The 144,179-nt window shown below is 38.7% G+C and overlaps 9 protein-coding genes across 14 annotated transcripts in view; 5 read left to right on the top strand and 4 right to left on the bottom strand.

The window, feature by feature from the left end:
- Positions 1-8,063, top strand: part of LOC144663208 (uncharacterized) — a 9,576-nt gene extending 1,513 nt beyond the window's left edge. Inside the window, exons 1-3 of one of the 2 annotated variants that reach the window (XM_078524126.1) lie at positions 3,041-3,198; positions 6,124-6,412; positions 7,446-8,063. In XM_078524126.1, coding sequence (XP_078380252.1) covers positions 6,126-6,412; positions 7,446-7,731 — 573 coding nt within the window. In that variant the 5' untranslated portion in view covers positions 3,041-3,198; positions 6,124-6,125 and the 3' untranslated portion in view covers positions 7,732-8,063. Of the gene's footprint in view, positions 1-3,040; positions 3,199-6,123; positions 6,413-7,445 lie in introns of those variants that run through there. The other variant, XM_078524133.1, reaches the window with a different exon arrangement.
- A 5,239-nt stretch (positions 8,064-13,302) lies between these two features.
- Positions 13,303-21,613, top strand: LOC144663197 (uncharacterized). The gene is made up of 3 exons (XM_078524119.1): positions 13,303-13,321; positions 18,635-18,908; positions 21,320-21,613. Exons 2-3 carry the CDS (start codon positions 18,637-18,639, stop codon positions 21,366-21,368), a joined length of 321 nt encoding a protein of 106 aa, XP_078380245.1. The 5' UTR covers positions 13,303-13,321; positions 18,635-18,636; the 3' UTR covers positions 21,369-21,613.
- A 10,495-nt stretch (positions 21,614-32,108) lies between these two features.
- On the top strand, positions 32,109-42,698 carry LOC144663181 (uncharacterized). Of its 2 annotated transcripts, none has more exons than XM_078524112.1 (3): positions 32,109-32,250; positions 41,184-41,457; positions 42,378-42,698. In XM_078524112.1, exons 2-3 carry the CDS (start codon positions 41,186-41,188, stop codon positions 42,424-42,426), a joined length of 321 nt encoding a protein of 106 aa, XP_078380238.1. In that variant the 5' UTR covers positions 32,109-32,250; positions 41,184-41,185; the 3' UTR covers positions 42,427-42,698. The 2 variants fall into 2 exon arrangements, with proteins under 2 accessions (XP_078380238.1, XP_078380235.1); XM_078524109.1 differs by lacking the exon at positions 32,109-32,250 and adding an exon at positions 36,613-36,686.
- A 562-nt stretch (positions 42,699-43,260) lies between these two features.
- LOC144662599 (uncharacterized) lies at positions 43,261-99,842 on the bottom strand. Of its 4 annotated transcripts, XM_078523455.1 has the most exons (20): positions 99,731-99,842; positions 98,293-98,367; positions 96,888-97,236; positions 94,463-94,750; positions 93,789-94,082; positions 92,447-92,678; positions 91,484-91,764; positions 88,855-88,906; positions 87,412-87,953; positions 84,987-85,283; positions 83,103-83,393; positions 82,407-82,472; positions 81,747-81,897; positions 80,884-81,089; positions 79,422-79,606; positions 78,525-78,893; positions 77,560-77,771; positions 76,272-76,312; positions 75,001-75,097; positions 72,062-72,804 (listed from the first exon to the last, which is right to left on the bottom strand). In XM_078523455.1, the coding sequence occupies exons 3-20, from the start codon at positions 97,213-97,215 to the stop codon at positions 72,621-72,623; spliced, it is 4,116 nt and encodes a 1,371-aa protein (XP_078379581.1). In that variant the 5' UTR covers positions 97,216-97,236; positions 98,293-98,367; positions 99,731-99,842; the 3' UTR covers positions 72,062-72,620. The 4 variants fall into 4 exon arrangements, with proteins under 4 accessions (XP_078379589.1, XP_078379581.1, XP_078379572.1 ...); XM_078523463.1 differs by lacking the exons at positions 72,062-72,804; positions 75,001-75,097; positions 76,272-76,312; ... (12 more) ...; positions 93,789-94,082; positions 99,731-99,842 and adding exons at positions 43,261-44,175; positions 44,351-44,447; positions 44,546-44,586; ... (11 more) ...; positions 59,842-60,073; positions 61,106-61,399 and having other exon boundaries at positions 98,293-98,400; XM_078523446.1 differs by lacking the exon at positions 99,731-99,842 and having other exon boundaries at positions 98,293-98,400.
- Positions 99,843-102,411: 2,569 nt separating this feature from the next.
- Positions 102,412-118,797, bottom strand: LOC144662575 (uncharacterized). The gene is made up of 18 exons (XM_078523417.1): positions 118,278-118,797; positions 116,939-117,226; positions 116,213-116,512; positions 114,654-115,307; positions 114,095-114,326; positions 113,417-113,697; positions 112,790-112,841; positions 111,244-111,785; positions 110,464-110,760; positions 109,819-110,109; positions 109,147-109,348; positions 108,740-108,945; positions 107,636-107,820; positions 106,741-107,115; positions 105,526-105,737; positions 104,752-104,792; positions 104,185-104,281; positions 102,412-103,053 (listed from the first exon to the last, which is right to left on the bottom strand). The coding sequence occupies exons 1-18, from the start codon at positions 118,762-118,764 to the stop codon at positions 102,870-102,872; spliced, it is 4,926 nt and encodes a 1,641-aa protein (XP_078379543.1). The 5' UTR covers positions 118,765-118,797; the 3' UTR covers positions 102,412-102,869.
- Positions 118,798-124,479: 5,682 nt separating this feature from the next.
- On the top strand, positions 124,480-125,399 carry LOC144649738 (uncharacterized). Its single transcript, XM_078509312.1, has one exon. It carries the CDS (start codon positions 124,724-124,726, stop codon positions 125,318-125,320), a length of 597 nt encoding a protein of 198 aa, XP_078365438.1. The 5' UTR covers positions 124,480-124,723; the 3' UTR covers positions 125,321-125,399.
- Positions 125,400-129,076: 3,677 nt separating this feature from the next.
- LOC144662555 (uncharacterized) lies at positions 129,077-136,291 on the bottom strand. Its single transcript, XM_078523397.1, has 4 exons — positions 135,443-136,291; positions 133,995-134,310; positions 133,056-133,299; positions 129,077-131,861 (listed from the first exon to the last, which is right to left on the bottom strand). Exons 1-4 carry the CDS (start codon positions 136,200-136,202, stop codon positions 131,487-131,489), a joined length of 1,695 nt encoding a protein of 564 aa, XP_078379523.1. The 5' UTR covers positions 136,203-136,291; the 3' UTR covers positions 129,077-131,486.
- Positions 136,292-141,414: 5,123 nt separating this feature from the next.
- The window catches only part of LOC144662778 (acid-sensing ion channel 2-like), a 51,546-nt gene continuing 48,781 nt past the window's right edge, over positions 141,415-144,179 (top strand). Inside the window, exon 1 of the mRNA XM_078523702.1 lies at positions 141,415-141,529. The gene's annotated coding sequence lies outside the window, so the exon portion shown is untranslated. The remainder of the gene's footprint in view (positions 141,530-144,179) is intronic.
- LOC144649733 (cerberus-like) overlaps positions 143,891-144,179 on the bottom strand; it is a 3,432-nt gene continuing 3,143 nt past the window's right edge. The window contains exon 3 of the mRNA XM_078509300.1: positions 143,891-144,179. This exon is cut by the window's right edge and continues 756 nt beyond it. The gene's annotated coding sequence lies outside the window, so the exon portion shown is untranslated.

The following is a 144,179-nucleotide window of genomic DNA, read 5'->3' as shown; positions in this document are numbered from 1 at the left end:
CGAAATAATTGTGACTTTGTTCCATGTTCAAGGATGGAAGTCAAAGGCCTAGTTTCCAAAATTCCAGAGTATGAAGGTTAAAATCTTCAAATACTGAACAAAGTAAATGCTAAAGATTGAAAACCAGTGCACTTTATGTTTTAAGAGGACTAACTCTCAAGAAAACTGACATTCATACTCAGGCTAGGAAAATGAGTCAGTCACACTTGCCGTGTGGTTTGAATCATCGATATCCCAGATCCTTTGCTAATAAAAACTTGAATGTAATCGCATTAATTTCTGTTAATCAACAAAAAAACAGTGTTTATCCTGAGTCATTGTAAAATTACAAAAACATGGAAGTTCATTAACTGGTCACGAGGTTCGTTTCAGACTAGAGAGTCATTAAACATGTTTAATGAACGGTAACGATGTACTTCGTTAAACGATATTTCGGGTGACCCTGCATTTGAGAAGATATTTTGACTTGTTTTTCTTGCTCTTCACTGACTGACAACATTTGCACAGGTAAAACGTCAGCGCTTAACACACAAAATACTTTTCTTGCTAAACAGGCGGGTATCCCCATGTCATCTATCTCTTTGCGTCACCACAATTGACAATCGGCACGGAACAAGCAGTGCTCGCGCTGAAAATTGCAAATAAATAATTAACAAACACGTTGTACGACTTTTCTGAGTTTCATTTTCTAGTAGAGTAGATAGTTACAAGTTAGAATCGTTTACCGCCGATTTTCGTTTTTCAAATATACCCGTATCATGCGTAAAACTCCGATTTTCAGCCTTACGAGTTAAAATGGCAAGAACAACAATTCCATTTTCTGTTATTTAACAGACACATGCATATATTAACCATTTTTTACTTTTTTACATCGGATGTATTAAATGTATTGACCGAGCGACAGATTTTCTTTCATCAAACTTGGCTTGATGAAAATTGACACGTTTTCAACCTCTTTACCGGCAATCAAACGTTGTCGCTTTTCTGCAAATAATCTTCGATAATTACCAAGAAATGAAACAACAAACTGCCCAGTTTTTTCTCATTTTAAAAACTTTTACTTCGAGATGATTGAATGCCTGATTTCACGAAAAAAATTATTCTTTCTATCGTAACCCATCGTCCTTGAAAGGTTTTTTCATTGTGAGTTTATTTCTACATTCTCTCGTAAATACCTGACGTAGATAAAATAGCAAACCGATAAACCCTTTTTTTTCGTTTTTTAACTTTTTCAGCGAGAATCCTGATAGTGCCTTTAATTTTTCGTTGTTATTTTAGAAACCGCGATTCATTAAATTCGCACCTTAAGCTTGCTCGCGTCGCATTAAAACAGGCTTGCCGTTTTTTAGTTCGTTTTTTCAAATGGTTTCTTTTGACACTATTCAAAAGGTTTAGATGGATAACATTTCACCACGTTAATTTTAATGGGTTTAAGAAAATTGCCCTTTGTTTCGAGTGTTTCAAAACAAAAAAAAAATATCAAGGAGAAATAATCCGCTTTATAACAAAAGCTTGCTAAATTGCTCCGCAAACGACTTAATTCTCAGATTATGAGATTTTTAAACCTTTTAAGGAAGACTTCGGAGGGTTCTCAAATGGCTTTCCCTGTTATTTCCCGGTTTCTATATCACTCCTTCGAAATTGACATAAAACAATCAAATTTAATTCTTCGAGTTCGTATAATTTCCAAGCTTAATACCATTCCTTAATTGGGGTTTTGTTAAAAAAATCTAGAAAGCGCGTTTGTTTCGTCATACACCTATTATCTTGTATTTCAGTGAAATTTGAGTAATCAGATCTTTCCATACTACTTCAGGGCAGGCAGTGAGCCCTGTTGTTGTGCTCAAAATGCTACTTTTCCAAAATTGTAAGTTATGGCAAAATAATTAAATTAACAGCAAAGGTGCCAGAAATTATAGCAGGATACGATTAACCCCTTTTCAAATGCAACGAAAAACTGGCCTGTGATTGAAACTGATTTTGTGAAATACAAAATACTCTAAATCAAAACTCGAGTAACTTGGAAGCAAAGAATTTTTGGCAAAAGCAACAGGCCCTCGAGATTTGGCATCTCGATAAAACGGCGCGTTTTACGAGCAAAGCTCATTCATAGCAGGCGCTTGCGTAGGCTGACAAAAGTTTTTTTTTATATATTGTTGTTGAAAGCGATCTGATTCCCTGATATATGACACAGATTATATACTTAGCGAATTTTTGTGGTTAAACGTTTTCAGCGAAATAACAATCGCTCAAACCTTAGCAGAGTATACAGAAAACGAAATCTTCATCGTAAATAATCAGCATGCATTTTTTTCGAATGAGTTTTCACCTTCTATTCGCGTTGCTAGAATCTTAAATGTTGCGCAATAAAATGTGAATTTTTAAAAGTTCTTTTTTTAAAGAAATGGTGAGCATAGGTCGAGAGATAATTTTAATGTGTAGCTATCTTTTTGAAAAAAAGAATGTGATATCGATCTAATCACATAAAGGCAATTGAGAATCAAAAAGCCAATTATTCTTGTTAAAACGAGATAATGGTATTTTCAATATCCTCCTAACTATTACTTTCCTTTAGAAATTGAACAGATCAATTATCGTTCTCGGGATGTCTATCGCTTTTGAATGGGTTGAATGGGTTTTAATGTGAGCTCTCTTTATCATACGCAAGGTGTAGCGATGGAGGAATTTTGCGTTCGCGATTCCGTTGCGTTCATGCATTTAGCTGATAACAAATCTCATTTTCATGAGTGATTGAGAGCTAGAGTGATGGTTCAAATGAATTAAGGAGCATTTCGACCCATTGTTAGTTCGATTCCCGGAAATATCGCACCACGCACTAATTAAAAGCGATCTTCGCCCGGCTAAATGTTTATTCAGTCTGCTGTATTGTATCACGTTCAAGGGGATGCGGATTCGAGGTTCAATAACAAATTACACAATTTAAACATTCGATCTGCGTGTCTAGATTAGCTTCGGATATCCTTTCATTGACGAAGACAAACACTTCATTAAAACACCCACAATTAGGCCTCTGACTATAAAGCGATGTGCCCTGTTAAGCCACCGACACAGTCGCCACCCTGTAGCAAATACACGACTTCGCGGCGGGACCCGCGATTAATCTTGCTTTTGCTTCAAACACCCTTTATTGGTCTTACACAGGATATATTTTTTTCCATAGTTATCAGCGTAAAAAAGGTACGTTAGTATCCACTTTATTGTAATCTCTTACAATTTTAGGCTGATTTTTCCTTTGGTACGATGCGTTTTGTGCCTGTCTGACCACATGGCATGGTGGGGTTACGATTGTGACTAGAAAATAAGCGCTAATTTCTCTTTTGTTACGAACCAACGGGAGTTACATATTTAACAATTTTAAAGTCATACTACGTATTTATTTGGACCAGAGTTTGACTATACACATTTCTTGAAAATGTACAGATCTCAATATGCTGCTTCCCTTTGTATCAAGCTGGTCTCAACCGTTTCTCGTGTGGCAAATCTTAAATAGACGACTACGGGTTTAAACCATATAAAACAATCTTTAATAATAGGTTTAGCTTATAAATGAAAACAATTTTTGGCTTAACACGCATACTTCCGAATCAAAAGACAATGAAATCCCCATTTTGTATTGTGAAAAATGATTTAAAAGAAATAATTTTCCTACCTGACAAAAGCTTTGTTTGATTTACCGAACATCGTCAAAGATACGGCATCCTATTGCATTTATTCAATTGTATGGAGATGGTCTAAACTATCTAAATATCCGATGTATTTCTAGCTTTTAGCTCACTAAAACTTGCCTACACCCCCACGTAAAAAGAGCGTATTAAAAAACTTGAGTGAGAGCTTTCTATTTTTCATCGTTCGTTGTGGATTCTACTAAATAGACAAAGTTTCGTTTACATTGTCCTAATATTAATTCAATATTCCTTAAGAAAATCTCTCTTAATTTTTACACAATGTTTTTTGATCTCAATAAGGGCAGCAATTTTTGCCTCTTTAGTGTACAAAAAAGGAAAAATTTCAATTAAGTATCTAGTTAATCGCTTACAGTACAATGTTTAGTTTGTATAATTAAAGCTATTCCATCTGTCCTTTCAAGTAATCAGAGGAAATGTTTTTCATAAATTGATTCCGATTTTTTTTATAGTTTAGAGTCCAATTCTAATCCATTTTCACAGTGTTAAGATTTTATCCAAGTTGAATCGAGCAACAATTCATTTCCCAAAATCCTATTTTAATTTCGAGTGATATAATTTGCCCGCATGCCTTTTTCATTATTAAATTCAGTTCACAACTTTCCTTGATTTTGCACACCCTTTAGTGATACATATTTTATTTAATTTCAAAGAGATGAATGGTAAAAAGCGAAAGATGGCATTGAAAAGAATTAACTCAGTTAAAAACAAAACGATACAGCGCTTTATAGCGTCATCAAAGAATAATGCTGCTCTGATCACTAAACAATTTGTTGGAAAAAATACAAAACTCAACAATAGATCGTATTTTTCAATAAACAAATCTGATTTTCATTTATCAGCTGTGTTTTCTTTTCTTTTAGTGAATGAATAGGAATTGTCGAATATTTTATTTAATACATTCAGTTATTTTAGGTCCATTTCTTCAAGATCAGAAAGATTTTCAATCAAAATTACGATATTTCAGATCCACGATGACTTCACACGTTTTCTAAGTCTGATATAAAAATTTGCCTTAAATTTATAACAGTTATTTTTTCTTTACACTATTTAAAAAAATTGAGAAGCTTAGAACAATAGATATATTCAAAGACAAAAAAAGCAATTAGGCTTCTTATGTGGGTAAAATTTCACCGTTAACAACCAAAGACGAATAATTTTTGATACAATTTTGCCGTACATTAAGATTACAATTAGTGTTTTTCACGCGCTCTCCAATTGATGAAAGGAAGAAAGAAAAAAATCACGAAAAGTCGACGTGGAAAATTAAGCAAAAAGGAAATTACTTTTCTTTGCTTATTCATCGAAGACATGAGGACATTTCTTGAATCAGTTGTTTGCTCAGTATATTTTTCATCATGTCAGGCACAGCGCTCTTTGTCAACATTCAATAAACACTGCGGAAATCAGATTTAACACTCAGCTATTTTAGCAACAGAAGGTGACGTGAGATGCAATTAGGGCTGGATAATTTTCAGCATAATGGTAGAAAGCTAAAAGTATCCAGCGTCAATTTCCCGAACGGTTTGGGGTGGGGTAGGGATCGGGGTATCCTTCCAGGATGAGCCATTTTTCCTAGGGCGGTGCAATTCCACTGAGGAAAAACCAAATTTCAAAGGGGGTAAACAAACAAGACAAAAAAAACAAACAACAAAGAAACAAGGAAAAACATTACTTAGGTTGTCTGCCATAGTCTGGGTATAGAGGGGGGGAGTCTTTGTTCTGTTCCATTTGTAAAAATACGTTTAAATAAAATTTGCTATGAACATTATCAGAACTTTTTGGCCATCATTTGCGCGTCAAGTAAACGGTTAGTTCATATACCAAGAAGGCCACTATGCTCACTGGATAAAGTCAGTCCTTTGCTGTTTTGGAAAATTTTCAATGTACTTTATTCAGTCTTATTATTGTAAATGGAGGGAAATTGCTATGAAGCTCAGCAAACTTGAAAGGAACATGTACAAATAAAAATCCCAAGATTTATGTGGGAAGGTTCACGAGCATATGCACAATCCGGGTTTTGATTTGCATTCGCACACTTTGGGTGAATAACGTACGCGCCACGTTTTTATTGGTTGGTTGCTCGGACACTTCTCATAAATTATTGTGTTTTATGCACGGTGAAGGCCAGAAAAAAAAGCAAAAACATAGAACAAAGAATTTTGCCGGGCTTTATAACCATTTCCCTATATTTATTATGGTCCTCAGTTTTGGTTGACGAGCTAGAAGCAATATTTATGATGCACGAAGCAAAGTAATACAGGATGGTAAAACATGTGCACCTCACTTTATCTTGGGTAGAGTCCGGTTTGAACAATTTTCAAAGGGGCTCCCTCGGCAGGCTTTCTTCTCTTAGTTTAACTAACATGTTTCTGTTTGATACAGTAATTTTTAATCACCTTTTACTCTTGATCGACAGGAATGTTGCATCAAATCACACTTATAGCCCTTTTACTGGGTATATACGGAGTATTATCACCTGCCTTCGCGGCTGAAGAGCTCACAGAACAACAAGATGAATCTTCTTCGTCAGCATGTCCTCCCGGGTATTGGTGCAAGAGAAAACGCGAGTTTGATTCAGCTGAATGCCCTCGAGGATTTACATGCCGGTCAAAACGAAGCGCTGAAGCTTGTCCCCCCGGATATTGGTGCCGAAGAAGCGAATTGGTTGTAGATCGTCCAACTGATCCAGACGAGTGTCCGGAGGAGTAAGTATAGTTGTCAATGTTTTTGGTTCAGTTACACCAACACACACTGTTCGGCGATGTGTAACACTCATGTTTTTTACCTTTTCATTGAAAAAAGAAAAAATCCAAGTAAGTTAAGACTTAACTGTAGCTGAAAATATCCACAAGGTATTGGTGGTTAAAACTGGGGAAGATCGAGAAGGGTGCTATTTTTTTTAAGATGGGTCCTGAGCAACAGTTGTGTTCCATCATTTGTGTAGAAAACAAAATGGTGTCTGTTGTTGTTGGCTGGTAACAGAAGTGTTCTTTAAAAATGCCAAAGTCCTTGAATTGGTATCTATCCTTTTGTACTTGAACTCAGAAGTCGGTTCACAGCACTATTCTTATCCAAAAGGTCTTGAGAACAGCAGACACGTAAAGATTTTAAGAAAAACGACAATCTTTTTAAGTTTTAAAGACATGTTTTGACAGAGCATCTGTCATCTTCAGTTGAATGGTTTACAAAGCACAGAGAGTTGAATAATAAGTAGACAAAAAATGCTAATTAAGACAAGTAGTAACAACAGAACGTGAAAATGTGTGAATTAGAAGGATAATTTCAGATTTACATGGTGTAATTGTTGATTGAGGCAAGGTAGTTCCTTTTGAATATGGATAGCTTCCTTTAATCTTAAGTTGAAAGCTGATAGAGGCGTGATCTAAAATATGAAAGCAATCTATTGAACACAAGGAGCGACAACGTTCTGAATTCTGAAGGTGTTTGAAGATGTGTGAGGCCTTATCACTGGCTAAGTGCTCATGCATGCGTGTGGCAAAATGTCGGGTGGTTTCGCCGACATAACAGGCATTACAGCCCGCACATGCAAACTTATAAACCACACGCGAACGGAGACCGCCGGGGATAGGGTCTTTCACCCCAATAAGATTACCGATCTTACTCGTGCCAGGGAGTTCCTAGATTGTGTCGGAAAAGGGACAGTCAAAAACTTGTAAACAGTGACCTACATCGGGAATGTGCATGCTAAAGTCAGTATTGTTTTTCTACATTTTTCAGTTCTTGGTGCAAGGAAAGCAAAGTCCAGATCAGCCAGCCTCGCTCAATGTTTTCGTACCGTGCTTGTCCACCAGGGTACTGGTGCCGAAGAAAGCGAGCAATCGATTTCCTTTCAGAACGAGGCTGCCCACATGAATACGAGTGCGATGAAACGCGGGAAGAAGATTCCTCCGCATGTCCTCCAGGGTATTGGTGTAAAAAGAAGAGAAACATCATTCATTCCGCCACCAAGAAAAACGAATGCCGTCGGGGATTTTGGTGTAAGAAGGAAACAGAATCCTCTTAACATCTACCATGACTGTTGATCTTGAGAAATTGCTGGCGTTTCGGTGAAGGTTAAATAAAATGTGAATTTTAATAAATTAGTTAATGTAGTAGTATTCAGAGATCTTCACACAATTAATTGTATTCACGGATTTGTCTGTAAATAAAAGTATTCCCATGATCAAGACGGAAAAGAGATAAATGTGTTCAAAATTTATGAAATTCCCCTGCATGGCGAGAAAAATGTCATGGTATTTGACTTGACTTGAAGTGTGTTTGTTTCAGAATGTAATAATGAGGTTTTGTTTTTCATTTATTACGTGAATTAAATGATTAAAAGCAACTACAACGGAAGTCTTGTATATGGTTAAAGTTATAAAACGTGGAATCTCTCGGAAATTTATAAAAAACTGCCACGGTTAGTCTTAATTGGGTTGGGCTGTCACAAAGATGCTCGGCAACTTGTGGGCAATTTTACTTCTTTCGAGTAACTTAACTTTTAATATGCAATTTCAAGACCGAAGAATTCCAAAGATTGTCCGAGTGTTGTTCAAAGGCCATAGGAAAGTTTACGAGAATTTTCGAACTTCTCCGACGATTAACGAGATTAGCCGAACATTTTCGAGAAAGTTTAGAAAATGCTTCACTTATGCTTCATCGGTATCTTCACGATTGGTATTAGAATTTAGTGAAAGAAATTCTTGTAATTAACAAATTTTGGCCTTAAAATTTATTAAATAGATATTTCTTTTGCATGGAAATGCTCAGAAATCTTATTATCAGAGAGAAATTAGCAAATATCTGGGGAATTTTCTTATTCAAAAGCAACTATCGAGCAACTGTTTGGATTTTGGAGCAACTTTAGTGAGTGGAGGGAGTGCTGGAATCTCACTTATCAGTTAAAATTTCAGCCAATTTCTCAGTTTTCAATATATGTTGCAGATCACAGACCTCAGCCAACAGTTAAAAAAAGAGTCATTTCTCAGCTGACAGTTCAAATTCTGACCAATTTTCATCTATCAGTTAAACTCCATCTAGACCCTCTAACAAGTATTTTGACCGATACCAGCCATCAATACAATACAGCCGGCAATGTTACAAAGCTAGCATTCTCACTTTTCACCTTAAAGCATTCCTCCATCTTTGCTAATAGACACTTGAGAAAGTTATCTAAAATGATTAATCGCTCAGTATTATAATACATTTTTAGGGACCTTTGTGACTTGTCCTTGATCGATCAGAGGACCAACCTGGTGGGGTTGAGTGGCTTGTGCATATGATCTAAGCTCATAGTCTAACTTGAGTACCGGCAAAGTTTTGCACAACTATTTTCCACAGTTGGGTACTTGTAGGGGACTAAGGCCAAGAGAAAACAAATTTAACTACAAATATATCATGACAAACAGGTCTCTACTTATCGTTTACCAGGAGAGACATCTACTGAATTGAACTTAATTCGGCTGAACAGTTGCAGCCTGAATTAGAGTATGAGGTGGAAAAATGAATGTGAGATATATACGCAAATGGTGGCGAAAAAAGCTTAACTTAAAGCTTGGTAAATTGTTTATGACACATTAAATAAAGGCAGGTTTCTGTGTGTCGAGCTTATTTTAAAGTTTACATTGCCGACTTTTATTCGTTAATCTTTCTAAAAGTTCTTGATAATAAGATAAACTACAACTTTTTTTTGCAATTGCTGGCCACTTTAAATGGTGAAATTGATTTATCATGACAGAAAATGACTTAGATCTGTATCGGACGGAACGGAGTAATAAAAAAAAATGTGCAAGCTTTTAACAGGGATCAAGGAGACCAAAACCAGTCTCTCAGAATGTAGGCAACGGGCCCCGAATTCGAAACCAGTCGTCATAAAAAGGCTCGTCAGTGGGAGAGCATCCTCGAAGAGCCAGGGGCAGCAACTCGGGCGAAAATTTGCACAAAGCTCGGGAGAGCCCCTGGGCCTTTACTCTCACCGTACCAGTTCCATTAGCTTTTAAATTCCTTCTTTCTGATTGGCCAGGAAACAGTTTCTCTGGCCAATCAGCGAGGACAACTCTGACAACTTTATTTAACAGTTAAATTTTCCCGGTCATCGAGTTCGTCCTTGCCAGCTGAAGCCTACAGTGGAATCCCGATTTTACAAACCCCCAGAGAAAAGGAAGATTGGGTCGAGTATTCGGAGAGCTCGAGTAATCGGGGGGGGGGGGGGGGGGTAAAATTGCAATGCTTGACTGAGGGAAGCGCAACGATCCTTTTTTTTGGTTCGAGTAATCGGGATTCAACTGTATTTCCAAACTTTGGCTGTCAAAGATTGTTACAACTGTTAATGTTGTAACGACAAAATAAGACGAGTAAACGTAACGTCTTCTTTCTTTATTGTTGTTGTTTTAATTACATGTCGCGCGCATTTTGACGTAGTTAAATTACATCATTTATGACAAAGATTCTCGAACGCCCCACCCAGTTGAAAATCCTTCAAAATGCGTCACTGACTCGGACCCTTTTTATTCGGAAAGAAAAGGTCAAGAGTGTTTACGAAACGAAGTGTCATCCAAAATCTAAATAACAAAACGTAGTCCGCTCGACTTTTTATTTTCACGGTCAACAGCCATATCATACCTCCCTCGAGTCAATAAGTGAACCCTGATGAGTAAAGAGTAAATCCGTTTACTGCTTAGTTCGCAGTGCTATACCATCTCCAAACAGATTACTTCAAAGGTGAGTTTCCTGATGTTGTGCTCGTTTATTTTTTCTTTGACTCAAAGCATTTTTTTGCGATAAATCTATCGTGTCATCGGTATGCTTTGTGCTAATTTTATTTCTGGATACAAGTTGTTACTTGCTGCGTTGACTCCTATCTTGGACTAGGGCCGGCGTTGTAGCTAGGCTTGGACGCCCAATGCAACTGATCATTTCGGTCAGTGAGCCTCTCTATGGATACCTCAGACGTTTTCGTCGCGTTTTATTTTGCAAGTCATCGATTTTTTTTAAGAGGATCTTTGTTTTATGGATATGAAACTGCATGACAGTGTAGTCAGTGTAATAGACCCTTCCACGGTTTTTTTCAACTTTGAAAATTCCATTGACACTGCTGACAAGTGCGCCCTTTAAAAGCAAACTTGCTAAGTTTTGAGAGTGATATGTCAGAAACGAGTGAAGATATAGCTTCACAAAGTCGCGAAATTTTACAGACGTTTGTTTGTGTGGCTGGGGGCACAAAATTGCCCCCACCATACAAACGTCTGCAAATTTTCACGACTTTTTGGACTCATATCTTCACATGTTTTCAGCATATCACTTTAAACCTTGGCACGTTTACAGAGTCCAAAGCGCTCTTTCTAGCGGTGTCGATGGATTTTCGCCAACTGGCCCATGTTAAAAGTTCAAAAAAACCGTGTTAGAGTACATTCACAGCCAAAAATTGCATATGTAACTGTTCAAATTCATGAAAAGCAAACAGTGGCTGAAACAATAACATGGGAAAATGTAACGATTATTGTTTGGATTTGTTGCCGACGTTGCTCTGTTTGTTCAGTGTTTGATGTTATGTATGACATTTACATCCTTTTCAAGTTTACTTTATGCGACCCCACAAGCTCGAAGTTCTTTGCTTCAATCTTGAGATCTTCGTTTTTTGGCGGTAATCGTCGTGTCTTCGATTTCTTTGGAAATACCCATAGTTCAAAGGGGCTCATCAGTGAAATATCTGTTCAGAATGCCTGTGTTCGTTTAGTTAAATTTCATGTCTGTTGTTGGTTTTAGAGAGGTAAAAATGTTATTTTATGTTTTGAAAAACGCCAGCTATGATTTCAGATAGGCAAAACTAGCGCGCAAAAGTGTAATAGAATTCGGCTCTCTAACAGTTTCTGCCACTTTTAATATTCAGATAGCTTACACAAATATCCATTCGTAGCAAATGTTTAAACAACAATCGGCAGCGTACAGATAACTCTTGCGGAAAATTTGCCTTTGAAAGTTTCGCAGTTACGGTCATTCGCAAAAACGTAGCAATAGAGGTGTTATTTCTTATTGGAATTCCTTTTGTTTGCTGCGACTCTAATGTATAAAGTACGCACCTTGTTAACTAAATTATCAACCACATGTACTGCAATGATCAAACTAAAATAAAGTTTAAATAAATCAGTTAGAATGATGAAAAATGTCGACAGATTTACACAGAAAATGCCAAACTTAGTGTTGAACATCGAATTTATTAGCCCTTAGGATTTATTCTGGAGACATGCACGAGTTATTTACTCGCATCCGATTGGTTAATAAACAATAGAATTGAGTGGGCCACGTAATAGCTTGCACATGCGCACATGCGTTGCTAATTGATATTGAAAAACAGAACAACGACAATCCAAGACCTTTTCGTAATATTTCAATAGCTGGGTGCTCCTGCGAAATTACCGTCACAAATAAATCTCAATTGCCTATATTTCAATACAAGAAGCTCAGAACTTATTTTTAAAGCAGTTGCTTTCCTGATAAAAGTCTTTCGATTTAAAACATACTGTTTAAGAAAAAAGCTTCTACCATTTCTTGATTCGTGTCATTCCAGATCCGCCCCCGTGTTTCATCGCAAAAGTGTGACGCGCTACATCTTGACTGAAGAGCAAGATTGTGGAAAATGAATTTAATGCTTTCTAGAAAAAGGCCTGAGACAATGGTCTCTATAGTTATTCAATGAAATGGAAATTAGTATGTAGGCGTTGGTAAATTAATGTTCTCGTACGAAAATTTATTGTAAAACAGAAAATCAATCTTGTCTTTTTTGAATGATCGTACGAACTTAATTGTTTCTAGAACAAGGCATGAGACAATGGTTTCTATAGTTATTCAATGAAATGGAAATAAGGATGTGGACGTTTGTAAATTAACGTTCTGCAATCTCGCACCTTAAAGGAGGCGTGGCACTAGCTCATGGTTGTTCAGAGACACGATTTGCAGTTGGTTTTTTTCCTTACCCTGGAATTCCAAGGTTAAAACTGCAGCGTTCAACTGAGAAAAGGGAAACGACTTTTGGTTCGAGGCGATCAGTGGGCTCGAGAAATTAGCAGGGTCGTAACCAGGTATATTTTTTCATCGCTGATCCCAAATTTTAGCTCTAAATTTTGATTCCTGATCCCCAAAATGTGGCAACATTTGATCCCTGATTCCATTTTGATCCCATGTGATAGGCCGATCCGGATCCCATGACTCGTGAACCGGGATCCCGGGTCCATGATCCCGATCCCGAGGCTGTGATCCCGATCCCAAGGCTGTGATCCCTGATCCCATATACCTGGTTACGACCCTGAATTAGGATTCAACTGTTTTCCAAACGTTGGCTGTCAAAGTTTCTCGAACAACACACGCAGTGAAAAATTGTTCAAAATGCGTCACTGTTCAAGTCCCAAGAGTGTGCGTTAAAATAAAATATTTCCTGAACGTCATTGAAAATCTAAATAACAAAAAGTAGTTTGCTCCTCTTAAGTTATTTTCACGGTCAATAACCATATAACCATATCATACCTCCCTCCAGTCAATAAGTAAACCCCGAAGAAAAGTAAATCAGTTTGCTTGCTTTAGCTCGCGGTGTTAACATCTCCAAACATATCAGTTCAAAGGTAAGTTCCTTGATGCTTTGCTCGCTTTTTTTTCTTTGTCTCAAAGTATTTATTTGCAGTTGTTATCTATTATGTCATCGGTGTGCTTTGTGCTACTTTATTTGCTGCGATGACTGCTATATCGTGGACTAGAGGCGGGCGTTGACACTAAGCCAGGGCACCCAACGGTTCATTCGATATATGTTCGGAAGACCTTTAATTTTACAATTAGTTAAAGATTTTAACATTTTTATATCATAGAACACAATAACATTTTTATATCACTTATATATATTTTTATTGTATTGATATTAGTATTAGTGTAGTTTTTAGTTTTTCAGTGTCCCCTAATTAGTATGGTGTACTATTCCCAGGCTAAAAGGTTTTGACACTAATAAAGTCCTCACTCACTCACTCACCTGTAATTCCCTCAAATTTTCTTTAGTAAAATTACATCTTGAACTTTCGTGATATGGGAAATATTATGGCTTTTGTTGGTTTTGGAGAGGTAAAAATGTTGTTGTAGGTTCTGAAAAAAACGCCAGCTACGATTTTTGGAATGGCAAAACCAGCGCGCAGAATGGTGTAAAAAGATTTGGTTCCCTTAAGGTTTCTGCCACTTTCAATATTCAGCTAGAAAGATCGGAACAGATTAAGTTGTGTTAGTTTACACAAATATCCCTTTTAAGGGATGGTTTTACGGCTCCGCGCGCGTGCAAGCTATAACGTTAGCTCATTCGAATGATTCGATTCCATCGTTAAAGAAACGATTGGCAGCGTGCAGATAACTCTTGCGGGAAATTTGCCTTTGAAAATTCCGCGGTCAAAAGATGTGTTATTTCTCATTAGAACTCTTTTTGTTTGTTCCGACTCAAATGCTTAAAGTACCTTGTTCACTTTAATATCAACCACTTGTACCGCAGTGATCAAACTTAAATAAAGTTTATGTACTTTATGTTCAGGCTAATATGCAATGTCAGCAGATTATATATTTAGCTAGAAAATGTCGATTTTAAGTGTTGAACATCGAATTTCTTGTTGGCCCGTATGGTTTATTATGGACACATGTACGAGTTATCTACTCTTATCCGATTGGTAATAAACAATCGAATTGAGTGGGCCACTTGATCGCTTGCACATGCGCACCTGCGGTCTTAAACGATAGTGAAAAGCACAACAATGACATTCCAAGATTTTTTCGTAATATTTCGATAGCTGGGTGTTCCTGCGGAATTACCGTCACAAATAAATCTCAACTGTCTATATTTCTCACTACAAGAAGCAGCTTAACTGATACGGTAAGAGCTCAGTTTTGACGTTTTTTTCCCTGATAAAAGTCTTTGGCGTTAAAACATTCTGTTTAAGAAAAAAGCCTTTACCGTTTCTTGATTTGAATCATTCCATATCCGCCCCTGGGTTTCACCGCATAGAATTTGAATTCTTAAGTATTCCGTGTTCGCATGATCGGCAAATTAAAACAATTTAACAATTTTAAAACAAGCGATATGGCGAGAGAAGTGTCAAAAGTGTGACGTGTTACATCTTGACTGAAGTGCAAGATTGCGGAAAAATGAATTTAATGCTTTCTAGAAAAAGGCATGAGATAATGGTCTCTATAGTTATTCAATGAAATGGAAACAAGTATGTAGGCGTTGGTAAATTAATGTTCTGTCTTTTAACCCGAAAAACAGAACATCAATCTTTTCCTTTTCCATAACCTCACGAATTTAATGCTTTCTGGAACAAAGTATGAGACAATGGCTCTATAGTTATTTAATGAAAGGGAAATAAGTATGAAGGCGTTTGTAAATTAACGTTCTGCAATCTCGCACGTTGAAGGAGGTGTGCATTGGTTCATGTTCGTTCTAAAAGTTATGTACCGGATAAATAACTGGTTCAAAAGGCATATATTGTTGTTGTTTTTTGCTTTACCATAAGCGCCTTGAAAACTTGCTTAAATCTCTCTCTTGCATAGGCGTACGGGCACCTTCAGACCTGGGGGGCGGAGACCTTGCTGCCCGAAAAAAAAAATGGCATGGGTTGAAAGCCGAATAAACAGGCATACGAAATGGAGAACAGAACGTGCGTTAAAATAGTTGTGTACAGACCTTGCCTGTTTGCTTAAAGGAAACGATAGTTTTTAAATTAATCTCGTGGCGTTGCCCGAAGATGTCAATGCACTGAATCCTTTTTCTTCGGGAATATTTTATTTAATTCACTTTAGTTCAGCAAGGTAGGCTGGAAAGCAACTTACATTGTCCCCCCCCCCCCTTGAAAGTTATTAAAATGTGTAAAACATTCAGGGATGAATGGATTGAAACATATTGTTGCAAGTTTTGAGCTCATTTGAGTCAAAAGTGTCAGCTTCATCACATTTGTAACCGTATCGCAGTTTTGTTTCAAGGTCTTAAACTGGGTCCACCGCGCACAAAGCACAAACGCCCAAGCTACGGAAAAGCTGATTGCAGCTCAATCATGCAGAATTTGCGAGAAAATCGGAAATGATTATAGCAATTTGCAAGAGGAAACGAAAGCAGATAAATGAGAAATTTGGACTTTTGAACCACAAAGGTCGGTATTTTTCCAATACTTTTCCTGTTGATATAATTCGTTTTGATCGTAATTTTGAGATTTGTCAGCTTATTTTCTTTTTTTCTCTCTAGGCTTGTTGCCCGAATTCTTAGCGTTTTGTCCGAAAATTTTTGGCACTAGGGGGGCTGCAGACCCCCTCGCCGAACCGCCTCGTACGCCTATGACTTGCAGGCAAGATTGTGAATGTGCCAAATGCCAATATTGTAAATGTAAAACATCTCAGCTTTGTCACTTCTTTGTCTAAGTGGTTATCAATAGTTCCCGGTGGTTGCGTTTTTGGTCGACCTTGGCTTGACCTCTGCGAAAAAAATAGGTTTAAGTGCTTCCCTTGTTATATTGTTTGTTGGATAACCGTTGTCTGCTTGTATTGTCCATGCAGGTATTTTTCGGTTTTTGTGGTTTGCTCTTCACGATAACCTTTCGGTACCCACGGTTCAAGAACGTTACCCAATGGCATGACTACAGTTTTAGAACAAGTTAGTAGCATAACTCGAGTGAACAGTAGAACAGGGGTGAAAATTATTCAAACATTTCAAAGAAAACTCCGTCGTCCTAAAAGCCGTTTTACTGAAGTTATTGGCTTAACTGGATAAACCTCTGACTGAGAGATTTACTTACATGATGGTCAAAGAAGCAAAATGATCCTTTTTAAGTCAGTGTTGTTTTCTCTTTGAGTCACGTAAGATGAGCATTTTAACAGCAACGTATTTGATAAGTTTCCGCTATCTTACTGATCAATAAAGCTACAGAGACAGGTGTATTTTTATATAACGATAAAACAGAACACTTTTAGAGCTAAAACCCTTTTCTAAAAAAAAGTTCGGCCTTTACAACCTACACGGAGAGAACTGACGATTTTTCACTAGCTGCACTGAACAATTTAAGCAAAAACAAAAATGTTATATGCAATCTGGTTAAAAGGTCACATGAAATTATTTTCTGAACGTGACGAACAGCTAGCTGGAACATTCGGCGAGTACTAATTTCATAGAAGTACGTCACAGAGCACTCCCGAGCAGACGTTAATTCATTTTTTAAAACTCCCATCAAGTATACTTGAAGTGCACTTGAAAGTACTCTTGTGTGAATGGGTGATATTTAAATTGCTTTGCATTGTGATTCATAGTCTTGCAGACGAGATAATTAAAGGATGAAGCTGGATTGCTTTTCTGTCGACTTTTTTAGGACTTCATTTCATTAAATTGCTTTTTAAACGGGCAGGCACGGCGGAGCCGGGGGGGGGGGGCCCCCAGAATTTCCGAAAAAAAATAAAGACTTACTTTACTAAGAGAAAAGTCTTTTTAGCCCCCCCCCACTTCAAGTCACTAGTCAGCCCCCCCCCCCCCCCACTTGGAAAATTGCTCCGCCGTCCATGACGGGCCATAGGTTTGTCATTCGTTAGACAACCGTTGTTTAACAAAAGTGATTATATATATTTTATCAGTGGATTTTCTTAGTGCGAACGGCATGATTAAAAATCATTCTCCTCCTATCGTAATTAGTTTTGACGAAGTACTTAGTAATAGAGCTATAAATCATTTCAAGATAGATCAATGCCAGCAGCTTTTATCGACGGTGGAATACCATGGCAACCACCGGAAGACAGAATATAACAATGTCTAAAAGTTGCGCGAGCAATTCCAATTCTGTATTAGAATAATAAATCGTGGATACAGAAGGGCTTAAAATTAGTGCAGTCTTCCTTAGGTGTAGATTTCTGGGCGTCATTATATCGTTCTGGCCTTATTTGTTTTCTAACTTCAGCCACTTAAAATGAGAAAACTTAAGTTTCTGAAAGATTGGCTTTACTCTTTCAAAACGTTCAATTTGAATTATTTTCAAATTTGTTCCAAATGTGGAATAATATAGAATATAATAGGGTGCTACGTAATTGAAGTATGCTGAAGTTATATCTTAACTTGACAGAAATTTAACAACCATAGTTAATATAATATAGGGAAATGGTTTAGAAGCCCGGCAAACATCAAAATGAGCAAACAAATAGGCCATGATTTATGTTGGAAGATCCATGACAGTACACATCTTTTGTTTTGCGCTCATACACTATGCATGAGTTACATAATCGCAATGTTTTATTGGTTAGTTGCATGAACACACGTAACCACCTATTGTATTTTGTCAGGTTTTGTCCCGGGGGGGGGGGTACTCCCTATAATGGCCTATACGGGGAGGCTCCGCCCGAAAGGGGTACCTTTTTCAGGCTTCAGGTATATGAAAGAGTAGGGATTTCACAAGTTTAGGTATACGAAAGGGTATGGAAATCAGTCATTAAGGTCTTTGAAAGGGCCTTTTAATAAAAATATTTCGAGCAGATGCAATTTATGGCTGTATAATTTCAGTTTATGAAGCGCTACTTGAAAATGAAAAGAAAACGTTGTGTTTTAAGTCTATGCCATGACTTTCAGGTATATGAAAGGGGTACCTTTTTTCATAAAAAGGTATACGAAAGGGGTACAATTTCTGGCAAAATGGTATATAAAAGGGTAAGGGGTAGAGCTCGGGGCGGAGCCTCCCCGTACAAAACTTTGTTGAGTACCCCCCCGGGGGTTTTGTGCACTGTCAACACCCAAAATAGTGAACAAAAACCTACAACAAGAAACTTTGCCGGCTTCATAACTGTTTCCCTCTATTAACTACGGTACACAAACATCTATAATTTTGACTATGAGACTAAACCGACAAACAAGCTTTAAAATTGTTTGTTGATACTTCTCTTTGAAGGAATGTTGCCTAAAGTCACAATTATAGCCCTTGTATTGGCTCTGTCCGCCATTGCTGAAGAGGCTGCTAAACTAACGGATGAACAATCTTCATCTCATGAGTGTCCCCCCGGATACTGGTGCAGGAAAAAACGACAGTTTGACACAGCGGAATGTCCTCGAGGGTTTGTGTGCCAGACAAAACGAAGTCCTGAAGCTTGCCCGCCCGGATATTGGTGCCGAAGAAGCGAATTAGTTGTAGATAGAGAGACTGATCCACGGAGCTGCCCACCGGGGTAAGAATCACTCTCTACTGTGTGTGTGTCTAGTCGCAGGGACTTGTCCCTGCAACATGACATCCCTGGGACTTGTCCTGCAACATGACATCCCTGGGACTTGTCCTGCAACATGACATCCCTGGGACTTGTCCTGCAACATGACATCCCTGGGACTTGTCCTGCAACATGACATCCCTGGGACTTGTCCCTGCAACATGACATCCCTGGGACTTGTCCCTGCAACATGACATCCCTGGGACTTGTCCTGCAACATGACATCCCTGGGACTAGTCCCTGCAACATGACATCCCTGGGACTTGTCCTGCAACATGATATCCCTGCGACTAGTCCTGCAACATGACATCCCTGGGACTAGTCCCTGCAACATGACATCCCTGGGACTTGTCCCTGCAACATGACATCCCTGGGACTTGTCCTGCAACATGACATCCCTGGGACTAGTCCTGCAACATGACATCCCTGCGACTAGTCCTGCAACATGACATCCCTGGGACTAGTCCCTGCAACATGACATCCCTGCGACTAGTCCTGCAACATGACATCCCTGCGACTAGTCCCTGCAACATGACATCCCTGCGACTAGTCCTGCAACATGACATCCCTGCGACTAGTCCTGCAACATGACATCCCTGGGACTTGTCCCTGCAACATGACATCCCTGCGACTAGTCCTGCAACATGACATCCCTGCGACTAGTCCCTGCAACATGACATCCCTGCGACTAGTCCTGCAACATGACATCCCTGGGACTTGTCCCTGCAACATGACATCCCTGCGACTAGTCCTGCAACATGACATCCCTGCGACTAGTCCCTGCAACATGACATCCCTGCGACTAGTCCTGCAACATGACATCCCTGCGACTAGTCCTGCAACATGACATCCCTGCGACTAGTCCTGCAACATGACATCCCTGCGACTAGTCCTGCAACATGACATCCCTGCGACTAGTCCTGCAACATGACATCCCTGCGACTAGTCCTGCAACATGACATCCCTGGGACTAGTCCCTGCAACATGACATCCCTGCGACTAGTCCCTGCAACGTGACATCCCTGGGACTAGTCCTGCAACATGACATCCCTGCGACTAGTCCTGCAACATGACATCCCTGCGACTAGTCCCTGCAACATGACATCCCTGGGACTAGTCCTGCAACATGACATCCCTGCGACTAGTCCTGCAACATGACATCCCTGGGACTAGTCCCTGCAACATGACATCCCTGCGACTAGTCCTGCAACATGACATCCCTGCGACTAGTCCTGCAACATGACATCCCTGCGACTAGTCCTGCAACATGACATCCCTGCGACTAGTCCTGCAACATGACATCCCTGGGACTAGTCCTGCGACATGACATCCCTGCGACTAGTCCTGCAACATGACATCCCTGCGACTAGTCCTGCAACATGACATCCCTGGGACTAGTCCGATCCCCTCGCGGGTACCGACCTTAATTTTTGAACCATACGCTTGGAACTACCCGTACGTCTTTATATCCTGGTAAACGTTTCTTCTCACTTCCCATTCGAGTTGTTTATATCTCAGTATAGCCTCCCAAGCAGTCGTTTTGAAGGGGCTATCGTGCATGGGGAGGAATGAAACACGATCACTCCTAAAAACGACAGCGTGGGAGTCTAATCACACTGATCACAGTACAGATATACCAAAAATATTACAAGGGTACGAAAGAGCTACTAGGTTTTAATAGGCTACTTTGCGCGCTTTCTTCTTGTTTTGGTGCACCGCATAGCGGACATGTACAGTTGTTGTACATGTGGTTATTCATAAAAGGGCGGAAAATTCAACCTGTAGTACGTATATGTAGGATGTTGTTGCTGTAAGCGAAATTTGCCCGTAGGAAGAAGTAAACTAGGTAGTTTGGTTATCCGTAAACTGAGAATCACAGACAACCATTGAAATTATTTGTATATTGCCTCCTTGATTTAACGTGTTTTGAATGCTAATTCAACCGCGACAAAAGCAATGTCCTCCTGTCATAAAGAGTAAGCGTCCGTAAAACAACAACAAAAATAGTTTTAGAAGTTAAAAGGTAAATTTCCTATCAGAATTTATACCATGCCATGTACAGCCAATCAGAATACAGGAAAGCCATTGTACATTCGACGGTATTCAATCCAACATTCTCATCGTGCGCTGCGATCTTATTCTCGACGAAATTAAGTGAGCGTATTTTCTATGGCATGGTATAAAATAGTTACACAACACTTTCTCGTGGTATACTATTGAATATCTCAAAGGCTCGTGTGTATACCGAGAAAATACAAGTGACTCCTCACGCGTGGGATATTCCATCGTATACCTCTCGAAAGCGCATAACTAGTATTTACAGTTACTTGTTCACAGTCAATGCCTGATGCTACATTTTTTTCTTCTGTTTTCAGATATTGGTGCAAGCGACAATCAATTTATTCAAAACTCTTTTACGATTGATAGCAAGACACACAATGACGCACAAGTCAGCATCTTGTCTCCATCGCTGATATAGCTGCCATAAGAAGCAAGGGATAATACGGATTGATAACATTTAGAAATACTTGAAATAAAGATGAGATTTCGCGATAACATGTGAAATAAAAATGTCTTTAATACTGAAGTGGTAATAGCTGTTAAAATTCGTTAAATTGTGACGCAAAAGACAATTGCAACTTTTAACAAACTGCAATAAAATCATTGTTCTGCACTCTTGAAGTCATCTTCGTTTTCTTGATTACCGGCTACACATAATCCTAAAATTTACCTGCAAATTATTCCATACCATATCCAGCATACATTCTGAACAATAATATGTACACCAAGCACTCAAAATCACTATATATACCTTGTGGTATTAAACGATTATCATATCCAGTGATTTTTTGCTAAATAATAATTTTCCATCTTCAACGAGCAGTATAATTTGGTGGACTAAAACTAGTTGTTACCAGTCTTCAAGCTGTCGTACGAGTCTCATGCACCGATCTTACGAGACCTTTAAAATTACGTACTTTACATCAACTACACACTCCTAAAAATAAATTTACAAGGTGTTCATTTCGTTTAGTTACACAGAAACTCAAAGGGTTCATCTTTCGTTAAATTAGTGGGTGAAAGATCTGACATATTTGAGAGGGTATGATGGAGGAGGTGGTAGGGAGGGTGGTCGGTGGGTGGGGGGGGGGGGGGAGGGGTTATAAGCCCCGCAAGCAAACTACATTGCGGAGTGTGCACAGAGACACGTAGACGGTTGATAATACATGAGATTTAATGATATATGAAGAATACCTTTATTTGAGTGTCAGTCTTAAATAGCAGTACACAGCCACTACTTGAGAACGGAGGGACTGGGTCGAGGCATGCGGAGGCTGTAGACGTGTTTCAAACTGCTCCGCGTAACTTCGTCAATTAATGATGTTTTTAGGCCTTAAACTCTTATGAATCCCAAGCGAACTAGAGAAAGCAGTAATTCGAGCGCGTCTGGTGCATCGCCCGTGGAAAAACGAGCAAGAGAGTTTAACTCGGGTACCTCGCCCGAGCGATCTACTGAGGTCTTCGAAATGTCGGCGGACGCCTTGGAGACGAAATTAGATCTTATCTTAAAAAGATTAGAGATCATGGACAATAAACTTGAGGAGATAAACACTAAGGTGTCCAACCTGGAGACCAAATTCAACTCATTAGAAGGCAGAGTGGAAAAATTAGAAGATGCTCATTCGACCACGAGGACGGCCGTACAAGAGTTACAAAATGGCCTCCAGGAATTCAATACGCAAGTCAACGAAGCGACAGCGGCCCGAGAAAAGGCGAGCGAGTTCTGTGAGAACAGGTACAAAGAATTGGAAAACAAACTGTTGTATGCTGAAGTGTATCAAAGGCGAGAAAATTTGCGATTCTACGGCATTAGCGAGGAAGAAGAAGGCGGAGACTGTCGCATGGTGCTTAATTCTTTCCTGGAACAGCAATGTGGTGTCCAAACAATGGGTATCGAATTTCAAAGGGTCCACAGGATCGGAAAGCCTCATGATGATGGAAGCCCTAGAGCAATAATCGCTCGGTTTCTTAGATATAGCGACAGAGAAGCAGTTTTCTCAAAAGGAAAGTCGTTGAAAGATTCCGGGTATAGGATCGCTGCAGACCTGCCAAAAGAAATAGTTAACCGAAGGAAGCTCCAGTCGAAGAAGCTGGTCGATGCAAGAAAAGCGGGTAAGATCGCGTATTTCAGCCGCGCTGAACCTGATAAATTGTATATCGATGGACACTTAAACCCACTTTAATTATTGACGTTTACTTTTTTGTTTGGATTGTTTGATGCCTATATTTAGGCACAGCTTGAACTTATATTGAACGCGAATTTGTAACTAGATAAGCTTGCCTCAGTCGCAAATGGCCTTGCTTTCTCCTTATTATGATTTAATAGACGAAGTTATGGGGAACAAATAACCGTTGTAATCATCATTTCCCCTCTCCGCTTAGTTTTCGTATTTAGTTTGTGTTTATTTTTATGTTGTTTTTTGTTTCAATCAATATCCTCGAGTCGTTCTACGGTGGCACAACAGTGTTTCTGGTCACCTTTTATGTTCTGTCGTTTTCGTTATTCGTTAGTGTCTTGTAGGGTGTTAATTGCAAATGCAATAAGGGAGAGTGTTAATTTTTTTTTTTTTTTTTTTTTTTTTTCCGCAAACAAACGCCTGCTTTACGCAATATTTTTCTTCACAACTTTTGTATGGAAATGAATTCAGGTAACGCTTTTTGTTATTCCATTGACAGCTGCATTGGTGGCCTTTTACAAATTCTAAAAGTTGTGGTAAAATCATGACAGCAAGCAACTTTGCATTTAAACTATTATCCTTAAATGCTCGTGGGATTCGTTCTTTTGAAAAACGGAAAGCAGTATTTGGATGGGTAATGAGACAACAAGTCGACATTTGCTTTATTCAGGAAACCTATAGTACTAAGGAAGTTGAAAATGTTTGGAAAAAGCAGTGGAAGGGTGAGATGTATTTCTCGCATGGTTCTGTACATAGCAGAGGCGTGCTTGTTTTAATTAAAAATAATTTGGAATTCCAAATCAAGTCCATGCGGCAGGACAAAGAGGGTCGTTTTATTTTTCTCGAGGCGCTGGTGCAAGATCAAAAGTTTTTATTAGTAAACATCTATGCTCCAAACAAAACGAGTGAGCAAACTCACTTTTTCGACAAAATCAAGGAGGAATTGGATAACATTGATATAGATGACGACTGTAGAATAATCATTGGGGGAGATTTTAATGTTATTTTAGACCCCAACCTTGATGGTTGTGGGGGCAAACCAAAATTAAAGGAATCAGCTAAGCAGATTGAGAATATTTGCTTACTGTACGATCTAGTAGACATTTGGCGACTTAGGAACCCAGGAATAAGACGTTTTACTTGGACACAGAAAACTCCTGTGATCCAAAGGAGGCTTGATTTTTGGTTAACCGATAATGCCTTGCAGGAGGAGATCGATCAGGTGAGCATTATTCCTTCCATAAAGTCCGATCACTCAGCCATTCTGTTGTCAGTTAATGGAATAGAAGAAAAATCACACGGTCCTTCCTTCTGGAAGTTCAATGCAAGTTTATTAGATGACAATGACTATGTAGCTCTAATAAACGATAGATACCAGGTTTGGGTTGACGAATTTAGGGATATACAAGATCCCAGATTGCTTTGGGATCTCATTAAATTCAAAATTAGACAGGAGACAATTTCATACAGTAAACGCAAAGCGAGGGAAAGGAAGGCGAAATTGACATCTCTAGAGGAAAAATTGACAATCCTTCAAGAGCTTTGTGACCAGGATCCATCTACGGATAATCTGAATAGGCTAGAGATTTTGAAAACCGAGTATGACCTTCAATATGAATACATTGCACAAGGCGCTATAATCCGTTCAAGGGCAAGATGGTACGAGCAAGGAGAGAAAAGCAACAAGTATTTTTTGAACTTGGAGAGCTCTAGGGGTAAAAAGAGCACAATCCGAAAGATTCTTAAGGAGGATCAATCTCTGACAACGAATCCCAAAGAAATAATGGCCGAACTTAGAAGTTTCTACTCAAATCTTTACCAAGTGAACTCTACTGGAGAAAGTGAAGCCTCATTAGACGCATTTCTTAACAGCGTATCTTTACCCACACTGTCTGAAATACAGAAAGAGAAGTGTGAGGTAGAATTGACTATCGGTGAATGTTTCAACATCTTGAATGGTTTTCAAAAGAACAAAACACCTGGTAACGACGGCCTTACAACGGAATTTTACTTAGCCTTTTGGCCTATTCTTGGAAAACATTTGGTAGCTTGTCTCAATTATGCACATAATCACGGAGAGTTATCTAACTCTCAGAAACAAGCGGTGATCACTTTATTAGAAAAGAAAGGAAAAGATAAAAGGCTGATCAAAAATTGGAGACCGATTTCCTTAATTAATGTGGACACCAAAATAGCCTCCAAAGCGCTAGCTAAACGATTAGAGAATATACTTCCTGACTTGATTCATTACAACCAAAACGCTTATGTGAAAGGAAGATCAATATTTGACGCCGTCAGGACCATTGATGATGTATTAGAATATACAAAATGTAGTGATCAGTCGGGTATCCTTGTAACAATTGATTTTGAGAAAGCGTTCGATTCTTTGGACCATAGATTCTTATTGAAGGTCCTTCGCACATTCAATTTCGGACCATCTTTTATTCAGTGGATTCGCACCTTTTACTCAAACGTGTCTAGTTGCGTAATAAATAATGGATTTGCGACAAGTTACTTTAATGTTGACCGTGGTGTGAGACAAGGGGATCCGTTATCCCCTCTCTTGTTCATTCTTAGTTTAGAAGTTCTAGCTTGCAGTATTCGACAAAATGACAAGATTCAAGGGATCAAAATTGAGGATGAAGTTGTGAAAATCTCTCTTTTCGCGGATGACATGACATGTTTTTTGAGGAATAAGTCTTCGTATGAGAACCTGATTGTTAATTTAGATCTGTTTTCGAGATTCTCAGGTTTAAAATTAAATGAGGAAAAAACAGAATTTTTTTGCTTAGGGGTCCAAAATTTGTCTAAATCACCCTCTTATGAATTTAAACGCTCAATTAAGATTTTAGGCGTACACTTTGATTATGATCAACTTTCTAGGAAAAAGGATAATTTCGAGGCAATTATAAAGTCTATTAAAAAAACATTAGGCATGTGGAAATGGAGGGGACTCACACTTATAGGAAAGATACAAATCGTTAAATCTTTTGCTATTCCGAAATTTATGTCGAAAGCGTCGCTTATTCATGTGTCTAAAGATCTCATACAGGCAGTCAATAAAGAACTTTACAGCTTTATTTGGAAAGGAAAGGATAAGGTTAAACGGTTAGCTTTGATTAATTGCATTGAAAATGGAGGGCTTAAGATGCTGGATATAGAATCTATGGTTCTAGCGCAAAGAATAATGTGCGTGAAGAAGTATATTGAGGACTATGTTAGTCCCTGGAAGATCTTCTTAAACCACTATTTGAAAAAACTAGGCGGAAAGTTCATTTTGCAGTGTCATTTTGATTGCCCAAAATTGCCCATATTTTTACCCGAGTTTTACAAAGATTGTCTTGCTGCGTGGTCAACTCTTTCAAGTAAAGAAGTGGTTTCGTACGGGGATGTTATGAACCAATACTTGTGGAATAATAAAAACATTCTATGTGAAGGTAAATCTTTATATCATGCCTTTTTCCGCATAAACTGTGGGATAAGCAAAATCGGAGATTTAGTCTCTAAAGACAATACGTTTCTGGAAAGTGATAAAGTTCTCAGGTCAAAACTATCACCTAGTCAATTTTTCCTTTTAATGGGAGTAGTCAGTGCCATTCCAAAGGAATGGCGCTCCATTATCAAGGGTGAGAGTATATACCGTGAACCATACTCCTGCCCTGCAAATTCTTTTGAAGTGCCAATAAAGGGGGAAATGTTGGATATTTCTAACATTCCCTCCAAAATAGTTTATGAAGAGTTTCTTTCTCGTAAAGTAATTCCTCCTACTGCCCAAAAGAAATTTAAAAATGACTATCCAAATCTCTCCGTCGATTGGAAGAAAATCTATTCTCTAGCGTTTAGTGTTACTTTGGATACAAAGTTAAGAGCTTTTCAGTACAAATTACTAAACCATATTGTGTATACAAATGACAGACTTTATAAATTTAAGATTGTAGACTCGCCATTATGTGCTTTCTGTTACTCTGAAGATGAATCCCTCGAGCATTTATTGTTTCTTTGTAAAGCAAGCGAGGTATTCTGGAAAGAGGTATTGTCGTGGTTGGCCATCCATAAGAATGAAGTTTTAAATTTTTCTCTCACCGATGTTTTGTTTGGTAAGTTTGATATCGATACAGACTCTATGGTAGTTAACCATATTCTTCTTCTTGGAAAATATTTTATTTATAGGTGTAAGCTTGATAAGATTAAACCCTCTTTACCAGTTTTTAAGGCTAAATTAAGAGCTACTCTTAAATTAGAATTTTACATTGCCAGGAAAAAAGGTACACTTGCTCAACATTACAGAAAATGGAATATCTTTATTCCTGTATTAAGTTAGACTATTTCCTTTTTCCACTCTACCTTTTAAAAAAACTCCACCGAAAATATTTTAGGTCACTCTATTTTTTCGAAACCTGCTTTTTGACCTTTTGTTTAGAAAGCTGGTGTTTGCTTTGCATGTCTCTTTTTTCTTCTGCTCTCCATAGCATAATATACCTTGTTTATTTTTTAACGTGCTTTGTTTGTAGTAAGTAATGTTAAGCTTGTAATAATTTATTGTTGTAGTGTAAGTAAGTATTGTATTAGTGTAAGTAAGTAGCGTTAGGACTGTAAGTAATGTTTAAATTGTAAGTAGTGTTTCTTTTTTCTTTGTAATTTTGTACTGTATGTTTGTATGGCAAGAAATTAAAAATATTAAAAAAAAAAAAAAAAAAAAAAAAAAAAAAACTACTTGAGAACATTAAATACAAACTAGTAAAAAGTACTAAAAATTTTGGGGTATATCTAAAATTTTAAAAAAATATATTAAAAATGCTAAAAATATTTTCGTGTTAAAAAATTTAGTTTAGACCATCAAACACTACCTAAAATACAATAACTACAATGATCGGCGGTCAGCATTAAGTTTAAGTTAAACAAACGGATTTTTATGCCTGAACAAATGTATTGTTAGCAGATGTCTTAAGTGCGCAAAAAAATCTAGGGGCGGCTGACTCGTCTAAAGGGACAACGTGTCTTGAGTGAACCATGCCGACAACAGTAATAATTTCACAACCTAAATATCCAATACAACTCATGAATGCGTTGTTACAAAGTCATATTTACCAAGAACGTCATTTTACTTTGCTCGACTAAGGTCGACTAAAGCCAATGAATCTTATTCATTATTCATTTGTTATTGGTGCAAGAGAAAACGCGAGTTTGATTCAGCTGAATGCCCTCGAGGATTTACATGCCGGTCAAAACGAATCGCTGAAGCTTGTCCCCCCGGATATTGGTGCCGAAGAAGCGAATTGGTTGTAGATCATCCAACTGATCCAGACGAGTGTCCGGAGGAGTAAGTAGTTGTTAATATTTTTGGTTCAGTTACACCAACACACACTGTTCGGCGATGTATAACACTCATGTTTTTTACCTTTTCATTGAAAAAAGAAAAAATCCAAGTAAGTTAAGACTTAACTGCAGCTGAAAATATCCACAAGGTATTGGTGGTTAAGATGGGGAAGATCGAGACGGGTGCTATTTTTTTAAGATGGGTCCTGAGCAACAGTTGTGTTCCATCATTTGTGTAGAAAACAAAATGGTGTCTGTTGTTGTTGGCTGGTAACAGAAGTGTTCTTTAAAAATGCCAAAGTCCTTGAATTGGTATCTAAACCATTCTGTTTAAGAAAAAAGCCTTAACCGTTTCTTTATTTACGGAAATGTACTTTTCACTCGTTTTTCTCTTATTCGAAACACCTCTGTGTCTTGACAAAAGAACGCCATTTTACTGTCCGTCCGCGCAACTTTGGTGGTAATTAACTTCAAACCGGCCCCTCCGAGCTCTAGGACATAATTTTAGCTTTGTAATTAGTCCGGCCTCGTGCTGCTTCGTAGTTATGTTGCATTATTATCTAACATCAGTTGTTGTATAGTTTATTTCTTCTTGCTGAATCATGCCGCCCAAAAAGCGTACTGCCGCCCCTGGAAGACGTTCTAAGCGGCTTCGCACACAACTGCCTGCCTCTGACCTGCCTGAAAGAGAACCAGCGGAGATGGTCCGAGAACTGCCTGCTCAGATGCAAACTCCTCAAGACTAACACCACACGCAGTGGAAAATTGTTCAAAATGCGTCACTGTTCAAGCCCCAAGAGTGCGCGTTAAAATAAAATATTTCCTGAACGTTATCGAAAATCTAAATAACAAACAGTAGTTTGCTTCTTATTTAATTTATTTTCACGCTCAATAACCATATCATAACTCCAATCAGTAAATAAGTAAACCCCGAAGAAAAGTAAATCAGTTTGCTTGCTTTAGCTCTCGGCGTTAACATCTCCAAACATATCAGTCCAAAGGTGAGCTCATTGTTGTTATGCTCTCTTTATTTTTCTTTGACTCAAAGTATTTATTTGCGATTGTCATCTATTATATTATCGGTATGCTTCATGTTAATCCTGGATACAAGCTGTTACTAGCTTGTTTTTTTCTGCGTTGACTGCTATCTTGAACTAGGGACGGGCGTTGACACTAAGCCAGGGCACCAAACGGTTCACTTTGGTCAGTGCATATCTGCTCGGAAGACTTGTAATCCCCTCAGAATTTCTTTAGTAAAATTTGATCTTGAACTTTCATGGTATGAGAAATATAATGGCTGTTGGTCTTGGAGAGGCAAAAATGTTGTTGTAGGTTCTGAAAAAACGCCAGCTACGATTTTTGGAAAGGCAAAACCAGCTCGCAGATTGGATAACAAGATTTGGTTCCCTGAAATTTTAATTTTCAGCCAGAAAAATTCGAACAAACTTTTAAAATCTGTGTTAGTTTACACAAATATCTATTCGAATCCATCGGCGGCGTGCAGCTAGATAACTCTTGCGTGAAATTTAATTTTAGCTATGTAATTGCTCCGGCCTCGTGCTGCTTCGTAGTTATGTTGCATTAACTAAACTAAATGGATGTCGTGGTCAATTGACTCAAGAACAATAACTCACATACAAGCATGTCCTACTTGGAGAGATACTCGCCTCTAATTGCTTAATAAACAATAGAATTGAGTGAGCTAAGTATATTTCGCGTAAATGAAGTATCTTATCTTATCTTTTAGTAGGCAACGTAATCGCTTGCACATGCGCACATGCATTCCATAAACGTTAGGGAAAAACAGAACAACGACATTCCAAGACTTTTCAATTAATCTCAATTGCCTTCATTTTACAACACAAGAAGCGGCGTAACTTACAGGGTGAGAAATCAGTTTTGAAGCAGTTGCTTTTCCTGATAAAAATCTTTGGCGGTAAACCATTCTGTTTAAAATAAAAGCCTTAACCGTTTCTTTATTTACGGAAATGGACTTTTCACTCGTTTTTCTCTTATTCGAAACACCTCTGTGTCTCGACAAAAGAACGCCATTTTACTGTCCGTCCGCGCAACTTTGGCGGTAATTAACTTCAAACCGGCCCCTCCGAGCTCTAGGACATAATTTTAGCTTTGTAATTGCTCCGGCCTCGTGCTGCTTCGTAGTTATGTTGCATTATTATCTAACATCAGTTGTTGTATAGTTTATTGCTTCTTGCTGAATCATGCCGCCAAAAAAGCGTACTGCAGCCCCTGGAAGACGTTCTAAGCGGCTTCGCACACAACCGCCTGCCTCTGACCTGCCTGAAAGAGAACCAGCGGAGATGGTCCGAGAACTGCCTGCTCAGATGCAAACTCCTCAAGACTCGGGGATGATTCAGTTGAATATTCACGCCCTTACCAGCACGATTAACAACACACGCAGTGGAAAATTGTTCAAAATGCGCCACTGTTCAAGCCCCAAGAGTGCGCGTTAAAATAAAATATTTCGTGAACGTCATCGAAAATCAAATAACAAACAGTAGTTTGCTTCTTATTTGCTTTATTTTCACGGTCAATAACCATATCATAACTCCAACCAGTCAATAAGTAAACCCCGAAGAAAAGTAAATCAGTTTTCTTGCTTTAGCTCGCGGCGTTAACATCTCCAAACATATCAGTCCAAAGGTGAGCTCACTGTTGTTATGCTCTCTTTATTTTTCTTTGACTCAAAGTATTTATATGCGATTGTCATCTATTATATTATCGGTATGCTTCATGTTAATCCTGGATACAAGCTGTTACTAGCTTGTTTATTTTTTTTTACTGCGTTGACTGCTATCTTGGACTAGGGACGGGCGTTGACACTAAGCCTGGGCACCAAACGGTTCACTTTGGTCAGTGGATATCTGCTCGGAAGACTTGTAATCCCCTCAGATTTTCTTTAGTCAAATTTCATCTTGAACTTTCGTGATATGGGATATAATGGCTGTTTTTCTTGGAGAGGCAAAAATGTTGTTGTAGGTTCTGAAAAAACGCCAGCTACGATTTTCGGAAAGGCAAAACCAACGCGCAAAATGGCGTACTGGTGATTAGATTTGGTTCCCTAAAAGTTTCTGCCACTTTTAATATTAAGCTGAAAAAAAATCCCAACAGATAAAGTTGTGTTAGTTTTTACAAACATCCCTTTTAAGTGATTGTTTTACTGCTCCGCGTTAGCCATTCGATTCCATCATTAAAGAAACAATCGAAAGCATACAGATGACCCTTGCGGGAAATCTTCGGCTGTTGAAAATTTCGCGGTCAACAGATATTTTATTTCTCATTGAAATTCCTTTTGTTTGTTCCGACTCAAATGCATAAAGTAGCTTGTTCATTAAAATCAACCACATGTACTGCAGTGATCAAACTAAAATAAAGTTTATAATGTACTTTATGTTCAGGCTAATATGCAATGTCAACAGGTTTACCCAGAAAATGTCGAACTTAGTGTTGAACATCGAATTTATTGTCGGCCCGTGGGGTTTATTCTGGATACATGTCCGAGTTATCTACTCTCATCCGATTGGTTAATAAACAATCGAACTGAGTGGTCCATGTAATTGCTCGCACATGCGCACATGCGGTCTAAAAAAATTTTGAAAAGCATAACATTGACATTCCAAGACTTTTTTGTAATATTTCGTCTGATAGCTGGGTGTTACTGGGGAATTACTGTCACAAATTAATCTCAATTGCCTTCATTTCCCAATGCAAGAAGCAGCTTAATTGACACGGTAAGAGCTCAGTTTTGAAGCCTTTTTTCTGATAAACGTGTTTGGCGTGAAAACATACTTTTTTCAAAAAAAGCTTCTACCATTTCTTGATTCGGATCATTCGGTGTCTGCCCCTGTGTTTTACCGCATAGAATTTGAATTCCTTAGTATTCCGTGTTCGACATGATCGGCAAATTAAAACAGAGAAAACTGCCAGAGTGGTTTCAAAAGTGTGACGTGTTACATCTTGACTGAGGTACAGGATTGCGGAAAACGAATTTAATGTTTTCTAGAACAAGGCATGAGACAATGGTCTCTATAGTTATTCAATGAAAGGGAAATAAGTATGTCGGCGTTTGTAAATTAACGTTCTGGAAAGTCGCACCTTGAAGGAGGTGTACATTAGTTCATGTTCGTTCTAAAAGTTATCTACCGGATAAATAACTGGTTCAAAAAGCATAGATTGTTGTTATTTTTTGCTTTAACATCATAAGCGCCTTGAAAACTTGCTTTAATCTCTCTTGTAGCATAGCAGATCTTTATGGAATTTACTCGCAGGCAAGATTTTGAATGTGCCAAATGCCAATATTGAAAATGTGAAACATCTCAGCCATGTCACTACTTTGTCTAAGTGGTTATCAATTGTTCCCGGTGTTCGAGTTTTTTTGGTCGACCTTGGCTTTGCCTCTGCGAAAAAAAAGTTTAAGTGCTTCCCTTGTTATATTGTTTGTTATATTATTGTTGTCTGCTTGTATTGTCCATGTAGGTGTTTTTAGGTTTTTATGGTTTGCTTTTCACGATAACCTTTCGGTACTTATGGTTCAAGAACGTTACCCAATGACATGACTACCGTTTTAGATTAGTTAGTAGCATAACTTGAGTGAACAGTAGAAAAGGAGTGAATAGTATTTAAACAGTTCAAAGAAAAATCCGTCCTTCTAAAAGCCGTCTTACTGAAGTTCAACACGTCACAATGGTAAAGTTCGATTGGCTTTACTGGATAAACCTCTGACTGAGAGCTTTACCTACAAGCTCCTACATAATGGTCATTTTAACAAAATAAAATAGTTGTTGCGTTGTTGTGGTCGAAAGAGCAAAATGATACTTTTTTAAGTCAGTTTTGTATATTAACAGCAGCGTAAAGATCAGAAAATTGCGGCATTTGATAAGTTTCCGCTATCTTATTGATCAATAAAGCTAAAGAGACAGGTGCATTTTTATATAACGATAAAACAGAACACTTTTAGAGCTAAACCTCTTTTATTTTTAAAAGTTCCACCCTAACAACCTAGGAGGAGAGAACTGATGATTTTCCACTAGCTGCACAAAACAATTAAGCAAAAACCAAAAAATAATGTTATATGCACTCTGGTTAAAAGGATGAGATTATTTTCTGGACGTGACGGGCAGCTAACTGGAACATTCGGCGAGTACGTACTAATTTCATAGAAGTACGTCACTAAGCCCTCCCGAGTAGGCGTTATAGTTAATTCAGGCTTTAAGACTCCCATCAAGTAAACTTGAAGTGCACTTAAAGTGCTCTTGAAGGTACCCTTGTGTGAACGGGTGATTAATAATCGCTTTGCATTGTGATTCATAGTCTCGCAGACGAGGTAATTAAAGGATGAAGTTGGATTGCTTTTCTGTCATCTTTTTTTCAGGACTTAATTTCATTAAATTGCTATATATTTAATTTGGAATCCAACTGATCCAAGGGCCGTAGGTCCGTCATTCGTAAGACAACCGTTGTTCTATATATTTTATCAGTGGAGATTCTTACTGCGAACGACATGAATACAAATCATTCTCCTTCTATCGTTATTATAAGTGTTGACGAAGCACTAAGTAATAACCGGATTGATATACTATAAATCTTTTTCAGATAGATCAATGTCAGCAGCTTTTATCAAAGCGGAATACCATGGCAACCACAGACAGAATAAAAGAATGTGTTCAAAAGTCACGCGAGCAATTTTCAAAATAACAAATCGTGCCGGACAGTGCAGAAGGGCTTAAAATTAGCGCAGTCTTCCTTAGGTGTAGACGGTCGTCATTATATTGTTCAGGCCTAATTTTTTTTCTAAGTACAACCAATTAAAATGAGAAAACTGAAGTTGCTGAAAGATTGGGTTTACTCTATCAAAACGTTCAATTTGAATTATTTTCAAATGTGCTCCAAATGAAGCATAATGTGGATAATATCTTAAATTCAGAAACCGTGACAGAAATTTAACACAAGCTTAAGTACATGTACAACCACAGGTAGCCAAAGCTCGATATATGAGTACAATAAAGATGACCTTTGTATTGTTTCGTAATTCGATCGATTTGCATATTTATAAGGATTTCGCTTTTTGCTCTTGGAATCCGGAATCCAGGCCTTTGGAATCCGGAATCCCGCCTGTGGAATCCAGAATCCAGCCTCCTGTGGAATCCGGAATCTATCATCAGAGCACTACAAAAACTACGAAGCTAACCAGAAAGCGAACGTAAATTTTTGATATTTGGTTACTAAATTCAAATCAAGTTCTAAATCAACACGGCGGTGTTGTGGTCTTTGATCATCCTGGTAGGGCGCATGCATTATTTGTTAAAAAATACCATTTTATCATGCTGCGTTTTGACCTTTAAAAATTGAAATTTATACCAAGAGTAACGCAATGTCTCTCAACTGTCAACAATGCTCACAGGAGGTGTTTATCCTTTTCGGTTCCATGCGGAGCTCGCCATTCTTGTGACACAGATGAAAATCCCTGTACATTTTCCACAAATTCGGTAATAGTGAAAGCGGTAAAAGGTAAGTTTGATTGACGGTGAAATCTGGCGAAGTTAAACCACTAAGAAGTTTTGTCCAGGAAGTTCCCCTGTGGAAGTAACACGACTCCCAGGTGCCCTTTCGATTCGGCGATCGAGAAATTCTCAGTTCGAGCTGGTTCTTCTTGTCGTTTGAGGAGATTGAAATACGTACGGAATTCGAGATGGGGAAGCATTAGCCTGTGAACAGGCTCTCCGGTCGAGGATGCATTAGAAAACACTAAAAAATGTATATTTCTGACTTGGTGTGGATTGTGGATTTTTTGCGATACATCAAGCGGATTCGCGGATCTCGAAAGTACAGCAGATCGCAGATAAGTCAGGGGCACCCAACAGACCGTTTCGGTGAATATCTGTTCGGAAGACTTATAATGGCCTACGATTTTCGGATTAAAGTGTGATGAGAAAACTGGAGTTCTCTTTAGCTCAAACATTCGTGACATGGGGAATCACTCTTGTCGGTCTTCGGCGATATGTTGGCGAATTGTCGGGAAAAAAAACAAGCAATTGCATCCCGATCTCGGATGCTTTTTTCTACTTGTCCTCTAGTGTATGTAGGAGTTCCTTTTGTTAATTTCTGGGGCAAAACCGATGCGTAATTTATTAGGTGTCGTTGTTTTCAATTAAATCAGCTTTCATCGTTTGCAGTTTTACTTTAGATCGTTGATAGTGTAACAGAATTTTTCTAACATCACCTTACCTTACCTTTACTTAAACACGGCTGTCTTTTTAAAGCTCAGAGAAGCTTGTGGGGCCGTGTTTTCCCGATCGAATTAGAATTTGGCAGTAGTGTTTTTTTTTTTTCGGCACAGTTGCTATTAATTGATACTGGAAATTGCGGGAGTGTAATTTTGAACGCTTTCCTTCAGACGCCACATTCACAGATGCGAAAGTAAAGCTACGTCAGTCTGTAGCTCGCTTCTTTTAAAGCCAGTTGGGTTGTTATTTTCTTCAGGAGGTCTCTAATCTGGGAATCACAATTACTCTTATACCCGTGTAATTTGTTCGCTCAAGAGTTAAAAGAATGCCCGGTATAATAAGCAAACATGTCTCGCGTTGCCAGAATCTTATAATGATAACACTGACATATAAAAAGAAGAGAAGAGAAAGGAAACATTCATCTATTTCTATTTTATAAACTATATGATATATACATAAAATTTATGATCAAGCGGCCACGTTAATTTTGAATTCTTGTAAGACAGCCGCCGTTGTCATGGTCGAAAACTAAATGTTTTTTTTAACTTGGCAATATGAATGCAAAAAATAATGTCTTTTAGTGTTATTTTTTTTTCTTAAAAGCAACAGAAAACGCATAGAATTGAAATGAGTCTATGGGCCTGTTTACATGATTCCGGAATGCTTTTTTCTATTGGTCCTCTACTGTAGGTAGGAGTTCCTGTTGTTAATTTCTTGGACAAGGGACATTGTTCTCTCGAAAGGAACGAGCCATTCATGTGAGACCTTGGGACAGGGTCTACCCGATCCCCTTAGGCAACCAATAACCTTATTCGAGATGTCATAACAAAGTATTAGAAACATTACATTTTAGCATATTCCCCATCATCACTTGAATTAAATAACCGTCCTCAAGATAGTACCCTGTATGCCTGTACGCTGTATCATTGCCGGAGAAAAATCAGGTAAGATCAGTTGAGGTCCCAAAGTTAGTTTTCAAATTTGTTTCTTTGCACAGACTTAACGTGACATATCAAGGCTGACCCAACCGTTAATAACGCGAATCGTGGAAAATGCGAAAACCGATGCGCAATTTTTATTTTAAAACGTATTTATTAGGTGTCGTTGTTTTCAATTAAATCAGCTTTCATCGTTTGCAGTTTTACTTTAGATCGTTGATAGTGTAACAGAATTTTTCTAACATCACCCTACCTTACCTTTACTTAAACACGGCTGTCTTTTTAAAGCTCAGAGAAGCTTGTGAGGCCGTGTTTTCCCGATCGAATTAGAATTTGGCAGTAGTGTTTTTTTTTTCGGCACAGTTGCTATTAATTGATACTGGAAATTGCGGGAGTGTAATTTTGAACGCTCTCCTTCAGACGCCACATACACAGATGCAGAAGTACAGCTACGTCAGTCTGTAGCTCGCTTCTTTTAAAGCCAGTTGGGTTGTTATTTTCTTCAGGAGGTCTCTAATCTGGGAATCACAATTACTCTTATACCCGTGTAATTTGTTCGCTCAAGAGTTAAAAGAATGCCCGGTATAATAAGCAAACAAAGTCCCAAAGTTAGTTTTCAAATTTGTTTTTTTTTACAAGTACAAATGGAGTTTGAAAGATCAGAACACTAAGCATGACATCAAGTGGTGCAAAGTTAATCAGCCTAGGTCTTATTCGAATATTACCAAGAGATGTAATTTGTGTTTGCGGGAGAAATGTTTCATTTTATGTAAACCGGAAACGAGCCCGTATCGTGTTGCAGACATGCTAGGAAATTTTAGCTGGAAAACGTTATCAGGTAACTACCTTATTGTTACTTATTTTCGCGGGAACTTAATTTTGCGAAAATGGAACGGGCATATTTCGCGGCACTTAATTTTCGCGATTTGTATACGTAATTGGACTACATGCTGTCCAATTTGGAAATAATTTGATGAAAAAAATTCCGAGGGCAGCCAATTTGGCTGTCAGAGGAATTTTTTGAATCTAATTATTTCCAAATTGGACAAGCATGTAGTCCGGTTACATATTAATTATATAGCTTGTAGTCAGTCAATCCCACACTGGAAAGTTCGTATTTGATACGCCGAAGTTCTGGAGTCAATCCAGCGTAAACAATAACCTTTTTTATATGTCCAGAACGGGAAAAACATTCAACAATAGTAGGCATAACACAGCACATGCAACTCACTCAAAGCATTATTGTCTTCACAAATAAAACTTAAACAAAACAGTGCAATTTTATTCACCTGAGTTTGCGAAGCTTGCTACAAAGTGAGTGAAAACACTGCATCAATCAATGAAAGTCGTAAACAAAGTGTCCGAAGAGCTTTACAACTTCTTGAATCTGACATACTCCTTTCCACTATTTCGTTCATACTTCATGGCCGTCTTTTCTTTTCGAATTTCAGCATAAACGACAAAGAATTGCATCTAGCTCATGGCGATGAATATCTGACAGATTTCTTGCTTCGCTTCGCTGCACTTACGTTCACCAACTAGTTTTGTACTATTAGAGGCGTTTTGCTCTTAGTTTTTGCTTCTTAGTGTAGCTAGCTCCTCTTCTGACAACGTAGAAAATTTCTCTTTGTTGTTACTATTGCTGAAAAGCTCAAAAGGAATGGAAAAACGTAGCAAACTTGCCTTAAAAATTCCGCCATTTTCAACTAACAATGCGACAAGTTTACCTGGCTGACGCTATGCTAAATGCTAATTGGCTGATATCCGTCACATGTCGTTTTTCCTGCGATTTGATTGGCTGAGACAAAACTGTCCAATTTTTCTTAAATTGGACAGTTTGTGCATTTTACCTGAAAGTCCTAATCGAAACTATCCAAATTTATAATGGTAATAGGACTGAGTGGAGTCCAATTCGGTCAGTAATCATACGAATGATTAACAAAATCGGACGACCGCGAAGCGGGAGTCCAATTTGTTTAATCACGAGTATGATTACAGACAGAATTGGACGACACGAAGTCCTGTTACCAATTAATCAAAACTATGACAAAATTTGAGAAACAAACTAACCTTTAGTCAAATAGTTTAACGTTCTTATAAAAACTGCAAAACATAACAGTTTACTCAACAAAATGCACAACAACAGCGCGCGCAAAATGACGCGTACTGTCCAATTACACAGACATGACGCGTAAACTGTCCTATTACACTGTCCAATTACAAGCATGACGCGTACACTGTCCTATTAGTGCTCAAATCGGGCTGCTGATAACCAATCACCGATCGAGAATTTTGTTATAGTTTTGATTAAATCCCTAATTGGACAGTTCTCAGAAATTAAGGAAAAATAGCTGCGCCGACAATATAGGATTTACTGACAGCTATATAATTAGGCCAAAAATACGTAATTAGCATAAAAAATACAATAGAAAACGTTTGAAATTAATTTTCGCGGGTCTTTAATTTAGCGATTTTTTGAGAATCGCGAAAATCGCGAAAATTAAGTCCCGCGAAAATAAGTAACAATAAGGTAGTGATAAAGTTCCCGCGTGACGTGACATGTGACACACAATGTATTGTATTGTTCTGTATTTTCAAATTTCTTTCAATGTAACCGTTTTTTCTGGCAGTCCCCTGATGATTGCCTCGCATGAGGCTTGAAACTTAGAGTAGCGATTAAACAGATTTTAATGCCTTGGTTGAAATCGACTAAAAACAGATTTAACCTGAAAACCAATTTGACCTGCAACAGATATTTAACGAAGTCCGGATCACTTTGGTCGGTTTTCGTCGGTATGTTGGCGTAATTGTCGCAACTGACAAGCAGTGAAACGAACCTTCTGAAACAGTTGGCATAAGAAGCAACATCTACTTTCCGTTGCAGCGAATCTATACCACACAAAGGTTTCATGTAATGCGGATTTGGACTTGAACGAGAACAGTGGCGAATTGATGGATTTGGCCCAAAAACGGCACGGATCGTCGGATTAGCGTACCCCGATTCATCTCCTCTTTAAGCAATATATCATTTTTACAGCAATATTTTAAGCGCTGAACGTTTATTTTCTTCTAATTTTAAATGCATTTTCCGGTATCTGAGAGAGTGCCCCCGGACCCCCTAGTTACCTCACGCTTCTTCACTCAAACTCTTGATGCGCGGGACTGCGAGCTAAGTTAGCGTATCGAACTGTGAAACAGTATTTACGGGATTAAGTAGCCTGTGTACAGCCGTCCCGCTCCCCTCAAAAAATCGGGCTGGGAACGGTTCCCTCCCGATTTTTTTTAGGGGAGCGGGACGGCTGTACACAGCTGGCTAGGGATTAAGCTTTTTGCATGGAATTATAAATGTAAGTCCAGCTGTTCTTTGTTCTATAGAAATACGTGCGTAATTTCGAAGTAATCAATATTGTAATTTAATTGACTTTTTTTCTCGCTTTACGCTCTACGTTTTTACGTATATTTAAATTTAATATACTAAAAAAAAGAAAGAAAATAGACGACATCACATCTTAACAGCTGAATATGCTATAAAAATAGCGTAATCTGCTGTTGAGGTACCACTAAAAAACAGATTTAAAAGGTGTGGAATCCTTAATCTCGCACCTTTTGGAATCCGGAATCCTCAGGCATTGAATCCGGAATCCAGTCACTGGAATCCGGAATCCACGATGCGGAATCCGGAATCCAAGACTCTCTTAGATTCCCTTAATTACATGGGGCGAAGGATTTGTATGGGGAAATAAATATAGCCGAAAAGAACGAAAAAATATCCGTTGAATTACAATAAAAACCACTCACCTTAACTCCTTTGTTGTTCCCTTTGTGTGCTGTGAGGTTTTTCAGCCGATTTAGCGCGATTCCAGTGAGTTTTAGTTCCACTGCCTTCCTCTCTATATGTAGAGAGGCCTAGAGAGGAAGGCAATGGAACTATAACTCACTGGAAATCGCGCTAAATCGCTCCAAAAACCACATAGGAGAAAGAACAACAGACAGAGGACTTTAGGTAAGGTTTTTTTTATTAAAAACAATTCCAAATTACAACACTCACACAACGCTGAACAAAGATCACACGATCTAGATCTCACATAGAGCTTGGGGTACCTGTGGTACAACCATAGTTAATATAATAGAGGGAAATGGTTTAGAAGCCGGGCAAACATCAAAATGAGCAAACAAAGAGACCAACATTTAGGTCGGAAGGTCCATGATTGTCCATGGCAGTGCACATCTTTTGTTTATCGCGCATAAACTTTGCATGAGTTACGTAATCGCAATGTTTTTATTGGTTAGTTGCATGAACACACGTAACCACCGTTGTATTTTGTCACCTTTTGTGCACTGTCAACACCCAAAATAGTAAACAAAAACCTACAACAAAGAACTTTGCCGGCTTCATAACTGTTTCCCTCTATTAACTATGGTACACAAACATCTATATCTTTGACTATGAGACTAAACCGACAAACAAGCTTTAAAATTGTTTGTTGATACTTTTCTTTGAAGGAATGTTGCCTAAAGTCACAATTATAGCCCTTGTATTGGCTCTGTCCGCCATTGCTGAAGAGGCTGCAAAATTAACGGATGAACAATCTTCATCTCATGAGTGTCACCCCAGGTACTGGTGCATGAAAAAACGACAGTTTGACACAGACGAATGTCCTCGAGGGTTTGTGTGCCAGACAAAACGAAGTACTGAAGCTTGCCCGCCCAGATATTGGTGCCGAAGAAGTGAATTGGTCATAGATAGAGAGACTGATCCACGGAGCTGCCCATCGGGGTAAGAATTCTAATTCTTAAACCATACACTTGAAACGATACGTACGTATTTATATCCAGGCAAAAGTTTCTTCTCAAATACGATTTCCATTCAAGTAGTTTATATCTCAGTATAGACTCACACGCAGTCGTTTTTAGGGGCGATCGTACTTTTGCGATTACCCCTAAAAACGACTGTTTGAGAGTCAAAAGCTTATCTCAGTACAGATATAGCAAAAATATTGCAAGGGTGTGCAAGACTCACCAGGGTTCTCTAGGCTATTTCGCGCGCTTTCTTGTTTTGGTGCACAGCATAGTGGACGGTTGTTGTACATGTGGTTATTTCTAAAAGGGCGCCAAATTCAACCTGTGGTATGGATCTTGTGTGTAAGCGATATTTGCCTGTAGGATGAAATAAGCTAGGAAGTTTGGTGACACATCCATTGAAGTTATTTGTATGTTATTATTTGTATGTTGCTGCCTTGATTGAATGTGTTTTGAATGCTAACTCGACTGCAATAAAAGCAATGTCCGCCTGTCATAAGGAGTAAACGAGCATAAAACAACAACAACAACAAATTAAAGTAAAAAGATAAATTTACTATCAGGTTGTACAGTTACTTGCTTGTTTACAGTCTTATACCTGATGCTACATCTCTGATGAGGAGCAGCTAGGAATGGCACAGTGGCAAGAGCGCTCGCCTCCCACTTATGTGGCCTGGGTTCGATTCCCGGACCTGGCGTCATATGTGGGTTGAGTTTGTTGTTGGTTCTCGTCCTTGCTCCGAGGGTTTTCCACCGGGTTCCATGGTTTTCCTCCCTCCACAAAAGCCAACACTTTTAAATTCCAATTCGATCGGGAACAGTGGATGAAGAGCCACTCTGTGGAAATACCACTACAAATTTCCATTTATTTATTGTTTTATTTTCTTCTTTTTTTAGATATTGGTGCAAGCGACGATCAATTTATTCGAAACTCTTTCACGGTTGATAGCAACGACACCCCCAGGGAACTGGTATTGAAAGATGAAGTCAACATCTTTTCTACAACGCTAATATAGCTGCCATAGGAATCAAGGGAAAGATAAATACGAATTGATAACACTTAGACATACTTAAAATATAGATGATCTCGTTTGTACGCGATTAAATGTAAAATAATAATGAAAAAATGCATTCCTGAAGTGGTAATAGCTGTTAAAACTCGTTAAATTGTCACGTAAGAAACAAACCGCAATTAAATCATTTTTCTGCACTCCTGAAGTCATCTCCGTTTTATTGTCTTTATTGATTACCGGCTACACTAAGTCCTAAAATTACCTGGAAGTATTCCATTCCATATTCAGCATACTCTCTGAACAATAATATGTACTTCAAGCATTCAAAAATCATTATATATACGTTGTGGTATTAAACGATTATCATATCCAGTGATTTTTGCTAAAGAATAATTTTACACCTTTAACGAGCAGTATAATTTGGTGGACTAAAACTAGTTGTTACCAGTCTTCAAGCTGTCATACGAGTCTCATGCACTAATCTTACGTGACCTTCAAAATTACAGATACTCTACGTCAACTACACACTCCTTAAAAAATTTACAACATCGTCAGTACTTTTAGTTACACAGAAACTCAAAGGGTTCATCTTTTGTGAGATTAGTGGGTGAAAGATCTGACATATTTGATTTGAGAGGGCATCATCATGGAGGATGTGGGAGGGTCGGGGGGCGGGGGGTTATGAGGCCCCGGGCACACGCACTACATTGCAGTGTGTGCACACAGACACGCAAACGGTTGCTAATAATACACGGGATTTAACGATATATGAAGAATACTTTTATTTAAGAGTCAATCTAAAATAGCAGTAAACAGCCACTACTTGGGAACATTAAATATAAACTAGTAAAAGTACTAAAAATTTTGGGGTATATCTACAATTAAAAAAATATTAAAAGTGCTAAAAATATTTTCGTGTTAAAAATTTAGTTTAGACCATCAAACACTACCTAAAATACAATTAATACAATGATCGTCGGTCAGAATTTAGTTTAAGTAAAACAAACGGATTTTTTTTGCCTGAATGAATGTATTGTTGGCAGATCTCTATTGCGCGATAAAAAACAAGGGGCGGCTGACTCGTAAAAGGGCGTCTAAAGGGACAACGTGTCTTACGTTAGCCATGCAGACAACAGTAATAATTTCACAACCTAACTATCCAATACAACTCATAAATACGTTGTTACAAAGTCATATTTACCAAGAACGTCATTTTACTTTGCTCGAGCTAAAGCTTATAAATCTTATTCTTTTAATTTGTCTTTCGTTTTTTGACACTTTAGGACCATTTAGGTAAACAAATGACGGTTTTTTGCAAGCTTTCGTTGTTCGCATTCAGTTTCTAACTTTGAGCACTCGTGACAAAGCGTGACGACGTAACAAAGTAGTCACGCCTTTTGCATGCCATCAGCTGCTTAGCAACTTCGAGACGATCTCAGTGACTAGAATTCGCTATCAGCTATTGTTCTTTCTCCCGATTGCCAGTCCCTTTCCGCCGCTACACCGTGACATCTTCATCAGAAGGATTCGCGTTGACGTAATATGCCTTTGACTCATCAAGCGATTCAAAATCCAAATACGGAGTGTCCTCCTGCATCATTTGTTCCAGTGATCTCGTCGCACTTTCAAATGTGGGTCTTTCACTGGGCTCGTCCTTCCAACAATCTAGCACCAGTTGATATCTGATAAAAGGAAGGTTAGATTAATATCGTTTATTAATTGTGTAAAACAACTACTGCGCGTAGTGCTCTGCGATGGGTGGGCAAATGTAACTATAGCACAGAGGAATTTAACGAAAGCATCTCAGTTTTTTCACGGACATAACGAGTGAGTTCGTAAAACTGGTATTTTACTTACAGTTTGTCAGAACACGTGTCCGGTTTCTCCATGCGATACCCTGTCTTGAGAAGATTGTGCAACTCTTTGTTGTTTATTCCAGGATAAGGATTTCCTCCTGTAATGAAATTATGTTACAGATTAAAGTAGGCATATTGATATTGGCACCAGGACAGGAAAAGTGTCCAAATAGAGAATAGTGAAGCATGTCCTTACCCATTGTGGAAAGTTCCCAAAGAAGAATTCCAAAAGACCACCTAAACAAAACGGATGAAATAATAATAAGATTTACCCGCCTTTGTTAAAAGTGTCCCGTCCTTAAATAATTTTAAAAGTATGATAATTAGGCATTATTATTTGTAAATTTTATTTTTTAGAGTTTGTTTTCTTTAGCTTTAGTGTTAATGCTTTTTAAAGTTTTTATAAACATTTGTTCAAATTTTTAGATTTTTAACACTTTTATCCCGTAAAAAATTTTACCGTTCCAGGGCCCCAATAGATACCAGCCTCGTTGCTGAATGTGCCACCCTGGTTAAATAAAGTTTCCTTACCTTACCTTAAGGTTAACTTTACCATTTGGTTTAGCACAATCATAAACGGCCTGTGATACATAATCACTAGCGTTAAAATCACTGCTAAACTACCTAAACCACCTAACTCATTGCCAAACTACCTCAAGCTTGAGGGTTACATGCTCTACTAGTAGGTCACAATGCGATGCCAGGACCAGAGAAAAACTTGAGAGTATTCTTGAGAGTAAACAAAAAACTTGAGAGTAAAATAAGACAAAAAGTTTGACAGAAGTTCTTAGGCCGGGGCCAAACGTCGAACTTTACAAGAGTCGAACCTAATGCAAATGACCAAAAACAATAGGTTTTGCCCATGTGAAGTTTGACTTTTGGCCCGAGCCTTAATTATCTTAGTTAAAGGTTATGATTGTGAAGGGAAGGGTACAGAAGTTAGAGCTTCTCAGTTTCACAGTCCATCGAATAGCTTTTAGTTTTTACGTTTTAAAAAATGTGAAAGTGAATCGTCTTACAGCAACATTGTAATCAAACTTACACATCACTTTTCGTGGTGTATTCACTGTTGTAAAGTGCTTCAGGCGCCATCCATTTCACCGGTAGCTTTTTCCCTTTCTTTAATTTGTAAACGTTTTCATGGGTTTGTCGCATCAATCCAAAATCAGTGATTTTTACAACTTTGTCTTCACCAAGAAGAACATTGCGGGCTGCTAAATCACGATGGACAAATCCATTGCTTGTTAAGAAGTTCTGCATATAGACAAAGAAGGGAATAAGTAATGAAATTAGTACTTGTCAAGAATACACGCTGGCGGCGCGCGTAAACTTGAAGAAAAAAACCTCGAAATTTACACCCCTGAGCAAAACGACGCGTATCCCCGTCCCTTTCATTTATAAGATCCCCCCTCGACTAGAAAGATTTACTTCTAGATGGAAAAATTTGGCAAGATAAACGCGTCCAAAAGGAAGTCAAACCTGAGGTACATTGTTTTTATTAGCTGTTCATAATTTCTCTTGGCTCTTAACGTTGAAAGGAGGAAGGGGAGGGTGAGGGGATGGTGAGGGAAGGGAGGTAAGCAGAAAGGAGAGCCAGTCCAGTTTCAAGATAAGGTTTCAGAGGGAGTGCTTTATTAAATAAAATTGCCACTAAGAACAGCAAGAGACGTTTCTTATTTACATAACACCGCTTAGACTTATGTCTCGTTTAAATTATTTTTGGAATTTGCTGCTCCAAAACTTGTCAATAATAACTAACCATTCCGCGCGCTATTTGCCACGCGAAACTAAGAAGATCCTTCGCTATAAAATCCTCCTCCTGTTGCACAGCATCATGCCGGGTATTCTGAAGGTATTCAGTGGACTCTTTACTTCCCTCCACGTCTGGTTTGGCTTCCTTTACCTCGTTATCCTGAGAAACAGGATCAAGCGTATAACGACAAGCCGAGTCTACAAGATCATTGTTTATACCATCCACGGTTGGTTTGTCGCTGTGCGCTAACTTCTTGCCTTCTCCCTCTTCTCTCATCAACAGTGCTTTTGATTCATCATCAACGCTTAAGTGTACTTCATTTGCATCCAATATCAAGTGACTTCCTTCATTGTAGTAATGCTTTTCATAGCTTTTCTACATGCAAGATGAAATTGAAGGAAATTAGTCGCTGCGTTTCTACACATGATGTCAAGAAAACGCGCGCAAAGTATGAGCCGTCAATTCATTGTAGAACAGGGCAAAAAACGGACAGAGCAACAAAATGGCCGGATTAAACGATCCAAACTTTGACTTGCTTTCTTTTTTTAGCCTTAAAAACAGGAGCACCCAACGAGACAATGTGAACACCGTTTTTAATGTAATAGGTGTCCTTTTGTGCGATTAAAAGCCTTATTTTTTAACACTAAAAAAAGCGTATCTTTTCGGATACGCTAGCTAAACTTTCACACTTTAGAAAATTTTTGGGCATTGGCGGTTAGATAGATAGATAGTTGCCTTCTCGATAATTGTAGCTGGCCTTTTTTCGTACCCAAAACAACATTTTTCGCTCTCCGTAAACAACAGGCATTACTTTGCCCATGTCCCGAAAGTTTGAGCTAAAGAAATCTCCAGTTTTTTATCGCACTTTAATCCGAAAATCGTAGGCGTCCTAAACAGATAAACACCGAAACGGTCTGTGGGGTTCCCCTGTTAAAAACATAGTTAAATTATAAATCCCTTATTCTATGGCTTAACATAATTATAATACGAGCGGACATTTTGCTCACTACGCAACTGGCTAATATCCGCGTGTATCGTATGTTAACCAATCACGAATAAGGTGTAAAAATGGTGTAAACACTTTCAACCGACCTGTATTCTCTTGTTTCTAAGCCAGCGCTGTAGATCTCCGTACGGAACATATTCTAGCAATAGGAAAATGGGATCAGAGTTGACCCAACAGCCAACCATGCTGACAATATTCCTGTGTGAACCGATCGCTTTCATGATTTCAATTTCTTCCAAAAGCTGGTTCCTTGCTTCCTCGTCTGCTGTGTCTAAGATAAAATTATATGTATATCTGAGCGTTTTCGCAAGTTTGTGCCGCTAGGTTTTAACTTAGACTTTTGACTGCCTTTTGGGCCCTTTTGGTCACCGGTACTCTGGCAAAAAGTGTTAACATAACTCACCCCTGGGTTTTACAAATTTATGGCAGTTACACCAAATATTCCGGTCTGTAGTGTAAAGTTATTTTATGGAAAAGAATTGATCCATTGACCCGGCTTTGTTGATGACTCAGAAGAGACCTGAGAATCACTTACCTCCTAAAACTTTAACAGCTACTGTTCGGCCTTCTTTGAAGTCGACGGTCTGTGTTCTAGTCTTGTAAAACACTTCAATTCCAGGGGATTCTCTGAACGTGCCTTTAAACACTTTACCAAATGCCCCTCGACCAATCTCTTCCTCAAAGACAACCTGTTGGGGTAGAACTTCCCACCGCCAAAGAGGAATTATGGTGGACTTGGATCTGAAGAAAAAAGTGATCAGTGATCTTAATGACTGACTTCCATACACGCTTACCAAGAGCTTCGCTGGAAAATAATCAAAACCTTCTGCGTTTTAAAAAAAGGGGGAAGGGGGCGCTCTCTCGTCCTATTTTTTCAGCAAGAAGTTGCGGCATAAAAGGGGCCTGGCATGGCCATTGTCAGTCAACCATCAAAACATAAACGGCTGACAAATAATCTGCGCAATTTTTATAACAGTTAAAGATAAAATTGTTCATTTTTGCTAAAACATTTTCAAGTTATACCACATTTTTGTCAGTGGTATATTTTGGCGTCATAAGATTTTGAAGCATGTTTAGTTTGCAGGAGGCTTGACTTCGCGACATGTGATGATTGCAAAATTACGAATTTGTATTTTGCGCCCAAAATGTGTGAAATGTGGGAGGTAGCATCCCTTTTTATAGCAGAGTCTACGTTGAAATCCGTGGGTCTTAGGGTCATTCATTTTTCTGAGAAATTGAAAAATGAAAAATGAATTTTTTTAGTTGGATTTCATTTTTCATTTTTTCAAGATTAAGAACGACTTTTGAAAAATACCGTTTCCAAATTTATTTTTCAATTTTTCGAAAAAATGAAAATGGCATATTTTTGAATTCATTTTTCAATTTTTCCCAAAAAATGAAAATTGAAAATTTTCGAATTCATTTTTCAATTTTTCCCAAAAAATGAAAATTGAAAATTTTCGAATTCATTTTTCAATTTTTCAAAAAATGGAAATTTAAGCTTATCGAATTTCAAAAAATTCGCCATAAAGTTCGCGGGCCCACGTTCAGCGTGAACCAAGATGGCGGCGATGGAGAATCTTGTTAGTGAGTTGACTGTTCGTGAACTTATCGAAAATGAGAACAAGACTTTCGAGGAAGTTTCAGAGATTTTGCAGTCTATCTTCCCTAACGAGAGGGGATTTAGTATCAAGAGCGTGAAACGTTTTTGCAAAGCTCATAGTATTTCAAGACGGTAACAGATCGAAGATGGCGATCTAGACGAGATTGTACAATCTGCTATCGAGCAGGTGAGTTCCAAACAGTAATTCTGTTTAGATTGATCTTAGAACTTTGAACAGAATTGCTTCTAAGTTTAAACTACATTTGGTTACTTTCACCATGCCTGTGAAGAACAATTTACAGATATATGAAAACATATACAGGTAACAACAAATAACAAGTATTATACAAATAACATACATTATTATACATACAGAGTTTTCTCAAAGAGATGGCTGAGACCATATACTAATTACTGTCCACTTATTAGTTGTTGTGTTCGATGAAGCTTCCAGGTAGCCTTTTATCATCTTGCGACCAAACACTGGCCCAACCTTCAGTAACCAAATGTAGTTTAAACTTAGAAGCAATTCTGTTCAAAGTTCTAAGATCAATCTAAACAGAATTACTGTTTGGAACTCACCTGCTCGATAATACTATATTATTTCTGCTGTCATTGTTATATGGCTAAGATATGGAGAGCGACACTCCGGTGAAGCCATAAGCGACACAGAGTGTCACCGGCGGAGCGGGGGATTTTTTTCTTCGGGCGTCCTGGAATACAAAGCGGTCAACAGCAAACGCGGAAGAAACAAAAACAAGGTACATACGCCCGAAGACAAAATATACGCTCCGCTGGAAGTTGATGCACCGAACACAGATCGCTAAGGGAGGGAGGGCGGGGCGCGACATTTGAACTGTAGTCGTGGTGTTTTACCGTCGAAAGACCTAGAACTGAGGTGCACGCTGAATGGAACGGTTAATATTGCACCGCTACACCAATGAGAGAGAGCCATGGGGATAATTAGCCATTTCCACGGGACTTATGACCTGCATGCATAATAAAGTACAGTAGAACCCCGGTAACTCGAACTCGGATAACTCGAACAACCCCGCTAACTCGAACAAACTTCCATTTCCCTTGGATTTGACCCCACTTTTCAGTCATTTTTACTCGGTTAACTCGAACTCGGATAACTCGAAAACCCCGTTAACTCGAACTAAATTTCGTTTCCCTTGAACAAAATTTGGGTCAAATTTACCCCGATAACTCGAATTCCGGTTCTTGCAAGACGCCACGGTTGCCCATTGATTAGAGCAACGAACAGATCACGTATTTGACAGCCATTTTCCACTCTTATCATTAGAATGTATGGCCGTGTTAGAGTTTCTGGCAAGATAAGTTCAATTTGCACTGTACTGTATACTGTAGTACTGAAAAATCAGTAAACTATCAATTATTAACTTGGCAAATTAAGTATTCAATCGACTCCGATAACTCGAAACCCCGCTAACTCGAACTGTTTTTCGTTTCCCTTCAGAGTTCGAGTTACCGGGGTTCTACTGTACTATGCAAATGACCTTGAATAGCAGATTGTACAATCTCGTCTAGATCGCCATCTTCGATCTGTTGCCGTCTTGAAATACTATGAGCTTTGCAAAAACGTTTCACGATCTTGATACTAAATCCCCTCTCGTTAGGGAAGATAGACTGCAAAATCTCTGAAACTTCCTCGAAAGTCTTGTTCTCATTTTCGATAAGTTCACGAACAGTCAACTCACTAACAAGATTCTCCATCGCCGCCATCTTGGTTCACGCTGAACGTGGGCCCGCGAACTTTATGGCGAATTTTTTGAAATTCGATAAGCTTAAATTTCCATTTTTTGAAAAATTGAAAAATGAATTCGAAAATTTTCAATTTTCATTTTTTGGGAAAAATTGAAAAATGAATTCAAAAATATGCCATTTTCATTTTTTTGAAAAATTGAAAAATAAATTTGGAAACGGTATTTTTCAAAAGTCGTTCTTAATCTTGAAAAAATGAAAAATGAAATCCAACTAAAAAAATTCATTTTTCATTTTTCAATTTCTCAGAAAAATGAATGACCCTAAGACCCACGGGTTGGGACATGTTCCTCTTGGGAGTAAAAATGAAATTGTGCCTCGCCTTTAAAATTGGTTCTGATAGGTAAGAAAAAAATATCGTACGCGCGCGGAGTCAGTTTTGTTTTTGAGGATGGTATTACGTGTCTTGTAATTGAATTACCTTCTGCGCTGAAGTTCAAGCTGCTTGTTTTTTCGTGCTTTCCGTCGAAGCCTGAATATTACCATAAAAATGATGACGAAAAGGACGCTAAGTCCCGCTACTAAACCAGCTAACTGCGATGAAGAAAGAACATTGCCACTCTGAAAGGCTGAAAGATTTTGAAAAGTTTATTAATATTAAAAAAAGAGATATTTCTCAATACTTTATACCAAAAGAGAAATAATTTGATGGATCATAATTACCGAAGGCAATACTTACCAGGCGGTGGCGGAATTGGTGGTGTTTGTGGAGATGGTGGTGGGTTAGGCCTTTCCCCTCCTTCTTCTGTTGAGAAAACGGGAAGTGTGATCAATATTACTCTGTGTTTCTATTTGAATTTTGCTCTGCATATTTTTGCATAGAGCACATCTCGGATAAGTGAAACAATCTATTCATTCTTTAATCGTTTATATATAAACGAATATATCTAGCTGGGAATAAACCTTTGAACTAACAAAAGTCGCACGCTCGTTAAGTCTGTAGAATTCTACGGGAAAATGTTTACTACTTCCCAGTAACAATATTATAACTGGTACGTTAATTTATAAAACCCATTTACTTTACTGTCTGCTTAAAACGCAACTTCTTAACTTGTGCATCCGCCTTATAACCAATAACTGCCATCCACGTTCTTTTTGGCATTTAAATCCAAGATGGCGTCTTCTCTAATCAAGTCACGGTAGCCACCATCATTGGATTTATCCCGCAGATAATCCTGATGGAACCTCAGTGCAAACCCTTCACGTTCTCTTTTCCTTTTACCAAACTTTAAGAGTGATTTTACTAAACCGGTAAAATAGTTATCACACGTTTAGATTAAGTTAGACGCTAATCCCATTGTTTTCTTTTGTTTACGTTTTGGCTATTACTCACTAACTGTTATTGTTTCACGGGTTAAATAAAATCACTCTAGTAAACGTACCTGATTTTGTCTTTATTATCCATGGTCTCGACCTGTCGCTCTGTCCCAGCTCATTCCAGGCCGAGATTTCGATCGTGTACTGCCTGCCACATGCTAATGAGACAGTATAGTTAGTTGCCGTAACATTAGTGACGTTAACTTGATGCCAGGATACCTCGGTTATCTCTCGGTAATAAATCGAGTACATAGTCAGCGGACATCCATTGTCTACAGGAGGGCTCCATGTCGGATTGACATCACAAGCGGAGGTTTCTGTTTCCTTGTTGTTTATAACCGGACGTGATGGAAGACCTTCAATAAAGAAAGGCTTTGATAGAGCAGTATGTAAACTGTCGGTTGAAGAGAATTGAATTATAGTAAGAAGGTAAATGATGTGCGTAAGTAAATGACGTGAAAAAACTGCAGCACGGTCTGCTCAGCGACACTAATATTTCCGACTTGATTTAACAAGGTAACTTTTAATTTTTTTTGAAAAATCGTTTCCTTTCTTGGGCTTCTTAATACAAACTCCTGTAAAATCATCGGTTAACGGCGACCAAAAAATGTGGTCTAAAGTTGTAAGTGTTTGGAGCCTCGGATAGTGCAAACCAAAAGAAAAAAACTGAAACCAAAACTCAGGCAAAATAATCTACTGGAGCCAAATCACGAATATAATTATGTTATTAGTTTTACCCTTGATTAGAGAAAATGAAAATCTGAATTGGTAATATATCAAATAGAACTTATAAAGAATTTACATTTCGGTGCCTTTTGTTGAAGTACCAAGTTCCTATTTCATGTCGCAATACCAACATTACCTCCGCCTGTTTTGAAGTTCCAAATCTTGCTTTCATTCACATCACTCTCGACATATCCGTTCAGTGAGATAACTTCTATTTCATACTCAGTTTTACAGCTGAGCTGAAGCGTCAAACTGGTTGCATTTCCGTTCACGGTAACTGAGTGCCACTTGCTCTTCCTCGTGTGTGACAACACTTCTCTGTAGTTCACAGTGTAGTTCACAACTGGACACGTTTCTTCAAAGGGTGGTTCCCACGCCACTACAACAGTTCCCCCGGGTACATGTTTGGTTGTGTTTACGACAACAGGAAATCCTAAAAATGGTTTGGAGAAATATGTTTTTAACTGATCCTTGCAGTGTAATAGTAGTTATGGTAGGTAACTAAGCATACATAGTTGCGAGGTCTCTTCATGTACCTCCCTTTCCCTCCCCACGTTAAAAGATTGTGTCTTGTTTGTATAACCCCCTCTCTATCAGAAGTAGAAACTAAGAGCAAGATTCAAACCTCCTTGTGCTATTTATCCAGTAATGCAAGCTTCATGCACACCTATTATGAAAGTCTTAACTCAGACACATTTTGAGGCCAATAACTTTTGTCCATTTGGCTAATCGGACAGGTGGTATCTTGCATAGCCTCCCTACCCCATACACAAGGTGGGTACTCGTCGAGTACACTTCGCACAGATGTATAAAGAATGGTCACGCATCTGGACTGATGATAGACGACAGCTAAACCTAACAGGGAGCTGACACACTGACAGTGGCTTTTTTGAAGCCGAAACAAAAGAAGAAAAAAAAAAAAAAAAAAAAAAAAAAAAAAAAGAGAGATTGTAATGAGGAAAACAACTTCGTTATAGGCGAAAACCTCTTCCAACATAAAAATATTACACAAGATGACGGGTACCTCACCCAATCGAGCCACCAAAAGCGATATCGACCACATTTTGATCAACAGAAAGTGAAAGGGCTCTCTACAAGGTGTCAGGGCCCGCAGAGGGCTGTTTACACCAGTGATCACAACCTGCTCCTAGTGGGATTTGTCTCGCTGAAGCTGCGCAAAGCACAAGGGGATAGGTTAGGGGACAACAGATTGAATCCTGCAAACTGCAGAGAGACGAACAGACCAGTCCATTTTTTCAGAGGGGAGCTAAGGTCAGCTAAGGAACAGTTTATAAATTTTGGGGGAAGAACAGTAGATGAACATCGACTCCTTTAATCGGCAGGAGAAAAAGTCCTTGGTTTCAGAGAAAGAATAAGGGGGGAATGGATGCGAGAACAGGCCAGGAATAAAATAGGAAACAGGAGAGAAATCCAACAGAAGATGAATTCTACTCGTTAACAAAGGATTCATGAGTGACTAAGTAAAAAATAGATACTCAGAATAAGACCGAGAGGTGGGACAATCAGTCAGGAAAGAATTGGTAGAGAGATTAGTAGATGAGGCTGAGGAAGCTACCAGTAGACAAGATCTGAAGGCTTTTGTATTTAATAAAAAAGATGCTAAATAACGGTTTCTGAAGCAGCGACGTTCCTGTAAAAGACGCGTCTGATAATGTCTTTTGGGAAAAAGGCAGAGAAACTTGCGCGATAGAAATGAAAATTTTGAACGCATTTTTATTATGACAGAACCTGCATAAATGGTAGAAATCCCACCAACAGCAGAGGAGTTAGACATCTGCACAAATCCACGTACCTTGGAAGAGGTAAAGACAGCCATCAAGGCAATGAAGAGTGAAAATACAGGTGGAGTAGATGGTGTGACATCTGAAATGCTTAAGGATGAAGAAACGAAAACATCAGGCATTTTGACAAACATATTCAAAGAGATATGGGAAAGTGATCCCTGATGTGTGTAAGACGGGACTCATTATCAAATTGCCTAAGAAGGGTCACCTGGGAAAATGCAACAACTGGAGAGGCGTCACACTGCTCCACATTACCAGAAACAGACGGGTTTGCGCAATAGGCGGTTGAGCTCTAACCACATCCTCACCCTGAGGCAAATCCTTGAGCAGAGCAAGGGATTGAATACCCTCTGTATGCCAACTTCTTTGATCTGGAGAAGGCGTTTGACAGTAACCACCATGACTCCCTGTGGAAGACCTTAAGTGGCTATGGAATCCCAGGAAACCTGGTCAATGTAATTACGATGCTATACAAGTCCTGGCCAGGTGATCTGTAACATAGTGCTGACAGAAATCTCCAACGTGACTATCGGCGTGAAACAAGGCTGCATTTTTTCACCCTTTTTGTTTGTCCGTGGGATCGATTGGATAGTAAAGAAAGTGACTAGTAACGGAAGAAGAGGCAACCGATGGGCGCCGTCTATTATTTTAAAAGACTTTCACAACGCAAATGACACTGTGCTGCTCTCCCATCGAAATCAGGACATGCAAACAAAGGACAAAACCTAGGCAACTACAACATGAAGCTTCGGCCTCGAGACCAGTAACAGGAAGGCAAGACATTTGAGGATGAACAGCAGAACCGGAAAAGCCATCATGCCGAACGAGGAAACGGTCTAAGAGGTTGGACACTTTAACGACGTGGCTTCAAAGGTGTCAGCCAGCAAAGATGGAGAAGAACGGATTTCATTGGCAAGTCAGGATTTCGCCTCTCTTAAGAGCACTTGAAGATTCAGAAACATCAGCCACAAAACAAGAGCCGATTCTTCAGGTGCAGTGTTTTAATTAGGCACTCTTCTGTATGATGCAGAACCCAGAAGATGACCAAAATTAGGCATTAATTAGAAGTCTTCCAGAAATAGGTGTCTGCAAAGGATTCTCTGCATATTATGGCCGAACACCATCTAAAACTTTGAGCTGCACAGAATAAAAATAACAGAACCCTTTACGCAGCAATTGCGGCGGAGAAGATGGAGATGGATCGGTTATGTGCATGACCGAGAGTACCTTTGGTGACCCTCAGATGGACCCCTGATGGCTACAGAAAGAGAGGTCGCCCAAAAGAAACCTGGAGGAGGACGGTGGAAAAGAAATGGAAGACAGTGGGTGGACATGGGCCACCTGGTACGACAAGCGGCCGACAGTAACCAGTTGCGCTTTCTTTTAGAGGCCTTTTGTGCACCTATGCACGAAGAGGACCATGTAAGTGAGTAAGAAGGTCTCTAATCGCGTAGAAATTTTACAAGTAGAAGTATGTAAAAGGCATTTAGGTATTTAAAAGGATCTGTGCCCCGCAAAAAAAAAAAAAAAAAAACCTAGGAACACAATTGGTACATTTATGTATTTTCGGAAGTAACCAAATGTCGTATTAAGAAAAGTAAGGTAGTATTCCTTTTCGAAGGAATACGAAAGGGATACCTCTTCCATCGAAAATGGTGTATGAGAGAGTAAGGGTTCCCTCCGGGTGCCTCCTCTTATAAACATTTTTTGAGTACTTATCTCGGTCAACCCATGGTGCCAGGATTGACATAGGTATCCGCCAGACTATTATATCAGAAAATTCGCGTCTCTTTTCGGCTATTTTTGATGTTTACTTAACTTTCTTTCAATTAAATTGGAAAGCTCACCTCTCAGTTTATTAATTTGTTCCAGCGACAGTGCCGTGCCAAAGACGTAAAGATCCATCACTGATCCATAAAAGTGGTGTGTTTCCCTGTTACCAACCTCACCAATCAGGTATTGCAATCCTGTCGGCGGAGAGAACGTATTTCCAAGGAAATGTGATCCCTTCCCCTTTATTTTACCGTCAGCATAGATCAACACGGACCCAGTCACCTGATCCCACGTGACAGCCACGTGGGTCCAATTGTCCATAGTGATATTAGCACTCTCTAAAGACCATATTGTATTATTTCCCTTTTGCTGGCGTTGTAATTTGATCGTCTGGTTTATTCTGCTTAGCAGAAACTGTCTTGGGTTATACCAGTCGCTGTAAATCGCTCCCAACTTATCGGAGGCAGATTTCGGCTGTTTAATCCAAAAGGCAATAGTGAAACTCCTACCGTTGAAATTGATTATCGGTGCACTGGCGAAGGAATTTGTTTGGTTGAAATATACAGCTTTACTGCCAGGACACCTTCCTCTGATTAAGGATGGCGATCCAATTAAACTGAAATAGAAAACAAAATCTGATTTTCGCTCAAACATGTACACAGTAATGAACAATATCTTGCAAATTTGTTAAATGATGACCCCTCCTCTTTCTATGCACACTGGAATTGAAGGAGAAGCCGGCTATGTCCTATGCACATTGGATTAAAAGGAAAAGCCGGCTATATGGTTCGTGATGTTTTTAGCGTTTTTTGTGCTCGTAAGATGCAAAGTTATTTCCAAACTAGATGATCCTTGTCTGGATGTGATCAGTAACTGTGTACTTTATTCAATGTCGTAACTACTAGCTGGCTGCAAGTCCTCTACTACTGAAGAGTCTTGAGGAACTGCAATATTCGCTATGTTAGGTTTGGATGCTAGTCCAGACAGTCGCTTCTACGCCCCCAGAAGAATTTTATCATGTGTAAATTGCTAAAACAATTCGATGGTACTCATTTATACTTGGATGTAGGGACACACCGAGAGAGCGAAATGTCTCCATCAAGAACACGGCACAACTTCCAGCGCAACTATCGAGCCCAGATTTCTCAATCTGGAGTCAGCGCAATAATCATTAGACTTTGCGGGAGACTACCGTATTTAATAGAATAAGCGCCGCCCCCGAATAAGCGCCGCCCTCGAATAAGCGCCGTATTTGGGACAAAAAAGGTAATAAGCGCCGCTAAGCGCCGGGTCCCGGTGCGGCGGTTATTAAGTCCGTTAAATTAAAATCAGCACTGCAAAGCAACTCTAAAACAAACTTGGACATTTCTTTTCATTAAAAGCGATGTTTTGCGTTCAAAGTGATTGTTTTACCACTCGTCTATTAGTTTTTCTATCCAACATTCTTACAGTACATAGATTTGGAAATGTTGTGAAGGCCGCGAACTTTGCCAGGACAGCTAGCGCTAATTTTATCTTCAGCAAGAGAAGAATGCTGACAATCAAAATATGCTATTTTCAATTACTGTAAAAGATTAGATTCTTTGTGGCGTCAAATTTTAAATAAACGCCGCCCTCAAATAAGCGCCGCCCTCGAATAAGCGCCGCACTTGAAGCGCAAAGAATTTAATAAGCGCCGCGGCGCCTTTTCGAGTAAATACGGGTGTGCCTTTCGATAGACGTTTTGGAACAAAGTGTCAATTAAAAAAAAAAACAACAATCATAACTGCGATATCATAGGAACAGCACTCATAGCTTATATCATTATGGTCTAGATTTCTAAAGTTTCGGCGTTAGACACTAAACGACCAACCTTATGTCCTTGTCTTGTCCATTCAGCATCCAGTGGCCAAGAACTACCATATCTGAAAACAAAATGATAATTATTAATAATAGACAGTACTTATTGTTTACTTGTGTACATTTCTATAAATTATTTTGCATGTAGAGGTCAGTTGTAGTACAGTAAAAACCCGCAAACCTTCTAAAAGTGCCTATTTAAGCTGGAATACTCAAAAGTAACGTCTCGGTACCCTTGCTAAGGTTTTTCTGCCTCTTTTCCGGAGCAATGAAACATATTATCCCATGGTCTTCCAACTCGCAAACCCTGGGGCAAATTTTCCCATATCTTAATGCATCTGGGTCCAGGTGGCTCTGTGTGTTGGCTTACGTGGTAAGAATATATTACACACCTAATGACTGTTCCGAGGGAAACAGTTAATTTTGTTTTCCGAGAATCTCAAAATCTCAACATTGAGATTCGAGGGAAACAAAAGTTTACTGGTTTCTTGAGAGATCAGTCATTAAGTGTTCTGTTATAAAGCCCGACGACGGCTTTAAAAATGGCGCTCGTCGGTCAACATTCGCGGGTACTATTGCCATGTGACCTCAAATGAGCCAATAAGCCTTGCGCGTTGTTGGGGAAAAAGCTCTAGCTATGTAACAATGATATATTAAATACTGAGAGTGTGTACCTTGAGGCCTCATCCTGCAGCATCTAATCATTTCAATACAGTTCTGCTTGTCACAGTCCCCTTTGTACACGCCCATAATGTAATACCACTCCCGACACTTGCTCCAACCTTTCTTTTGTAGTGATTTCCTGACATCTTTATCATAGCAATCCTTTGTCATGTGTTTGAAATTTCTAGATCTGCAACATAACGCTTTTTTGATATTGCGTATCCCAGTTCCCTTTGAACGGAAGATTCCTTGAAGGAAATGTCCTTTAGGGCAGAAAGCCCATGTGTTTTTTCTAAACAACAAAATGATTATGGGAAATTAATTTAATGTATACTACAGTCCGGCTCGTAACCAGAACTGGATATATGATTTCCTGTAATCTGATTTGCTCACTCACTGACCAAAACATCTGACCGCGAAAGGACTAAGCTCTAGTGTGTCGGTAAGCAAATATGGCGTCGGCCCTCGAGTCTCCCATGAAAGAATATAACAAGCTCGAATAGCAATAGAATCCCGATTTAACCCACGTTGTATTAACCTTAATATTACATGCTACTTGAAGCCTACAAATTGCTTTCAAATTGAAAGAACCGTCAAAACTAATAAATATGTAAGGTTAAATACACCAAAGAAATTAAAATAAACCAAATAAACAAGACTGGTTATACAAGTGAGTAAGAATAAGACGGATTACAAACTACGAAAACGTGGGGGAAAATGGCCTCTTTTTCATAATTCACTGTCTGCGATGGCAAGTTGTTTCTGCTTCACGTGGCCTAACTAGGTGGTCCTGGGAGGGGAGGGGTATTATAAAATCTCGTTTCACAGGCCAAATTTTGCTTGAGTCCCACTTTCTCAGCGTGTTGTTTTCCTGATTTTCTGAATCCTAGTCCCAGTTTTATCGGCTACTCGTTTATGATTTCCAGTCTCAGTTACCCAAATCCTATTTTCCCAGTAAACATTTGCCCAAATCTCAGTTCCCAATTACCCCTTGAGACCTCTTTCTTCCATTGGCTCAAAACCCACGCGTCAAGTCATATACGTTTATCTGGCTAATCAGACTGAACAACTGCAGAAAGCCAGTTAAAGTTTCTGCAATCCGTTTTACTTTTCTTACAGTGTATAAGTATTTAATTTAATTTAATTTAATTTTTTTTTTTAAAAAACAACTGAAAAGCCCTTTGATCATAGCATAACATAAGACAAGACTTGTTTATCTGACCTTCTCAGGGGAGTTTTCCAGTCTACTGTTTGACAGACAGGACTGTCATCTTCGTACTCGTGTGGAGGATTACAACACCTCCCTTTTTTAATGTTATCAATCCCGTCAGGTGAAGAAAGAACAGCCTCATTTTCGTTCCACAGTCCGTTCACATATCTCCTCGATGAGCAGTTTGCCCATCCTGGTCGACTGAGGGCTGTTTTCCAATTTACATCATAGCAGTTGTTGTATCCTGTAATCAACAAGGCAAAATTACAAACTTGTCCCCAGGGCCCTGGCTAATCAGTTTGTAATAGACCTCTTTAGCTTCGTTTGTTTGTTGTCCCATTTCAGACCACGTGATGTACCCTTGAGAATTATCTCTTTCAAATTCAAACAAATTCACGTGGAAATGAATGAATAATTTAAATTAGACAAAGGAGCAATTCTCTGGAGAACATCACGTGATCTGAAATGGGCAATTTACATACGTAGCTAAAGAGGTCTATTAAGCGAAAACATTGTATCAGTGCATAGCTTTTCACGGGACTCATTTCTATTGTCTAGAATCAGTACCGTATCTGGTCTACAAAATCGATTTTATAGAATGAAACGGTTGTTTTGGAAGCTAAAAGATTGTCCTAGAAATGACCAGTTGCCTGGAATCGAAGGATCATGTATCTTTGTCTCGGATCGCTATATCGGTTGATAAGTAGTAAGTAAGTAAAAACGTTATTGCCGTGTCTATGTGTTTAGCCCTTGTGGACTTATTGGGGACACTAATTAAAGATACTTAAAAACTAGAAATATTTAAAAATACTAGCTTAAATCGTTTAAAATACTTAACTTATAACTAATATGTACAATATAATCTATGCACTTCAGAGCCTACATCAGTCACTGTTATTTTCTACATAGTCTGATAGATTCAGTAATAGTAAGCAAGCATGCAAGCAAAATTATTCAATACCCCTTAGGAAACGTCATCGCTACTGCATGCATTGCATGCCGTTTGTTGAAAAGGGGTTTGCAACTAAGACAACTCCACACCATAAACAAACAATAGAGTGCTAGGAAAATAGGGTAGAAAAATAGAAAAAAAAGAAAAGGAAAAGAAAAAATAGGGAAGAAAAATACCTAAGAAAACAGTTGACAGCGAATAGTACCCTTTATTACAAGTGAGAAGCAAAACAAATTGCATGATCAAATCAAATACAAAACGGCAAATGTAAAAATGTCATATACTATCTAAAACAAATTTACACTTACTTACTGACTTACTTACTTTTATCTTGAAAGACGTAAACATTGTTTGCCCAATCGCCTCCTTCACCGTCTTCCTTGCAATCGCTGCTTTGGCCATATTTGTAAAATGTCTTTAATGCCGTGTCACTGGATGCACACCATCCACCAGCTTGAAGTGCAAACGCGAGGAAATCCCTTTTGCGAGCTGCAACAGCGCACTTAGCCACTGGGTTTTGACGGTTCCAGTAATCTCCATCCAAGATGGGATCTGTTCCTTCAAGTGTCGGAATCGCACGATCGGCGGTGTCTATATAGCATCCAACACCTTTATAATCTATTTAAACAGCAGAATGTTCAATTAATCGAAATATTTAGAAAATTAAAACGATTTCTGTGTTTCAATATAGTCATTGCAAACGAGTTCGAGAACGAGAAAAGTTGCAGAAATACCAAGTGCTTGCATAACTCGCTAAAAGCATAGATGGAAAGGAAGTTTTTTCATTTTCCTTTTTATACAAAAAAATCTCCGACCGTTTCATAGAGTTGTTGCAAATGACTTTCGACCAATCACAGTAAAAAATAACTTAATTATTGCACAAAAAGGCGTGAAAAAGGAAAATGTTTGAGACGTTTTAACAATTGTGTGCGCATTTGTATGAATGTAGTACCCCCTCCCCCAATTGTTTTAGTTGAACGGTAATACCTTTTATGTAATAGACCTGATTAGCCAACGAGCCACCTCCCTCACCATCACTTTTACAATTCGAGGATATTCCATATTTATTGAATGTGTTTTCGGCAGTATCACTCGATGAGCACCATCCACCATCCTGAAGAGCGAAAACTTTAAAGCCTCGTTTTTTGGCCGCTTCGTAGCATTTCCCGATTGGGTCATTTCTCGACGTTGCGTTGCCATCCAAGATGTCATCTTGCCCTTCTAATGTTGGGATTGCGTGCTCTGAAGTGTCGTTGTAACAACCAATCTTCTCAATTGCTGCGTAATAAAGTATTAATTAGTCCTTTTGCTAACCACTGAATTGACTTTAGTAACGGATGTGCTGAAAAAGAAAAAACCTTGGTTCACAGCGGGGGGCAGCTCTAGTGTCAACTATTTCTAGTAATCACTCTTTATACTGACCATTTTATACCACTGATCCCAGTAAGAATACATCATTGTAAATTATGTTTACCGTCGATTTGCGTGCAGCACTGTCCACTGTATCCAATTTTACAAAGGCACTCTCCATCTCTTCCAGAAATCGGAGTTCCGCCATTAGGACATCCCGTATTACAAGAAAGGGTTTCACCTAGTGGGGGACAGAGTCCACCGCAATTGGGAAAAGTTGTGATAGGTCGTACACGTATCTTTGTCCCTCCGTCGCCACAGGGTTGGCTACAAGGGGTCCACGGGCCCCATGGACCCACTTCGCATTGTTTGCACCACTGCATTTCCACTTGGTCATTTATCAGGACAAGAGTAAGGACCAGACAATACAAACACAATCTTGACAGCATTGTCTCTAGCTTTTTGTCAAACTAAAAAAAAGAGAGAAAACCGATTGGACGGCTACACCGCTTTAGTCACGTGCTTGGTGTGTTTGGGCAATATATGAAAATAATGTTTCAATGGACATAAGCACAAACACAAGCCGACAAGAACCAGCATATATTATATTCAGATTAAATCTAAACATGTCTACTGATAAAATGGTTGGAGCAAATTATGCGAGGAGAAAAAAAAATTTACATTTGTAATTATAACATGAATAAAATTTATTACAATAAAAGAAAATACAAAAGAAAATGCAAAAGAACGGGATATGTTGTAATATTAATAAAGATTCGTATTTGTTAAATAATTAAATTCATTTTCATCGATGGACTCACTGTCTAGCTTAATAATAATAATAATAACGAATTTTTAAACAGGATGACCCTTCAGCACATGAGTACTGTTATCAAAGGGGTCCTGTAAAAAGAAAAATATACAACAATATAAAAATAAATCATATAAAAGAATAAAAAGTTAAAAAGTTAAAAATCTATTAAAGCTTAAATTAGTTAGTAATATAAAACACGGCATGCAGATCACAAACTTGTAGAACTGTAAGCGAAAGATCATTTGTTTTAAATCATTTTTTCAATAGCTCAGAATAGCTTAGTAGTTTGTTTTGACGAAATATATGGTTCTTTTATTCACGTTGGCAGGTGAAATAAAGTTTCTCGGTCATTTCTATTCAACGTAAATTGTTCATAAAATAAAATTAATGTGTTTTTCTAATCTTTGAACCGATATCTTTTTATGAAAAAAAAAATCTATTACCGGAGCCCTTTACATTAGTGTTATATTCATTATAACACATTAAAACACATTAAAATACAGGCAAACCTAATTTCTCAGTTTCATGCAGAGGCTCATTCATTTTATTTTGCCTTTTATGTAATTTTATGTCTGTTGGCTGGTTGCCAAAATAAACCCGCGAAAAAAAACGATATTTTTTTACGATTGAAACATTTTACCATTTTTGAAGAGAATGAGAGAGTTTTGAGATCACAATTCAATCATATTGGTTATTCAACTTAAGTTGTCAGTGGTTTCTTTCCGCATAACACAAGATCTAGAGGTATTAATTTTTATACATGAAAAGGTCGATGACGTCGAAGATTATGATGATCCCCAGATTTTTTTGCCATTCATCCTAGCGAAAGCTAAAACGATCATAAGGCTGCAATTGACTTAGCGACAAAATAATTGAAGTTTTATAATCAATTTAAGAATTGACATTTTTTGTCAACTTTTTACTTTTCTTTAAATATTCATGTGTTCTTTTTGTTTGTATGAGCTCACAGCTTAAGTCACGATGATTATAAATTTAAGCATTGTGAAATTATTTTGTCTTATTCTTTTGGTCGTTCGTGTGGACATTTAGATTTCTCACTTATATTTTGATCTTCCATCACATCTTTCATAACTAACGCCGCAATGTCATTTTTATACCAGGTAGTTCAACATAATGATAGCCAGTGGCCACATGCATTTTGTGTGATTCGAACATCGATAAGCGATCAAAAATTAAAGCATTCGGTTGAAAGAGCACGGATATCTTCAGTCTTACTTGAATTCATTTCATTTACTTTGCCAATGCGTGTTGCCATCTCTCTGATATTTCTGTACAGAGAAAAGCAAACTTCGACATACGAAGCTCGCTGTAATGAATTCGGATGTAAACTGATCAGTTGACTGATTCCCGCTTTAACGAGCAAAAATTACTCGTATGTGATCACGAATTCATCCTTGACTGAAGAACACTTTAGTAAGCCTTACTCAGTGAACACCCTTCATAAAATTAAATGTTCCAACATCCTATTTTAGTCATTTTAAGAGTTTAGAAATTTGAGTTGAAATAAAAGAATCGCACGCTATTTTAAATCATATATCCGGTGTACAAACTTATGTGAAAACTGAAGGGAAAGTTTAAGTAATATCAGTTTTCTAAAACACCAAAAGAAGGGATAGAAACCCAACATAATCAAAAATGGTTAAGACTTAGGATAACAGCGGATTGCGAACGACAAAGTTTAAACTGAGTATAATAGAAGATTTACCTTGTAGTACGGAAAAGTGGCTAAGCCCAAGCTACGTTTTAAACGAATGTTAGATATAATGAAAACTTTTTGTTTCTAAAATGTAAAACAAAGTTGAAGCCTACTTACATACTGTTGGTATGATTTATGTTTGCTTCATCGTTTGATGCATGTAGTGCTCAGGTTCAATACACAGTCTCACACCAAGTGTCACCAAAGAGTTCTCGCCTCGTCTCAAAAAACAACACAAAATTGCAAAACAAGTTACGTGAAGTAAATCAGGAAAAGACCATTTTATACATTCATACTTACCCGTCACATGTTATCAAATCGCTAATTACACCTTCTGTATATAATTAACGCACAAAACGCGTCAATAATGGCTTCGAAATTGTAATATCCAGTCTTATTTACAAGTTAAGCAGCACGTCGCTGTTTTAAAACGTTAACATCTTGCTGTAATAAGTATTTGCATTTATTCTACATCTCTCTAGTCACTTCATTGGAGAATATGGTGTTTTTAGTGCATTCTGGTGACAAAAAATTAATTTACTTTCAGCTTTTGACTAATTTCAACTTGAAACTTAGCGGTAAGAGCCTCGGGGTTACAAAGAACAGCAGCTGGTGTTTGATCTGAGATCACAAAACTGATTACAGCTGCGTAAATACTTATTGATTAAAAATGCATAATCGAAACAGTATGACAGGATCAGAGTGCTATGCTGCTGTTAGAATGAGGTAAAGTTCATGATTTTGGACATCATGAGTTACTGAAATGCGCTCTTTTTATGATTTCAGAAGCGAATGTTTGCCTTTCATTGAGATTCGGAGTTATGTTACAAGTTATGTTTGCATTGTGAAAGAATAAGAAAAAAGGACAAATGATAAGAGAGCACTTCACCCGATGAACAAATTAAAACGACATCATGCTAAGTAGCTGTCCTTGGCACCAAGATTTGTAGACTTTCTCAAAGTCCTTTCGACGCTTGATGCCTGAGGGCGACTTGGTGCAAGTCTAAGCCATTTGCAGCTGGAGCTGCTGGTTCAAACGCACGCTACTATAATAAAATTTTTACCTCTTGCAATTTTAGTGGTATCATAAAGAATTATATGAAAGATTCAAAATGGCGTTTTTTATTTTTAAATATCTGTATTGGTTCCGGAGATATTAAAGGAGAGGGGGATAGAAAGGAGGTCTGGAACCTAATAACGATGTTCTCACAACTTAAAACGCGGTCAATTTATGCTCCAGTCAGCGGTTTTTCGACAGTGCAGGAGCAGGCCATCTTTTCCCGCGAAGTGCAAGCTATAGCCACAACGGCAACGATGCCGTGGATTCAGTAATTGTAAAGCGGTCAGAACTTTCTTCGCTAAAAATGTAAACCCATTGTTTTAATTCTAAACTTTCGTCGTCGTCGCGTAGTTATAAAAACACAGACTTTTGTGATTTCGCATCACTTTTAAGCGCTGAAATGCAAATGAATGTACCAGGATTTTCAATGCACGTGTTCTCACAACTTGAAACGCGGTCAATTTACGCTCCAGTCAGAGGTTTTTCTACGGTTTGGGAGCAGGCCATCTTTTCCGGCGAGGTGCAAGCTAAAGCAACCACGACAATGATGCCGTAGATTCAGTAATTGTAAAGGGGTCAGAACTATCTTCACTAAAAATGTAAACCCATTATTTCAATTCTTAAATTTCGCCGTCCTCGCGTAGTTATAAAAACACAAAATTTTATAATTTCGCGTTACTTTTTAGCGCTGAAATGCAAATGAACGTACCACGATTTTCAACGCACCTGGGTTGTTGTTGTTAAAATTGTTTTGGCAATTTCAGAGGTATATATCCGCTAGCTAATGCCGGAATGACTTTTTTGCAAGTTGTGCGAACATCGTTCAGATTTCATTTACACCCGCTTTCAGTGTTACATGCATAGCTATCTTTCTACATCCATCTATCGATATCGTCTTTCGACGTGCTTTTGAAATAAGCCAATCAAAACCGATGCATACCGGTGTTCGTTTCATGCAAATGAGCCCACAATTTAGAAGGTCATGCAAGTGGGCTGTGATTGGCGGATTTCGATCCGTTTAGTTTGCTTAGCACGTGCAGATGGAGCATCATTGGCAAATACTATAATGGCACGCCAAAAAAGACCTGAAAAATCTGTCGCCCAGAGGCAAAATCCCGAGGAGGCATAATAAGGAAGATAAAGATGAAGTACATCTTCTTGTGTAATGGATTTCTTAGTCTTTCTTGAGATCAGAAACTGAGCATCAAGGATTATACGATATATAAATGAATGCCTTTATTAATCGGGCGTGGCCGATTTAAGGTTTACCCTTTGGTCGTCCTAGAGCGTAGTCTCCTGGCGCGGCCAAAAAGACGGGGATAGCTCGGGGTTGCTACAAAACCGCTACGGGTGACGCATACCGCAATGGTTTTCATTTTAGTTTTGACAGGAAATCGTTGCAGGCACACTTGGTCGACTTTTGGGTTAATGTGTAATCAGGTTGTGTTTTTTTGCTTCGGCGGAAGGACAGAGAAAAAAGCTTACGGGGCAAAGTACAGTATGGGGCCCAGTTCTCGGCCACTTTTGACGTAAACTTGTATTTCTTACCTCAGAAGAATCGCAGGAACTTAAAATTTCTCCCAGAGCTAGCTACATTATTCAGCTTTTTGGTGTAAAGCTATCGACCGGTCAAAAATTAATTTGCCCGAGCAATAATAAAAATAAAAGCTCCATTTGTGGGCCCAGTTCTCGGCCACCTTGGCCCAGTTCTCGGCCACTAAAAAGCTTGTCCGTAATTATCTGTAAAAAATGCTCAATTAATTTTCACAGTCATAAAATCACTCTGTAAACCTATTTATACTATATCGATCCCAAATTATTTTTATGATGCTTTGTTTTACTTTAGAAAAGAAGGATTTTAACGCGCCTAGTTGCCTATGTGCAGGTTCTGGCAAAACCGCATTGTGTGACCCGTGCATTTAGATGGTTTATTTTGCAGTGAAAAGGTCTTGAAAGATTTAGGTGTTGTAGAAATAATAGACAAGACAAGAGTCAGCTCAAAACTTAGAGATAAGATTGAACTTTATTTTTAAAACATTTATTTCTTTCATTCTGGCAGCAGCAGATGAAATTATATTAAAAACCAAGCGCTAAGCTGTGATAGCGAGCAGGGTGGCCGAGAACTGGCAAATACGCAAACGTCGCAAGAAAAAATTTCGAAGTAAATTAAGACCAAAAAATACAACGGTTCAACGAAAAGTTAACTAAAGCAGAAAGCTGAATTATTCTACGTTTCACATGCCAAAAATTAGCTCGTATGGTGGGGGCTTTTGGATAAAATACGAATTTAACTACATCCATGAATTTGGAGCCGTAAACAAACAACTTTTTTGGGAATGCAAATTCACCTACCTCCGCGTAAACTCGACGTGTGAGCTTTCTATATCGAATTGAACGATCAAACTCAAGATACTTAAAGCACATGAATCAGTCTATCGTTTGAAGGAAATACCTTTTTCTTTTGATTCAACTGGAGTGTGAAAAAACGCGTTAAACACAAAGTGGCCGAGAACTGGGCCCCATACTGTACTGATATTCACCATTGTGAAATTGCACTTACTTTGACAAGTTAAAGTTATTTTTGTAAATGAAAAAGGTAACGTCATTGATGTCACGCAGTGTTTTTTTTTTTTAGCAAACTAGATGGTTTGCTGGTTTCTGACTATGAATGGGGGTGTGATCTTGCGGTATATTTTTTGAGCCTGACTCCGCCGTAAAACTTTTTTTTTTATTTAGCAAGAACTGTGTCGATTTTCATTTCTGAACAATTGGTCGTCAAGTCGTTTGTCACAAAGAGTAGAATGTTTGTACAGCATGTTTTGGAATTATTTTAGATTTGGTTAGTAAGACGCTTCTGAAGACCTGAGCAAAACATTGGGAATGTACAGTATTAATAGGAACTTGAATGGAATTTTTCACAAGTTGGATAAAGGTATCAACTGAAAAAAATGGAATTCAAAATGAGAACTTGGATTTTGTTGTAATTAAATTTTATCGCGGATTGGATGCATAATATCACGGCTTTGAAAGTCTTCAAATAATTAGAAAGGTTCCTTTCTTCCTTTTGATCTTATTGTTATTTTCATGTATTGATTATTCGAAAGTGATTTTCGTTGATACGAAAAAAAAAAACGGGTTTTCACTGAATTGCTTGAAGTATTTTTAGACGTGATAATATTGGCTTAATCAAATTACATTGTGCACGAAATATTTGTTATTCTTTTGTCTTGAAACTTTGAGGAAATTGAAATTTTTGTTTGACAGTAGTGTATGAAAGGCATTTTATAGAACTGAATAAAAAATTAGAAACTTTGATAAAGGTTATTTCAAAGATTTATTTTGCCTGATTTTGAAGGGTTTCAGGAGTTTTAAAGAGTGCTGGTAAACGGCTGTATGTTGTTTGTGATTACGGATCTTATTTAGTTTCGAACGCTCTAATTTTTGAAAGGTTAAAACAGGTTAAAACCGGGCGGTTTCATGGGTTTTTTGGGTAGAAAGGTACGGTGGTGGTCAAAAAAAAAATGTTTAGAAAGGAATGACTGTAGTAGCACGTAAGTCGGAGGTTTGCGTGAGTCACGGGGTATAGTATGCGTGAGCTGGATTTCCGGCGTCACAACGGCATGTTTTGTTTACTGAAAGATACACTCGACGTTTAGTCGGCTTGGGAAACTATTTTAAAAATGAATGTTGTAATAGTTAATTAATAGTAATCTAGAATTAACCCACTCTCGATTGGAGTCTGTTCTGGATTCGCGCTACCTTTTCGCCGCGAAGGAATTTTGTAAAATTTCGCTAGTGGAAAGAGGTACTGTAAGAACAGTATCAATAACTCAAAAGGAGGAACTTCTTTGTAGCTCTGAATTAAGACGTATGATAAAATTTTAGAATAAGAAACTTTCGATATATGGTTTTCATATTGTTTTTGTCAATTTCCTTTTGTGGCAGATTTTTTGAGAATCAGCTTTTCTTTCGTGTGATGACAGACACAGGACAGAACGAGAGGTGGATGAGAAAGATGCCGAAGATGAATATATAGGCACCGAAAAACGACAAGAACCGTCAAGGACTTATCTTTAGAGGGCGGGGAGTTTTGGCATACTGTATTTTGAGGACTGGACTGGACTAGTAAAACGCGGACTAGTAAAACGCGGAATTGTAAAACGCGGACTAGTATAACGCGGACTAGTAAAACGCGGACTTGTAAAACGCGGACTAGTAAAACGCGGACTCAGGTAAAACGCGGACTTGTAAAAGGCGGACTAGTAAAACGCGGACTAGTAAAACGCGGACTTGTAAAACGCGGACTTGTAAAACGAGGGCTTGTTAAGCACGGACTTGTAGAGCGCGGACTTGTAAAACAAGCGCTTGTAAATCGAATAAAACTAAACGGTTTAGCGAGCGAAACAATTTGTGTTTGAAGCTCTTGTGTGTTTCTTCGACGGCATATTTCTAGCTTTTTTGAGCACTCTATGGTCTGTTTTAGCGTGGAGATGTTTTTGCAGTATAGCACATGTTCGTTCTGCAAACCCCTACTAAAACAACGGGATTGATGCTATGAGTTGTGTGCATATGTTTCTTTCTTTCCACTACTTGACGTCTGTTGAGTGCAGTCGTTTGTATTGCTCGCACGAGGTAGAACGGGGCCCGTCCAGAAATCAACAGTCAATCGTAAATAAAGGTGACGGGCCTACACGACTCCTACGTTCGTGACATTAGAATATTTGCCGTTAAATGTTTAAATTCGGTCTTTCGACCTTATTTGCTTCTGACTTCTTTCTGAGGGTACTGTTTTAATTTGGGGGCAGTATGTGGTAAATAAAGGTGACGGGCCTACACGACTCCTACGTTCGTGACATTAGAACATTTGCCGTTATATGTTCAAATTCGGTCTTTCGACCTTATTTGCTTCTGACTTCTTTCTGAGGTTACTATTTTTTTGAGACATTATGTATTGAAAAGAGCCGTAAGATGATTGTGGCCAAGGAATTCGAAGTGTCTAGAGGCGTTTTACAAGTCCGCGTTTTACTAGTCCGCGTTTTACTAGTCCAGTCCAGTCTACAAGTTAAAGACACATCAAGACCACCCCACTGTGAATTGCCATAGCACAGACAAAATTATAGTCAATATCTTATGTGTTTTTAAGAGAATTACATAAGAACCAAGGCATGTCTTGTCTTGCCTTACATTGACATGCACTAATTTGGAAATACTAAGCTCGTAACAGTTTAAGACAGAATCCATCAGGAATTTGAGTAACATTAATTTTAGTTACGCAAAAATTGAGCACCAGAATAATTTAAATCCTTGTGTTCTTTCATACCTTGTTAAAGGCTTGACATGTGATAACACCAACATAACACCAACAACAGTTCTTTATCAGTGGGGATTGAAGAAAAAAATGGAAACATCATCACACAGTTGACCCCCATGCAAAAACACTCCAGGATGTCACGGGGCTGTTTGGTGTCCGTCTGCCAATTTCTAACTTCAAATTCCAATGTTAAATTCACATTAAATTTTCAATATTTCTTAGTTGTCTAAATTTTACTAATTCTTTTAAAAAAACTATCACCTGCCAAACATCCCCAAAAATCACTCAAAAAATTACAAAATACCGCAATACATAGATACATGGGATGAGTGAAGTTTCCTTGGATTCCTTGAAACACCAACAAGATATTTCCGTTTAAGGTGGCTGATAATGGGTTTCAGTATTTCCCAGTCCTTATACTTTGGTTCAGGACTAAAAGCCTTCATCAATTGCTATTACAGTAATGGTATGAAACAAATGTTCAATCATTCATCAACAAGTTGTGATCATTTTCTTGACAATAGTAGTTCCCCGGTAAACAGTTGTAGTACTGTCCCATCAAAGTGCAATGCCTGGAAAATACCGAAAAGCACACGACCTTCAGGTGAAACCGCACCTTACAGTATTACCAATACACTGCACTTTGCTAAGTCTTAAAACTTTACATTGTCTATTCGTCTACTTCAATCGTTTATTTGTATTGTGTGAGATACATTTATAAATTGAAACCATCATGTCTTTAAGTAATAATGCAATCTCGACAACGTTCTAGATATTATATTATGCACACTAATACAGCTCATGCAAGCCCTGTGACTTACACAAACACAGTCGGACTGAGTGCTTAACTTAAGTAACTGCTTCGTGGTTTCTGCTGTACTGAACCCTGCCTTTCAAGGCAAAGCGCCCGATTTTAAGCTTCTCAAGCTTCTCAATGTTCTTGTTATTATTAAAATAGCAGTAAACAGCCATTAAATGGGGAAACTATATATATAAGCTAGTACAAATGCTAAAGCTTAAAGTAAGCTAAAATATTCTGTTGTATACCTCTTAAATAATACTAAAATTTAAATTAGTTAAAAAAAGTTAAAAACTATCTACGTGATACAATTTTTACTTAAGAACATAAAACACTTCATAAAATACAATCACTATAATGATCATCGGTCAGTACTGTTGAGTTCATGTCTAACAAACGGATTTTGGCCTGAACGATATACTGTTGGCCGATTTTTAGTGCACGGAAATATCAAGGAGCGGTTAACTCGTCAAAGGGTGTATAAAGGGACAACGCGTCTTGAGTTAACGATGACGTCAACAATACTAACTTTAAGGCCTAACTATTCAATACAACTCCAAAATGCTTGTCATAAGTTCACATTTAGCAAGAACGCTATTTCTTTTTTCTCGAAATCCTGAATAAATCTTTTTAAATAAATAGCGCGACGACTCGCGACAAAGCGTGACAAAGCGCAAATGCGTGACCCAACTTCGAGACTAGTTCAGCATATTTAAGTCCGGTCTCAGAGACCGGAATTCGCAGTCAGTTATAGTACTTTTTTCCCGATTGCCAGTCCTTTTCCGCCGCTAGACCGTGACGTCTTCATCAGAAAGCTTCTCGTTGCAGTAATATGCTTTTGACTCATCAAGTGATTCAAAATCCAGATACGGAGTGTCCTCCTGCATCATTTGTTCCAGTGATCTCGTCGCACTCTCAAATGTGGGTCTTTCACTGGGCTCGTCCTTCCAACAATCTAGCACCAGCTGATATCTGAAAAAGAGTCATACAAGTATGGTTTACTAATTGTGTAAAACGGCTTCCATATTACGTGAAATTTTCGCGACACGTTTAGGCTGCATTCATTATGTATGCTACAGGGGGGGACAGAGGATTTTTTTTTCAGCGGCTCGTTTTTTTATATCCCCCCAACGTCCATACAAATTTTCATAATCCCCCCATGCAATCAGCCGAAAAATGAATACCCCCCCCCCCCTCCTCCCTCACAAGAAATATCAAAATAAATATCTGTATAATAGTACACTACCTTATTATAGGAATATAACGAAGCATTTTAACAACGCGAACAAAATTTACGCGTAATAAAATTAACGCGAATTCAAGAAAGGTTCTGGTTAAAACCTTATAGTAAAAAAGTTAACATCAATAAAATTAACGCGAATTTTTGAAATTCGCGTTAATAACATGTATCGTTAATTTCCTATAATAAGTTAATATGTTTGAGATTTCAAGAGACATGTTTAATATCAACATCGAGAGAGCCGTTTTGACAGTTTATGTCATACCTATGCCAGCCAGTCTAAGTAGCGCAAATTAGGTATAGATAGCCTGCCAGCTCGTGTACGAGTACTACCAGGAGTATTGACAGGAACCTCCGTTTCACTGTCACTCTCGTCGACAAAAGCAACAACCTCATCATCATCATCACTCTCACTATCACACTCATCCACGGATTCATCTCCGCTGTCGCCATCCTCTTCACCCTAATTTTCCGGCCGTTCAGCATCATTCCTCTCAAGTGCGACATGTGCCATTATTCTCCTTATCTTATCATTTTTCTTCCCAAGGAGAGAAAGTTTATGACGGTCTTAATATTTGTTAAGTTCTTCGACGTATAGCTTGTTCATATTTTCAAACGTGGACGCGATAGTTTTCCAGTCATATTGTTCGTATGCTTTCATTGAACATTTAAGTGCACATTTGCTGTTCAATTTCATAAAACTGTGCACTGAATTACATTGTTTTCTTTTGCATTCATTGATTCAATAAAGTTGCACTGCTTAGACTGAGGTTGCATTAAATGTTTCCATTTTAGATGTTTTACTTTCTATGCTGTATCGAAACATTACATCTACAGGCCAGGCACACTACTTGAAAACTTCAAATAGCTACTATAGTCTCTCAGAATAATAGAGGTACCCTTGTTGCTTACAATCCTTGAAAGAAGCTGCTGTACTTATCATTTCTTTTTTCACTTTTTTAAAACTATTACAAAAGCTAGATAGAATCTAACAAAAAATAAGCATCCCCCCTAGTAGATATTTAACAATTTTCATATCCCCCCTTTTTTTGCTCTAAAAATTTGAGAACCCCCCTAAAATCCTCTGCCCCCCCCCCCCCCCCCCCCCCCCTGTAGGATACATAATGAATGCAGCCTTATTTCGCGATTTCGGAGATTGGATTTTTCGCGACACTTTAATTTCGCAATTTTGCAAAAACGTCGTATCCAGTCACTTCAATTTCGCGATTTTACCTACGTTACAAGTTTGATTATTTTCCTGACAATATGAGATCAGACGTTTTACAAGTTCCCGTTTTTCAAGAAACGCTGATTTCTTCGAACTATAAAAGACGCACATTACCGACGGCCGCCATATTTATGAGAGATACCAGTAGAGACAACGGTGAGAATTGTTACATCCACAAAGAACGTGGAATCTAGTGAGATGGCCAGTTCAATGAATGTACCGAAAGAGAGTTGCTTGGGCATGGAGGGCAGCAGTGATCATGAACTTCCTTTTCTAAACGTTTTATAACTAATAAATTCATCATTTTTTAATAATGGACATAATAACGGTCACTTCATTTTCGCGTCTACTTATGTTCGCGACACTTACTTTTCACGACACTTTAATTTCATGATATTTTTAAAATCGCGAAATTAAAGTGTCGCGAATATTTCATATAATAAGGTACTTACATTTTATTCATGAGCGCATAGTGCTCTGTGTAGGGTGAGCGATTGTGAATATAATGCAGAGGAATTTATCATGGAACCGGAGCGAGCAGCAAACAGGCTAGCAAGCAAGCAAGCAAGCAGATGAGATAGCAAGTCAGCAAGTAAATGCTACAGAAATGAAAATCAGTAGTTTTAAGGATACTGGCTCAGTTTTTTCACGTTTATAACGAACATAACAAGTGAGTCGTAAAACTGGTACCTTCACTTACAGTTTATCAGAACACGTGTCTGGTTTTTCCATGCGATATCCTGTCTTGAGAAGATTGTGCAACTCTTTGTTGTTTATTCCGGGGTAAGGATTTCCTCCTGTAATGAAATTTTGCTACAGATTTAAGTACGCATAAAGATGTATGCCAGCCACTTTTGGCCGCTCTTACCATTCAGATCAGAATCATAGTACAAACAAAGATACATGTATCGTTTAGTGGCAAGACTGTTTTGGACTTGAAGTGTAGGCTCAATCGGCCTACTATTGTTAATGTCAGGAATATTATAACCAGGAATGCCGTCTTTCACGGGGTTACGTCAGGGGGATTTCACAGATTTTTGGTCTAAACTGTTCTAAAATTTGTAGTAGCCAACTTAACCATGAAAAAATTATCTTTGAGCATCTAAAGAAAGATATAACCTTAATTTGCAGATTGTAATCAAGTTGCGGCTATAATTATCGATTTTTTGAAGACATGCTGAAACAACTTGAAAAGTTAAGCCTAAATTTTTCAAATTGCAATCCATTTTCATCCGAGCCATCCGCAGCCAAAGACGAAGCTAAAAAGTTTCAGTGCTCGAATATTGCATTTTTTAATAAAACTGGACCATTATTTTTAGTTTTCCTACGACACAAAGATATATTTGGCTGTTCAAAAATCTGGTAAAATCCATGACAAAGCCCCTTTAGCTGATAAAACTTTGGTTTCCCGGTTTTTTTCTTTTTGTTTTGAATTCGTTGAAACGTTACACTTCGGTGACAGCATACATGAAGTTTTTTAGTCCGCCATTACAGTTCGTTTACTTCTTGAATTTCCGATGAGCTGAAACGTCGGTTTGAAATAGCGTCAAGGTTCCTCTACTCGTTATTATTTGTTCTGCAAGGATATCTGGCGTTAATAATGAAGAAAAAGGTAAGTTTGTCGCGGAATTTTTAGTTTTGCTTGTAAACATTCCTTCGTGTTGGGCTCCGATAAACATTGCAGCCGAGATTGCGCAGTACGGACTGGAATTCATCTTTAAGCCCGAGTAAGTGACAGCTGAAATGACAGCCACATCAATACCTTTTGTCATCATGGACAATAAAATACATCTTTATTCGATATTATCAAGTTTCTTTGTTCGAGGGCTGATTTAAGTGCATTGGCCCGGAGCCTACAAACCAAGATCCTCTCTTGTCTATACTCAATAACCTTTTTATTCTGAACTGAATTTGGATCAGGACAGGAAAACTGTTGAAAAATAACTGGAAAATAGTAAATCATGTTCTTACCCATTGTGGAAAGTTCCCAAAGAAGAATTCCAAAGGACCACCTTAACAAAATTGATTAAATAATTAAATAAACTTTACCACTAGAGTCTTTTTGAACAAAAATTGAACATAATGCTAAAAGGCGCAAGATACATACTCACTTGCGTTAGAATCATTGCTAAACTATCTCTAGCTTGAGGGTTAAATACTCAGAAGAATACGAATAGTATCCATCCCCTGGGAAATTTAGCTGCACAATTGTCAACATTTCCAATCCCTGGCTTGACGACCACATGTTTTCATTTGTTTTTGAGCTCAAGAATATCCTGGTTTCGATTTCAGAGATGAGTTCGTAAGCAAATTAAATACGAAGGAATTTATGGCCGAAATTACTCTAAGTAGGTTATAATGAGATGGTTGGCCACAGAGTACTAGTTGGCAACCGGGAAAAGCAGCGCGCAGGAGGCGGGGGTTGTAAGGCTATGTTAGATGTTAGAGGGAAAGCGTAAAGCAAGATTTGAAAAGGCCAGAATGCCGAAGTAAAGGCAAAAAGTTTGAAATAAGTTACTTATTAACCAGTAATTCTGGATGGAACTGAGGGTAGACCACCGATTACTTAAAAATTAAGGGCCGAAGCCTTAGTTAGACGTGGTTTAAGGCTTAATCGAGCCGGGTTCAGACGATGGCTCCATAAACTATGGCTAACCGGAGTCTAACTTGATTAAATTGTTTTTTTTTGAACGCCAATTTTCACTAGCAACGCAAGCACAAGCGCAAGCACAAAGCAAGCATAACAGCTCTTATTTCACCGTAAAAAAGGGCTTCGACGCAAGCATAAGCACAAGCACAAGAATCAAAGTTTTTTCCTTTCCTTGGTGCTTACGCTTGTGCTTGCGTTTGCGTAATGCCGTGTAAAAAAGAAACACCGCATAAGCACAAGGAAATTTACGACGTCTGGCCATGTCTGTCCAATTAAAACACTCGTTCCAGATTCCCCGCGTCTGAGCATTTGAGCAATGTAACTAGTAAACATCTCATGTCGACGTTCTTTTTCACTTGGCGCAAACTACTTATAATTGCGCTTGTGCTTGCGTCGCTAGTGTAAACCAGGTTTAACTTGCCATTGTTTGTAAATCGACGGTTAAACTTCGTCCAGATGCGACTTGAAATAAACGTCGTTTCAAATAGTTGGAATCGTACGCTAAATCCCGATTTAGATCATGACTTTCTTTACCGCAATCTAAACCTCGTTTAAATAGTCGGCCTTAAGAGTGCGTCACCATACAACTAACACTATAATTAAACTTACACATCGCTTTTCGTGGTGTATTCACTGTTGTAGAGTGCTTCAGGCGCCATCCATTTCACCGGTATCTTTTTCCCTTTCTTTATTTGGTAAACGCTTTCATGGGTTTGCCGCATCAATCCAAAATCAGAGATTTTTACAATTTTGTCCTCGCCAAGAAGAACATTGCGGGCCGCTAAATCTCGATGGACAAATCCATTGCTTGATAAGAATTTCTGCATACGATAAAAACGAGGGAATAAGTAAGCTTGAAGCCGAATAAACCTTGAAATAATCACGGTCTAAAATTGTATCAAAATGCAAACTGTACAAACGAAATACTCCTGGGGTGGGGGTAGGGCACTCTCATACGAAAGAGACCGGGTGCTCGTCAGAAAAATTGATGGGCTTGGTTCAAGCTTTTTTGGACCCTTAAAAAATACCATTTTTATGCCTGATCGGTCAATACCGTTAGTACAGTATGACGGCGCTTTATATTTCTTACCGTGCAACCGCTAAGCGAGACTTTGACTGCTAGAAATGATTGTCCTCTAAAAAACACATTAAGTGAGACCAAACTTTGCAATTTACAGCCCCGAAGCGAGACGAGGAGCATCCCCGTCCCTTAAATACGAAAGTCTTCCAGAGCGGAGAAAAGTTTATATCACAATGGAAAAATGCGGGCAAGATAAATGCTTCTACAAGGAAGTCAAACCCAAAATACACTGTTTTAGTTAACTGTTCATAATTCATCTTGGCTCAAGTTCATGTTAAAAGGAGGAAGGGGGTTAGGCGTGTGGGTTAACAGAGACAAGAACCAATACAGTAAAACGATTACGTTCCAGATGGAGGGCTTGATGAAAGCATATTACTACTAGGAAGAGCAAGCAAATTTTCTAATCCATATCACCCCAATATACCTTTATATCATCATGTTAAATTGTTTTGCATAGAGTTTGCCGCTTCGAAGCTTGTCAGTAAGTACTTACCATTCCGCGCGCTATCTGCCACGCAAAGCAAAGAAGATCCTTCGCTATAAAATCTTCCTCGTGTTGCACAGTACCATGTCGAGTATTCTGTGGGACTTGAGTGGACTTCTTTCTTCCTTCCACGTCTGGTTTGGATTCCTTTGCTGCGTCGTCCTGAGAAGCAGGGTCAAGCGTATAACGACGAGCCGAGTCTACAAGATCGTTGTTTGTACCGTCCATAGTTGGTTTGTCGCAGTGAACTAATTCCTTGTCTTCTCCCTCATCTCTCACCAGCAGTGCTTTTGATTCATCGTCAACACCAAAGCATTCTTCGATTGCATCCAGCCTCAAGGGATCTCCTTCGTTATAGTAATTCTTTTGATAGCTTTTCTACAAGCGTAAAATTGAAGGAAATTTATCGCTGCGTTTTTACAAAAAATGTTTGGGAACTCAAAAGTGACAGGGTGTGCTCATTTTTTTTTTACCTTCAATATTTTCGTTCTTTCCAAAGTCACCAAACTATAAACCAAAGTTTATTTTGTTTTCTTTCATGGTAAAACAAACTTAACTTACTCGGATTATTCAAGCTTTTATATATTTAAGATTAAACCCCAGTTCTCTGAGTGTTAGTATTTGACGCGGGATAGGTACTTGGTAGAACAGGCGACGTTTATCAAGAACAGAGCAGCTTATCATAACGGGGGAGGGGGGTTATTAACCGGGCTTATTGCAATGACTGCTCGCCTTACAGCTATATTATTCCATACATTGAAGCACAGGGTAATAATACGAGCGGAAAGCGAAGCAATAAGGCTTGAATGGGCATTTTGCTCATTACGCAACTCGCAAAATATACCCGCGCAATTTTGCGTATTATATAAAAACCATCTAATAAGGTGTATATACATTACAATCTACCTGCATTCTCTTGTTCCTAAGCCAGCGCTGTAGATCTCCGTACGGAACATATTCTAGCAATAGGAAGATGGGATCAGAGTTGACCCAACAGCCTAGCATGCTGACAACGTTCCTGTGTGAACCAATCGCTTTCATGATTTCAATTTCTTCCAAAAGCTGGTTCCTGGCTTCCTCGTCTGCTGTGTCTAAAAATAAAATTATATATATTTATATGTGGATGTAGTTCAAGTGATGATCGCCGTTTGATTCATGATATGTACATGTATGTATGGGACTTTGAAATAACGTTGTGATTAAAATGTGCGGCTTTCATTCGAATTAGAGATGTTTTTGCTAAACATTTTAAAATAAAAACAAGCGATATCAAAAAGGAACAACTTTTCGCTGTCTTCATGACAGCATTTTCAAGTTCAGTGTCAATGTCAAGTGCGATGGCTATTTATGAATATGATTATATAATTTGGCGTGAAAAATGTCTAGTGAAGTATTTTGAATGTAATTAGAGATACAAGAATTAGGAATGTATTGTTCTAGGTGAAAAGTTTTGCTCGGATAGAGTCAGATTGAGTGTTAAGATCTGGTTATAAAAACCATCTCATAAATGAGGCAGTCCAGTTTACTTTTACAAGATCAAAAAGTGTTTAATTTAAGTATACATGCAATAACCAGTATAAATCGCCGGCAAAGAGCATACAAACAATTTAAGGTTAAAATAATAATGTATCTTTTGTTTTCCCCGCGTTGTCCTTGTGATGTTCGCGCGTTTCGCTGCCCTCTGTCTTCCCTGTCGCTGGTCGTGTCCTGCCTTCACTGCCTGTGTGGTGGTTTTCCCTCTGTGGCACTCCTCCTGTGGCGCGCCCGCTGGAACACACACCGGAACAGCAGGATCGAAATGCATCAATCACAGCTGCTAAAAACCAACCAATCACAGCGCAGCAGCGTACTTTATAAGGTTACACCTGACCAGTCGACCTTATTGCCTTATGAAGACTAGCAGTGTGCAGTCGAAACGTCGCGATCTACATCACAAGTGACAACGTCGTGAGACAAACGAAAAGTACTTTATTCATATTGTACTCTACCACGATGATTAACCACAACATTTATTACGAATTTAAGGTTATGTTCCGATACTTGGTTTTTGAGCTCCGTTGCCTGGACACGGCCACAAAATGGTATCATATTCAGGCACTACTTACTCAAGTTATCTAGCATCATTAGGTGCCCGAGTACAAGGTGTGAACCTAAAAGATGAATGGTGTGTTCCCATCAGTGCCCGGCAAGAATCGTATCCGGTCACCGTGCTCGGGCATTAAGTGTTAACATAGCTAACTCCTGAGCTTTTTAAATTCATACCAGTTACTCCAAATATTCTGATCGGAAGTGTTAAGTTATTTCGTGGAAAAGTTAGACCATTTAGTCCTTTGTTGTTGACTCAGAAAGTAACCTGAAAATTATTTACCTCCTAAAACTTTAATAGCTACTGTTCGCCCTTCTTTGAAGTCCACGGTCTGCGTTCTTGTCTTGTAGAACACTTCAATCCCAGGGGATTCCTTGTACGTGCCTTTTAACACTTTACCAAATGCCCCTCGACCAATCTCTTCCTCGAAGACAACCTGTTGGGGTAGAACTTCCCAACGCCAAAGAGGAATAATGGTGGACTTGGACCTGAAGTAAAAAGAGATCATTGGTTTGCATGACTATAACTTCCATCTGCGCTTACCAAAAGCCACGCAGCAAGCCCTCCTGCGTTTAAAAAAAGGGGGGAAGGCGCTCTCTCGTTCTATCTTTTTAGCAAGAAGTTGCGGCATAAAAGGGGCCTGGTATGGCCATTGCCAGTCAACCATCAAAATATAGACGGCTGACAAATAATCTTCGCAATTTGTACAACAGTTAAAGATAAAATTGTGCTCCTTTTTCCAAAAACTATTCTTTCAAAACATTTTAAAGTTATATCGCATTTTTGTCAGTGGTATATTTTAACTTCATAAGATTTTAAAGCATGTTCAGTTTGCCGGTACAAGTTTGTATTTCGCGCCCAAAAATGTGTGAAATGTGGGTGGTACCATCCATTTTAAAGCAGACTGTCTTGTTTATAAGCACTTGTTTCGGCGTAAAAGAGTCTACGTTGGGACATGTTCTTCTTAGGAGTAAAAATAAACTTGTACCGGCCACGCCCTTAAAATTAGTTCTGGTACCTATCAGGGTATTTTTTCAAAAGTGGCCTGGGCTTTATGCGGGATATTAAAGGAAAAAAAATATCGTACGCGCACGGAGTCAGTTTTGTTTTTAAAGATGGTATTACGTGTCTTGCAATTGAATTACCTTCTGGGCTGGCGGGCAAGTTGCTTGTTTTTCCGTGCTTTCCGTCGAAGCCAGAATATTACCATAAAAACAACGACGAAAAGGACGCTAAGTCCCGCTACTAAGCCAGCTAACTGCGTTGAAGACTGTAGACCATTGCCACTCTGAAAGGCTGGAGATTTAACAAAGTTTATTAATATTAAAGAAGAGAGATTTCTCAATAATTTATACCACAAAAAAATAATTTGATGAATTAAAACTGCCAACCGATAAGCTCAGTTGGTAGAGCGCCGGACTACCGTGCGAAAGGTCTCGGGTTCGATTCCCAGACCGGACCAACACTCAGGGTCTTAAAATAACTGAGGAGAATATGCTGCCTTTGCAATGACATCTGCATATGGTATAGATATTCTAGTCTTCTCGGGTAAGGTCGACAAACCGTAGGCCCCGTCTCCTGCATCTTTAGTGCCACGGTCAGCAGGGGAAGTAAAAAAACCCACACACGTATCGTAAAGAGTAGGGCATGGAGTTCCCGGTGTTGTGGTCTGGTCTTTGCCCTTTGTACTGTGCGTACTGTTGAAATGCTCGGAAATATTAGCTATATAAAGCTACTCTTCAAATCCGGGGGTAAATGAAAGTGATGTATATATGATGTATGTAATTACCGAAGGTAATACTTACCAGGCGGTGGCGAACTTAGTGGTGTTTGCGGATATGGTAGTGGGGTAGGCCCTCCCCCTCCTACTTCTGTTGAGAAAATGAAAGTGTGACAAAATTTCTATGCAGATTATGTCTAATGATCGCTAAGTACGTTAAGCTCAAGTGAAAATAACGTTCTGTTTTTATATTTGTATTTTGCTCTGCATATTTATGCATAGAGCACCTTTAGGAATATACGAATATATTCAGCTGGGAATAAACCTTTAAACTAACAAAAGGGGCACGCTTGTTACCTCTGTAAAATTCTACGGCAAAACTTTTCTTCATTTCTGTATTTATATTATGACTGGTTAATTTATCAAACTCGTTGACTTTACTGTGTGCTTAAAACGCAACTTCTTTCAACAATTTTATCCTATGCATCCGCCTTATAACCAATATAAGTGCCATCCATGTTTATTTTGGCATTTAAATCCAAGATGGCGTCTTCTCTAATCAAGTCACGGTAGCCACCATCATTGGATTTAACCGGTCACGTTCTCCCTTCTTTTTACCAAGCTTTTAGAGTGATTTTACTAAACCGGTGAAATAGTTATCACACTTTAAGATACTGTTAAACACAAATACCATTGTTTTCTTTTGTTTAGTTTTGACTATTACTCACTAACAGTTAGCAATTGTTTCACGGGTTAAATAAAATCCTACTAGTAATCGTACTTGATTTTGTTTTAATCATCCATGGTCTCGACCTGTCACTCTCTCCCATCTCATTCCAGGCCGAGATTTCGATCGTGTACTGCCTGCCACATGCTAATGATACAGTATATTTAGTCGCTGTAACGTTAGTGACGTTAACTTGATACCAGGCCGCCTCTGTTATCTGTTGGTAATATATCGAGTACATAGTAAGAGGACACCCATTGTCGGCAGGAGGGCTCCATGTTGGGTAGACATCGCATCCCGATGTTTCCGTTTCCCTGTTGTTTATAACAGGACGCGATGGAAGATCTGCAATAAAGAAAGGCTTGATATATAGAGCAGTGTGTAAAGGGTCGGTTAAAAAGAATAGAATAATTATCAGAAAGTAATGACCTGTAGGTTTGGAAAACTCTTGAAAGTACTGCAGCACGATCTGCTCACCGGCACTAAAAATTCTCGCCTTGTTTTTACATGTAACCCTTAAAATATTGTTTCCTTTTTTGGACTTCTTAAAGATGCAAATTGCTCTTAAATCGTCGCTTACCGGCGACCGCAAAATTTTAAGGTGCAAATCTGAATCAGTAATACATCAAATAGGACTTATTAAGGTCGCGCAGGACCCTTGCTCATTAATAAATTCATTAGCCAAATTTTTTTGACGGGTTGCTATCTTGTAAAGCTTTAATTTGCTACATTTTGAACGTCGATCCCTCTAAAATTTATCAAGAATATTAGGGGATGATGGAATTACATCGTGATTGTCCTTTTACTGAGAAATGACCGTTTTCTGTGATGTTACAAGCTCTTAAAAGTTTAACTGCAGATAATTCGATTTTGTGTCCAAGTTTCCAGCTAAATGAGCGCACGGAAATAAATGATTATATAACCTATAGATAAATCATAACCTCTTTTGTGTTCTGACAAGAACGAAATTTTCGATTTCATAAACTGCTAGGAGTTAATGCCTTTTAAGAGAGTAAAAATTTGAAATCTAAACTTCGAAACGTGCTATCTTCATTTTGAGAAGGACGTTTCAAAATTCGCTCTTTTCAGAACACAATAAAGTACACCAAGTTTATGTTCCTCGCGAATCAACTCCTGAAATTCTATATCGGCGGAGAAAACTTGGACGCAAAATTGCAGGTTTTAAGGCTTCCGAAGACCTTCCGAGTCAATGTTTACAACAACATGCGCTATATTCAAAGCTGTGAATCTAATTATGATAATTCGCTTTGTTCCAGCACACGGGGCACAAGGTTGAGAACAATAACTTGTAATTACTTGTACAAAGAACTTTAAGAAAAAAATTCTCATGAATATTTCGTTTCTTGTCGGCTTCAGTCGTCGCAGTTCGTGCATACTCTTTAAATAAATACATACATAATGATTGCAAGGGTCCTGCGCGACCTTAAAGCATTATACGTTCTAATGGCTTTTGTTGAAGTCTCCGGCCTTTAATTAATGTCTCAGTACCAACATTACACTCTTTTTTTTTTATAAGAACACAGTTTTTCTGACCCAGGCTGAATATTCTTATTTTTCTGCCGATTTTAGGCTGAAAATATTCTTATGAACATTCTTAGAAAATACTGTTTGACATTTCCGTTTTAGCAAGTAATGGGTAATCAATTACAAGCGTTTAGTGTCAAGATCTGTATCGTGTTACATTCTGCACATGGACCATTGCTTTTCGTTGCAGCCTGGCCTTTTTGGCTTTAAACAAAGCATTCCTGGCAGAGATTAAGTGACGGAAATGAAAATACCTGATTTTGTTTCAACTAAAACTATATTCTTTTCAAAATATCAGCCTTCGGGTTTATTCTTAAAATATTCTTAAAAATTCGCAAATTTCAGCCTCGATATTCTTATAAACTAGATTCTTATAAAATAAAAAGAGTGTACCTCCGCCGGTTTTAAAGTTCCATATCTTGCTTTCATTCAAAGCACTCTCGCCATATCCACTCAGCGAGGTAACTGCTATATCATACTCAGTGTTACATCTGAGCTGAAGCGTCAAACTGGTTGCATTTCTGTTCACGGTAACTGAGTGCCACTTGCTATTCCTCGTGGGTGACAACACTTCTCTGTAGTTCACAGTGTAGTTCACAATTGGACACGTTCCTTCAAAGGGTGGTTCCCAACACACAGCAACAGTCCCCCCTGGTACATCTTTGGTTTTGTTTACGATAACAGGAAATCCTAAAATAAGGTTTGTAGAATTATAGTTTTAACGATTCTTGCAGCCTCAAAAGTGTAATGATTGTACATTTAGCAATTTATAGCCAAAAAGTTGTAAGGTATAGTATCTCTAGGCCGCAAGAAATTAAAATTAAAACGAGTATCGATATACTTTAATATAAACTACACCATTTAAACAACCAGTCCTACTCTTCCAAATAATCTTCTTGTATTCTGCATATCAGTCGAAGACCTGAATGCCAGACTCGAGATCAACAACAGTGGCAGGGAGTGTGTGGTGTGGAATCACGGCATAGGAAATAACGAAGATAATGGAGAAAGACTCTGTATTGTCAGTGCGAAGACCTCATACTCAATGCATGGCGTGAACCTTGCCCAATAGATCTACCAAAAGTCAGATCGAGCACATTCTGATCAACAGAAAGTGGAGGGGCTCCCAACAAGATATGAGGACCCGGAAGGGAGTTGATACCGCCAGTGAACATAACCTACCAGTAGAAGTTGTCTCACTGAAGCTGCGCAAAGCAGAAGAGGACAGATGAAGGAACAACAGATTGACTCCAGCAAACTGAGAGACGACCAGACAAGACAAGCTTTCAGACGGGAGCTGAAGTACGTTTCAAAATTTTGCATTGGGGAAGACTGATAGAAGATGAACATCGACTCCCTTAATTAGATTTTCAAGGCGGCAGGAGAGAAGGTCCTTGGTATAAGAAGGAAGACGTAGGAAGGATGGATACAAGAACAGACCTAGAAGAAGATAGGAAACAGGAGAGGCATCAAACAGAAATTGAGTCCCATTCCTTCAGAATTGATATCATGAGCGAATGATTAGAGAATACACAGAATTGGACCGAGTGGTAAGGAAATCAGAAAGGAATGAGTTTGTAGAGAGTCTAGCAGATGAGGCAGTTTAGGCTGCCTGTAGACAAGACCTCAAGGCTATGTTAAGAATCAACAAGATGAAGAAGACGAGTGGAAAGGCAGATGGACTCATTGTCAAACTGCCTTGGGTGACTTGGGAGAATGCAACAACTGGAAAGGCTTCACACTGCTCCCCATTACCAGCCATGGTCTTTAGCAAGATCATCTTCAGAAGATTTGCAGTAACGCTAGACGAGCACAACAAACAGGAAAAGGCAGGTATCGCAATGAACGGTCATGCTCTCACCACATCTTATCTTTGACCCAACTCCTTGAGCAGAGTAACGAATGGAATACCCCTCTGTATACCAACTTCGTTGATCTGGAGAAGGCGTTTGACAGCATCCACTAAGACTCCCTGTAGAAGATCGTGCGTCACTAGTACTATTGAATCCCACAAAATGTCTGCGAAGGATTCTCTGCATATTATGGACGAACACCATCTCAAACTATGAGCTGCACAGAATAAAAATAACAGAATCCTTCACTCAGCAAGTGCGGTGAAAACGTAACGATGGAGATTGATCGGTATTGTGAATGACGCATACAGTCCTACCGAGGGTGACTCTCAGATGGACCCCTGATGGCTGCAGAAACAGAGGTCGCCCAAAAGAAACCTGGAGGAGGAGGTGGAAAAGAGAACAAAGACAGCAGATGGACATGGGCCACCTAGAGTGACAAGCGGCCGACCGTTACCAGTGGCACTTTCTGTTAGAGACCCTATGTGTACTATGCAGGAAGAGGACCAAGTAAGTAAGTAAGAAGGTATCTAAAAGGGTGGGGATTTCACAAGTGGAAGCATACAAAAATGTGATGAAAACTGGCATTTAGGTATTTAAAGAGACCTTTCAAAATATCAGTGCTCTGCAAAGAGAATTCTCTTCGATGCTCTTAGAAAAATCATAAACATCGAAGGGAACTCAGCTCCCAGGATAACTGAAAAGAGATGAAGAAGAATCCCTTACGTATTTTTTTTTTGTATTTTTCTATCGAATGTATACGAAAGGGATACCTTTTCTATCGAAAATGGTATATGGGAGGGTTAGGGTTCCCTTGGGGGCCTCTTTTTTTAAACACTTTTCGAGTACTACCTCCTCGATGGAGCCAGGATTGACAGAGTTATCTACTAGAGTTTAAATTCTCTATTCGCCCATTTCTTATATTAACTCATATTTATTTGTATCAATTAAATCGTAAAGCTCACCTCTCAGTTTATTGATCTGTTCCAGCGACAGTGCTGTGCCAAAGACGTAAAGATCGGCCACTGATCCATAAAAATGGTGTCTGTCCCTATGACCAACCTCACCAATCAGGTACTGCAATCCTGTCGGCTCAGAGAACGTGTTCCCAAGGAAATATGATCCTTTCCCGTTTATTTTACCGTCTGCGTAGATCAAAACGGACCCAGTCACCGTTTCCCATGTGACAGCCACGTGGGTCCAATTGTCCATAGTGATATTAGCACTCTCTAAGGACCACAGTGTATCATATCCCTTTTGCTGGCGTTGTAATTTGATCTTCTGTTTTTTTGTGCTTAGCAGAAACTGTCTTGGATTATACCAGTCGCTGTAAATCGCTCCCAACTCATCGGAGGCAGATTTCGGTTGTTTAATCCAAAAGGCAATAGTGAAACTCCTACCATTGAAATTGATTATCGGTGCACTGGCGAAGGAATTTGTTTGGTTGAAATATGCCGCCTTGCTGCCAGGACACCTTCCTCTGATAAAGGATGGCGATCCAATTAAACTGAAATAGCAAAAAATGCGATTTTTGCTCAAATATGCCTACAGTAATAAGCAATACAGTGTAAACCCGCGAGTAAGAACCTAACATTTAAAAAATTTAAGCTTTCGGCTGCCAAACTACAGCCTTTAACGAATGAGTAATGTAGTTTTGCAGCCGAAAGGTTATATTCTTTGACAAAATATTTAGCCAGTGAACGTTTCCAACTTTTACATGATTATGAAATCTAGTTACTCTGCCATTTTTAAATGAAGAACCTGTTAGGCTAAAATTTGTAAATTAGACCCCATTTTTATAAAAACCTATTTAGCCTTAAATATGGAAGGAAACAGGTTCTTATTTTGTAAAATTGATTAAAAATGTTTACTTTGGGAAAATAAGTTTGGACAAAGCATTACTCTACATGTTTATAACGTTTTGTTCTGGATGATAAGTGCTTCATTTTTACAAAAACACTTATTTGGTATGGAAACTTTTAACAAGGAATAGTGTGGCTGCAATTGCTCTACTATTGAATAGTCTTGAGGTACAATGTTTGCTATGTTTGGATGCTAGTCCATCGCTTCTACGCCCCCAGAAGCATTTTTATCAAGTGTAAATTTCCCAAAAAATTCGATGGTATTCATTTATACTTGGATAGAGGGACACACTGAGAGAGCAAAATGTCTTCATCAAGAACACAGCGCAACTAACAGCGCAACTACCGGGCACAGACATCTCAATCTAGAGCCAGTTTATTAGTCATTAGACTATGCGGGAGACTATGCGCCTCTCTTCGTTTTGGAACAGTGTCAATTAAGAAAACAATAATCATAACCGCAGTATCACAGAAAGAGCGTTCGTAGCTTACAATTATTATAGCCTAGACCTCTTAAGCTTTGGCGTTAGACAGTAAACGACCAACCTTATGTCCTTGTCTTGTCCATTCAGCATCCAGTGGCCAAGAACTACCATATCTGGAAACAAAATTATAAAGACATTTATGAGTACGTATCGTTTACTGTTCGTTTTTATGATATTTTGCATTTAGTAGTCAGTTGCAGTATTATTGACAACTTTTTTACTTTCTTACATGTTTAATTTAATAGTCCATTTTACAGTTGCCTGCCAAGTGACCAGTCTTTTGAATAGTAGTGAGGCTGGAGGTGACCTTGCATTGATACAAACCTCTCTGCTTTATCATGCTAAATGCAAACTAGTTAGCATCAGAACAACATGATTTACACAGCAACAGCAGTGAGGTTTGTATCAAAACAAGACCACCTCCAGCCTCACGACCATTCAAAGGACAGGTTTTTGAGCAGACAGCTACATAGGCGTAAGGGGGGGGGGGGGGGGGGGGGGGGGGGCTGCAGCTTCCTCAGTGCCGAAAATTTTCGGGCAAAATGCTCAGAACTCGGGCAAAAAGCCTAGAGAAAAAATAGAAAATAAGCTGACAAATTTTATTATTAGCTTCAAACAAATTACATCAACAGAGAAAGTATTGGAAATATATTGAACTTCGTTGTAAATTTTTAATTTTTCCCCTTTCGTTTCCTCTCCCAAATTGCTAAAAACACCTACAAACTGTGCCCCTCAATGATTCACTTGTAATCATTTTGAAGTGAGTGGGAAATTGGCAAGGGCGACCAGAAGTGAGGATTTTCCATAGCTTCAGCATTTGCGCGCAGTGGAACCGTGTAAGACCTAAAAAAAAATGTTGAAAATGAGATGAAATAATGAGTTTGTTTAAATGTTTAGTTCTAAGAGAGAGATTAAGACTTTCAACGAAATTTTTAAACCCATTTATCCCTGAATGTTTCAATCGCTTTTGTATAACTTTCAAGTGGGGCAAAAAAAATGCAAATTGGCTCCCCAAAAATACTTTAGATTTTGCTGAACTACACGACAATTTCAATACACATTTTGTTGCCCATTTTATATGCCTCTTTTTTCGCTTTCAACGCATATCATTTTTTTCGGGCAATAAGGACTCCGCCCCCCCCCCCCCCCCCAGGTGCGAAGGCGCCCGTACGCCTATGGACAGCTGTTAAATGGTCTATTGATTAGCTACAATGTCGACCTGCAGTATGTAGTATGTCATCATCATTATTAAGTTGGTAATAACTGGAGTTTGTAATCATGATCAAGTGCTTTACCGACTCTGGTGGGGTATTGCGCTCGGCGCGGGCAGTGGACGATTTATAAAGCAGTTACAGCAAACTATCAATGCAAATTATTAACAATGACGGAAAATAGGACCGAGTAGATTTCAATTCGGTCTGAATTGGAATAAATGATTAAGAAAATCAGGCGTTTGCAAAATGATTTGTTAATCACAAGTAACAAGCAATAAAATGCTCTTGCTTGCAACATTTGAACAAAAGAGTGCTTCTGTTTTATGTTCTAAAAAACAAAATGTTACTCCGAGATCGAAGTTCGAAGTTTGAGACTAGAGTCCTTTGTACAAGTATAGAATTTTAAAAGCAACTATTTGACAGTTATTGTTTGAGTATAATTTTCAGAGGTGATTATCAAGAACTGCAAAATAACGATAGAAAACAAGAACACAACAAACACTAGCGCTCGCTTGCATACGGTGAAAACCAGTTTTATTCATCGATTGAAATCAGAATTTACACTTATGAGTTTAAGCAATGAAACGGAACAAAACAAACAGTACGAGAAAAACGATGTCCTGTACCTTGTTACAAAATAAAGTTGGTGACTTCTAAGCAAATGTGCGAATCCTCTCGATATGAGTAGCTCCGGTCAGGAGAGAACTGAATAATGTTTGCTCAATCGATCTGACTGAGTTTCTCATGGCCGCGTGCGATCTCCAAAACCTCCGTGTTTACGATCAATTCTAATGCCTTGAGAACCATCTCTTGAACCTTTTTTCGGTCCAAAAGCCTTGGTAGTCAATTTGCAAAATTCCCAATGTTTTGAAAATCCATGACTTGGAGTGGTTTCTTTCAAATGAAGGAAAATTTCATTCAGCAAATGCAGCCATTTTTACTTGCCTGGATGTCAAAGGTGGCATGGCTTAGTAACCAAGCCTTCAAATGCTATAGTCACCTCTCGCGGGGTGATTATAGTCTGATAATTTGAGTTTCTCGACCAATCAGAATGCCCCAATTCTTATAATTACCTCTGAAATTATACTAACACGCCATATACCTTCGACATAAGCACTCCACTTTTCTCACGAGGGAAAACACGCACAAATACCAAAATAAGCCACCATGCACTACCTTAAATTCACAGCGTGACCCAGGGAAGTACACGGTATTCCCACAGACCACCTCCATCTATTTAAGAGCGGCATGCTTGGTAATTCAGCCAGTTCCAGTAAAGTTAGGTCTCGGTACTCTTGCTAGAAGATTTTGCCCGCCCTCCTCCCCGGAGCGATGGAACATATTCTCTCATGGTCTGCCAACTCGCAAAACCTGGGGTCAATTCTCCCATATCTTAGTGCATCAGTGTTCATTTGGCCCTGTGTGTTGGCATACATGGTAGAAGTATATTTAATATTTTATACTGAGAGTGTGTACCTTGAGGCCTCATCCTGCAGCATTTAATCATCTCAATACAGTTCAGCTTGTCACAGTCCCCTTTGTACACTCCCATTATGTAATACCACTCTCGACACTTGCTCCAACCTTTCTTATATTGCGATTTCCTTACATCTTTATCATAGCAATCCTTTTTCGTGTTTTCGAAGTTTCTAGGTCTGCAACATAACGCTTGTTCGATACTGTGCAGCCCAGTTCCGCGTGAACGGAAGATTCCTTGGAGGAAATACCCTTCAGGGCAGGAAGCCCATTTGTTTTTTCTAAATAACAAAATGATTATAGTAAATTTTTTTAATTTAATGTTTACTGCATGCTACTTTAAGCCTACAGATTGCCTTCAAATTGAGAGAGAAACCAAATAAACAAGACTGGTTATACTACTGAGTAATAATTAAGGTTAAGATGGATTACAAACTCTACGAAAACTTGAGAAAAAATGGCCACTTTTTCATAATGCACTGTCTGCATCGCCTTCCATTTCCCAGCGTGTTGTTTTTTTGATTTTCCGAATCCCAGTCACAGTTCTATCGGTTACCTGTTAGTGATTCCCAGTCCCAGTAACCCAAATCCTATTTTCCTAGTAAAAATTTGGATCAATTTAGGTTTCTGGGAAACTGCTCACCTACCCCTCCCCGAACCTAACATTTTGCCCAAAGCGATAAGTAAGGTTTAATGTTAGGTTTGGGGAGGGGTAGGTGAGCAGTTTCCCAGAAACCTAAATTGATCCAAAAATTTGCCCAAATCCGAGTTCCCATTCACTCCTTCAGGCCCCTCTTTCATTGGCCCAAAATCCACGCGTCGCGTGCTACGTTTGTCTGGCTAATCAGTCCCAACAGGAAGCCAGTTTCTGCAATCCATTTTACTTTCCTCACAGCGTATTAGTATTAAATCAAAAAACCCTTTGCTAATAGCATAGTGCAAACAAAGACTTGTTTAACTGACCTGCTCAGGGAAGTTTTCCAGTCTACTGTTTGACAGACAGGAGTGTCATCTTCGTACTCGTGTGGAGGAATGCAACACCTCCCTTTTTTGATATTGTCAATCCCGCCAGGTGAAGAAATAACAGCATCAATTTTCCTCCACAGTCCGTTCAGATACCTCCCCAATGAGCAGTTTGCCCATCCTGGTCGACTGAGGGCTGTTTCCAAATTTACCTCATAGCAGCTATTGTACCCTGTAATCAACAAGTCAAAATCACAAACTTGTGCCCATGGCCCTGACGGATCAGTTTGTAATAAAGCGAAAAAGTTGTTTCAGTGTAAAGTTTTTCGCGGGATTCATTTCTATTGTCTAAAATAAACCGCATCGGGTCTACAAGATTGATATTTTAGAATTAAACGGTTTTTTGGAAGCTGAAAGATTGTCCTAGAAATGAACAGTTGCCTGAGAAGCGAAGGATCATGTATCTTATAGTGTCTCGATCGCTATATTGGTCGATAAGTGAGTAGGTATGAAGTAAGTAAGTATCAGTCAGTCAGTCAGTCAGTCAGTCAGTCAGTCAGTCGTCGTCAGTCATCATCATCATCAGTCAGGGGTGGTGGTGGTGGTGGTGGTGGTGGTGGTCAGTGTGTGTGTGGTGCGGTGCGGTGTGTGTGTTGTCTCGCGGCAGCGGCCGCGCCGGCTGATGGCTGGTCTGGCGCGGAGGGGGGGGGCTGGGTGGGCGTGTGCGGGCTTCGTTTGGTGTGGGTGGTCGCTGCTTCGCTGCGTTGTGCGGGGCTCTGTGTGCGGAGGAGTGGAGCCTTGTCGTACTGTCATTATGGTGCCATTGCATGTTGAACTATCCTTTGGGTCTCTGAGTTTAATGCAATGGGCGTTTGACCTTGCCTGCTCGCAGAAGTATCGTATATCGCATCGCGAATGTCAAACTACAAGATAACGCAACTTTTGTTAAACAATCATTAATTTTAACAAATTTCCTAAAATTATTCAAGACTCCGTTAGGAAACGATATCGCTGCTGCATACATTGCGTGCCTTTTTTAGAAAAGGAGTTTGCATTAAAAACATGTGCGGCCCTAAGACAACTCCACACTATAAACAAACAATAGAGTGCTTCAAAGAGTAGAACAATGCCTAGGAAAACAGTTAACAGCATATAGTACCCTTTATAAACAAGTGACAAGCAAAACAAATTGGATGACCAAATCCAATACAAAACGGCAAATGTACAAATGTCATATTACTACTTGAAACAAACTTTCACTCACGTACTTGCTTACTAACTACTACTTACTTACTTACTTACTTACTTACTTACTTACTTACTTTCTTAATTTTTTACTTACTTTTATCTTGAAAGACGTAAACATTGTTTGCCCAATTGCCTCCTTCACCGTTTTCCTTGCAATCGTTGTTTTGGCCATATTTGTAAAATGTCTCCCTTGCCGTAGCACTGGATGCACACCATCCGCCATCTTGCAGTGCAAACGCGAGGAAATCCCTTTTGCGAGCCGCCACAGCGCACTTAACAATTGTGTTTTGGCGGTTCCAGTACTCTCCGTCCAAGATGGAGTCTGTTCCTTCAAGTGTCGGAATCGCATGATCCGCGGTGTCTCTATAACATCCAACACCTTTATAATCTGTTAAAACAGCGGAATGTTCAATAATTGAAATATTTAGAAAATAAAAAGGCTTTCCATCAGTTCCATACAAGTTACTGTAAGACGAATTTGGAGAACGAGAAAAGTTGCAGAAACACCCAGTGCTTGCATAACTCGCTAGAAACATGGTTGGAAAGGAGCTTTTTCTTTTTCCTTTTTATTCAAAATAATCTTCTATTGTTTCATCGAGTTGTTGCAAATGTCTTTCATTCAATCACAGTAAGGAAATAACTTAATTATTGCATGGTGTCTCAAAAAAGCGCAAAAAAGGAAAATTTTCGAGACTTTTTAATTAACAATTGTGCGCGCACTTGTATTAATGTAGTAAATTGTTTATTGTTTCAGTTGAACGGTAATACCTTTAATATAATAGACCTGATTAGCCAACGGGCCACCTTCACCATCACTTTTACAATTCGAGGATATCCCATATTTATTGAATGTTTTTTCGGCAGTAGCACTCGATGAGCACCATCCACCATCCTGAAGGGCAAAAACTTTAAAACCTCGTTTTTTGGCCGCTTCGTAGCATTTCCCGATTGGGTCCCTTCTCGACGTTGCGTTACCATTCAAGATGCCATCTTGCCCTTCCAATGTTGGGATTGCGTGCTTTGAGGTGTCGTTGTAACAACCGAGCGTCTCAATAGCTGTGTTGGATAAAATATTAATTAGTTTTTGTACTGACTATTTTATACTACTCATCCCAGAAGACAACGACACTCAATATTTTTCACCCTCATAGCGGTGATTGAACATGCATCACGTGTTATGTCTGGCTGCTACATGATTCGGTAGGCTCGAATGTCAGCCACTGTCGGGGAAGAAGCCTGGGAATGAACTATTAAAGACTGGACTCGAGAGACTGGCGGAAGTTGAGCCTAGGTATTTAGTAGACTGTAACACATCTGACGAAATCCGGCCAAGTGCACAGACTTGCAGAGCTTTTTTTGTCGTCTGAGTATCTACGTCGCAACAATTTGTCATCATTTCGAAACAAGTTTTGACCATTCCGACTTGCTTTTCTTTTACATTCAATATTAGCCAGGAAATGCCTACCATGCAAGCGCTACATGTGCTAAAGTTTGTTAACAGTGATGAATCCGGCCAGCTCACGCAATGGAAAACCAGTGGATCATGTGGCACAGCCAAACATCAGTACAACATAATGTATGCTTAATCCGTGTGAAATGGGTATGAATATCTTTTGTGACAAATTGCTCATTATTAACTCGGAAAGGAGTTGTAGTGAGCGAAGAAAATTTCACTCCTTCCCTCGATTCCTGTTAAACAAAGGCGTGCAAGTGTTAAAAGGCTTCTTGAGAACCCGACCTGTTCTCTGTTCTACCTACAATTTTAGTTAAATTACATAAATATTAACATGCTTAATTACCAGCCGAAATATTGTAATAATAGAGACATTTAGCTACAGGTTTTTTACTTTAACGGCAAACCGCAAACGGCAGTTTAAGGTTAGTTGTTTGGCGTTTGAGGTATCATGAACTCTACCGGTTTAGCTAGACGTCTTCAACCTCGAGCAAATTCCCGTAGAAAACAAGTTAAAAAAGGAAAGAAGACTTGTCAAAATTCTAAAATTCAAAATTACCAGTGATCCGGTCTAACACCGCTTTCTTTATCGACGGTTTGTTGAAGGCGGCACGAAGAAAAGCAAATAAACTGCTCGTCAAGATTCACGGCAAAATCAAAATTTATTTTTTCTTTCACGATAAATACTATTCTCTCAAAAACTGCTCTGTTTTGTTACGGCATCTGTGAAAGAAGTAGCTTACCTTAACGCTCACATCCTTCTTGAAATTTGACTGGTTCGCTTTTAAAACATTCCACTGGATGTTTTCTGAGAAATATACGGGAGATTCCGAGAATTTACTTGCGAGCTTTCCGCCGCCATATTGGATTTGCGACATATACAAGTGCTTGTTTTTCAAAAAAAGACAAAATGCTCAATCTGCACTCTTGTTAACTTTTAACTTCTCTGTGTCTAGACAAATAACTACTTCAGATATCTAAAGTGTCAATACGTGAGGTAACTAAAAATAAAAGAGCAGAAACCTTGAGGGAAATCACCAACGTGAAAAGCTACCTCTTGCCGTCGAAAACGTGCGTTGAAAACTTCAAACGTGACCTCGGGGCCTGATCACGTGATTCCTAGACGTTTGCAGTTTGACGTTTATAGCCGAAAACCTGAAGCTAAATGTCCCTAATGTCAGTTTTCTTGAAAAACAAACATAATTTTTCCAATGATATTATTATTTTGCCTAACCTTAGAAAAAAACAAAACGGAAAAAGAAAAAAAAAGAAAACACAAAAAATTTATTTGCAACAGATGGGAACTCTATCTCTTGGTCTTTAGGCCTGCTCTCGGTTAGCAGCTAGATGACATTCAAACCAAGTGAAGTGAACTGAAGTGTGGAAAGTTTAACATCATTTGTTTTGGCAAATCTTTAGCTGTCAGTTTGTTGTTTTCAATTCTTGTATCATAATAAATTTTCCGAGTTTAGCGGCTTATAGCCACTTTGTTTGAGTGTAGTAGACTTTACAACTGAGTTAAGTCAAATTAAAAACAAAACATAGAGAACAGTAATATGACAAATCGGCATTATTAGCCAGCTGGTCTCCATATAATACAAAAAACATGACAAGTTGTTTCAAAGATATGAATTTTATGTTCTCGTGGCAATACAATATCTCCTATTGTTTTTTCCACAAGAACATAAAATCTATATCTTCCCGCCACCGTGTAATATCCTCTCTATATATTATGTTTACCGTCGATTTGCGTGCAACATTGTCCGCTGTATCCAACTTTACAAGAACACTTCCCATCTCTCCCGGATATTGGAGTTCCGCCATTAGGACATCTTGTTTTACAAGAGAGAGTTTCCGATAGTGTCGGACAGGAATCACCGCATGTGGGAAATGTGGTGATAGGGCGTGTACGTGTCTTTGTCCCTCCGTTGCCACAGGGTTGGGTACAAGGGGTCCACGAGGTCCAAAGACCCACGGCACATTGTTTGCACGTCCACTGCATTTCCCCTTTGTCAACTGGCAGGACAAGAGTAAGGATCAGAGAATACCAACACAATCCTGACGGCATTCTCTCAAGCTTTTCATCAAACTAGAAAATAAAAGAGAAAAAAAGATTGGACGGCCACACCGCATTAGTCGCGCGCTTTGTGTTTTGAGTCAATTACATGACGATAAGGTTTCACTAGGCATAAGCACAAACACTAACCGACAAGCACAAGCACATATTATTTTCAGATTAAATCTAAAATGTATACTGAGAAAATGAAATTTTAATTTTTGAAAAATCGGGGCAAACTATGCAAGAAGAAAAGAAGTATAAATTGGTAATTATATGATGAATACAATTTATTACAATAAAAGAAAGTTCCAAAGAAAATACAAAAGGACGGGCGATGCTTGTTGCAATTTTTAAAATATATAGATTTAGCCAAATTATATACAATATAAAAATATAGATTTATTTCCTCTGTTTCAGTGGCATGCCTGTAAACTAGCTATCTCAATGAAATATGAAGCTAAGTGCATGACCACAATAAACACATATTTATTTTATTTTTTTATTATTTTATAAGCCTAAAAGCGGCGCTCCACACTAATTTTCTGGTTTTTACAATTTTTGAAAATACTCTCATTGAAAACACTGTTATTGAAGTTATTAAATGTTTACTACTCAAGAAAGACCCAAAGCCGAAATAAATTGTCAACTCCAATCGCATAATTTGCGCTTACAAAATCCTGTCATTACCCTAGACAAAAGATGTAAGATTTGAGCCCGCGATTCAATGGAAAACTATCAAGCTGTTCACCTGTGCCCGCGATATTGTCATGTGATACTGGCCAGCGGATACCTTGTTTTGACAGTTGGCAATTGACCATAACATGGATGACCAATATGAAAGATACAAGCCGACGTTTTAACCATAACGTCCGTTGGGATTTGATTAGATGGCATTCTCCTTCCCTGGTTGAGTTGCCTTGAGACTCCCCTACCCCTCCCCGAGAGACTGTAGGCGCGGGCGTTCGCTCACTTGATAACCAAATTTTTTCGGCTTCATGGGTTTACTAAATTTCTCACCCGCTAATACTGAAGTTGTTTTATGTTGTAATATTAATAAAGATACGTAATTATTAAAAGAATACTCACTGTGTAGCTTGTCAACTGTTTGTCTTCAATAGCACAGTAATTTCTTTTGACAAAATATATGGTTCCTTTATTCACCTAGGCAGGTGAAATAAAGTTTTCGGTTACTCCTTTTCAACGTAAATTGTTCATCATTTGAACCGATATCTTTTTATATAATTATGAAAAATAAAATCTTTTGCCTGGAACCCTTTACATTAGTATTCATTGCGTGTATACATGCACATGTCATTAAAATACAGACAACATAATTTCTAATTTTCGTGAGGCTCATTCATTTTATTTTTGCATATTTCTTGTCAGTTCAACCCGCGAAATAAGATAATCTTTTTAACGATTGAAGCGTTTTACCATCTTAAAGGCGAATGGAAGTGTTTTGAGTTCACAATTCAATCGTATTGGTCATTCAAGTTTAACATTTGTTAAAGGTTTCTTTCCTCATGACACAAGATCGTTCTAGAACTATTCAAATTTCATACATGAAAACGCTGATGACCTCGAAGATTATAATGATCCCCAGAAATATTTTAGCCATTCATTCTAGCAAAAGATAAAACGGTCGGGTTACAATTAACTTTGCGACAAAATATTCAAAGTTCTAATCAATTTAAGAATTGTCGTTTCCTTTAAGCTTTTAAATTTCTTTAAATATTTATTTTTTCTTTTTGTTTGTATGAGCTCACAACTAGTCACGATAATTATAAATCTAAAAAGTTGTGAAGTTATTTTGCCTTATTCTAGGCTCTTCTATTATTTTTGTCGTCTGTGTGGACATTTAGATTTCTCACTTAAATTTTGATTTTACATCACATCTTTTATAACCAAAGCCTCGACATTTATTGCTATTTATAACAAGCAATTCAACAGAATGATAGACAGTGACCATTTGTGCGATTTGAACATCGATATGCGACTCAGAAATTGAAGCATTCGGAAGGAAATATTCAATGCTTATTGAATTTATCTGTGAATATTTCGCTATATTTTTTGATAACAAATTCTTCCTTGACTGAAGAACACTTAAGTCAGCGTTTTACGCGGTGAACTCCCTTCATGAACTGTTTTAAAATCCTCTTTAGTCATTTTAGGGAGAAGGCGTTGAAACTAAAGGAGTTATCGCACACTAGTTTAAATCATTTTTCCCGTGTTCGAAATTACGTGGAAATTGAAGGAAAAGTTAAAGTAAAATTAGTTTTCTAAAACACCAAAAGAAGGGATAATAAACCGAAAATAAACAAGGATGGTTTACGTCTAAGGAAGACGGCCGAAAAAGTAGAAAGATTTTGCCAGTTTTTTTAAGAAGCGTCGTCTTCTTTATACTGAGTACTTTATAGTTTCCTTTATATCAGACGATTTACCTAGTAGCGCGAAAAACTGGCTAAGCCTATGTTACGTTTTTAACGAATGTTAGATAAAAAAAACAGAGTTGAGCCCTACTTACGTACTGCCGGTATCATTTATGTTAGCTTCATCGTTTGATTCATGTAGTGCTCGGTTTCAACACACAATTCCCACACCAAGTTGCATTAAACAGTTCTCACCTCGTGGCAAAAGGACAGCACAAACTTGCAAAACAGGCTACGTGAAGTAAATCAAGTAAATCAGGAAAAGACCATTTTATACATTCATATTTACCTGGCATATGTCATCAAATCGCTTTTTACACCTCCTGTATATTAGAAGATTAACTTAGTAACACGAAAAACTGGCTAAGCCCAGGCTTGAACTCTACTTACGTACCGGTTGATATCATTTATGTTAGCTTCATCGTTTGATGCATGTAGTGCGCGGTTTCAATACACAATTCCCACACCAAGTTGCACCAAACAGTTCCCATCTCGTCGCAAAATTAAAGGACAGCACAAACGTACTGGCAAAACAGGTTACGTGAAGCAAATCAAGTAAATCAGGAAAAGACCATTTTATACATTCATATTCACCTGTCATATGTCATCAAATTGCTTATTACACCTTCTGTATATAATTAACGTACAAGACTTATTTACTAGTTAAGCAGCATGGCGCTGTTTTAAAAACTTTATCTCGCGGTAATTAATAATTGTATTTCTTCTACCTCTCCTTAGTCGCTTCAATGGAGAATATAGTGTTTCTAGTGCATTCTGGTGACACACAATTTAATTACTTTCGGCTATTGATTAATTTAAACTTGAAACTCTGAGGTAAGGGCCTCGGCTTCCAAAGAAGAGCAGCTGGTGTTTGATCTGAGGTCACAAAACTTATTACAGCTGTGTCAATCCCTCATTGATTAAAAATGAATAATAAGAACAATAAGACAGGATCCGTGGGTCATAAGTCCATTCCGTTTTTAATTGAAATCGAAAATAAAATTTTGCTTTTCAATTTGTTATTTATCAATTTGTTTCAATTTATTTGGAAACAGAATAAAAATCTTGTAGAAAAAATATGATATTTAACGGATTCAGATTTGGAAAAACTACTTTATCAATCCGCGTACCTTAAGTGCCAACCGATTTTCAATTGCGTAGGAAAATAAAATTCAAATGTATTTTCGTTTTTCGTTTTTCTTCCGCACTGTAAAAATGAAATTAAAGTCCAATTTCCAAAATCTTTTTTTTTTTCTCTTGAAAAACCACATCCGACTGACTTTCATTTTCGTTTTTCAATTTTCTTCGCCTGAAACGGAATTTGGATTCACTTTATGCTTTTTGTTTTTTGTTTTTTATCGCTTTAAAACGGATGTGAATTTTCATTTTCGTTTTCCGTTTTCGTAAGGAATTTCGTTTTTCTTTTGTGGCCAAAGCATTGAAACTGACAATCTTCGTTTTGGCGGGGATATAAAACAAACAAAAATGGCGGTTTTAGAAGATTGTCGTTAACAGAACTTTGATTTGCCTTTACAAACAAAAAATTAGAAAATTGATTTTAATTTTCAATTTTCAATTTGTTTCCAGTTGAAAATCGAAAAATGATTTACCGAAATCATAAACAAAAATTGAAAACTAAAATCAATTTTTTGATTTCGGTCAATCAATTTTCGATTTTCAAATGAAAAGAAAAATTGAAAATAACAACAATTTTCAATTTTTGTTTTATATGACCAAATCAAAGAAAAGTTAACGGCATACTATTTTTCACTTATTCTAGACCAAAAAATGAAAAATAGCGTTCGAAAAAGGTGTTGTCTCGAATAGGAAATCTGAAAAATCATATTTTTAATCCAAGTTTTTAATGTTGGTTCTAAGTAAATTCTTAGTTTTCACCGTGACGTCATCAAAATTCTAAATCCAGAATCGCAAGCCTCCTGACTTTTCATCCTTCACTGGCTATTAGACGTCCTTAATATATATCTTATTGAAGGTTTTCAGCTTGATAGCATCTGCCGTCTTTAAGAAATAGCATCTTAAATTTCGGAGTTTTGCGCCTCACGACATGAGAATGGCTCCCTGAAGGATGTCACGTATGCTTAAAAAAATGCCTCATCCTGTTATTTTTAACGATCTGAACAATTGAGGTTTTACAAGAAGTGTTCACGTGAATGTTTATGTGTTCGCGAAGGTGAACTGACCGCCTTTTACGGCAGAATTGAATGCCAGATGTTTTCATTGATTTCCGGCGGCCATCTTGGTGCCCCTTCACATGAACTCCAACATGGCGTTTCCATACTGTGCTCTCTAAATTTGTGTTGATCATTTTGTCGGATAATTCGAGTAAGGAATACCGCACAGACCTGAGACCTGGACACGAAGACTATCTTGTAATTTTCTACCACTTGTATTATTCTTGATCTTGATTGACTCAGTGGCTATGGATTCGTTTTTTGCAGCGCGTTACAGTATCGTTACTTGCGTGACAGTGAAAACCAGCAATTGAGACAAACTGATAAATAAAAAAGTCGAAAAGCAATATTTTACTTTCAAGTAAACTATATCTTCTTGTGAAATGATATATGAATAAATGCCTTTATTATTTAAAAACAGTAAACAGCCACTAAGTGGGGACACTATATATAAGCTAGCTAGTATCTATATTACTAAAATTTAAAATCAATTAATAAATGTTAAAAACTATTTACGTAATAACATGTTTACTTTTGTCCATTAAACACATAAAATACAATCACTATAATGATCGTTAGTCAGTACAGTTGAGTTCATGTGTAACAAACGGGATTTTTTTTTACCTGAACGACATATTGTTGGCAGATCTCTAGTGCGCGGAAAAATCAAGGAGCGGTTAACTCGTCAAAGGGTGTATAAAGGGACAACGCGTCTTGAGTTAACGATGACGTCAACAATACTAACTTTACGACCTTCCTACCCAATAAAACTCCTAAATGCTTGTCATAGGTTTACATTTAGCAAGAAGGTCGTTTCCCTTTTCTCGAAATCCTGAATAAATCTTATTCATTTGTATATCCTTTACTTCCACAAGTATTCAGAAAAGAATAGCGCGACGACTCGATCGTGACAAAGCTGTCACGCCATCGGGGTGCTATCAGTTGCTTGTCAACTTCGAGACGAGTTTAGCATTTTTAATTCAAAAAAAATTCGCGGTCAGCTATAGTACTTTTTTCCCCGATTAGCAGTCCTTTTCCGCCGCTAGACAGTGACGTCCTCATCAGAAAGCTTCTCGTTGCAGTAATATGCCTTTAACTCATCAAGCGATTCAAAATCCAAATACGGAGTGTCCTCCTGCATCATTTGTTCCAGTGATCTCGTCACACTTTCAAATGTGGGTCTTTCACCGGGTTCGTCCTTCCAACAATCTAGCACCAGCCGATATCTGATAAGAGAAATGTTAATTAGACTAACATTATCGTTTTTTAATTGTGAAAAACAGCTTCTGACATTTAATTTATATTACGTGCGGTAGTGCTCTGATGTCAGGTGTGGCAAACGTAGATTTGTCGATAACCTTGCACAGGAAGCTGATACTGCAGCAGAACAGCACAGGATGAAGGACCTCTACGACAACATGGAAACTGGCAGGGAAACGGTATCCACCATCCAAACCCATCAAGGATGCTTTAGGTAACAAGCTTACTAGGCGACAAGACCGGATAATTATAGATGGGTAGAGTACTTTAATGTTCAATCTTCTGAACCGACTTCCACCACTAGATGTTGCTGACATACCTGATGCCCCTGCATTTGGCCTAAATACCAAGAAGGTCAAAGCCACCATTGGAGAAATCAAAAGCGCCATTAGAAAGCAAAAGAATAATAGAGCTCCGGGCCCTGATAGATCATCAGCAGAGATTCTAAAGGACGACCTAGACACTTCAGCGCAGATGCTGTATGAAGTGTGTGTAAACATCTGGGAGGACGAAACTTCACCGAGAGACTGGAAGGAGGGTCACCTAGTGAGAATCCCAAAAAAGGGTGACCTAGCGGACTGTTCGAGCTACAGAGGGAAAACTATGCTGTCTGTTCCAGGTAAAATCCTTAACAGGATCATCCTCCTTCGACTTACTGCTGCTCTTGAAGCTGTTATAAAGAACTAACAAATGGGTTTAGGAGAAATAGGTCATGCACAAACCACATCGCTGCGTTACGCATTCTTGTGGAATTGTCTTTGGAGTGGAACTTGCCGCTTTTGGTCAGATTGGCAAAAGATTTCCAGATTGGCTCAAGATCGTTTGGAGTGGCGTGCTTTTGTGGATGCCCTATGCTCCTCCTAGGAGCTATGGGGTTAAGTAAGTGCTCTGTATTGGGTTAGCGAATGTGACTAATGCGCAGAGGAATTTATTGGAAGCATGTCGAACCAGAGCAAGCAGACAAGCAGGCAAGAGAGCAATTAAGCAAGTAAATGGCTACAGAGACGAAAATAAGTAGTTTTAATTTAAGATTTTGGCTCAGTTTTTTTTCACTTTTATAATGAACTGAAATTCGTAACACTGGTAGCATTACTTACAGTTTATCAGAACACGTGTCTGGTTTCTCCATGCGGTATCCAGTCTTGAGAAGATTGTACAACTCTTTGTTGTTTATTCCGGGATAAGGATTTCCTCCTGTTATAAAATTTTGTTACAGTTTTGAGAATGCATATTGATCGATATATGCATGCCAACTACTATTGGCCGCTCTTACCATACAGAGATTCGATTTATAATAAGTTTAGACTGTTTTGGTCCCGCGTAATGTAGGATTAACCAGACTATTATTAATATCAGGAATATTGTTACCAGGAAACAGAGGAAAGTTGTATATACTGAATTGATTAACCTTTGCTTTCATTGGTGAATATTTACCGAGACAGACACAAAAGCAACAAGAGTAAGCCTTTTCCAATCTAAACCTCATTTATAATTCATCAAGTTAAAACAAAGAAACTCATAACCGTGAAGGAAGTTTGAATAACCAGTCTACATAAGCATAGATATTTACAATTTTATTTCCCCGTTTACTCCGTTGTTTTTTAGTTCGGATCAGGTAGAAAACTGTAAGAAAAATAGTAGAGAATAGAAAATCATGTCCTTACCCATCGTGGAAAGTTCCCAAAGAAGAATTCCAAAAGACCATCTAAATAAAAGCGATTAAAGAATTAAATAAATTTTACTACAGGATTCAGTTTGAGCAAAATCTCGGCATTATTTCCCACAGAACGGCGCAAGAGATACAGTAAAAACCCGCGAATAGGAACCTTTAATTTCCCAAGTTAGCCTAAACAGGTTCTTACATAAAAAAAGCATCTAGCACAAATTTAGGCCATTAAGGTTTTTAAAAAGGTTCTTGTTTTCTGAAGAAAAATTTACATTGTTGCTAATAGTAGTATTTGGCCTTTTCCTTATATGAAATTTGCACACCATTTTATTTATATTTATGCGACTGTATTTTTTCAACATTGTCATTTGCATTGCAACTGGAGTCAAAGGCTCCTAGGTGTCTTCAAAGAGAATCTAGAATGACACATGACTTATCTTATTTCCCGAAAAGTAGACATTTTTAATCGATTTAAGAAAATAAGAACCTATTTCCAAATTTTAGGCTAAAGGGTTTCTTATAGAGAGGGTGTCTAACTGGCAAATTTTAGCCTAATAGGTTCTTACTTACTTGCGTTAAAATCCCTGCTACACTACCTTTAGAATAAAAATATAATAGAAGGCGGGAAGCTAAGGAGGATCGGATAAAAAGACAAAATTCTTGATTTCGAAAGAAAGGGTACAGAAGTTAGATCTTCTCAGCTTCCTGCTCCACTGAATAGCTCTTAGTCAAAAAGTAAAGTTGACATCATTATCGTTACAATCAAACTTACACATCACTTTTCGTGGAGTATTCACTGTTGTAAAGTGCTTCAGGCGCCATCCATTTCACCGGTATCTTTTTCCCTTTCTTTAATTTGTAAACGTTTTCATGGGTTTGTCGCATCAATCCAAAATCAGAGATTTTTACAACTTTGTCATCGCCGAGAAGAACATTGCGGGCCGCTAAATCACGATGGACAAATCCATTGCTTGATAAGAAGTTCTGCATATGATAAGAAAAAAGACGAGGGGAATAGGGTAAGAAATCAGTACTCGTCAAGAATACACGCTGGTGGCCCGCCGACGTGTAAGCTTGAGGAATAAAACCTCGAAATAATCAAGGTCTAAAAGTGTATCATAAAACGATCTACTCCCGGGGTGAGGGACTCCCATGTGAAAGGGTCAGGAGTGCTCGTCGGAATTTTCGCATTAAACTCCTGAAGAAGACCAATCTATGCGTAGCTCAAGCTTTTTTGGATCTATAGAAACCTTTTCCATGCCTAATTGGTCTATACCACCACTACTAACAGTATGACGGCTCTTTTTTTTCTTCACGTGCAACCGCTAAGCACATCTTTGTCTGCTAGAAATATTTAGCTTTATGTCCTGAACACCCTAAGTGACAGCAAAATGTATAATTTACACCCGTAAGCGATGGGCAAACCCTCCCTTTCATATGGGAGTCCCCGGGAGAAATGCTAGAATAGTTGCTTAAAGGACTGCCATCACTGGCACATCTTGAAACAATTTTCCGTACCGTCATTTCTCAAATTTGTCATTCACAATCCATCTAAATCTACCTCATTCGTAACCATCCTTTTTCTTCACAGTTTTAAATTATCTATATAGCGTTTTTCTTCATGTTGATAAACATTTATTTTTTGACATTTTTACGATATGAAGGCGGTTTTATACATTAAAAAATAACACGTCATGGTGACCCCTCTTTCACGATGTAAAAATGTGGGCAAGATCAATGCGTCCAGAAAGACATCAAACCCAGACTACATTGTTTTAATTAGCTGTTCATAATTCCTCTTGGCTTTACATGTTGGAAAGACGAAGGGGAGGGGGCGGGGTGTAAACAGACAGAAGGGTCAGTCCAGGGAGGGCTTTATTAAAGCGAATTACTACTAGGAAGAACAAGACAGCTTTCTAAACCTACATCACACCGCAATTAGCCGCTCCAAAGCTTGTTAATTTATTAAGTACTTATAGATACTTACCATTCCACGTGCTATTTGCCACGCAAAGGAAAGAAGATCCTTCGCTACGAAATCTTCTTCATGTTGCACAGCATCATGCCGTGTATCCTGTGCGACTTGAGTGGGCTCCTTGATTCCCTCCACGTCTGGTTTGGGTACCTTTACCGCGTTTTTCTGAGTAACAGTGCCACCGTCAAGCGTATAACGACAAGCCGAGTCTACAAGGACGTTGTTAATACAATCCATGGCTGGTTTATCGCAGTGCACAAATTCCTTGCCTTCTATATCATCTCTCACCAGCAGCGCTTTTGATTCATCATCGACGTTAAAGTGCACTTCATTTACATCCAGTGGCAATTGATTTCCTTCATTATAGTAATTCTTTTGATAACTTTTCTACAAGAGAGATGAAATCGAAGGAAATTAATCTTTCGCCAGAAATTATTACTTATAGAAAGTGAATGATCGAGAAAGCGCAACGCTTGATCGCCCGTTATTAAATAAAAATTAAGTTTAATACATAAATGAATCACTGCTACGCTAATTGGGGACATCGGGGTAAATTTCCCATTATTATTCAATTCAGCGCCTGGTGCAAATTTAATTCAACGAGCTAACGAGAGAGAGCTTATATCAGAGTCATATTTCATTTTTATCTTCAATCTCCTTGTACTTTCCAAAAAAATGAACCAAAATTTAGCTCAGATTATTCTAGGTCCATTGAAAAGGAAACTTATTGCTGTTCTCTAAGTGCAAGTATTGGTCGTGGAGTAGGTGCTTATCAGAACAGAAGGCGCTTGTTACAGTAAGTGAAACTCAAACTGAAATGCTGCAGTACTTCAAAGATTTTGAGATGTTTAACTCAGTTCCACTTGAAGAACATTGAGCGTGAAAGTTATAATAAATTTCACCCTACCTGTATTCTCTTGTTCCTAAGCCAGCGCTGTAGATCTCCGTAAGGAACATATTCTAGCACCAGGAAGATAGGATCAGAGTTGACCCAACAGCCAAGCATGCTGACAACATTCCTGTGTGAACCGATTGCTTTCATGATTTCAATTTCTTCCAGAAGCTGGTTCCTGGCTTCCTCGTCTGCTGTGCCTAAATATAAAATTATATAATAGTTTTGTCCAATGTTTCCTTGAAGTATACCGTAAATATCCCACTCGTGACGTGATTTTTCCTTGTATACACACTCGCCTAAAGGCTTGCGTGTATACTGAAATATTAAAGTAGTATAGTAAAGACCAGTTAGGCCTCTTTTTGGTGGATTCAATTATCTTTTTTTTGTGAAAAACATTACTGAGTTCACTTATGCGTATCGAGTAAAAAACCATTGATCCAAAACCACGATGTCAGTTGTAGGTGGTTTAAGAGAAAAGAAGATTGCACTCGAGATAAAATAGAATGTGACAAACCCATCCAACCGGTTACACCAAAAAAATTAAGAAAAAAGATGACGTCACTGAAAGGTTTCTAAAATCCACTGTGTTTTATTCAGGCTATGACGTCACGCCCGTTAATGTAGTCCACAAAAAAGAAAATTAAATCCACAAAAAAGGGGTCTAACCGGTCTCTACTATACTACTAATCAAGTCACTCGTGGGTTTATTTCACGGTGTGCCACTCGAAAACATTGCATAATCAGTATATATATTTGGTAACTTAGAAATAACGTTATTGTTAAAATAGGCACCTTTTGATAAACCTGCAGTTATCAACATTACTTGCCGGCAAAGAGCATGTAAATAATTTAAGGTTATATGCATACTTTGTTACACTAGTTACTCAAGCGACCTTGTACTATTTAGTGCCCAAATACAAGTTGTTTGACTAAAAGAATTGTGTGTTTCCATTATTGCCCATACCAGAAAGAATCGTAGTCAGTCATCGTGCTCGGGCACCAAGTGTGAACATAACTTACACCCTTCCCCGTTTTGTTCTTTTAATTCATGTCAGTTATACCAAAAATTCCAATCGGAGATGTTTAGTCATTTTATAGAAAACAGTTGGCCGTTACCTCCTAAAACTTTAACAGCTACTGTTCGACCTTCTTTGAAGTCGACGGTCTCTGTTCTGGTCTTGTAAAACACTTCAATTCCAGGGGATTCTTTGTACGTGCCTTTCAACACTTTACCAAATGCCCCTCGACCAATCTCTTCCTCGAAGACAACCTGTTGAGGTAAAACTTCCCAACGCCAAAGAGGGATTATGGTGGACTTGGATCTGAAGTGAAAACAATCACTGGTCTTAATTATAACGACTGACTCCATCCGCGCTTACTAAGAGCTACACAGCAAAACCTCCTATGGAAGCTACCCTGGCTTGATATGCGGGATATTTGATGAATGAACGTAATGGTATTACTCGGCGTTTTTTAAAAGTTTCAGTACACCATCAATGCGTGACAACTTGCAGTTAAATTACCTTCTGGGTTGACAGACAAGCTGCTTATTTTTCCGTGCTTTCTTTCGAAGCCAGAATACTACCATAAAAATGATCATTAGTAGGACGCTTAGTCCCGCTACTAAGCCAGCTAACTGCGGTGAAGAAAGAACATCGCCACTCTGAAAGGCTGGAGATTTCGCAAATTTGGTTGGCGAGGTTTCAACGTCAGACTCACCTGAACCTGGAAACAAAATGGAGGTGATAAGAATTAAAAAGGAGAGATTTGTCAATATATTATACCAATATATATCTGGGGAAAAGCTAAAAATCCCCACTATGAATAAACGTCTGAACTATCAAACGTTGCATGCTCGTTACATCCGTAGAACTCTTCGTCAAAACTCATCTCTATACGACTGACCAGTACGACTATACGACTGTTGTTTCCGGGTTCAAGAGTCCTCATGGGCCTGATGAGGATGAGTAAGTATACGACTGTTTCTTTATCAAACCCGTTTGCTTTATTGCTTTCTTTACCATTTTAGCTCTCGCTTAAAACACAACCTCTTTTCAACAACGTTAACTTCATCCGCCAGCCGCCATCTTGGAATTTTATCCTGCATAAGATCCTTGGAACCAGGTTTTCCTTTACACAGAATGTCCATACAAGCCCCAAACATTCTCTTTCCCTTAAGCTTTAAGTAAACGTACTTGGTTTTGTTTTTATTATCCATGGTCTCGACCTGTCGCTCTCTCCCAGCTCATTCCAGGCTGTGATTTCGATGGTGTACTGCATGCCACATGCTAATGAGACAGTATAGTTAGTTGCCGTAACGTTAGTGACGTTAACTTGATACCAGGCTTCCTCTGTAATCTGTCGGTAGTATATCGAGTACATAGTCAGCGGACATCCATTGTCTGCAGGAGAGCTCCATGTCGGATTGACATCACATGCCAATGTTTCTGTTTCCTTGTTGTTTATAGCAGGAGGTGATGGAAGATCTGCAATAAAGAAAGGCTTTGATATATAAATCGAGCAGTGTGTAAAGGGTCGGTTAAAGAGAAACGAATAGTAATAATAACGTGTGCAGGTATAAAATTACTGCAGCACGTTCTGCTCAACAACACTAAAAGTCCTGACTTGATTTAGTTATAACACCTAACCCTTAAAATTATCGTTTCCTTTCTTAGACTGCTAGAAGATGCACAAAGTGCTGTAAAAGGGTTTGTTCCCTTAAGTACAAACAAAAAAACACTAAAACACAACAATACGTCAAATACAACTTATTAAAGCGTATATATTTCCATGGTTGTGAAGTTTCCAGTCATTATTTCAAGTTGCAATACAAACATTACCTCCGCCGGTTTTGAAGTTCCATATCTTGCTTTCATTCAAAGCACTCTCGCCATATCCACTCAGTGAGGTAACTGCTACATCATACTCAGTGTTACAGCTGAGCTGAAGCGTCAAACTGGTTGCATTTCCGTTTACGGTAACTGAGTGCCACTTGCTCTTCCTCTTGTGTGACAACACTTCCCTGTAGTTCACAGTGTAGTTCAAAATTGGACACGTTTCTTCAAAGGGTGGTTCCCAACCCACAACAACAGTTCCGCCTGGTACTTGTTTGGTTGTGTTTACGATAACAGGAAAGCCTGAAAAGAGTTAAAAAGAAAGATTTCCTGTAAAAGGTTGCCGTATTTGTGGAACATCGTCTCAGAGTTAGAGATATGCGCCAGAGTATTTTTAAAAAATAGATAATTCGCGTCTCTATTCATCTATTTCTAATATATACACCTTATTCGATGGTTAAACATATAATACGCGCGAATATTTTGGGAGTTGCGTAGTATTTTTCCGAGCCCCGTACGCGCTAGGGGCGAGGAAAAATACGAGCTGAGCAATGAGCAAAATGTCCGCTCGTATTATATGTTAAACTATCGAATAAGCGATTTATTATTCCACTAATTTTTCCACTTTGTTTGGGCCAGTATTCCGTAAGTTTGTCAGCCTGTATTTTTGCCCTGTTCTACTGTGTAATAACGTCGCATATTTTGCGCGTTCTTTTGCCCTAATATGGTAAAATGGCGCAATAGTGGAATAATGATTATTTTTATCAACTGAATCGTAAAGGTCACCTCTAAGTTTATTGATTTGTTCCAGCGACAGTGCCGTGCCAAAGACGTAGAGGTCGGACACTGATCCATAAAAATGGTGTTTGTCCCAGTGGCCATCCTCGCCAATCTGGTACTGCCACCCTGTCGGCTGAGAGAACGCGTCCCCGGGGGGATGTAATTTGTTCCCTTTTATTTTACCGTCAGCGTAGATCAACACGGACCCGGTCACGTGATTCCACGTGACAGCCACGTGGGTCCAATTGTCCATGGCGATATTAGTACTCTCCAAGGACCACGTTGTATCATATTCCTTTTGGTGGCGTTGTAATTTGATCTTCTGGTTTTTTGTGCTTAGCAGAAACTGTCTTGGATTATACCAGTCGCTGTAAATCGCTCCCAACTTATCGGAGGCAGATTTCGGTTGTTTAATCCAAAAGGCAATAGTGAAACTCCTACCGTTCAGATTGATTATCGGTGCACTGGCGAAGGAATTATTTTGGTTGAAATATACAGCCTTACTGCCAGGACACCTTCCACTGATAAAGGATGGCGATCCAACTAAACTGAAAGAGAAAAAGTGTGATTTTTGATCAAACGTGTCCACAGTAAAATACCTTGAATGTTTGCTAAATGATGACCCGTCCCCTTCCTGTGCATGCACACTGGAATTCAAGGAGAAGCCGGCTATGAGGCTTGTGATGTAATTAGGTCTCATTAACATTTTCGCTCTCAAATTTCGTTCCAATGTTAGCAATCGTCGGATCCAGATGATCCTAATCTGGAATCAATAACTTTGTACTTAATTCAATGTCGTAACTACTAGCTGGCTGCAAATGTTCTACTAATAATGAATAGTCTTGTTGAACAATATTTGCTATATTTGGTTTGGAAGCTTGTCCATCGCATGCTACCTCCTGGCCCTCAGCGTTTAACTGGTTTGAGGGGAAAAATAGCGGAGTTTTGAGTATGCGCGTGCAAATTATCTTGGACTCTCTCTTCTTACACCTGGGTTCAAACCCTATATAAAAAGGGCCTACGATAAAGAGAGTTCAGGGACCGAACTAAATAACCATTAGATTTTGAAGGGGCGATGCGTCTCTCCACGTTTTGGAAGAAAGCGTTGATTAAAAAATAATAACACGAGCTGTATTTAGCTCAAATGCTTGCCATATTTGGAACAGAGTAGTATTTCAAGAGTTCGGTTTGCCATATTTGGAACAGAGTAGTATTTCAAGAGTTCGATTTGCCATATTTGGAAGAGAGTAGTATTTCAAGGGCTTGAAATACTACTCTCTTCCAAATATGGAAAGTGTAACAATTGACTGAATAAAAAAACAAGATGGCGGACAATTCTATCGATCAGCGTGTGGACAAAAATAGAAATTTTAATGAGATAAGCTGTCAAAGTGAACGAAAAATTACGAATATGGAAAGCAAACACTGCTGTATGGTTTAACTGAGCTAAAAAATGCTCCATTTCTTGAAGGCTCCAAATAGAAGCTTCAATGATTACGATCGTCGTAAGCGTCAGGTAGCATTAGATGGCGTTAGAAAGTAAACAATCAACCTTATGTCCTTGTCTTTGCCATTCAGCATCCAGTGGCCAAGAACTACCATATCTGAAAACAAAATGATAAAGAAATCTATGATAGCCAGATACTTATCGTTTACGTACGTTACTATAATATTTTGCCTGTAACGGGCGGGCAGTTGTTTGACCATTTGTTTTGCATGTTTCTGCAGACAATAGCTACGATATCGGCCTGCAGTATGTGGAATGACATCATTTTTGTTGGTAATAACGGGAGTTTGTAATCGGCAGTTTGTAATCGTCTCGGTCAGTAGATGATTTATAAAACAAACGTCACAGGAAAAAAATAACAGATATCAAAAATGGCCAGTAACGGGATTGACTAGAGTCCAATCCGGTCTGAATTCAAAGAAATGATTAAAAAATCAGGCTCCTGCAAAGCGATTTTTTAATCACGAGAAAAATGCAAAAAATGCCTTAGGGTGCACTATTTAAACAATAGAGTGTTTCTGTTTTATGTTCTAAAAACAAATATTAGCCCGAGATCGAAATTCTAAGTCTGAGGGTCCCTTGTACACGGATAACATTTCCAAAAGCAACTCTCACGCCACAGACCCTCGACAGAAACACTCCACTGTTGTACTAAAGTCTGAGAGTGTGTACCTTGAGGCCTCATCCTGCAGCATCTAATCATCTCAATACAGTTCAGCTTGTCACAGTCCCCTTTGTACACGCCCATCATATAGTTCCACTCTGGACACTTGCTCCATCCTTTCTTATCAAGCGATTTCCTCACATCTTGCTCTTTGCAATCCCTTGTTATGTTTTCGAAGTTTCTAGGTCTGCAACATAACGCTTGTTCGATACTGTGCAGCCAGGTTTCGTTGGAACGGTAAATTCCTTGGAGGAAATGCCCGTCAGGACAAGAAGCCCATTTGTTTTTTCTAAATTTTTGAATTTAAAATGATAATATAAATTTAATGAATTTAAAATGCTAATAAGAATTTATTACTGATTTAAATGTTTACTAGATGCTACTTAAAGCTGTCATGATAGTTAAGGCCATTTTTCTGATGCTCAATGATGTAGAAATTGCTTTTTTTAAGCAAAATTGACCTAATCACTCTTATCTGGGCATAATTGACAAGAGTCTGACCTTTTCCTCCGGCAGAGATTGAGTATAAGTAATGCCTTTTTTTGGTCAAAGGTGATGACGTCAGAAGTGGAACAAAAAAGGGCAACGTTTGATGTGGCCGGTTTTGGCCGGCAAGGGCACCAAAAAGAAAAAAAAAGAAAACGTTTGCTCATTGCAAATTGTAAGACAAAGCTTATGTGACTGACCTGCTAAGAGAAGTTTTCCAATCTACTATTTGACAAACAGGAGTGTCATCTTTGTACTCGTGTGGAGGAATGCAACACCTCCCTTTTTTGATATTGTCAATGCCGTCAGGTGAAGAAATAATAGCATCGTTTTTCCTCCACAGTCCGTTCATATATCTCCCCAATGAGCAGTTTGCCCATCCTGGTCGACTGAGGGCTTTTTCCCAATTTACCTCATTGCAGCTGTTGTATTCTGTAAACAACAGAAGGCAAAATTACAAACTTGTCCCTAGGGCCCTGGTTGATCATGATCAGTTTGCAAGACTTTGAAAGAATTTTAGCAAAATGTTCATTTCTATTCAACTATACTATTTACTTGGGAGAAAACTAATCGTGCGAAAGTTAATCGCAAATTTTGAAAACTGGGGAATATCCTCTGGGACTATCATCTGATATTTCCCAGTTTTAACTACATGACGTGACGCGTTTAAAGACTTTAAATCATTCGCACGCGCGAAAAACATTCGATGGTTTATAATTATAATGCCCGATATATGGGAAATTTCAGTGTGATTAATACCTTGACCGGCGTTTTCAACTGCATTTATTTCCTCCGCGGTCAAAGCGACGTCATAAATCTGCATGGCGGTAATGCGTCCCTTAAAATATCGGCTATCATCTTCTATTGCACCCATTCTCACGTTATCTTGAGTAGCAAGAGTCTGTCTTGCTCCAATGTCCTTCTGGCACACTTGTATTCCATAAAGCCATAGATTTGCAATACCAGTATAGTGGTCATAGGACATACCAACATAATGCCACTGGTTTAACGCCAGAGGTTGATCGGCAATCAATGTTGGCTGAATTAATATGTAGTCTCTGCGACTAAAAGCACCATACAACGTTCCTGAATGAATCCACAAATGAACACCCCACAAATTACTGGCCAGCCCACCAGTAATCTTATAATTGAACATAGGTCCGTTTGTATTCTCAGAATACACCCAGCATAACATTGTGATGGAACGCTGTGCGTCTAACCCTCCATTGTTTGGGAACTCAATGTAACTGTTGGCTTGACCTGCGAATTGGTATGAGCCACCTGTTTTACCATCGGGGCCGGCTGTTAGGTTTACACCAACAGGGGTACCCTGGGGTTGTCGATCTTTTATTTCCCGTGTTGCATACATGCTGTTCAAGGGATAAAAGGCAATTGGATCCGGAAGAAAGACGGCTACGAGATTGAAAAAAAGGAAGAATAGTAAAGTTAACTATTTTTTTTTTACAAAATGTAAGTACAATCAACTTTCTCAAAGCCTACATTTAGGTGGACATGATTGGCTGCCTGGTTATGACTGAATTTCACTTGTTTGTCTGTGAATGAACTCTCATTAGGCGGACACCTGTCAGGTAGGTAGGTTGGTAGGTAGGTAGGTAGGTAGGTAGGTAGGTAGGAAGATAGGTAGGTAGGTAGGTAGGTTGGTAGGTAGGTAGGTAGGTAGGTAGGTAGGTTGGTAGGTTGGTAGGTAGGTAGGTAGGTAGGTTGGTAGGTAGGTTGGTTGGTAGGTAGGTAGGTAGGTAGGTAGGTAGGTAGGTAGGTAGGTTGGTTGGTTAGTAGGTAGGTAGGTTGGTAGGTAGGTAGGTAGGTAGGTAGGTAGGTAGGTAGGTTGGTAGGTAGGTAGGTAGGTAGGTAGGTAGGTAGGTAGGTAGGTAGGTAGGTTGGTAGGTAGGTAGGTAGGTAGGTAGGTTGGTAGCTAGGTTGGTAGGTAGGTAGGTAGGTGGGTAGGTTGGTAGGTAGGTAAGTAGGTAGGTAGGTAGGTAGGTAGGTTGGTAGGTAGGTTGGTAGGTTGGTAGGTTGGTTGGTAGGTAGGTAGGTAAGAAGATAGGTAGGTAGGTAGGTAGGTAGGCAAGCAAGCAAGCAATGCAAGAAAGTAAGTTAGTAAGTGAGTGAGTGTGTGTGTGTGTGTGAGTGAGTGAGTAAGTGAGTACGCAAGCAAGTCAAGTGCGTTTGCACGCAATCAGGCAGCTAGCAAGAAGGCCAAGCAAGCAAGCAAGAATCAAGAAATTATAAACGCTAAATACGGACTTTCCAATACCGTTTGCTTTGAAGTTTTTGTTTACTACTGGAAACAAACTCACACTCTTCTTTGCGTTGAAAGACGTAAACATTGTTTGCCCAATCGCCTCCTTCACCGTCTTCCTTACAATCGCGGCTTGGGCCATATTTGTAAAACGTCTCCAATGCCGTAACACTGGATGCACACCATCCGCCATGTTGAAGTGCAAACGCGCGGAAATATCTTTTGCGAGCTGCCACAGCGCACTTAACAATTGCGTTCTGGCGGTTTAAATAATCTCCATCCAAGATGGGATCTGTTCCTTCAAGTGTCGGAATTGCACGATCTTCGGTGTCTCTAAAGCATCCAACAACTTTGTAATCTATTAAAACACCAGGTTGTTTAATAAATAGAAATATTTATATTATTGAAACGCTTACCGTGTTTCCATAGAGTTATTGTGAGAAGAATTTGGATAACGAGAAAAGTTTCAGAAATACCGATTGTCTGCATAACTCGCGAGAAACACGGATGGAAAGAAAGTTATCTTTTTCCGTTTTACACAACTTAAACTCTCAAAATAAACGTCTATCGTTCACGGTTACAAATGGCTTTCAACAAATCACAATAAGGAATTCGAAGTAACTTAATAATTATTGCAGAGTTGCACAAAAAAGCCTGAAGTTGAATATTTCCATTTAAAGGAAAATTGACCAGACTTTTTAGTTAATACTTTTGCACATATTTGTATGAATTTAGTATATTGTTAAATTGCTTCAGTTGAACGGTAATACCTTTATTATTGTACCTTTAATGTAATAGACCTGATTAGCCAACGGGCCACCTTCACCATCACTTTTACAATTCAAGGATGTTCCATATTTATTGAATGTGTTTTCGGCAGTATCACTTGATGAGCAAAATCCACCATCCTGAAGGGCGAAAACTTTAAACCCTTTGTTTTTGGCCGCTTTGTAACATTTCAGGATTGGGTCACTTCTTGACCCTGCATTGCCATTCAACATGTAATCTTTCCCTTCTAATGTTGGGATTGCGTGCTCTGAAGTGTCGTTGTAACAACCGATCGTCTCAACACCTGTGTTAAAAAAGTATTTAGTATTCATTACCTGTGTTGATCAAAGTTTTAAGTATTTATACTGATCCTATTACACCACTCATTCCAGTCGACCGCAAAGACCAATATATTTTAAACCCTCTCCACCCTCGTCTGTTCTAAGTTTGTGTACCAACATTCTAGAGTCAGTCGTTGAAAATAGTTAGTACTGTAGGCTAAGCACTCAGCAAATCCCAGTCGATTTTGTGGTTAGTAAGTCGATGTGTTCAGAAATGTGATTGTTGACATCACCATTTCTCGTCGCTCGTTTTTGTTCAGTCAGTCTCGTGTTAGGATTATATATACCAGTCTCTCCGATGTAGGAGGCCTCGGAGCATTTGATCGTATAAATCGCTCCCTGTCTCTCGTTAGGTTCCTCTCTGTCTTTAACGTTGATCAGTAAATGTCGTAAAGTAGTTATAAATTTGTGTGCTACACGGATATTGGCGGGGTTGTAGAATCCGCGCAATTTTACCAACATAATATATATATCTTTATAATCTCAGCAACTCTCTTTGGAAATAACCATGAGCATTTTTTGGACCTTATAAAGAAAGTTGGCGTGTGTTCCGGAATATTACCTTGAGGTCAACAAAAGTGCAGAAGTTGTAGCTGATAATTGTTTATGTTGCTGCGAAGAATTAAATATATATGGCAAAAAATGATGATTTCCTTCTTCGGAACTGTATAAAGAAAGGGTCGGCTGAATTGGTTCTGTTTCTGTTCAAAATTTCGTTCATCAAATTTATTTCTTGGTGTCAAAATTCGTTTAATTTTCCCCATAACTTCCCCAAATAACACTGTAAATAATTACCTTCGCGAGAGGAAAAACAGCGATAGATATTATTATCCCAAACTGCGAACGAGCGAATGGACTTGAGAAGTATAACGAACGAACGAACGAAGGAACAAACCCACTCTTCCCAGAGGAACCGTAGGCTGCTGGATGATCTTCAAATCCAAAACACGTGGTGGCTTTTATATATGTTTAATCATGGGCAAAGCAGACTACATCATCGTAAATTATGCTTACCGTCGATTTGTGTGCAGCACTGTCCGCTGTATCCAATTTTACAAAAACATTCCCCATCTCTCCCAAGAACCGGCGTTCCGCCATTAGGACATCCCATATTACACAAGCGGGTTTCCACTGGCGTGGGACAGCATGCAAACCCGCTGGTATTGCGTGCACGTGTCTGTATCCCTCCGTTGCCACACGGTTGGGTGCAAGAACTCCACGGAGACCAAGAACTCACGCTACAATTGCAGGAGCCATTAGGACATACCAAATTACAAGGGAGGGTTTCTGTCAGGTGGGGACAGGAATTGCCACATGTGGGCTGTTTGGTGATAGTGCGTTTACGTGTCTTTGTCCCTTCGTTGCCACAGGGTTGGGAACAAGGCGTCCACGGGTTCCAAGAACTCACGGCGCATTTCTTGCATAACCACTGCATTTCAGCTTGGTCAAATATCAGGAAGAAGGTAAGGACCAGAGAATATAAAGACAATCTTGGCGTCATTGTCTCAAGCTTTTTGTCAAACTACAAAAAAGGGGAAAAACAGTTTCGTTTAAACTGTACGATTGGATGGCTTCATCGCTCCATTTGCGCGCTTTGTGTATTCGAGTCAGTTATATGAAGATAAGGCAAGTTTTCACGGGGCATGAGCACAAACACAAGGCGACAAACACAAGCCGACAAGCACAAGCATATATTATATTTAGATCAAATCCAATTTGTCTAATACTGAAAAAAGGAAATTTTAATTGTTACAAGGTTGGGGCAAATTCGCGCAAGCAGAAAAAATCGTTGCATCGATATGGATTTACTGTCTAGCTTGAATAGTTAGTAAAAACGGCTCGCAAATGACAAACTGAAAGCTGAATTGAAGATAACTATTGATAATGAATGTCTGCCGGCGACAGCCTAGTAGTTTCCTTTGACGAAATATACAGTTCTTGTTTGCATTTGAAATAGAGTTTCTCAGTCATTTATATTCAACGTAAATTGTTTATCACAAAATTTACGTGTTTTGTGATTTCAGAGCTGATATATTCTATTAAAAAAATCAATAACGTCAAGTTAAATCAATAATCGGAACTCTTTCTCAGTATTATGCATGTAAACATTCATATGTCATTAAAATATAGGCAAACCTAATTTCTCATCATATGCGAGACTTATTCATCTTCTTTTTGCATATTTCACATGATCATGAGTCCCTGACCGTTAGCTGGATTGCCAAAGTGAAACCCGCAAAAGAAATCTTGAAGTTTTTTAATTCAATCGTATTGGTTATTAAACTTTAATTTTTAAAAGGTTGCTTTCCTCGTGACACAAGATCTAGAAGTACTCAAGATCTAGAAGTCATCAGTTTAATTCTTGTTACATTCTTTTTTCACAATCCTCCAATATCGATGGAAGCATTCATACCAATTTCTGCAATTTTACAGCTATGATTCATGATTCCACCCACGACTATATGTGCCTTTGTGTGGCATCTCTGGGATTTCCATTCAGGTGAAGGCAGCAAACGCAAACCTGATACGAAGCTCGCTGTAATGAAATCGGATGTAAAGTTCCTGCAGCTGCTTATAACGAAAACTTCGTACTTGATCAGGAAGCTTACCGTAGTCTGAAAGACACTTAATTAATCAATCTAACGCAGTGAACACCCTTCAGAAATGAATTATTTTTGGGGGTACTGGAGCTATAGTCACGATATTTTAAATAAATAATTTTTTTGATGTACAAAACTGTGTTCAAATGAAGGAAACGCTAAATTAAAGAAATATTGGTTTTCTAAAACACCAAAGGAGGGATAATAAACCGAAAATAAACAAAGATTGTTCATTACGACTGAGGAAGACTTTACGGATAGCGAACGACAAACGTTTACAATACTAAAAAAAATGCCAATTTTTGGAAGGTGTGCCGCCTCTTTTATATTGTGAAAATTAGAAAATTACTTACAATATGGAGAACTGGATATGCCCAAGCTACACATGTAACGGATGTTAGATATAATGAAAACCTTTAGTTTGTAATATGTAAAACAGAGTTGAACCCTACTTACGTCTTGCTGGTGTGGTATCATTTATGTTTGCTTCATCGTTTGATGCATGTAGTGCTCGGTTTCAGTACACAATTCTCACACCAAATACTCCCCTCGTCGCAAAAAGACAACACAAATTAAAATTACAAGACAAGTTACGTAAAGTGAATCAGCAAAAAAAACACTTTATACATTCATATTTACCTGTCATATGTTATCAAATCGCTTATTACGCTTTGCGCATATAATTAACGCACAAAACACGTCAATAATGACCTCGAAATTGTAATATCCAGTGTTATTTACTAGTTAAGCAGCAGGTCGCTGTTTTAAAACATCTCGCGGTAATAAATAATTGTATTTCTCTTAAAGGAGCTACGTCACGGACAACTCAACTTGAAAAAAATTGGCAAATTTTTTCAAGTTTGTTGCTCGTTATCCGTCTTAATCTTCGTCAGTCGAAACCGTCCTTGTTTGTTTCCGGTTTTTATTACTCCGTTATTGTTTCTCTACCTTAGAAAAATATTATTTCGAGGTTTCCTTCAATTTGAAGCTAATCAGAAAAATGACTTAAAGCACCGTGATATAGCCCCTTTAATCTCCCTAGTCGCTTCGAAAAATTGGGGAAAATGGCATTATTTAGTGCATTTTGGTGACAAAATATTTATTTACTTTCAGCTATTGATTAATTTTAGCCAGAAACTCAGCGGCAAGAGCCTCGGGGTTCCAAAGAACAGCAGCTGGTGTTTGATCTGAAGTGACAAAAAACTTATAACAGCTGCGTTTATGCTCATTGATTAAAATGCACAATCGGAAAAATAAGACAGGATCAGGATAAGGTTATGATTTCAGAAGCGTACGTTTGCCTTTCATTGAGACTCATAGTTATGCTACAAGTTATGCTTGCATTATGATAAAATGATAATGAATGATAAAATGATAAAATGAAATGATAAAAGAGCACTTCACCCGATAAATATTATTAACTGAAAAAACGACTAAGTAAGCATTGTAAGCAATGCTAAGTAGCATTGTCCTTGGCACCAAGCCGTTTAGTTGCGTTTGCTGCTGGTTGAAACGCACGCTACTATGATGAAATTTCTACCTCTTGCAATTTTAGGGGAATCATAGAAAATTCCACGAGAGAATCAAAATGACGTTTTCGTTTTCAAATATGAGTAACCTTGATGACGTCATAAACGCAACTGATGAAATCATAAGCCCCCATCCAATTTCATATCGAAGTGTATAACTAGAAATATCTTGATCAATTTGCTGCGGAGACCATTGAAACTTAGTGGACTGATAGTTCTACTGGCGACACACTTACGGTTATCTGTTCCCATAGCAACTCACTTTTTTTCTAGTCAGCTTCTAGGCAGTTGTTAACATTTTAGTGATTTTCAGCTCGGAAAAATTAAACTAGGTCAAGAAGTCAACTTAGCACATTTATTTGCTTGCCAGACCATGAAGATGGGGCACCATTGGCTAATTCCAAAATGGAACGCCCAAATTACCTGAAAAGCCTTTCGCCCAGAGGCGAAATTTCGAGGAGGCATAATTGTAGTCTGCGTGTATACAAAGGAAAGTAAATGTCTGAAAGGTGAAGTACATCTCCTTGTATGGATATTTTTATCCTGCGGAATAGTTACATTAACTAGAAAATAGTGGTAGGGAATGGTTATGACGTACGGACGGACAGACAAACAATCACATGACAACCAAAATTTTTCTGCTGGATGGGCTTAGTATACCAAGTTTTCTTAAGTATGGGGCTTCTCTTCCCAACGCCCCCTCCCCGGCCCGAAGGCGCGCGCGGGAGCTCCGCTACAAAGAGGAACGCGTGGGGGGCTGAATTTGGATGTTATTTGTTTTCTTGACACGAGTTTAAATTATTCAACTCACAGTGATTTGCTCAGACATTGCATTGTTTTAAGGATTATAGAGCCAAACTATGACAACAATAACCCCATTTTGTCCATGGATTATTAATTAAACAATAAAAGTTATACTCTAGAGACCTCTTGCGTGCAGTGCCCAAACACTTCACCTAAGTTACAACAAATTAACATTTGCAAACAAATCTCGCCCTCTTTTTGAGTGTATTATACTCTGCACGGAGAAACATCATTCTGAAAAAGGACAGCGCTCAGTCAGAGAAGAAGAAACTCTAACTAAATCGGTGTAATCTTTACTAAGCTTGAGACCAGCAAAAAAAGTTGTATCCACTAAGAAGGCAGACGACAACTTAAGCCTTGAACACTTGGCTGAAGGATGCAAGCTCAATTCATGGTTGTAACAGCAATTGAAAGCTAAGCCAGCGTCCCCAAATCAAGGCCACGACAACTAGCAGCTGCCCACTGATCGAGCATGCCTGAGAAGATAAAACTACCTCCGCTCCTCTGTATGACAGTCAACAAGACAGACCCTTCGAGGTCAGAGTATCGTTACAGCTTTACACCGAAAGTGGAACTTGTTCAATCTCATATCAAACTTGCCTCTAGCTTCATGTATCGTCGTCCGCCCCAATATGTCCGTGGCCAGCCTCGGGCGAGCTTCCAGCCTGGGTTTGTTCCAGCCGCGAGAACCGGAGGGCTTGGAGACTACGTGTTCTTACATAGCAACGCATTTTACAGCAGCCCAAGAGAGGAGCGGACTTATTTCACAGTTAGGCCGGACTGGGTGTCTGAGAGATCTGTTCGGAAGAATAATCCGTTTTCGTAAACTGTGATTCACGGTTTCCTTTGTACGTGTTGCAGACTGTCCAGTTAGATTTAAAATGTTAGATTTGTAATCTTCGATTGCGTGCGTTAGAGCCTGCCGCCCTGACGTGGATTTTCGATTTTGATGGCCTAAAAGGCAGGAAACAAGATTTGCACATCACAGTACAAACTGCAATTGCGATAAACCTCTCGCACTCGGTACACTTGAATTGTTTGATCAGCAACGACAATTTTACACAGTGCATGTGACACATGCGCATACATGTTCAACACATGCGTTGTGTAAACGTATTTTTCGAGAAACTACTAACGAGGTTTCAGCATTGATACTGGATGAAAGGTTTTGCATTGAGATTAAACTGAATAAATAAAAACTTTTAAAACTGTTGGCTTTGCTTTGCTGCTTGTAAAATTGTAGTACATTATATCTATGCTTTTAATTGGGACACTGACTTATCAGACACTTAGTAAACTTTGAAGCCGATGTGCATTTTACATGTCTTAGCACGTGTTTATTGTACAAAACACAAAACAAAGAAGTGCTTTTATGCACTCAAGGCATTCGCCCAAATTTCTTTGTTAAAAAGTAGATAACTTTCGTCTCGGGATTTCGTTCACTCTGATCTTTTCTGACCCTTGGCAATACTCTTCAATCAGTTGTCCAAATAGAATCTTGAGCACAAAAGACTTTAGTCCTGACATGCCAGTTAGGCCCGGTTCAGACGCCGATCTTTTCATGAGCCGAACTAAATTACTTGAATTAAGTACATGAAAAGATCGACGTCTGAATCAAATTAGAACGGCTATTTCAATTTGGAACGGCTCACCCGTTAAGTTCCCGCCTGGCTTGGCCGAGAATTTCGCCTGTGGAACGGCTTTGATTCAGACGCCGTACTTTTTATGTGCCGATCCCAATTCATAAATTGTTATAATGTACTTTGCCAGCAGTTTGACTGGTTTTATTGGAACTGTATTAGGAACGGCCTCGGAACGGCCACAAATTACGGCGTCTGAATCAAGTGACGTACTTTTGTCAATTTGGGTCGGTCCAAATTCGAATTGAGTTCGGCTCATGAAAAGTACGGCGTCTGAACCGGGCCTTAGCGTTTGAATTACATTTTGCGCCGAAATGAATAGAATTGAGAACGTCAAATGCGAGATCCTATATAGCTTCGATGAATGTTTCAGCAGAAACAACGAGTAAAGAAAGCACTCAGTGAGTATGGATTCTGCCTCGTGGTTAGCAAAAGACCATTATTCACATTGTTCAAGATCAGTTTGTATACAATCAACTCATCAACACAATTGCGTTTGACTTATTCCTGAAAAGAAAAAAAGTAATTGCGTAACAACAAAGGCCATAATGAAAGTTGTTAGCTCAGTAGATTAAATATGTAAACGATCCTCGTTGCTATTGACAACAAGTAACGCAACAGTGTCTACCTCGTGAATCGATTGTAAGCTGGATGGACTAAGGCAGCATTAGAGGTAAAACTCTCAAAAATAGATAAGCAGCACGAGGCCGAGAGTTTTGTTTGGCCGCCTTGAGGACGTAAGCTGTTAAGAAGCTTACTTAAAATACTTGCGACCTTTCTCCGCTCCTGTTTTACAGCACGGAGTTCTAACCCAGTCGGTCAAACGCGCTCTACAACTGAACAACCCTAGCTTTGGTTTTGGTTTTGGGAGACATTTTGCGGAAAAAATGCCAGCAAAGTATGGAAGCGAACCGGGACTTTTACAGGAAACCATTAGCAAGATTGCATACAAGAGTGAATATACGACAAGTTTCACGGGCGAACGCATTCCAATACAGAACGTCCGAATTCCAACAGGATTAAGGAATTGTGTCAGGATGACAGCATGGGACGAAGCACAGAAGCCAGAAACGTCCCGAGCGGTTCAGTTGCCATTTCAGCAAAGAAGAAATTATCCCGCAAGGATAAACCTTCAAGGACTTCAACCGTCGCCAACCGCGAGGGCTAGAAGTGCTCAACAAAGGCCAAACAGTAACATATCCGACTTGAGCCGAGCCAGTGGTCGTAGATCTGCGAGTTCGCTGTCGGCACATCCGAGGCGTGAACGACCGAGCACCGAAGATTTGCTCAGTCGACCTCAAAGTCTGGTGGCACGAAGACCACGGAGTGAGCTTTCTCGTTTCCCGAAGGATTTTCGGTATATTGACAAACAGTGCTTTTTCCATCCGGCTAACGAACCAAGTAGAAGCTTCTTCGTGATAAGCCCTGACTGGGTGTCGGAACGCAAGAATTACTTTATTCGAAAAAATACCTTGTTTGGTTAAGTTTGGCCAAAATAATCATGACACCAGAGGCACAGCTCACACACGAGTTAATGACAAGACAAGGTATATATACTATGCTCCGTCAACATTGTATAAATATGCAGGAATGAACATACTAATGGCTTTCAAGAAATGTAGATACTGAATTTCAATTTCTCTTGTCGAAATAAAACCAGCTATTTCTTTTGGGATACTACATTTTCACTTTAGTTTGTCAACGATTTTTGCTGGAGAGCCTGCCTCCAGACATTTAAATCCTCTTGCTGCGTCTGAGAAGGAAGGATTTCTTAAACGTCTAGACGTAGCAGGCTATTTTGGTTCCCAGCCATGTTTGTGTTTTCCTCGCTAAGTATTACTGACCTTACTTCATCTCCCTGACAGCTTCAGAGCTACAGTCTTGTAGAAATAAAAATAGAAATACCAATTTGAAAACACATCTTTTTTTCTCCAGTTTGGCCAACCGTCCACACTAATCCGGACAAATTGTCCACCGAAAATGGAACTGCTCTTCCAAAATAGCTCTTTAAAGTGGATTAATTTGAAAACGCCGGCTTTGCGTTTTTGCGTGGACGGAAAATATTTTGAAAACAGAACTTTTCGTAAACGCTCTTGAAATTGGGTATTTGAAAACGCATTTGGACGGAAAATATTCTATAACCTGAGGGGGTTTCAAATTTCTCATTTCACATTTTTAAAGTTGTTTTACTATTAAGCTACATTCTTAAACACATTTCAGGGTTGCTTTAACTACTAATAGTTCATTAAGTTTGCACTGCTTCAGGTAATAAAACGGGCTCATGATCAGTTAGAATGAACCCAGTGACCGACTATTGGAAATCTCTCAATCTGATTGGCTACACAGACACCTACTATCGATCAGAAAGTGGCTCTCGTAACGCGCGCGGCATTGTGGCCAGCATTGAGGCCGAGAAGTATTAGAGCGGTTTTCACTTGAGTGTCGAAAGTAAATTGCGTTTGCTTTGGTTTTGCATTACTATGCTTAGTGATTGGCTTAAAAATCTCGCGCCACTTTCTTAGCCAATCAGAACTAAAACCAAAACCAATCGTGACTCGCTCGCGCACGTTTTCCCGCGCTTCGTGCCAGCTACATGTATTTGCTTCGAGTTTTGATTGGTTCACTGGATTGTCTGGGTCCTTTGTGATTGGCCAGAGTAATTACTTTGGTTTTGGTTTTACGACACTCAATTGAAAACTGCTCTAAACAAAGGTGTCAGTAAATCAGTTTTTTTATTATGTGTTTAATAGAACAGCTTCTGGGTTATGCTGAAACAATTAGACTGCTCGCTCTCGGTTTCTATTGACTTTGACAGCCGATAGCAACCTCTACTCGAGGTTGCAGTCTAATTGTTCAACAGAAACTGCATAAATTAAAATATACAACATTAGAATCATCTGGACAGGTGCTTAAACCAATCCGCTGACGCGAAACCAGTGAACAACATCGAGCTATTTTAAAGTTCCCTATTATTATTTCCCACCATGAAAGCATCCACAGAGAACTCATTAAAAAAGAGCTTGAAATTAAACTAAGAGCAACGGATTTCGCTGCAGGTGTCACTGCAGGAGTCATTATTTAAACTCCCACACGATATAAACAATTCAGTGCATGATATCAATTAATTTAGCCATAAAATATTTTATGCATAGTCCACTTCGATAAAGAGTGTGAATTAAGTAGCAAAATAAAAACTGTGGTAAAGTAAAGTTGAGTAAAGGTGACCGTTATAAATTAAACTATCCATTTTTTAACAATATCGATATAATAACAGCTAATAACGACTTTGAAGATCGGTGTGTTTCAAACATTTTCGAGTGCATACCAAAAATTATTCACTCAGGATAATAATATGAATATCCATTAAACATCGTTAAAAATAGCTGTTTTGTCTTCAATGCAGGTAATGGAACGACATACCCACTGAGTATGTTATTAACTTAGACATATTCTATTAAAAATTTATCATTGTTAACGCACTATCCATAGCAACTGGTTTCGTTGACAATACAGAAAGCTGCAACAGTGAGTTAGTGTGGTAGGCTGGTCTGTTTACGAGCACATTAATTCTTTAAGTCCGCTCTCAGTTGAAAGTAGCAGAGGAAGTTTTTCACAACAGTTGATGTTTAAAGCTTGAGATCAATATTACTTCAAAAGAAATACAGAGTGTTCGTATTCGCCGTGTGGAAGTTGAATTGAGCCTAAACTCGGTTTGAGTGAAGTATACGCGAATTTTGGCGCCGAAATCGACCACAACCACTTAGAAGTGCAAACAGATCATAACTGAGATAGTTTATCAGTTCAGTGCAAAGCAAGCAGTTCCACATTGTAGCAGCATTACTGGAATAACTTGTAAACATGGAGCTTTTGTATCCAGGGTATAAAAGCTACTTCAGCAGGTTTCGCACCAAGCCATTTCACACCGAGTATACAACAAGATACTGTAACTCAGAAGCACCTGAGCTGTACAGTCAAGTGCCAAGATACACGTGGTACGAACCTCGACGGCCTACTGTAGCAAACAAGCGTGAGTTAGAAGGTAATACTAAGCTAACGCATTTAAGGCCGCCGTTTGCCGCCAGAATGACAAGCTACGAACCGGAGAGAAAGTACCTCGGAGGAAAAATGGGGTGCGAGGAAGCGACGTTGTTAGGTGACAGTGGTTCTGCTGAAAGAAAAGATAGACCGTCGGTGAAACTTCCCGAGGTTTCTCCATCCTTCCCAGAAAGAGGCCTGCCAAGGGAGAAATTTGAGGAAAATTATGACGAGTTGCAGATGGCGAGAATGAGCCCAACAAAACATTCACGCGAAGCAATAACTTCTCCAAAGCAAGCGCAATTTAAAACACTTCAATACAAAGGTACTTCTGGGTTTGAACACGGTCACATGTCTGGTTCGCTAGAACCGAGGCCACCAGTTCCAAGATTAGCTAGTTCCTTTGGCGCTTCACGTGCGCAGAAGTTTCACAAGGCTCCTCGTTCATCAACACGTGATGAACACTCAGAAGAGGCATTGAAGTCAAATTCGAGCACCATGAGGAGAGTCGCTCCCAGGCCCAGCACTTTGTTGTCTAAGCATGCAAAGGACGTACGCTATGTTCGCGACACATGCTTTTTCCAACCAACCCAGGAGCGAAAGAAACACTATTACATAGTTAATCCTAACTGGTTTTCAGAGCAAAGGGTCACTGTCCCCAAGAACAACGTGTTCTCATAACGTAAAAGAAGTTTTATTCTGGAACACAATAGAACTAGGCTAAGGATTTTTTTTATTCTTAGGTTTTAGAATTTTTGTAAGTCGTGAACCTTGAGTTCCGAATAAAGTTGTTCATTATTATGCCCAAAAGCGATGAACACGTGAATCCTTCTTGCCATAACATTTTCAACAGACTTGTGATAATCTGTTCTCGTTTCCAAGCCCTTTTCGTTCCTCTTAGCCGCCGGGGCCTTGGCAGGAGAAACAAGGCCCAGCCGGCTAAGAGAAACGAAAAGGGCTTGGAAACGAGAATGGTGATGACCATGATCACAACAAAGATTTATATTTTTTCAAAACAGCACTTGTACCCTAACAGTTCAACACGATAACGATTAGGAAAAGTCTAAGAAAAAAACTCGGGCCTCGACTGTGAATCCCTTTCGGTGACGTCACTGGGACCGCGATCAAAAAGAGAGGCCTAAGAACAAGGAAGACCAATCAAGTAGTCCCAAACTCTGTCAAAACATTAAAGGACACATCACAGCTTTCAAATTGGTATAAAAGTGTATTTATACAGGCAACAAATAGAAGTTCCAATACAGACAACATAGCCCCACTTAATAATCTTAATGCTTTTAAAATCCTTTCAAATAATCCATTCTACCACTGGTTTTTAACCAAAGGGTAGCTTTACCAATTTCTATGCAATAAATACAGTATTTGTTATAGAGTGTACCATTAGAAGTGAAAGGGGTGGGGCGGGGGTGGGGAATCCAAGTACTGTTTATGTCAGAGATAATAGAATTCATTTGAAAATCAAGGTAGCAAGATTATCTGCAGTTGTAATTAGCACCCCACCCAGCCCTCCTCAGTTTTCTAATGGTACTCTCTTAACTTGAGGTGATTCCTTTGTTTTGTTATTTATATTACTAAGTATGTAAGTGACCTCGCCCATTACCATTATCCACAAGATGACATTTAACGGGATAAAATAAAACTTGTTTGTTGTAAAGACAGTCGCATAAACTATGCATTGAATTGTTTCTTGTGCTTAATGCAGCACATCTATAAGAAATTAGCATAGCCCAGTGGCTGAAGGATGGCATCACAAGGAGTGCATACACCAAACACCAACAAGTCAGATGAATATCAAGCGCTTAACAGGACAGCCACTGAGTTGCACTAAAACAACAATAACACAGCACATAACAGAAACTGACAGCAATCAATCTAATCATTAGCTGTTTGCTCTCGGTTTCTTTGGTTTTACAGCAGTCAAATGGAAATCGCTCTACAAATGACATCTTAATCAAAAGCCTGACAAAAAGTGTGAGGATTTATTTAATTATACAACTTCAAGGGAATCGCCTCAAGACATAACCAATATGAGATCTAATTCTTGTTTAGTAGTTTTTAAATATATTATTTTACTTAATGTTTTCTTTTATTTTAATTAGTGATTTTAACTTTTTGCTCTTTGTTTTTTCTTGCAATATACTTTTAAAGTAAAATTTCCAATGAAAGCTTGTCTAAACCAGAACCATAACATTCTTAAGTATACATTGTATTTGAAGGCCATCCTAATATTGATCTCCATCAGCTAAAACTCCATTGTTTTGGGGCTTTATGTACATAAATACAACTTACTATAATCCCTTTTTGACTGGCTTATTTCATTTTATTTGTTGTTTTTTTTTAAATCATTTTTTTCATAAAACTTTTTTTTTACAATTTACTAGTTTTAGTGGCTATCTAATTTAGCAAATTGTTTTAAAACTGAAGTTACAAAAATTAGTGAAGATTTCATTTTGCTAAATTAAATTGCCACTAAAAATAGTAAATATAAGTTAAAATAATTGTTATAAATAATTGAAATTGAATATGAGCTCTGATTGGTTGATCATCAGTGATAAAATAAAGTATTAACCCTTTAATTTCCAGCAATGCCAAACCCTAACAAGTGATGGAAAAAAGAAAATCAGCAACTGGGAGATAAATAAATTATTATGTCCTGATTTTTACCGAATTCTCAAAACCAACATTAGAAGAAATGTATGGAAATTAGTGAGAAGAATACAGATTTTGGTCCTTAAAGGGTTAATCTAGTTGTCAACATGGTAAATAGATTATGTGACCAGCACCTTACCATGCTTGAATTAATTAGTTTGTAAAAACTCTTCGATACCACACACTACTGCTAATGGAAACTTTGGCTTGACTTTGTTTATGGCCATAATTATTGTGACTTGATAATGCATATCAACATTAAACAGTAGATGTTAATGAAACAATTTTGATTTTTTTCAAAACGAAATGTATGGCTTTGCATGTACATGGGTAATTAAAAACACATAGGTACGTAAAGTTCCAAGTACAGTTACATAATTTGCACATCAAGGTAATAATATTGACTGGTGTCAGATTAAGCAAGTCCACTGAGATTTTTCTTTAGTTTTTCATGCCTACACGTGAACTTACAGTGCCTACTGTATTTTGTAGTAAACATCGGATAGCTTCAGTGGGCTTTCTTAATCCCCAATCTTCAATTTGCATACACCCAATTTTGCAGTCTAGTTATTTTAGTTATTTTGTTTGTTTTTTGGTTTGGTTTATTTTGTTTATTCATGTTTCTAATTTTTTGTTTTTCTGTCTTTTACTTTGTTTGTTTGGTTGTTTTTATGGAAGAGGGGGACATTATTTTTGAAACCTCTCTGTTTACGTTTTCAGAAATAGCATGGCCTAGCCCTTTTATAGAGATTAAGAAATTAAATTTTTATGACTACACAGTGTATGGTGCACTAATTCCTTTTTGTTTGAAAAAAAAAATATTTCGTAAAGATAAAATGAGTAAAAAGTAAAAAGCAAGTAAATAATCTTATTATTTTACAAGCTATTTCCTTTTTGTGAATTTCACGAGCAAGAAGTGTTTGTTGCATTGGTGACTACGTGAAGCTTTCACTCCTTTTTAACAGCCAGATGGATGTTTACCCTCAAGTCCAGTATTGGATGTCTGTCCAGCCAGTAACTCATAAGACTCACCCATTCACACAGTGCGGCAGACTTTAAGCCTTCCTCACGATCAGAGTTCAACTCTGCATATGTAGTGTACAGCCTAAATGATTCATTTTCCTTGTACTCTTCACTTTCTACACTGTCTCGCGAAGGGAATACCAAGTCTTCGATAAAGTTCTTGGTTTGAATGTGTGCATTGTCCACAAAAAGAAACAAGGAGCCTGGTTTGGCTCGCTTCAGAATGTCTAACATATATTGGAATGCCCCGGGAAGGTTCTGAACTGCAGAGACAAATTTTACCAACAGGAACAACTTGGCCTATGGTAAAGAAAAATTTTGGGAATTAATTTTAAATTTTTTATTAATTATTTTACAACAGAAAATTCACTTCCAGTAATCCGATATTATTATTGGTGACAAATGTAACATGTGGTCACTGATCTTGTCAATCACAAAGGTGACACAGCATGTAAGCTAGTAGGAAAATTAAAGTAAAGTCTGTCCGAACCTAAGTGGCCCATAGAGCCGGAGCTTATCCCGGTTTCTGTAGCATTAAGCGACTAGGAGTATTGCTACTCCCCCCTGGATGGGATGCTAGTCCATCGCAGGGTTACCCCCCAGCAGTAAGTTCGCCGGTACCCATTTACATGTATACACCTGGGTGGAGAGAGGCACTGTGAGAGTAAAGTGTCTTGCCCAAGAACACAACGCAGCGCCCGGCCAGGCCTCGAACCCTGGCCATTCGACTTGGAGTCGAGCACGCTAACCATTAGGCCACTGCGTCTCCACAAGAAATGGAAAGAGCCTGATAAAAACAGCAAGGTTGGTAGGGTTTGAATTCCAGCTTGCACAAGTTTCAGACAAGCAGCTCTCACATTTTACTTGCCCAAGGCAGTTGAATGCTTGTCTTACAGCTGCAGATAACTTTTGTGGGCAGGCAATTTTCCTTTGGCTGAATCCTTAACTGCTTGTTACCTGTTTCACTCTCAAAATAATCCTGCCTTTACTTGTGCTAATAGTAAAAGTAAAGTAAAGTCTGTCTCCGAGCCATGAGGCCCATACAGCCGGAGCTTATCCCGGTGTCCGTAGCATTAAGCGACTGAGAGTATTGCTACTCCCCGCTGGATGGGATGCTAGTCCATCGCAGGGTTACCCCCAAGAAGTAAATTCGCCGGTACCCATTTATACACCTGGGTGGAGAGAGGCACTGTGAGAGTAAAGTGTCTTGCCCAAGAACACAACGCAGCGCCCCGGCCAGGCCTCAAGCCCGGGCCGTTTGACTCGGAGTCGAGTGCGCTAACCATTAGGCCACCGCGCCTCCCACCACTTGTGCTAATACTCATATGGAAATAATGCCAGTTGTTAAGAGAAGCAGTCTACATGTAGCTAATGCTGGAGCATGATTTTGCATGACAGGCCATGGCAAAGAGCCATGGGAGAGGGAGGATATCGGTTGATAATGACAATGATTTACATACATGTGTGCTGTGATTGACATCAAGCAGAACTCACCTTTTTAAAAGCATGGTTTGGTGTCAGTGGCAGGTTTCCTTTATTGTTTCGACCTTGGCTGTTGCAAATGTCAAAAGCACCATAATGGAAAGGTACATTGCAGATATCTTGAAGCAGAATTTGAGCTGTATGGGCCCACTGCTCACAGTTATCCAAAAGAAACCACTCAGTGTTAGATGGAAGCAGCTGATGGAGACCTAGAACCTCACTACCAGGCCCTGCACCAAGACAACAGACGTGCAATCTGGAAAGGAAAGTGTCACCTTGTCAGTCATGTGACCTGAATTGTGCAAGCATTAGCAATTATGGGAAACAATGTTATATAAAAACCATGTACATGTTCAATGTACATAGAATTTGTGTCAGACAATACCAAACACTACAAATTCTTTCCAAAGTTTGTAGGTGTTATGGTGGCCTTAAAGTAACTGTCAAGTCTTACTTACTTAGAGGGTAGCAAAGGGGGAGTTGTGATCCCGTTTCACGCACAAATTTTAACCATATTCACATGACATGTATACTTGAAACAGCACAATTCACAAATCATGTGTCTTTTCTAGCTATTTTCAAGTGTCGCGTTCCAACTTTTGCCCTATTTTTACGCGTCACAGTTTAATTTTTGCCCTTTTCATGTGTCATGCATAAACAGGGCTGTGCTCTAAGGGTGCCCGAGTGCCTCAGGCGACTAACTTTTGTCTTTGGGCGACCAGATAATCTTATAATTTTTCTTTCATATAAACTTTATGCTGGGCACCCTGGATCTCATAGTTTGGAACCTTTGGGCTCCTTGTAATTTTTCTTAGAGCACAGCCTTGATAAACCCTTTGCTACCCTCTACTTACTTACAACTGTGCTGGACTCTGAAATGAGGGGGCCTAAAGGGGAAAAATTGTTCTCCTATTCTGTACAGTAATTCACATGTCATGTATAACCACTAACCTCTCATTGTTGCGACTTTTCTTCACAAATTCTGTCAGAGGCTCAAACCGACCTGATGTAACAGTTGCATGAACCAAGGTGGCATGAGCTGCTGCATAGGTCCCAAGATAAGCCCAGCGCGACTCAGCATCGTTTAAATGAATCTGGTCTGTTGCCTGACTAGAAAACGACTGGGAAACTCGCAGTAGCTTGTCTCGCAGTGCAACCTGCCAATACTGAGGATTAGATTGTAGAAGCTTAAGTTCCAGCTTAGTTTTCTCTTCCAGTTGGCTAAATGACGTCTTCAGAGCTTGGAGTACTTTTGTACAAAATGACTCTAAAAAACAACAAGATCAAGCAGCTACATGTAAGTTTAAAGACATTGATCTTGTACAACTGCCTTGGCTCGGTTGAAGTTTGGAAACTTTTATAAACACTTGTAAAAAATGAAAAAATCTAAAAAATTTAAAAATAAAGAACCAGGATTAATCCTTACAAAATTACAGTACCGCTCACAAGTAAGTTGACAGTCCCTCGAGCCTTGAGCCTCAAGACTCAAGTTTCAGTTGTAAACTCTTGACAACCTGGACTGTTGTCTTTGACAGATAAAGATGTGCAAAAAAGTGAAACCTAACAGAATCTAAATATAAAGAATTATATGCACAAATTACAATTTAAAATCATGGGCATTGTAATGTACATGTATATCATTTATTTTTTTAAATTTAAATTTTTAACACTTCACATTAATTTTTGCACATGCAGACAGCAGTTGAGATTGTCAAAAGCTCACAGTTTTTAAATATTTTTAACTTCAGAGAACATTCTTTTGACCTCTGTTTGCCTAGATATAAATATGATGAAGTCCCATGGGTACTGCATGCATATGTCATTAACACATTGGCAGAAAAGGGTCATAAAAAGGTGCAGTACAAGTGACAATTTATAGTGTTTACTGCTTTATAATAATGAGCAAAATCGTCAAATTAATAAAGCAGAGGAAGAGGAGAAAATGTTAGCTAGAAATACATTCTACAGGCACAATAAGATTTGCCTTTAGTTCAACTTTACACCTACTTGCAAATTAGACGGAAGTTTGCTCACCGGAAGTAATTATTACCCCCTATGATCGGACATACGATTTACGCGTATAAACAATCTTTCAATTTTATTTAGAAAGCGAAAATGGGTGACCAAGCAGGCTGCATGTTAAGCTCAATACTTTGTTCCAAAAACTACCTGCACTAGGAACAGTCAATATTGATACACAATATAAACAAACTTCAAATATTTCTATCACTAGACAAGTCCTAATGAAAACATAACATACGCGTTAATGATGTTTCCGTTGGAATAATCGAAAATAAATCAGATCGTAGAAAATCGCAAACACTACGCAACAGATAAAATGCGTCAGCGAAACTGAAAACGATAAAAAACACCTGCAATCTGCCGCGCCTGAAACTTACCTTCCAAACCAGTACTAAAATATTTCCCCTTCACATCAAGTCCATCTTCACTCGAAACGCTCAACTGTGCTGCGATTTCTGTAGTTCTTAACTGACCGTCTTCACTCGTAGAAGAAGACGATTTACTATCAGTAAGCTTAAATCCTTTTGTAACAACTGACGCGTACGTAGCGCCCTGTTGCGCGCCGGCCGCTTCTTTGCCACCTGTTCCTGTCGTCAGTTGGTTGTCATCACCCAGCACCGGTTCTTGCTGAAGTTTTTCTTCGTACCGATCTCGCACTTCTCTTTTATATTGCACGATATCGCGACTTAGTTGGCACTCGAAGCAATCCTTTAAAGTATCGTGAGGCTTCTGTTTGTTCCAACTGATGAAGGAAGGTAAATATTTAAAATGACGACAAACCGAGCACTGGCGAATGATCACACTGGAATGATAGCCGGTCTGAAAAAGTCCAAGCGCTTCGAAAGTTGCAGCACAGTCGATACAATTTCGATTTTTCTTGTCAGTGAACCACTCTGCAATTTTGAACATACACAGAGGGGCCTTTTTAGCGCAGCTGTTGCACTCCTGAAGGCGATCGTAAACGCATTCGCCGCAAACAAGAAAAGCGTTTTCTTTCAGAGACTCGTCTTGACCTGTCTCGTCAGTTTCTGGGTTGCTCGCTTTCTCTGTAAATGACGGGTGAATTTTAGTTATGTTGAAGAAATCCTCGTGTCTCCTTCCTGTATGGTCGCAGTTAAAGCAACGAAGAACTTCCATCCGACTTTGTCTGAGATCTAAGAGGAAAAAACCTGAAGGAAACAGCAAAAAGGAAGAATCGTGACTAAGAGAAAATGTTGAAAGTTCTTGCCGAAAGTTACACACAGACCACAATGCTTTGCAAACATAACATACAGACCCAGTCCTTCAGTGAGTGCGCGGTTATATCTGTCTTGTAGAGTCTGGTAATTTACAGTGCGGCGGATAACCAGAACTGGATATCTGGTGACGTCACCAGAAATGGCAATATGGCCGCCGAAGCAAGGCACACTATACATTCTCTTTTTTGAGCTCTTTTTGTGGCCAAAAAGCGGCCTTTTCCCACAAGGCTTTGCACACAACACAATAGAACAATAGAGATTTGTTGCGTGGAGAAGAAAATGGCGTTTTGCGAAGCTTTCACGAGTTGCGAGGCCGAAACCGTACGATTTTGTGCTATTTTTGCTCTGTTTTCGACGCGACAGGACGACACATAAATGGAAAAATCAGGTATGTAGCATTTTTTGTCCTCTTTGAAAAAAATATGTCGTAAATGTGTATGAAATTTGCTTTTACATGGTGTTATTTTCGTGTTGTTCCATGACTGCATCGCTTGTTCCACGGCTTTCGAAGATGCAATTATGTAGTTCGCCAGATGTGTTTCTCGTTGACCGATCACACATGGCATGCTGTGGACCCGATTGAAGCTGTATTTATTCTTATTCCCCATCAGTATACTTGGCTAAAAACAATACAAATAATTTATTCATCTTGATAAAAGCACAGCCACAAATAAAACAGCTCTGCATACAGATTAAGAAACTCCAGTTATAGCTGGTGTTTTTTGTGCATCCAGTTTGCAATTTTGTCTTTTTGTCATGGGTCTGGTCATTCTGGTCAGGCTGTAGCATTAACTGTGGTTCCCTGTTTTATGAGTCCAATGAGTCTGAATAAATGAGACAATTAAAGTGTTTTTTACACAAAGGTAAATTTGTATCCATGCAGGCAAAATCATTGTGGTTCAATAGGTTATAACTACCTTTTTGTGAAAAACACTTTAATTGTCTCATTTATTCCGGTTTCTGAAATTTGCAGAATGCAGAATGCAGACTAATAGAATATATTGTGTTACCTTTACCATTATTGGAAGCTAACCGTAAACAGGCTAACCGGAGTGCTATTTAGGCTAACCGGAGTGTGTATTAGGCTTACCTGAGTGAACAGTTCACTCCGGTTAGCCTACTACGCACTCTGGTTAACCTACTATACACTCCGGTTAGCCTGTTTACGGTTACCGTAGCTTCCAATAATGGTAAAGGTAACAAAATATATTCTCTTAGTCTGCATTCTGCAGTCTGCAGTCAGCTGCATTCTGCATTCTGCAAATGTCAGACACCGTTTTTTGAGTTAACATCTCTGATATAATTTATTATTTGTGGGAGGTGCAGTGATTGAGTGGTCCGGGTTTCCAACCCGGCCAGGGCACTGCGTTGTGTTCTTGGGCAAGGAGAGTCTCTCCCCCACCCATATGTATAAATGGGCACTAGTGAATTTACAGTCAGGGGTAGCCCTGTGGTGGGCTAGCATCCTATCCAGGGGTTGTAGAAATATGCCTAGCCACTTAATGCTACAGAAATCAGGATAAGCTCTGGCTTTGATGAGCCACTAGGCTCAACAACAGGCTTTACCTTCTATTATTATTTGAATCATGGCTCATTGACTTATTTGACATCATATAAACTTTGATTTTATTTATAGTATTTTTGTAGTATTTACTTTATTGCTTATGGATGACTTGTTTAGATGAGGGTAACTGACTGAATTTTAAATTCATGTTAACATTTCTGGCACTTAAAAATAAGAATTTTAATTTGACAGCACCTTTGATAATTATAATAATTTTACATGTATATCCAAAGCTCCTGTGATTGCTGTTCTCCCCTATTTTAACTGCTTAGCTATCCGCCATATTATCCTTAATTTAAAACCATACAGTATTAGATTATGATCCTACATGTAGGATCCTTTGAATTCTGACAAGTACAGATTTTTTGTTATGGATGAAACACAAGATAAAAAGTGAAACTAGCCACCTGGTAATTAAGGTGGACATGATTGGGGTATGGGGAGAATCCTGGCTGGCCTGGTACATGTGCTATTTTGACAAATCTTGTTTTCTCTGTATCATCACCCATGGTATAAATGTTACCACACTTTTCCACCAAATTTAACTATCTCTTGCTGACCAATAATGGGGGAATGTTCACATGGTAAAGCACCATGCAATACAGTGAATGCACAATTCAACAAATGGGGCTATCATCTTTTCAATTCAGACCTTGGCATCATATTGTAAAATTTTAGTGGCTGTGGAGATTGAGAGAAATCATCTCTAGAAATCGCGGACCTCCGAGTCCGCGAATAGTATGTCCTGCGGTACATTGACCGTAGAAGCGAACGCAAGAATTACAAAGAAAATGTATGGAGAATGAAATGTTTTATTAAATATTTCTTGACAAATTAACAAATGCAAAAATGTGAAAGCGGAACACAATAGATTGATGTATTAAGAACCACATTGTACAAGAATTGAAGTGCAGACTTCGAATTTCATTTGTATTCATGAACGTTTTCTGCGAACAGTTTTTGAGACCAAAATTATAAGGCGTAGAGGAGAAATGTATGGCGAAAACCGAAAACTTAAAGTTTATAAACGGGGATGATCGGCAAACTGAATGTGATCGAAAAAATGTGAAAGCAGATTTGATAAAACTATACATGAATCTAACTCACCAAATGATTTACATCTCCTTCCGATTAGATTTCATTTGTATCTTTGCCGTTAGAAAACCACAAAAAATCGCATACTGTAAACACACGGCGGCAGTTCACATTGAAATCCCAAAATCCGCTGTCTTTGAGCTACGATATTTCAGCCGTCTTTGCTCCAATTTTGCCGCAAAAGCCATCGCATATCGTTTGAAAGATCTTTTGCTCCAATTTTATTATCAGGCAATATTTATGACCAGTGGTTTTCCTACTTCACAAAGTATTACTCTGTGTAGGCTGCATTTTTGTGTACAATCGTAGATGTATATGAGCCCAAAGTCAGGCTTTCGAATCAGCGGCTATTACCAAGTTTCGCGAGCGGTTAATATAAGATGCATCAAAATTCGCCGACTTCAATGTCCGCGATTTCTAGCGATGGGTAAAATATTGTTTGGGAATCTTGATCTAGCTAAAATCCACAGTTCAACAGCATGTAAATGCTGACAGAATCATTTTCACTTCCCAGTGATAGCTAGTATATGTAAAAGGATGGAATAATTATATGAGTTGAGCTGCTCTCATTGCACTAATACAATTTGCTAAATCTTATTTTTTGCAGGTTATGGCAAGAAAGCAGTAACAGGAAAAGGAAGTTATGATATGATCAATAAACATAATAAAATAACTTTTGAATGAGTGATGTTGAATGCTATAATCAAGTTACTGTAATGTTCGTTTCAACCCTGCAAAATTTTGAGTATAAACAGAAAGTGAATGAAGTGTCTGAGGCAGCAGCAAAGAAAGATATCTAACATGGGTTTGTTAAAATCTGAATCTGTGCCGGAATTGAAAGCTGTAGTGGCAGTCAATTTTTAGAAACGAATAACAATTAATTACATTTTTACCTCAAGGAATATTGTTATCAGGATAATCCTAAACAAAGTATTAGAACTTTTGAACAAACATGTACCTGGAACATTTTTTAAGTCTAAATGTTTTTATTAATCACTGAAACATTGAATGTGACACAGAAACGATCCCATCTAAAAATCTGTGCTTAATTGTATTAAGCCTACGAGCAGGCTCTATTTGAAACGTGTACTACAATACTTCAACTGTCATAATGGCCTGATGAAAAATTATATTCAGCTGCATTCGACATATTAAGGCCGAAGCATCTTTCTTTCGTTTACGATGCTTTGGCTGTCAGCCTTGAAATCAACATCTTGTGCAAAAAATCCTTTATAATGAAAAGTACAGCGCAGTGCGGTGGAATCTTGAGTTACCAAACTTCAGAGGAAACGAAAATTGATTCGAGAAAGCTTGCGTTAAATTGAAGCGTAAATCCACAAGTAACATACATCCAAGGAAAACAACCACTGGTTTTAGTTATGCGGAGCTCGAGGTTCAAGAAAACGTGGGTTAATCGGGATTCTACTTATACCATTCGAGCTTGTTATAATCGTTCATGGAAGACTCGGGGACCGACGCCATATTTGCTCAGCGTCCTACTGAAGCTTAGTCCTTTCGCGGTTTGAATAATGTTTTGGTCGGTGAATGAGCCAATCAGAACACAGGAAATCATATATCCAGTTCTGGTTATCCGCCGAGCTGATTTATTTTCAATTTTCATCGGATTCACGATACAGTTTTCTAAATTTTTTTACAGACAATGTTTCATGCTTGATCCAACTTCTGTAGATACGCGTAGCAGTTTACGCAATAGGTAAATAAATTATTATTAATAAAGATGAATTTTTTTAACAATGACACGAGCATTGGGACATAGAAAAGTTCTGAGTCCCCGACGAGAATCGAACCCATAGTCTCCCAGATACCGGTTGGATGCTCTAACCAAATGAGTAACGAGAGACTCGTGGTGAGCTTGCCATTTACTAGGTTGCATACTGCTAGGATCAGCAATGTCGAAATCATCAATTGTGTAGTAAATAATAAAGATGGTAAATTTTAAGCTCGGTGATAAATAATCAGAATAATGAAGATGAATTTTTCAACAATGAAAATGACCATCTTTATTATTTACAATTGACGATTACGGCATTGCTGATCCTAGCAGTATGCAAGACGCGTGTCACCCCCCCCACTATCCCATTCGTGTCATTGTTGAAAAACTCATCTTTATTATTTATCACCGAGCTTAATATTTACCATCTTTATTATTTACTAAATTATTATTGTTTTATTATTTACACGCAAGTACAAAATTTTTCCGGCGGGTTTTATAGCAAATCTTGGTGACTATTACAGATTGTGAATATTCAGGTACCAAATTTGAGGAAAATTATTTGGCATAAGATTCCAGTACGTGCTTTGTTTTTTACCATGCAAATTCCCATGTGAACACAATTGCATAATACCCATGATCCATATCAAGCGTTAAAGAGGAGCCACTTTTCGCGCCAAAAACGCGGCTGCCACACAACACGCGTGACGTCTACACTCGCTTTTTGTCATCTCAACCCGATCTGTGTTCAAAACAATAACGATTTCTGCTAAACTTCGCCAGTGTTTTCGATAAATTCACCCCGGCCCAGGTAGAAGGAAGAAGAGTATTTAAGGTAGGACGATTCTAGAGTTCGAAATGTAACCTAAAATAGTTTAATTTTTCTTAACCGTACTGAAAGCTCGTGGGTATTTTGGCTCGGAAAAAACACGAAAACATGACACCAAGGAGTGCTTTAAAAATTTCTTGACAAAAGGCTCGGCCAGTTGATAATTCTCGCTTTACAACAGAGTTCGGCCAGTCTAATACCGAACAGCTTTTTAATAAAATGATTTTGCAGTGGTTAAAGAATCGAAAGAACAGAAATTTGCGTGTTAGAATTTGAGCTTGATCGAATGAAATTATTCAAATTGGAGGACATGGTTGTTGAACACCATGTTTTCGAAATTACTGATTCAGTTCGTGGTCTATTAAAAATCGATTCGGAAAATGATTTTTACCGTGTACTTTAAGTTTATAAAATATATTGTTTTATGTCAGAGCAGGAGCCCATATCATGGGCTCCAGGTCAAAGCGACAACAACCTAGATCGAACCTAGAGGGGAAGTAATTAATATTCAAATATTAAGCTATTGCATTTAATAGCGGAGGAGAAGTGGAATTCTTTAGGGATAGTGGCGAAAAATCGAGGATTTGTTCAAACGTGTAAAATTAGGGGGATTGGGTAAAACGTGCCAGAATTCATTGAATAATCAATTTTTTTTAGGGATTAAGTCATTTGTGATGGATTTCTTTACGGGCTTAGACGTTTTCAACGGATTTCTTTCGGGGTAAAAGTAAAAGACGGTGCCTCCCAGGGTGGGGGGGGGGGGGGTGCATGTTCCCTTGTTCCCAACAGAATTTTCCTTGTTTTCCTGTGTTCCCTAAAAGTATTTCTTGATTTTGGTGTTCCCTGTTCCCTAAAATATGCTCTTGTTCCCTTGTTCCCAGTTCTATGTTCCTTTTGTTCCAATGTTCACAAAAAAGTTAATGGCCATGTTAATTACGTTCCCTTGTTCCCTGAAACCCCTGGGAGAGCCTCAAAGACCTGCCCACAACAACTGTAGTGGGGTGGGGATTTTAAATTTTGTACTACAAGCTAAGAAATTTCTGAAATGTGGTTGGCTAAGACCAGTATAGTATTTCTGCTAAATTTGAAATACTTTCATGTAAAAATTACAGTTTCTATGGCAACCTAAATGACCGAAACATTATGGCGGAAAGATTTCCGAATTTCGATGGGAAAAAAGGATACAGACCTGATATTTTGAGCTAAAACGCCAAATAGCAGCAAACAACCCTGATGACGAAGTTAAGCACTGAGCGCTCTTTAGCTGATAGCGAAGAAGGCGACTAGAATGAGAAACGGCTCCATCCTTCGTTCAACACAGCACAGGCAAGCACAAGTCAAAGTCGTCCAGTGGAAAATTGTCCGCTTTCGTAATGAACGCTGCATATTAATGATGATTAAAGAAAGGATGACAACAGGCAACAATTTCCCGGCCTGGTGCTAAATCGAAAGCACGGCGAGCTTAGAATGAACTTTCCACAAGCAGAATTGGTTCAAAACGGACGATTAGGCTGTTTTAAAACACTGCCATTCTGAAAGAATGTTAACAGGAATTCAAGAGCTGTTTTTTTTTATTACAGTTGAAATCACTTGCATGTACTTGTATGACCCTTGTGGGATCACATCCCGGGGGGGGGGGGGGGACTCGCATATGAAAGTGACGGGGATGCTCGTCGTCTCGCTTAGGGGTGTAAATTTCGGACTTTTGGTCTCGCTTAGGGTGTTCCGGGAAAAACCTCCAAAACGCCAATATTTTTAGCCATAATGGTCTCGTTTAGGGTTACACACGAAGAAATATACAAATATAAACTCCATTCTTAGTTTTTTGGTATCTTTTAGGGGTCAAGAAAGGTTTGAGCCACACCCAGATTGGTCTCTTTTTGGGGTTCTTTTCAAAATTTCCGACGAGCATCCCCGTACGTTTCTTATGGGAGTCCCCCCCGGGGATCACATATTTGATTACATGTGGTAGTGAAGCCAAACACACACGCGTGACTGAATTGACTGTGTTACAAAAATGTGAAATTTCTTTGCCTTTTAGTATAAACAAGGAGTGGCATGGTTTCTAGGGGATATTTGGGATAAATACCGACTCGTGATATTTCAAAACTCCCAAAATATTTTGGTGAATTTTGAAATATCACTCGCGGTATGTATCCCAAATACCCCTAGAAACAATGCTTTTACCGCTCATTACCTATACCAATAGCCATATAATATGCACGAGATGTATCTATCTCTACCAAATCAACGTTTTGATGTAGATCCAATACACTGGGTCTATTATCAACATGGTTATAAGCCACCATCGAGGCAATTGGGAAAATAGTGGAAAAATGAAAATCGTTTGTTGCACGTTTGGTAAAAATTATCAACATCTCGTGTTGCTTTTTATACTTCTATAGCACCTTGAACGTAGGAGGATGTTTTGGAATCTGCTCAAGCAGGGCCGTAGCCAGGCAAAAATTCTTACCAAAGCAATATCAGAAAAAAAAAACACTTCTTTCATTATTTTAAGTATTTTTAAATGGATTGCCTCTTACAGCATCCTGAAAAATAGATAAATTTCAAATTTTTACCAAGGCAACTGAGTGCCGCGGTTTGCCTGTCAAGCTACAGCCCTGCTGTTGGTTTTCGCCAATAAAATAAGCAAATA

The sequence above is a fragment of the Oculina patagonica genome, chromosome 1 (assembly GCF_052425735.1).
Source record: "Oculina patagonica isolate OP01 chromosome 1, crgOcupat, whole genome shotgun sequence".
Lineage (NCBI taxonomy): Eukaryota > Metazoa > Cnidaria > Anthozoa > Scleractinia > Oculinidae > Oculina > Oculina patagonica.
This window is presented reverse-complemented; position numbering and strand designations above follow the sequence as displayed.

Excerpts from the sequence above, each read along its gene's own strand:
- LOC144663197 (XM_078524119.1), top strand. The coding sequence starts at position 18,637 with ATGTTGCCTAAAGTCACAATTATAGCCCTTGTATTGGCTCTGTCCGCC. Across the intron at positions 18,909-21,319 it reads CCACGGAGCTGCCCACCGGG|ATATTGGTGCAAGCGACAAT; the intron begins GTAAGAATCACT and ends TTCTGTTTTCAG.
- LOC144663181 (XM_078524109.1), top strand. The coding sequence starts at position 36,650 with ATGCCTGTACGCTGTATCATTGCCGGAGAAAAATCAG. Across the intron at positions 36,687-41,183 it reads CATTGCCGGAGAAAAATCAG|GAATGTTGCCTAAAGTCACA; the intron begins GTAAGATCAGTT and ends TTTTCTTTGAAG. Across the intron at positions 41,458-42,377 it reads CCACGGAGCTGCCCATCGGG|ATATTGGTGCAAGCGACGAT; the intron begins GTAAGAATTCTA and ends TTCTTTTTTTAG.
- LOC144662599 (XM_078523455.1), bottom strand. The coding sequence starts at position 97,215 with ATGCCGTCAGGATTGTGTTGGTATTCTCTGATCCTTACTCTTGTCCTG. Across the intron at positions 94,751-96,887 it reads ATGTTGCACGCAAATCGACG|CTATTGAGACGCTCGGTTGT; the intron begins GTAAACATAATA and ends TATCCAACACAG. Across the intron at positions 82,473-83,102 it reads GATGATTAAAACAAAATCAA|AAGTAGGAGGGGGAGGGCCT; the intron begins GTACGATTACTA and ends TTTTCTCAACAG.
- LOC144662575 (XM_078523417.1), bottom strand. The coding sequence starts at position 118,764 with ATGACGCCAAGATTGTCTTTATATTCTCTGGTCCTTACCTTCTTCCTG. Across the intron at positions 117,227-118,277 it reads GTGCTGCACACAAATCGACG|GTGTTGAGACGATCGGTTGT; the intron begins GTAAGCATAATT and ends TTTTTAACACAG. Across the intron at positions 113,698-114,094 it reads TGGAAAACTTCTCTTAGCAG|AAAAAACAAATGGGCTTCTT; the intron begins GTCAGTCACATA and ends TCAAAAATTTAG.
- LOC144649738 (XM_078509312.1), top strand. The coding sequence starts at position 124,724 with ATGCCAGCAAAGTATGGAAGCGAACCGGGACTTTTACAGGAAACCATT.
- LOC144662555 (XM_078523397.1), bottom strand. The coding sequence starts at position 136,202 with ATGGAAGTTCTTCGTTGCTTTAACTGCGACCATACAGGAAGGAGACAC. Across the intron at positions 134,311-135,442 it reads TTTTAGTACTGGTTTGGAAG|AGTCATTTTGTACAAAAGTA; the intron begins GTAAGTTTCAGG and ends GTTGTTTTTTAG. Across the intron at positions 133,300-133,994 it reads AAAAGTCGCAACAATGAGAG|ATTGCACGTCTGTTGTCTTG; the intron begins GTTAGTGGTTAT and ends TTTCCTTTCCAG.